Source organism: Ceratotherium simum, chromosome 6, assembly GCF_057802395.1.
Source record: "Ceratotherium simum simum isolate JZ-2026a chromosome 6, ASM5780239v1, whole genome shotgun sequence".
In the NCBI taxonomy this organism is placed as follows: Eukaryota; Metazoa; Chordata; class Mammalia; order Perissodactyla; family Rhinocerotidae; genus Ceratotherium; species Ceratotherium simum.
The window spans coordinates 3388785-3532963 of NC_141905.1; positions in this window are offsets into that span (position 1 = coordinate 3388785).

Consider the following 144179-nt stretch of genomic DNA (forward strand, 5'->3'; position numbering starts at 1 on the left):
TGCTGGAGAACGGCAATTTCAATGCCTGTGGATGATGTGTTAGTTAATCTGCCAAATGGTAAACATCTTAATACCTCTCATTTTCACGCTACCCCAACACACACACACACGCACGCACGCATTACTTCCTACAAGGGAAGGCTGAGAGTAAAAGCATCAAAACACACATAGGAATTGGACTGGAGAGAAATGTTGGGGAAGGGGAAGGCAGCAAGACAGGATGTATCACACACCAGTCCTTCAAAATGCCAAGTCTTCTCCCCACTGGTATCCAAATGGATCCCAGTCTAACCATGCACCTTGCCCCGAATGACCAGGAGACCTCTAGTTAAACCTTGCTTCAACATCCATTTTTCACTGTGGAAGTAGATCTTTACATCTCCACATATCATAATCCAAAATATAATGCAAGGGAATTGGAAAAAGCACATCCTTTATTTCTAGGCATGCTTGTCTCTGTCCATGACTTCTAACACAGGACCAACACCCTTAATCTCTTTGCGTCTCAGTTTCTTTATATGAGATATGGGAAATAAACCACATGGGGTTGTTATGTTATCTCTGAGATGACAAATAAAAGTAGGGAGCTATCAACTAACACACAATAGGTGTGTAATAACTTCTAATGACCCCCACTCCCTTCCAATGGTAGGCTCCTTTGGTTAGTATCTTGTTAGCATCTTCACTAGGCATCTATACTCTCTGCTGAAATGAAGAGAAAGCTCTGCTATTTGGCTGAGCCGATGACATTCAAAAGCCCCACACATTCTCCTCCTCACATACATAACTGTCACGGGCTGTGCAGGCCACACTGCATGTCCGAAGGCAAAAAGAATTTGATTTTCATCCTCCTTAAGTGAGATAAAATATGAAGAATGAGCAAGATAAATAAGGTCATTTCCCTTGTAGGTCTTGTTTATTTAGATCTCATTTTGAATGCACAGAAACTAATCTCTGCTATGTTGAGATTTTCTTTTTTTCTCATACATTTAATATGAAATACAGAAGAAACTGATGATGTTGGTGTTTGGAAGTATGTGTTGGTCAATAGAAGCAACAAGTTATACAGAAAAAAAAAGAAAGAAAAAGTAATTTCTTTTCAAAAGGAAGTAATCCATTGATACTACATCAGTTGCTGCTAGCTCAACCCTGAATTGACTTTCATGTAGTCAATAGTTCTCTTTTCTTGCATTAATAGTTGAGTAACAATAAGTACTGGCAACTTACCAAAATTAAATTATATAGCCGTTAACTATGTCTAATGATACAAGTGCTTCTCAGAGCAAAGAGAATTTGGAAGACAAGAATACATGCCCTGATCCTTTAAAAAGAGTTAGGGGAGAACATATTAAGAAAGAGAAAGTAAAGTCTTCTCTTATAATGGCAATTTGAACACATGTAACTATATTTCTTCTTTCTTGTTTCTCCCTAGTTCTCATTAAATGACCAAAGTCCATAAAATTAGAAGAAAATTTGTTATCAGTGGTGGAAACAGAGAAATAGGAACATTCTCATGTTAGAAACTCCTAGGAACTTCTATAAGACATGCTATAGAATGGTCTCGTTTGAAGAATGGTTGATGTGGCCTATTCCTTCCCACAAACTACCCACAGTTAGAATAAGAGACCCAAGCAGAACTCCTCAAATATGCCAACTGGGAGATCTGTGGGAAGGAATTGAGGCTGGGCTTTGGGACAGTAGATTGACACAAATACCAGCACCACTGGGAGGGAAGAAAGATCTGGTAAAGCCTAGGCAGTCAGCCCAGCACTCCCACAACACCAAATGCAGTATGGGGACTACACTGCCCTCCAAGAGACGGTCACACATTAACCCTGTCTCAGGAAAAACTACGTAATTTGTGAGACCCAGATTGAAATGAAAATGCACGGCTCCTTGTTCAAAAATTATTAAAAAGTTTAACATAGCAACAGCAGAGCATTAAACCAAGCAAGGAGCCCTTCTAAGCATGGGCTCCTGTGTGACTTGCCCATGAACCCAGCCCTGCCTCCTCTTTTCACCTGCTTACCTGAGTGACTATACAAAATCTCACCTTCTTGGTTATCCAGCACCAACCAGTTCATCACCCTCATATTCATTTGGGCATTCTCCACCCTGACCCACCCTATCTTTGAACTATACTATCTGGAATATATGGCCTGTGGCCAGAAAACTCCTCCATTCCTCCCCAGACTCCTTCTTCTTCTTTAACCTGGCTATCCACTGAGGCCACTGCCTCCCCTGAAGCCTTACCACACTGCTGCTGTTGCGTTTTCAATTCACCTCTCCCCGTGAGGTGGGAGGAGTCCTTCTTGCGCCACCTCCCCACAGTGCTTCCAAATAGTTCCTCCTCCACCCTGCTTAGAGGATGTGCCCCACAGCCCTCTACCCCCCACAGGCTTATAATCTACTGGCCTCCAAGTCATACTCTGCACTCACTCTAGACTTCTAGAATCACAGTCTATCTCTCCACCTCTGGCATCCTCTTGGCAAATCCAACATCTATTTGGGTAACCCCCAAACCGGCCTAGCTGATCAGCTACTTGACCTCCAGACCATGCCCCCCTCCATCCCAGCCCCCTCACCAATCCCAAAAGCATTACCTAAATGAAACAGAACCACCACAGAATCTCAGTTTTGGGTATTCCACTCTCATAAGTCCTTCGTCTCTTCCAGTTGGTTTACTTCAGCACCCCCACTGAAACAATTATTTATCCTCATCAAGATCTCTGCTGCATTGACTCCCCATTCCTGCATTATCCATTACTCCCCCACTGTCTTTACTTTCTGCTCAGTCCAATTTGGATTCCACAGTTCATCATTGTAACTGCTCCCTTGCAGAGTCCTCACCTCCTTTACTTCTCTCCCATCTTTATGTCCTTGTGGAAAAACCCCAACTATCTGCCTGCTCAGTGCCAACTTGAGTCAGAAAATCAAAAAGGTCCTCGAGTGAAAGGCCAAAATAATAAAGTGATGGCCACACCTTGACTATCCTGGTGCCTCTTTTCTTTTTTAATGTCAAAGCAAAAAGAAAAAAAATTGTAAGTGCTCTACAAAATGAAGCAAAAATCAGATTGGATGATGGTGTTTTCCCTAAAATCCTAAGACAATGAATTAATTCTACATGATGTTTGAAAGTAAAGACAGTGGCCTCAGAGTTCAGATCCTGACAGGCTCTCACTCATGTAGCAGGATGACAGAAACTCACCATGCGTGTCATACTTCCTGAAAACGGACATGCTCCACACCACCAAAAGGTGAATCAAAACCAGAAGATCAGAACTCAGGAAGTCATGGCACAAAAGGACAATAAAATTAGCAAAACATGTTGTCCAAATAATTATTGTTAATGTGGTTATAAAACTTGCTATAAATGTCAAAAATAAGTCTTGTTGTGAGGATTAAATGTAAAATGCTTAGACCAGTGTCTGTCATATAGGTAGCTATTATCATTACAAAGAAATAAATCTGTTAATAATCTCAATCTAAAGTCCCAAACTCTATGAACAAATTCAAGGAACTGTGACGGGGAAGAGAGGAATGGAGGAGAAAATGTAGAGAGAAAGGAAACAAGATCATGTAAAATTTTACACTGTATGCCAGATCAAATGAGAAAATACCATTTCATTCTTGAAGCAAATTAGAAGCAAGATGTGTGTGTGCATGCATGCATGTGTGTTTCATTTCTTGTTTCATTTAAGGCTGCTGTCCTCATTCTAGAAGTGTACATCTATTTACCAGCAAAGTGTTGTTTTGTTTTGTTTTCTAAATACTCAGGGCCACCATGGAGTGATGCAGTGCAGTGGCCCTATACACACCCATGTCCAGGTTGAAGCCCAACTGTTAACTGACTATTAGTCTGCCTTTGCAGTCCTAGAGGAGAAATGGCAAAAAGAGAGCAGACCCCCATAAAAATGGGAGCTGGCCACCCAGGCTCTAGGCCCTAAAGGCCATCTTGTCTCTTTCACAGAAGCTGGTCAGCCTCAACCCACATGGCCTGAGAACCAGCACTTCTAGGGGACAGCATGGAGCCACAGCCTCAGCACCAACCCTAAGGGTGTCTCCAAGATTCCCACTTTCTGAGCCCAAGACTTCACATGGCAGCGTAGCAGGGTCTTTGCCCTCTGTGATCCTGCCTACCCCTGCCCCTATTGAATAGGTCTTTCAGCAAAAAAACATGAAAATAATGCTACACACAAAGCAACTTTAGCAGCAACGGCAGTTGTTTGAATTGAAATTGGAAATTACCAGAGCCAAATGGGAGATGGGAGACACTGAGAATCATGAGGTCCTGATCGGAGGACAAAAGATGTCAAAAGAACCAAAAGGAATTGGAACCAAGAGAATACCAATTATCTTAGGGCCGATTTTTAAAATTCCCATCATTTCACACTCACTTCATATATATTATAATACTCAGTTCAAGGCCATATTTATCAATCCTCGTGTCAGTTGGGGAGACCCTCACCAAGACCCATTTGCTATAATTTCCACAGGTGAAGTTTGGCCTCATTTTCTAAGTGTTTGCTTTTGAAGCATCTAGAATGATTATTCTAACAAAAGCTGCCTTGAGGGAAGGGATATGGCTCTCTAGACGCTATCCCCCTCACATAACATTACCAATTGAGATTCGTTTTTTCCTGAATTCACAGTAATATTGCTGGGGCTAGAAAGCTGCTTGGCAGGGAACAGGAAGATGTGCCCCCGTGGACATGAATCTCCCAGATTACAGCCAACACAGCCATGGCAGCCGGCCGGATGGGACCCTTAAACACCTGCCCAAGCTCCGTCTGCAGCACAGGATAACTAATACCCTGCTCACAGTCTCCCACTTTCCATTCACTTTGCCAATGCTGAAGTTACATATGACTGACTTTCCCAAATTGGATATTAATGATTTACTCTCTGAAATCTAAGGGTGCTTACAAAGCATGACAGTGTGAGTGGCTAAAAAAATAATGAAAATAGAAAACACCCCCCTCTCCCCATCGGGGTGTGGCCAGGCTGATAATTTATGGGAGGACGTCTCTGTTGGCTCCTGACTATGAAGGCGGAGGTGGATAGAGGAAGAGGGGCTGGCTGCCTATCTGCTTGAAACATCTCAGTTGCCTGCTGAGAGCATGGGGGTCGATCGCAGGGTGAGAGCTCTTTCCGCGTAACTGAACTAATAGAACTCATTCATATTCTCTCACAAAAAGCAAGAGGCGCTCCTGTCAGCAGCAGAAGAGTGCAAGGATGCAGGGCCCTGCCCCCAGCTTGCCAGGTCTCACCTGCGGCCCCGAGAGCCCTTCCCACCCTTGTCTCTGCAAGTCTGCATGGAGACCTGGCCAAGGGATCGCGTCACAGGAGCTGTCCTTGACTTACCCCACATTCCACTGGTTATTAATTTTCTCCATATCCTGCCACCCTTCTGTACGAAATCCATTTACTGGCCAACTTAGACAGGTTAAGATATTGCACAGTAGTGGATCTCAAACGAAATATTGCTCAAGCAAAGGCACACCAGTTTACAGCAATAATACTTAACACTCAAGCAGGAACTTAGTTTACAAAGCTTTGTCCCATAGATTGTCTACGTTTTATCCTCAAACCCTCAAACAACCCTATGAGGTGGATGAGTGGAAATAAAACATTTTATTATGCTGACTTTATTGCAACGTCTCTGATGCTACTATTTTGATGAAAAACATTTTGACATACTTTAAACATGTCAGTAATATTTCAGTTTTGTTTTAATTACCAAATTATGTGAAAAACAGAGATCTTTCCAATATTCCTGAGCCTTACCACATAGGCAATAACCAACACCCCCTCCCCGCGGAGCTCCCCCTCCCACACACACAGTGGGAATCTGAGATAGGGTGAGGGATGGAAGAAGGAGGGTCAGGAAAATATTTTGTGTACGTTTTTCTGTAAAACCAAAGAGAAATATTACATTTTGAGCATGTCAATAGGGCTTTCTCAGAATGTCTCATCCCAGGAAGGTGTGCAATATTTTATTCCAGACAAGGAATAGGTGAGGAAACAACAGGCCGAGTTCATACAGTCGGCAGTCACAGTGCCGTGCTTGAACTCAGCACCTTTGAATTAATCCCCAAAGTACTTAACACAAAGAGAAGTCGGGTTTGCTGCCTGGAGAAAGTGCTCCTCAAGCACTTAAGGGGTGTGGAGGGAGGAGCACGTGTGGAGTTACCAGGCACTGCTCTAAGCTCTTCAGATAATTATCTCATTGACACTTCCCGACACTTCCATGCAGGCATCATCGCTGTGCCCACATTCAGATGAAGAAACTTGCCTGAGGCCAGACAACTAGAAAATAGTTGGGTCAAACTTAAGCCTTTGTGACAGTCTCATCCCCAAACAACTTGGAAAACCATAATTCCAGCTTCAAGTGTGCAATGACGCTCTTTTCACTCTTTCACTAACAACCTTCCCTTGATGCCATTGCTTCCGCTTCTTTGGGCAACAGAAGCATTTCTGGGCATGCTGGCTGAACATCTCCATGGTGAAGCTGGAGGCTGGAGGCTGGAGGCCATGACAACTGGTCTCAGGATGGCAGATGACGATTGCGAAGGGAGGAGTGGGGAGAATTGGTGCACGCTCTTCAGTGTGAGCTCTGCCTCCTTCGGCTGTGTGTCATCGCAGACTTCCCACCAAGAAACAGAGAGCAGGAGAAGAGGGGAATAAAGAGGAAGAGAAGGAAGATAAAGAGGAAGCGGAAAGACAGGGACTAGAAGGGGCAGCAAATTCAAACAATGGTACTTAGTTATTTTGGTGAAAAGTAGGTAAAACCAACTTTTTCCCAAAAAGTTTGGGAAGGCTTACAGAAGGGACATGCATACTATTAAGAGGCAGTTTGGAAAGGAGCTAAAAGCATGAGTTTTCAAGTGTGACCAAGTTCCAGAACAGCCTTATACTTCAACTCTGAGCTCTAGTTTCTGCTCTTGCAAAACAGCAATGATCATAACACTGGCCTCACAGTGCTATGGCGATAATTAAATGAGATAAAACCTGAAATGTACTTAACCCGGCAGCTGATTCACAGCAAACATTCAGTAAATGTTAGCTATTCTTATGTTATATTCCCTTTCTAAATAAAGGTTAGTGAAAAATAAACAGAGAACACCAAGATGAACGAAAAAGGACCAAGCAAATATATTGACCATATGTACTAATAGAGTTTCTGTGACTGAGCTTAAAATTGGCAGTCAAAGCCACATGGAGGAAAAAAGCTGCTTACTTCTTATTTTCAGACAGGAGCAAACATACTAGGAAGGGAAGATGGGAGGCTGTTTCCCTTAAGTCTGAATGAAGTGTCTCAGAGACCACAGCACTCAATGATGTCAGTGGCTGGGAAAAGGATTGTGCCTTTTATGGTGGCAGGGAGATGGGGGGGCATCCTCTTTTATTCGAAACCACAGATGTGAAACTGACTAATATAATAAACAATTTTTCAACAAACATACCAACTCCCCAGAGCTGAACTGAATAATGCTCATAACAGTCTCAATAGTAGCCAATGGTTGCTGAGACCTCACTCCATGCCAGGCAAGTGTCTGCACACTAATACACATCATCACTAAGCTAAGCAGGCACTATTGCTTACCACAGGCCTATTATCTCAGGGGAAAATGAGAACTTACTCAAAGTCCCAGAGCTGGTGGATTTTAAAAATACAATCCCAAAGAGTCCAACTCAAAATTAATTAATTTGAGTTAATTATGATGCTGACTCTAACCATAACTAAACATAATCTCTGAGACTTGAGACAATTTAATGTCCTATAGTAGCAGAATTCTAAAGATCTGAATTGCTGCAGCCATTTTAATATATCCTAGGGGATATGGAAGGAGATAGGAAATCCTGGTTTAAGATTCAGGACTAGCTACATAGTCGGCTATTCTCCTTGAAGAAGAAAAACTGGAGTTCCTTAACAAGGAATGAACCCCTGAATTTTGGAAATATCAGCTGACCTCCCCTAGTTTGTTCTCTGATGCTCTACCCAACCTCAATCTTCTTGCATAACTCTCAGTAAATGACAACTCCATCATTTGAATTTGGTCCAACCAAAACCTTGGACCCATCTTTGACTCCCTCTCTCCCACACATCACATCTAATCCACCATTAAATCCTATCAGCTCTACCTTCAAAATACATTCACTACTCAGCCACTTCTCACCACCACTGTTGTTACCACCTTGGTCCAAGCCAACATCAGTTCACACTGAGTTACTGCATTAGCCTCCTAAAGAGAATTCCACTTCTGCCTCTGCCCCACGTATTCTATTCTCCCCACATCAGCCAAAATGAGCCTTTAAAACATGCCTCTGCTTAAAGTCCCCAAATGCCTTCCCATCTCCATCAGAAGAAAGGGCAAAATTCTTACCATGGCCTATAAGACTCTACATGACATAACCCTTAATCTCTCTGACCTCCTCTCATGCTAGGTTCACTCCACTTTCACCACACCAGCCTTCCTTCTCTTATTGGAATAGGCCAAGCAGAGTCCTAGCAAGGATCCTTGCATTTCTCCTACAGCACTACCCTCACTTCTCCCAGACAGGCCATGGTCCACTTCTATGTATCCTTTGGGTCTCTGCTGAAATATCATCTCATCAGAAAGGCTTTCCAAGATGACCGTGTTTAAATTAGCACCCTGCCAACATCAGATATACCCTTATTACCTATTACCATCTAATATACCATATATATTTTACTTCTTTATATTACTTGTATACTTTGTCTATTTCCTGCCTGTATCCCTCCACTAGACTATCAGCTCAAATGAGGGCAAGAATTTAGGGCTGTTTTGTTACTGCTATATCTCAAGGGCCTAGAACAGTGCCTGCAACATAGGAGATAGTCAATAAATATTTTCAAAATAAATGATGAATGAATAAAGAAGTTGAAGGCAGATAATACGGATTATTCTTCCTTGTTTCCCCAATGATAACTGGCACATAGTAGGTATTAAATAAATATGGGGATTTTGGAGGTTAAATGAGTATCTGTATTAGGCAAGATTCTCCAGAGAAACAGAATCAATGGATGTGTACATATATAAAATGAGATTTATTTTAAGGAATTGGCTCACACAATTATGGAGGCTGGCAAGTTCAAAATCTGCGGGGTAGGCCATCAGGCTGGAGACCCAGGGAAGAGTCGATGTTGCCATTAAAGTATGAAGGCCATCTGCTGCAGAATTCCGTTTTACTCAGAGGAGGTCAGTCTTTTGTTCTATTCAGGCCTTAAACTGACTGGATGAGACCCACCCACATTATGGAAAGCAATCTACTTTATTCAAAATTCACCAACTTAAATATTAGTCTCATCAAAAGACACCCTCAAAGAAACACTCAAAGTAATGTTTGACCACATATCTGGGCACTGTGGCCCAGCCAAGTTGACACATGAAATTAACCATCATAGTATCTATTAAGGGGAATCAATAGGATGCATCAGATTAATGAAAGAAGCATATTGTAACAAGAATCCAATACCTGACTTTTTCCTAAAATGCTTTATAAGCAAATCATCCTGTATAGTATCATTAAGCATTTACTGGACAGTGCTAGGCACTGTGCTAAGCATTGCAGAGGATGAGTGGGAGTTACCCTCTTCAAGGAGTTCATAGGAGCTGCCTACATGTCTACCATCCTGCGTGTGTGGTCACTGCTAGTCTCAAGGGAGATTGTACACCTTGTCAGCCAGGACCTTTCTCCATAAACTAAGTAAGTATGTACAGATCAGTAACGGGTTTGGCAGCTATACAGAATAATTGAGCAAATGCGAACAGCCATACTCTACAAAGGAGTGAAAAACAGTCAGACCAACAACCTCCCCTTCCCTGGAGATTGTCCCTGGGTACAGGGGCAGGCCCCCAGCAGCCATGACTGTACTTCAGGCACTTGGCCTCCCTCATCCCCCTCCTGATTGCAATTCCTTGAATTCTCCAAGCCACAGTTTCTTCAGGAGTAAAACCTCCCTACTAGTTGGTGAGTTCAGTGAGAACAGAGATTTGTCTGGATTGTTCACCTGGGCTGAAATATTAGTTAGTACTGATTATCATGCTCATTACAACAATTATTAATTCAGAAAAGAGAAGCCCTTTCATGAGTCTGCCCTCTCTGAGCACCAGCATTGAGCTCACTTTATGCAGGTATCTCCTTATAGCAATGCAAAGAGGACTTCTTCACTCCAGATTCTATGATGATGACACAAGGTCATGCCAAGGTTGACTGAGCTCACGCTCAGTAAAAAGAGCTATGAACATTTCACTATATACACCAGACACTCTCTGTAGCAATTTCAAAGTTTTAATTATTTGTTTACTTGCATGATTTGAATAATTATCTCCTTGACTAGACTACAACTCCACAACAACTGTGAATAGTTTTATTCATAGTTGAACCCCATCAACTAACACAGTGCCTAGCTGAATTAAGCAGGATAGACCAGGTGAGGCCACAGAACCAAATCCCCAAACTTCAAATCTCAGTGGTGTAACTCAGTAAAGGTCTATTTCTTTATTACTTATGCTACATGCTCATCATGGGTTGATAGGGGGCTCTGCTCCACACAGTCACTCAGGGACCCAGGGAGACAGAGGCTTCATCATTCTGTTACATGATCTGGAACATGTAGCTGTCTCAATCACTGGGGCTGCTCATGTGCAGAAGGGTCTTGTGCCAGCAATTGAATATTTTGGCTCCAGAGTGACATGTCCACTCATAGATCCTTGGCCAAGAAGAGTTTCCAGCCCCAACTAACGACAAAGAGTCTGGGAAACATAGGATACTGTAGATAATATTTCATGAGCATTACTTTCTCTGGTATACTAGCACATCACAGGTGTTCAGTAAATATTTTTGATTGAATTTATGAATGAATAAATGATTGATTACAACAAACTCTAAAAGCTCTACAATGAGTCCTCATCTGTTTCTAGTCCACTTCGCTCTAGGTGGAAGTAGAGATTCTGGGTTCATCTGGATTCTTCCTCTAAGCCCCAAGCCATTTGCTTAAGCTTCCATCCAATGCTCATAATACCCAGGTCACAGACAAAGAACTGACCCTACCAGAGGTTTTGTTATTTATTTGGGAGGTTCTTCAATGGGCTGGGTTGGTTTGCTCATAATTCCAGTGAGCTAGGTCCTGAAACAAAAAGACAAAATCCTGACTCCAGAACTTGCCAATGACTTTCAGGTCATGAAAAAGGCAAAGAATTGAGGAAGTAATTTTCTCTAAGAAAATTCTTCTTTAATGAAAAATAGCAGCAATTATGTCTAAAGGCATAAGAGACAGACAGAAACAGAGAAACACCTACCAAGGTCTGCCCACACAATGCACAGAGTGTAAAGTCCCAAAGAGGTTACTTCAGGCTTGAAGCACAGGACAGTCATTCTAGTAACAGGCCCAAACATGTGATACCACCTTTCTCTGCCTGTTTTTACTAATTTGCCATTTCTGGGAAAATGGTTTTCATCACCTCAGATTCTTAATTTTCAAATTCTGAGCCCTTAATAAGCCAATTAATTACCTGTACCCAATTGAAGAATGGATTAAAGAACAGAGAGAGAGAAAATAGGAAATTCCAAAACATTGCAAGAATCCAAATCCTTGTTCTAGACATGGCAGGCTGCTTGCCTCACCCATAGTGCCTCATAGAGAGCTGGCCCCTAGAGAGTAAACCCCATCCAACAAAGCAAACAGACCCCAGACTAAAGAGGTCCACCCATTTGCTGGCCTCAAACTAACAAGATACTCGCTCATGAATTTTAAATTAAGTCCTGGGAATCTATAAATAATCCATGGCAGGTGCTTAGGATCAAATGGTACGCAGACTCAGGGCTTCAGCAGCCTTATTGAGAATTGAGCAAAAGAAGTAAAGAGAGGACTCCAGTCAAGAGAAAGATGGCCCAGATCCAACAAGAGAAGCAATGTGAGGATGACATATGGCCCCTGGAGAGATGGAGAAAGAGGCCTAGATGTCTAACCTTCCAGTCAGGATGCTCTCACAGCTTTGCAACAATCCCGCCCTATTCACGGGATCTGAGTTCTGATGTCTGAATGCAAAGTGATGTCCATTTCAGCCAAAAAGGGCCTTGATTCTATACATGTTAATATTATTAATGATAATTAGCATTTACTAAACACTTATTTTGTATCTGGCATCCCACTAAAACTTTTGTGTTACTACCTCGTTATTCCTCACATTATTCCTATGAGGGCAGTACCATTTTTATCCCCATTTTACAGTTGAGAAAACTGAAGCTTTGAGAGGTTAAGTAATTTGACTGTAAATCGCAGTTGAGGCAGGAATTAAACACAGGTGGAGGGCCGGCCCCGTGACTTAGCGGTTAAGTGCGCGCGCTCCGCTACTGGCGGCCCAGGTTTGTTCCCGGGCGCGCACTGACGCACCGCTTCTCCGGCCATGCTGAGGCCGCGTCCCACACACAGCAACTAGAAGGACGTGCAACTATGACGTACAACTATCTACTGGGGCTTTGGGTGGGGGAGAAAAAGGAGGAGGATTGGCAATAGATGTTAGCTCAGAGCCGGTCTTCCTCAGCAAAAAGAGGAGAATTAGCATGGATGTTAGCTCAGGGCTGATCTTCCTCACACAAAAAAATAATAAACACAGGTGGATCCAACTCAAAGTTCACAAACTTAGCTGCTTAGTCGACTGTTCCTTGACACCCAAGCTGTGCAATCTCATGGATCTGGGAACTACTAAAGAGCAATCCACCCCTCTAAAAGTCTACCGCTTGGCTCTCATTGACGGTGACCTTGTAATGAAGTTGGAGGAGTGTGAGCTTCGGCGTGGGAGGAGTTGGGTTTAAATCCTGGCTCTGCAGTTTACTGAATCTCCCCCAACCCTCACCTTCTTCATCTATACAATGATAACAATAATATCCAATCTTCAGGGTTGCAAACAGATTAAATTAGATGGCAAATGTGACAGACTGTGCCTAGCACAAAGCAGAGCACTTCGCAGGTTTTAATAAATATCAGTTCAGTTCCCTTCCCCTATTTGTGGATGGTTTATAAGATCAAGGAGCTACATTTGCAATGGCACATAGTAGGTGATAAATGTACATTAGGTCCCTTCCCACCCTCCACTGGACAATCTCTGAGATGTTTTGGCCATCAGTTTATAATACAGGCCAGAATCATTTCGAGGCATCCACGGAGAGCTCAGTGCTTTACATGAGGAGCGCTGGTCCCCAGTCAAGGCTATTTTTTGTTCTTCTAAAATGTGTGTGATTCTCAGGAAGCTGAGAATAGTCTGTGAAAAGAAACGCCAGTCTGCTTTTACTTAGAGTTGTCACGGGTGAAAAGTGTTACTGTAGGTTAATGAATTTTTCCAAAGGAATGAACTGTCATGGGGGAAAGGAGGGCGAGAGCAGGGAAGAGGGTGATTACCTGTGTGACTCAAGCAGAGGCTTCGTTAACTAATGCTGCTCGCTGCAGACAATTGAGAGTAAATCCCAGCTGGTCAGAGATTCATGTCCACCAGAGATGGATTCTAACTACACATCCGAAAGGAGCGTCTTTCTGCTCAGCCAGCAGGTACCAGTAAACACACAGCTGCAAGGCTTCTGTGGGTGGTCTCTGGATTTCTTCCTTTCTCAGACAAAACAAGCGCTTGGGATCCTACTTAACCCTCTTGCAGAAACGCTACGCATGCAGAGTAGATGACCACTAGCACAAGGAAGGGAAAGTGGAGGCCCCCCATTTCCACACAGCCACTGAAAATTCTCATTTCATTCAAGGAGAAGTTGAGCTTCTGAAGCTGGTGTCCTCTGCATGCTTGCTACTCAAAGTGTAGTCCATGGACCAGCAATATCTGCATCACCTAAGAGGTTGTTAGAAATAACGCAGAATCCCAGGTCCAATCATTGTAAATGCAGATTCTGACTCCGGAAGTCTGGGGTGGGGCCTAAGATTTTGCATGTCAAGCATGTTCCTGAGTGATGCCAATGCTGTTGGGCCCCAGAGCACTCTTGGAGCAGTGAGGACCTACACAACTGATTAGCAAGCCCCCACCCATTCTGAGTAACCGACCTGGCTAGGATTAGCTCTGTCCTAAGGCATCTGTCTTGTCATAAACTGTCACTCATCTGATACCACTGCAGCAGTGAAAGCTAACTGCCCACCACAAATGGGTGTGCCTCCTTCAACAGTGTGCAGTTATCCCTGCTTTCACCACTCTGCATGTATGTGCAGTGCAAAGAGGAGGAGAGGGGGAGAACCCCCACAAAAACAGGGAAGGGAGCTCCCAGTCTATCATTGTTGAAGCTCCCTCCTTGTCACCAGGGGTGGCCACATGACCGGTTCTCATCAATGTGATGTGAGCAGGAATGTCATGGATTACATCCAAGTCAGGGCTTTCTGAAAGGGAAGGCACTTTCTCCACTCTCTTTTCCTCTACTGGCTGTGGACTCTGAAGTCTTGGTGGATGGCAGAGCAACAAGATGGAAAGAACCTGGGTCCCTGACTCAACATAAGGAAGAAAACCACCCTCTGGCCTCCAACCCTGCATTTGACTGTTACATGTGCAAAAAATGGATTTCTATCGTTTTATGCAACTGAAACTATGGTATTTCTTTTTTCCAGCAGCTAGTGTTACATTAACTAATACCACATCCATTAGAGTCTCCCCCAAATTATAATAGCTACATTTTCCTTAGTCATGGCTATTCCCTGCCAGGCATCATGCAAGACATTTTACACATTGTCTCCAAACCCCCACGGCTAAAATGACCCCCATTTTGCAGATATAGAAACTGCAGCTCCAGAGATATTAAATAACTTGCTCAGGATCCCACCTCTAGTAACTGCAGAGCTGGAATTCAAACCAGGTGTGTTCTACTGTGAACAAGAGCAAAGCTGGGACTACAAGGGGCTCTGTTCCATCGAGATTTGTCTGCATAATGAAAGGAGATTGCATCCTGGGCTAGTTATTGCCACATCATACTGCTGCTTTCATGGACCTTCCCAAATGGCCTTTCTCCTTCTGCCTCTGTCCTTGGTACTTTCCCTCACAAGGTAATTCCTAATAAAAATCCCAATGGTATGCAGGAATTCTCCACCCATCTAGCCCTAGACCTCTCCTGGAGCTGCCTTCTCTCCACTGTCTCTCTGTAGTTTGCAGCACAAAATGGTTTCTGTCAAAATGGTTTAACATTCCTTGAAGGTCAAGGCTACTGGTTGCTTCAGTGATGCCTTTATTGCTGAGCTGGCCTCCTTCACCAGCTGCTTCTGTTTTTGTGGGGGTTCTCCCCCTCTCCTCCTCTTTGCACTGCACATACATGCAGAGTGGTGAAAGCAGCTGCACTAAAACCTCCCCAGCCAGGGGAAGCAGTACCATATGGGGAGGGGGTGGCAAAAGCAGCCCTGAAAGCCGCTGCACTCCCCACTCACCCCACCAGTCCAGGGAACCTCAGGTCTGAGTCCCTGCCATTGCCTAGCTGGCTCATGTGCCCACCTTCCCTCTTTCTTCACCTCATGGCCTCTGCTGCCACTTCCACACGTGAACTTGGCCAGTAAGGTGGTCACTCTCGTTGCACAGCTGTTCTGATCATCCTCAGTCACGTGTAGAAGTTACTCCAGGAGTGAGGGGAGGAGTCCAGGGTAGTGGTGAGGCTGAGCCAGTGTTTGAATTAGGTGCAGAAAAAGAATGAGGTGTTCTGCCCAAGATAGCCAGGAACCAAAAATGACAAGGAAGAAGAGAATCCAAAGTCCTCACTTATAAACAGCCCCCACACCTGGTACCATACCTTGTACAAAGTAGGTGCTCATGTACTACTTGCATGAACAATTGAATGCATTCATTAGTAAATGAATAAGTTGGTATTAGACGCATGTGAAAAACGCCTTAAAATGGAAATATTACCTCAGGTGGATTCTTTTGCCCAGAGCCACTAGCGCCAATATAATGAGACCGAGTTCAGCAGAGCAGAGCAGAAAGCTCATTGATCAATGAATGGAGGAGGCAGAGCTCATGCTCTAAAACACCTTCGCCCCCAAGGGGAGGTGAGCAGGGTTCTTATGGGATGTGAAGGGGGAGGGGTCTCTGCGTCATCGGTCTGGGTGGGGGCATTTGGGACATGTGCAGGTCTTCCCTTCTTGCACACGGCACCTTTTGCACACATTTCATTTTGTGCATGGCACCTTTTTGCACACAGCACCCCATCGCCATCTTGGACCTTTTCTGGTTTGGACCAGTTCTCCTGTTTGGCCATCTAGCAATGTTCTGCCTTGGTTCCTATAAGCAAACACAACTTAAAAACAAAGCATTAGACATGGAAATTGTTTTCAGAGACTTCTCTGGGTGACAAAAGCAGGGATTTAAAATATCTAAGGGACCAGGGAAGGCTCCATAGAGCAAAGTTCTAAGCTGGAGTTTGGAAGGATGAATAGGAGCTTTCTGTGGGGAAGGGGCAAAAGAACTCTCATATCTGGGATACTTCTACTTGTCCTTTGTACCTACAGAGGGGAACTGAGGCTCTGGATAACCTTACCTCACGTGTGCTGGGCAATAATGAGTGTCTTGTTCTTTTCCTGATGTGTTTATCTGTCTCTAATTGAATCCTTGTGAGCCTCTGAGTACTGAGCACCATGCCAAAGCAGCTGAAGAGAAGAGCAGCTGGGAGGCAGGCTCATTGACAAAGCATCACTGACTGACTTGAGAGAAGCCTCCAGGCAACTCTGCCAGTAGTCCCAGCAAACACTGAGAGCTGGTAAGGCCTGCACTGACATGCACATTACAAGCGACAACTTATTTAATCCTTACAGCAACCCTTGGAGGGAAACTGAGGCATGGAGGGTTGTGTGGCTTATTCCTGGTTGAGGGCTTGGAAGGAGCAGAGGTAGAATTCAAACCCAGGCCATCTTATGCAGAGCACGTGCTTGTCACTACAGTACCTGGACACCTGTGTGTGAAGACAAGCACCCTTTCCTCTCTGGCCACCACAGGCTGAAGCTCCAGAAGGAACCGTTTTCTCCAATTTACAAGTTGTGCAGGGCACGAATGCACCTGCCAGGGTGGCCAGTGGGGCTGAAATCTAGCCCGCCCCTCAGGGTAGCTTGTGCCCTGGGGCTGAGGAAGGATGCCTTGCCTTGCCACCAGGCTTGGCTCTCTGAACAACATGTCCCACGGCTGTACCTGGAACTGGTTCCTTTTTTTAATTTTGTGTGCCCAGTGGAGGCATTTTTACCTAATTTGCTCAAAGGTGCTACGTAGTGGAGCCATAATCTGCCTTCAGGCCTTTCAGCTCCTCCATGGTATGCTAAAGTAGATAATTTGGGGGCCTTTGGGGTCAACTAGGCTGAGATTCAAATCCCTTCTACACAACTTACAGACTTAACATACTGTGTGACCTGAAGCAAATCATTTCACTTCAATGCATCTCGAAAGTCCTCATTTATAAGTTTAGGATAATATTACATATCTCAGCAGGAAATTCTGAAACTTGAGTTAAAAATGAAGTTGCAATTGGCTTAGATGCTTAACAAATTGTTAATTCCCAGGAAACACATCTGGGAACCAGAAAAAGTCTAGGGGAAAACTAAAGTATTTCCCAGAGCAAAATGATGTGCTCACTGGGGACATTACATGCTACGTGGGGGAGTTCTGTCCAGGTTTGACGTCTTTCTTGCGCGGGAGTGAACACTGAGCCTTCCTGCCTCAGGCACCACCCACCCGCCTCCCCAGCCAGCCGGAAGTGGGGGGAGGGGTCCTCCTTCTGAAATAACTGAAGGCCCTGCTCATGTTCAAAGACTAAGGAAGCACCAGAGGGGATTCTAGAAGGAGGCTCAGCACATGGCCTTGGATGTGTAGTAGAGTTTTACACTGAAGACCCGGCAGCCTGAGTTCTGTCCTGGTCTGCCATTGACTCCGTGTGTCACACAGTGTATTTCATTTATCTGAGACTCAGTTAAGTCCTGGAGAAGTGGGGGACAATACCACCCACAATAAGGTTATTGTCTAATGGGACAATATCTGATTATCACATAGAGAAGTGCCCAGCATACACAAGCAGGTAACAGGAGGTGCTGTTGATGTCATTATTTACGCTTCCCTTATTTACCTAGCACTCTTAAGATAAGACTAGCACTCTTACGATAAGAGTCAAATGCAATGATTTACATACAAATGCTCTGCAAGCTGCAGAGCACTTGGTCAATATAAAAGATGATGACCTCGTTAGTGACACTTGACCCCTCTGTGCCTCACTTTCCTAATCTGTAAAGGACAGAGTGTATTGCCTGTCCTCCACACACCCCCACCCCAATCTCACAGGTTGATAAAGAATCCGATTAAGAGAGGGATGGTAACCTGTGTTTGTAAGCTGATTCACTCTATAATAGGTGTCATCTTTGGTCCTGTTAACAGGATACAAACCAGCAGGGAGCTGCTTTCAGGGAAAAAGAAATTACCATTTCAAGAAATAGAGAACTCATTTCCATGACCCTCCCTGGCTCCCTACAAGGAGTCCTGGGGCCATTTTTACCTTGTCCTGGAGACTGAAACCCGTCAGACAACTACACCAACATTGCCCAGGTCTCTGAAAATGAGGCTGTTCCTCAGAGCCTCTGGAGCCCACGACAGAGATGAGGAATGAGGACCCCCTGCCGGGGACTGCATCATACCCCGTCCCAGCCTGCCTCTGACCCTGACCCTTCATGGTGCTGTCACAAGTGTCCTGACTGAGCCACAAAGGGAGTTCAGACACCTGGTGGGGAGGAGCCGGGGGCAGGAGCTTAGGAAACAAAGCTCCTGGCTTAATTAACGGCTTGTCTCTGTGCAGAGAGAGCAGGGAGAAGGGAAACTCCAGCAAGCAGGCAGGGCAACGCAGGGATGTTTATTGCTGTCCAAAGGCCCCTACCTGGGAATCAGGATCAACTTAGCCTCCCTGTGATTGATAACCAGGCCTCTGAATAGGTCAAGCCCTCCTGGACATGTGTCTCCACGTGGCTCAGTAGAAGTGGAATTCGAGGGGAGAAGTGTCAGAGAGAAAGGTCTTGAAATCAAGATTCTGACTTCCTCTGTAGCTATTTAAGCCTCCAAGCCCTGCGGCCCCAACCACCAGCCTAGGGGCCCTTCATGAGGAGCCACCGTGTTCACAGGTGCTTGATGCTGCCAACGTGAACGCTCTGGATGTTGTCTTCCCCACACTCCAGGAGGACTCCACCCAGCCCCACCGGTCCCTGGCCCACTTCCACGCTTCTAGCTCTTAGGGACCCAGGCCATGGCTGGTTGCTCTCAACTTGATGCAGAAATAAAGACACGTCTGGAGCTTCCAATCCAGTGGAAGAGACAGCTGCAGATAAGTGCCTTGTGGTATGCAAATGATGCTGAGCAAGGACTATGCGAGCACAGAAGAGAAACTTGCCCCAAACTGGGCAGCAGGAAAGGCCTTCTGAGAAAGCAGTTCCTGAGCTCTGTTAGAAAGGATAAGTAAGAATGAGCCAAGTGAAGCGGTGGGTGGGGTATTCTCAGCAAAGAAAGCATCCTGAGCAAATCCATGGAGGCAGAAGCCAGTAGAGTGAGAAGACAGCTTCCAAGGCGTTGAGGTTGCTGAAGAATGAGGAGAAGATGACGCTAAAAGATCAGAGCAGGTGGCAGGCTGGGCCTCCCAAAGGCTGCGCATGGGCCTGAGGGCAGGGAGGAGATGCTGCAGAACCTGGAGCAGGCAGCAATGGGCTCAGAGGTGCATTTAGAACACTCATGCCGGCAGCCACGTGGAAACTATCGGAAGGATCAAGATAGGCAGAGAAGGTCGAGGTGGGAAGTGAAGGGATTAGACAAGAGTCATGAGGATTCAAGCGACTCCCCAGGTCCCCTAGGACCCGGAGCCTGCTGAAATAAGGAGTTTGAGTTCTGAAAGAGATGGATGTAGGGGGACAGGCAGGCTACTGGCTCAAAAGAACATAACGATGGTGGATGGCTTTGTCGACCAAAACAAGGCTCTTCTCTCTGAGGAGAGCCATGGTTGGGGGACATGTTGAATTTGAGGGGCCTGGGAGACTTGCATTTGGAGATGTAGAGCTGGCAACTAGATTATCAACCTGCAGCTCCACACTGCGGGGACTACATCTGATTGTTTACATTGTATACAATAGGTGTACAATAAACGCTGAATGAATGAATGCTTTGAGGGATAGGGCAAATTGCTGGGGAATCCACGAGACACAGGGATGGAAGGGGGAGCCTATTAACACTTATGGAGAAAAGGATGTAGCAAATGATCTACAGACTTTACCTAATTTGATTCTTACAACAGTCTGGGAAGTGGTATTATGATTTCCATTTTGCAGCAGGAAGAGCTAAAGACACAAAGGAACAAAATGTGTTATCCTTTCCCGTAGCTTCTAAGTGGTGTTCCTACACTTCAAACCCCATTCTGGTTTACCTCACAGTGGTTCGGAGCTCCAGCTGTGGAGTTGGATGAGCCTGGCTCAAATCTTGGCCGTCGCTCACTAGCTGTGTGGCTTTAGGGAAGTTACTTAATAATTCTGAGGCAGTTCCCTCAACTATAAAATGCAAATATACATAATACATACCTCCTGGAAGGGTCTGAGAATTAAATGATACATTACAGGTAAGCCTTTTACATGGCACCTAGCACACAGTGAGCACTCAGTCCGTGTCCACTCACGTTGCTCCGAAGCCCCCTCCTGCCTCTGCACAGTGCTGTCAGAGCCAGCAGAGGGCGGGCCTGCAGTTGCTGTCTTGTTTTTCTCTTAAGAAAAAGGTCATTTCATCCTCTGTCAGGTAATCAGCCACAGAGTTAGAGGCCACCCATGGTATTCTGTCTTTATTCTTGAGAAGTGTATCTAACACACTGATAAGGAAAAAGCCAGAACCTTCTCTGCAGTGTTGCTTGGGCATGAGTTCATTCTCCTCTGCCTTTGGTAATGTACTGGCTCTTGGATCATCACATATTCTGGAAAGGAAATCAAGAGCCTGTTTCCAATACATCATTTCACACATACACATATCTCTTTTGCCTTCGAAACACTCTCACTTGGCCTTGAAAATTTACACCAGTGTTCTCGAAGTGCGGTCACAGGTTCAGCGGCGTCAGCATCATCTGTGAGTTCGTTAGGAATGTGAATTCTCAGCCTTTCCCTAGACCTATCAAGTCAGAAGTTCTGGGAGTTGGGCCCAGCTTGCGATTAACAAGCCCTCCAGGTGATTCTGATGCTCACTCAAGTTGAGACCCGTTGCCTTAGATCAAGGTGAAAGAGGGGCCACTCACTGGAGAGAAGGCCAGGAGAGGCCCGTGGGGTCAATCTCCATCTCCTCCACCAGCAGCATCAAAGGTCCTACCTTCCTAATCCTTCCACTCCCATGCCCTGGGCTATGGTGCACAGCTCTTGAGCACCTGGGACATCTGTAATCTTGAAGAGGCAGGTCCAAGCCACAGGCCACCTAGTTCCACCCTGACCCAAGAATTCTCCAGCCTTAAATCTAAAGCTGGAAAAAGATCTTACAAAACAAATGTCATATCACCTTTGTTTCCAAACCATTCCATCCTTCAGATGCCTGCAAAAGTGGTTAATACTTATGTAGGTGTTTTTACTCCAAGAAATACAAATGCCAACAGGGGTTAGGCTGCTGACTTGAATTAGTGAAGTGACGTGGGTTGGGGAGTAGTCAGAAATGGTGAGGCCTGTGGAAAAAGAAGAGGATGTGACAATTTAAAAAAGCAACTGATTGTCATCCCAGCTGTGGCCTTGCAGGGTGTGAACCTAACGTGGCTAGATCTTCTAATATTTCAGGCAGAGCCAGAAATCCAAATATCTGTGTGAAATGCCCTCCAATGTAAATGTTAGCCCAATTGTTTTCCCTACACTGTGTGGGTCACACAGCTTTGGGCTAGACATGGCTACAGGCTGTTTGTGACCTCTACTTTACAGAAATACAGATCTCCTCTTTTTTAAAGGGAGATTCAGAGACTGCAATTAACTTGGTTGCTGATTGCCTTGTCATTTTGGACAATGCCTTTTATGAAACGGGCCTTCGAATCTCCGAGCCCGGTGAACACCTCTGGACGACACTGGTAAACCAGCACTAACCACCTGCAGTTCCCGTCCCACCAATCTGTCACTCCTCCAAATGAGAAGGGAAGAGGGGACGCTGACTGCAGTTTTTGCATTTGTCCCTGGATTCGATTGTCTCCTCCAAGGACCCTGCTTGAGTAAACAGTGACATCCACTGGCTAAAAATTAGATCCTGTGTTATACCCACTGAACAAAAGAAACCTCCCCACAGGTTAGCAAGATAGCTTTGATCCAGGCTGGGGCTCCTCAGGCACCAACAGAGAGCTAATAGGATGAATCCAGAGCCAAGAGAAAGCAGATCTTGGGAGAAAGTGTATGGTAATAAGAACAAGAAAGAAACGCGATTCCCAGTACCTGCCGGGCTGCTTTGTGTTTTAGAATTACAGAAGCTTCCTGGCTGTGCTCACAATCAGCTGTCAGATGCCAGAACCAGAAGGGACCTGTGGTTCTGTCTGTCTAGGACAGGATCCCCAGCCCTCTGTGGCTACTGAGCTCTGAAAATGTGGCTAGCCTGAATTGCAATGCGCTGTAAGTGTAAGCTACTCACAGATTTTGCAGACTTATTGATGAAGAGTGTAAAATACCTCACTGATAATTTTTAGATTTATGACAATGGAAATAATCATATTTTTGGTATATCGGGTTCAATAAAATAGAAAAATTAATTTCATGTGTTTCTTTTTACTTTTTTATTATAACTACCACAAAATTTAAAATTACACATGTGGCTGGCATTCTATTTCAGTGGGCAGCACAGTTAAATGTCACCTACGCAGTCATTCTGAGCCCTGCTGAGTATCAGAAGTCCCGGGGAGCTTACAAAACACAGATGCGGGTGCCCCACCCCCACCGATTCTGATTCAACTGGCAGAGGGGATGTAACGGGCAGAAACAGCATGAGTGTGCTCTCCTTCAGTTTCCTCTCTCTGTCATGTCCACATCTAAGCTGTCCTTGATTCCCCGGATTTTATTGATCTGCAGTCCTCCTAAGCACCACTTTCATCCTGCACCTCCTTGCTCACCAATATAGAACGCCTTGTTTCACTTAACAGACATTAGGCACCTACCTTGTGCTCCAGGCACTATGAATACTGGATGAAGGAGACAGATCATTTTCTTCTCTCTTGAAGCTTATATTTGGGGTGGAGTGGGAGAGATCAATCAAATCGGTCAGAGAGATACCAGCAGAGAACTAAAATAGAGTGATATGAGAAAGACAGATGGGTGGCCATGGAAGGCTGTCTATGACAATTCAGCTGAGGTCTAAGTGATCACAGCAATGAGAGGATCAGAAGGAAGAGCATCCCAGGCAGAGGAGACAGCCAACACAAGGTGGTTGGTGCATTTGAAGAACCAAAAGAAGGCCGTAGTGACTGAAGCAGGGCAAATTTAACAAGGATGGGGCTGGATGGGAGAGGAGAGGGAGGCTGAGGCTTTAGTAAGAAAGCACATATTAAGGACACATCAAGGACTTCACATCTGAACTAGGTTAAGGTGAAGCGGGGGCAAGAGAAGGAACATGCCAAACAGAGCGAAGAGTGCGTGCAAAGTCTCCGTGGCAGCAGGGAGAATGTCCAAAGAACTGAAAGAAGGCCGGTGTGCCCAACACACAGCGAGCAAGGGGGACTGTGGAATGAGCCAAAGACACGAGTTGAATCCAGAGGATGAAGGACCTCATACCCCTGTCAGGAATGCAGGCATGATCCGACAGGAAGTGAATTTGGAAGGGGTGTTTTAGAAGAAGTGCTTGTAGAAGGGGGTGCATTCATACTTCTAAAAAATAGAGAGTCATATATATATATATGTGCTTGATGATGCTGGAGCATCTTTGGAAGGACATACAAGAAACTGGTGATCGAGAGGAAGATATCATACTGTCATTGTATACTTTATGCATGCATTGGTTTTCAAAAGATAAAAATACTTTAAAATGTAAAAACTAAGTTGATACATGAGATTTCTCAAGGCCTTTACACTTACTGTTTGCTCTGGCTGGAATGTTCTATCCCCAGACTTGTGTATGATTCATGCCTTCATATTATTCAGTTTTTGCTCAAATATTAGTCCATGAAAGAGACTTTTCTTGACCACTCTATATAATAGAGCACCTCTGTCATTGTCTAGCCTTACCTTTATTTTCTTATACCATTTCAAATTATATTATTGTCTCCACTAATACATAATTCTTCACAGCATTTATATTCTTATCTCCAATGTATGTTTCATGATCAGGAAAATTTACCTGTCCCATTCACCAATATGTGTCCAGTATCTAGTTTATAATACCTAGGACATAGTAAATACTCAGTAAATATTTGTTGAATGAACAAAGAAAACATTGTTTGGCTGTAATACGGAGGAAAAAAATGGAGTAGGACCCGAAAAGAGGAAGGGAGATGTAGTTAGAAGACTATTATAAACAGTCCAGGTGAGAAACAATGGCTTAGAATAGGGTGATGATAGAGAAGGAGAATTTAAGATATAAATGAGATAAGGGAACATGATGATATACAGGGAGAGAAGGAAAGAGTTTTATCAAGGATAACTCTTAGGATGGATTGAAGTGGAGATTATTGGAAGGGCACCAATTCTAAGGAAGAAGATCTTGCATTTGATTTTGAAAGAACTGAGCTTGAGATACTTTTGAGAAAGCCAAATGAGACTATTTAGAAGACTGTAGGATTCTGACATATTTACGGATAAAATGATATGATGTCTTGGATTTGCTTTAAAATGCACCAGCTAGAAGGAGGGGGAGGAGAAAGCAGGGGAACAGATGAAACAAAATGGCAGAAAGTTGGTTGTTGAAACTGGATAGTAAGTATTGGTGGTTCATTAAATTATTCTCTTTAGTTTGATGCATGTCTAAAATTTTCCAGAAAGAAAAAGTTATTTAAAAAGTAAAGTTGGATATACAAGCCTGGAGCTAAGAAGAAAGGCTCAGACTGAACATATAAGTTTGGATGACACATATTTAAAGATGGTAACTGAAGCCATGGACAAAGATAAAATTTCCTAGGAAGAAAGGATAGAAGGACAGAGTAGGATTGAAGGAAGCATCCGATCTTGTGACTTGTAGAAATTTATCATTTAGTGGCAGGACAGAGGCAGATGAGCTTGCAGAAGAAACTAGGTGGAGTGGCCAAAGAAGAGAAAGAAAACCAGTCAAGTGGGCATGACTTCACAGACGTTCATTTCAAATCAATGCCGTTTGAGGAGGAAGCTCTTTCTATCAGCCTAGAGAAGAGCCAGAGAGATAGGGTCACTTTCTTTGAGTAGCTGAAAGAGTGACAGATGGAGGGGGGCCTGGCTGATTTGTGTGGTCCCGAAGTAGGACAACATGGGTCCGGCCAACAGTCTTGGGTAGAAAGATTGCCCTTCAATGTGAAAAGAACTCTTCAGCAGTAAGAGGTGCCCAGAGAGTCTTTCACCTGTTAATAAATGTTCCTAGTATCGGACACCACAGAGATATAGCAGAATTCCTCTGGAAGGGAAGACAGTTTGCAGACAGAGCATGGGAATGCACTGGGATAAATAAAATGATGGGAGTGAACAAGAGGCTGAGGGAATGGGCACCTCTTCCACCTCCCACAAGCTGCTAATCAGATTCTTTCTCGTGTTATTATTGTTCTTGAAAGTCTTTTCTTCTCTACTAGATTTTAATTTGTTTCCGTTTGTTTTTCCTTTTCAAAACCCCTGGCACGTGAGACTGGAAAATGTTCAGTGAGTGAAGAATGAGTAACTGATGATGGGAGCACAGGCCCAATGTCACAGCTTTGCCGGCCTCCTTGGCTCCATTTACGCTGCCGCTCTGCAGACGTGCTCTCCCCGCTCTGCAGACATGCTCTCCTCACTCTGCAGGGAGGGGAGGAGACTTAGAAGCTAGACTGCCAGGGTGTGAATCTTGGCTCTCCTCCTTACTAGCAGAGAGACTTAATCTAGCAAGTCACCTCATCTCACTGCGCCTCTAGCTCCACATCAGTAAGATGTCCTCATCTGAAAGGCTTCTCGTGTGGCTTTAAGGAGTTACCATGAGAAAAACAGCTGGAGCAGTGGCTGGGAAGTAATAAGCACTAAGTAAATGTTAGCCCTTATGACGCTCTACCTATCCCAAATGCCTCCCCAACTTCAAGTCCAGTCTCATGCCTCTGTGACCTTGCTTAGGGATTTTGTCTAAAAACCTAAAGTGCCCTTCCCACAGCTGCCTTCGGCCACCTGGCAGACATCCAAGAATCTTTCAAGACCCAGCTCCCTCTCGCCCCAAACCCAAGGCCCTGCAGTCAGGTGCACCTTCCTTGCTGGGCCTTGCAGACCCATGTGGGTTCACCATCCTGCTGGGTGACCATGCAGGGTGACTTTATAGGCTGTTCTTCTCTAGACCAAAAACCCCTTGAGGCCAGGGATGGGGTCTCACCCTCTCCATACAACCTGTACCTAAGGCACAGTCTGGCACACAGGAGACGCCTGGTGAAGTTTCATGAGGACGTGAACAGTGGACTTGGAATCACACAGACCGGGGTTCATGTCCAGGCTCTGCTATGAAGTTTCCAAAGGCAAGTCACTCTATGTTTTGGGCCTCAGTTTGTGATCTGGAAAATGGTGCTTGTAATGCCTGCCTTATAATAGAGCTACCGTGATTAAAACAGCCAAAGGAGTGAAAGGTAGAATCCCTATTGCTCCAGCATCCCTTTGAGGATTCAGGCGCTCAGTAAAATCCTTCAACATTCACTTAGTCCTCTGCTCACTCGCCACTGCACCCTGCTCTCCTTATTAGCCTGTCTTCAGCTTCTTCTGCTAAGAGTCCAGCCCCTCCACCTGGCTGTTAAGGCACTGAGACCTGGAATTTTCCTTCTGTCTCTTTCAATAAATGCAGGTGTAGCTTTCTTTAATGGGCTGTCAGTGGGCAGTAAGAAGCTGGACCGCACAATTAGATGAAACAAATGCTTGGCCATCTTTGCTAACAGCTGTAAAGCTCAGGAAACCCTTATGTCCTGGGAAACCGAGAAGCCAGAGTCTGTATGTGAAGAGCACAGCCCACCGCTCTTCTATGGCTTCATTCCTATTATTACTTTTCTCTTAAACTGGGGAGTTCACATAGTGGGGTAGAATGGCAGAGGGTGGGAGATGCTATCTGCTCTTTAGGGAAGTGACTAACCTGCAGATGATTGCTGCCGTAGGCGGAGAATCTCTCCTGCTCAACCTGAGCTTCCAGGCCCCTGCAACACCAGGGTCCTTTTCCTCTCTGCTTTCAACAGCCACAGCTCAGCCCCGCGGCCCCTGACGGAGCCCCCGTGCAGGCGGGGTCCTATGGAACCCAGGCTTGGTTTGAGTGAAGTCCTAGATGCTGCCCCAGCCATCTGATTGCCCACAGGGCCAGTGCGAGGTTGGGGGAAGCCCAAAAAAATACCAAGCCAGGGTCCCAGAAGGTCTCCCAGGCCCACTATGTTGCATGTCAATACAAATCCGCTCTTGCTAGGGGACCTGATGTTTGTCTTCATCCAGACCACAGCCCACTGTTGGTGGCCCTGCTTATCCCACAAAAAAAGCCTCACATCTGAATGCAGGTCCTGGAAGCCCTTGACTGGGGCATCTTCCAAACGTCCTATAAGAAGCTGGTTCCTTTTTACTTGTCATGCCAGCTCTAGAGGGACTGGCATTAGCTGAGGTCGTTTATGCTTTTACTTTCCAGGATAAAAAACAGAACATTTGACACAGGAGTGGGCCCTGCTTTCAGGAGGATGATCATTAGTATTAATTAATTAATTTTTTTTTTTTTTTGGTGAGGAGGCTTGGCCCTGAGCTAACGTCCACTGCCAATCTTCCTCTTTTTTTTTCTCTTTTTGCTGAGGGAGATTGGCCCTAAGCTAACATCTGTGCCCATCTTCCTCTATTTTGTACATGGGACACTGCCACAGCATGGCTTGATGAGAGGTACATAGGTCCGTGCCCAGGATCCAAACCTGCAAACTCCAGGCCGCCAAAGCCAAGCGCACAAACTTAACCACTACACCACCAGGCCGGCCCCAAATTTATTTATTTAACCAGTGTTGACTGAGCACCTGCTATGTGCTGGTTGGGAGGAGAGGCAGTTAACCAAATCAGAATAGACGAGGTTTCTGGGATGGATGACTGAGACACAGGAAGATTAGTAAATGGAAGTGGGCAGCTCAAAGCTGTGTGTGGTGAGCTCTTTTACAGATGCAGGGAGCCAGAGCTAACGGAGCTGACGGCCCAGGGGCGAGCTCTGGAGACTCTGAGAGTGGGACTCACCTCCACCATCTGTGAGACTGAGTGAGCCCCTGAGAACTTCTGCATCTGAGGCCCTTCATCCACACAGTGGATGTGATAATCCCTCTTTCAGAGGTTGAGGTGAGAATGAATTAGGTGACACACTTAAGAGTACCGTAACTTAAGAGGCATTCAGTAACCGTTAGCTTCCTTCTCCTTAAGCTGGCAGATCAGAGGCTGGAGAACCAGTGGGCTTTGGAAGCAAACAGACCAGATCTGAGTTCCAATGCTATAGCTTGCTTGCTGTGTGAGGCTGGGAAAGTCACCACCTCAGAGCCTCATCCCCACATCAGTCACGTGGAGACGATAATACCTGCCTTGCGGGTGATGAGGCACAAATGAACTGATGCAGTGAAGCCCTGGCAAGCACTGGCAGTCACCCAGTCCAGACCCACTGGTCCATGAGGTTTCCGCCCAGAAAGGGCAGGGATCACGTCTGAATCTGCTCAGCAGCCTATCTCTGTTGCTTGGCCCTAAGCACCCAATGCATAGGAAGTAATGAATAATTTTAGTTGAAGGAATGAATTTCCTAACAGCAAAACTAAGACCTAGGAATGTTAAGTAATTTACACTTCCAGGGGTAGTTTTGCCCAAAGTCAAAAAGTAAGTTGGTGAACAAACTTGGGGATCTTTCCAGTGCACCATATGAAGGGGAGACAGGAAGCGGCATGGTGCACCCCAGAGACCCCAGAACAGAGGGGACTTGACAGTCAAATGTGAATGCTCCTTCTGCCTGAGGGCCTGAGCTGAAAAAAATTACACAAACCCCTCAGGGCAGAGAACAAAGAGCAGGCTATTTTTGCAGTTTGATCAGAAAAACGTAGCTCAGGGTTTGTGACTGAACAGGGGGAGGACTCAGAACGCTGTGATTCTTGGGGTCTCTTGAGTTCTATTGGTAAGATCCAGGGTAACCTGCTAAACCATAGCAGCTGAATTTTCCTCCACATTATGTTCTGATAAATGCAAAACGGGAGCAGATCTGGACTTGTTGAGATGAACTGAAAGAACGATGAGGCAGAACCTTGGGTTATTATGGCCTTTCTGAGCTTTATTACATGTGACACTCTCTCATCTTCTACATGCTGGGAAAACTATGGAAATCACCCTTTTTATCACTGAGCCGGTGACAGTAACACTTAGGAGATGCTGTCACACTTCAGGATAGAAACTCTATCTCAGGCAGCAATGGGATCTGCCCAGATGCACGGAGACCTGTTCAGAAACACTTTGTCAAGCAGCCTCCAGGGCCTTGGCCATGCCGGGTACTCTGCTCCCAGCAGAGCCAGCGTTCCACTCTCCGGGGAACCATTAAGCAATCTGTGGATCATTCAAGGCTCTCAGTCAGCCAGTTCTTCCTGCAACACTCCTTCTTGATGTGACTCCTTTTAGATTCCAATTCCTTTTACTCAGCACACGACCTTGGGTAAATGATATAATCCCTCTGAGCCTGTTTGCTCATCTATAAAAGAGAAGCATACAAGGACCCACCCCACCAGGTTGCTGTGAGCACCAAACTAAATGAGGCGTGTAAAACATTCAGTGAATGCTCAGTACATAGCGGGTTCTCGCGCAGAGTTTTTTGGTGCTGCTGCGGTTGCCATTTTAGTGTGCGTTATCTCATCTGCCGGTGGGTCAGCCAAAAGAATTTAACTTCAAAACCCAAATCAGATGATGTCTTTGAGTTTATTACTTAGAATTTTAAAGAAATGTATTGATAAATGTGCAGGCACTTGGCTGAGGAACTGGGCTATGAACTGCCTGCCAATTTGGATGGGGCTCTCACAGCCTTGCAGAACAGAGGGCAGTAGACAGACAGCCAAGTCACAGCCAGCTCACGTATTGTTGGGTCCTTCTGTAATCCGATTACCATAAGGTAGGCACACGGTGAATTTCTATGTAGCTCTCAACCTAAATGCCTTTTTTGTAAGTGTTTGATGCCCCTCCCTGCGTCTCTGCAGTGGTTTTCAGCATCTCGGAGCAGGACGTATATCCCTGGTCTATCCTATTAGAGTCAGCCCCTCACTTCAGCATGCCCTGTTTCTCTAGGTGTTTGATTCTAACACCCAAAAGATACACTAATTCTCCTTCTACTAAACCTGCCTCCTTTATCTTTATCCAACCCACTGATAAAGTTGGTAATCAGGAAAATAAATGCATTGCATAGATAGGAAAGGGAACAGTAGCATTTGTGGAGCACCGACAATGCCCAGCACTGCGGTAGTAAGCAGTGGAGTACAAGTTCTTACAATCACGTGCTCTAGGGTCAGACTGCCTGGCATCGCTACTCCCTGTGTGAGCTCAGGGGAATTACTCAGCCTCTCTTGAGCCTTAATTTCTCCAGCTGTAAAATGGGAGTGACGATGATAAGAGCAACCTCATGGGATTTCTTGGGGCAATTAATCAAGCTAATACGTGTTTCTGATACATACTAGTGCTTGGTAAACACTAGATTTTATTCTATTCCCATGTAATCTTCATAACAAGCCTGAAGGTATTATTAATCTTCCCATTTACAAATAAGGAAATGGAGGCTCAGGGCATTTAGATAACTTGATAGCAAAGTGGACCCGGGAACTTGGCCCAGGCTGCCTGTCCTCCAAGTCCCGTCAGCCCCAGGCTGCCCCCCGGAGAGTGCTCCCTGCACAGTGTGCATTCTCTCAGCTGTGGCTCCAGCCATTGCCAGGCATTCTCTCCTCTCCTGTACGACTGGGGAAAGGAAAGCAAAAGTAGGCGACAGGCAATAGAGGGCAGGAATAACAGCCCTAAGGTTTATCTTCCTTCTGGTAATTTCCTGAGAAGCAGCTCATCTGACAAGGGTGAGTCCTTTATGAGCAATTCCTATCCAAGACCCCCAGTATGGGTTTGTTTCGTCCGCATTTACAGCATGTCACAGCAGACAGCAAAATGTTCTTGGCTTGAGACAGGAATAACCTTAGCTCGATGAGTCCCACAACACACACGTACACACCTTTATATGAACACACACACATACATGCACACATATACACATACACACACACATACACAAACACACATACACACAGTTATATACACATACACATACATATGCATGCATATACTCAAATATATACATTCACATATACACATACACACATGAACATACACACACACATACACACACATACACACACACGATCACCTGAGACAAAAACTAAAAATAGATGTTCCCTCCAGGGTCCCCTGGGTAAGATCTTACCAAGCAAAGATGCTCTACCTCCGAGCACCTGCTCAGCCCAAACTTCAATCATTAAACTAGTATCCTAGCCTCTGGGTGCAAGGGGCATGAAGGATGGTTCTATCAAAGATGTGAGGGAGGTAAGTAAGGGAGCCAAAACATGGCAGAGGCCTTTACAGCACCTGTGGGAGATCACCAGCTCAAAATGGGATTCTTGGAGATTAAAACAGGTAGTGCTTCTATATGCAAAGCAGCCCGGACAGTGTGATGAATGGGGCTAAATATATTCCAGCCCTGCTTCATTTCTTTCTGCTCTTCCTTACTGGAGGATTCGAGCCAGCTCAGAGCTGGCCTCTCTGTGCGATGAGTGAAGGCTGGAAACTTCCCTTCCTTTCCCAGGACCAGGTGTCTGGCCAGCTCTGGGCAGCTGGGAGTATTGGGCCTGGCAGCTTCTTGAAAGCTGAAGGAGAGGGAGAAGCTGATTGGAACAGAGTCTGAGCTTAGACTGGAGGTTGCCAAACTTGTCTGCACATGAGAATCACCTGGGGGAACTTTCAAACATTTGGAAGCCAGGGCCACAGTCCAGGTCAAGTAAAGCACAATCTGCCTGTGGGACACAGGCGCCAGGAGTTTTGAAGCTCCCCAGGGGATTCCAATGTGCAGACAAGTTTGGGAATCACTGGTTTATACCCATGGTCCTTGCCTGGGGGTGATTTTGCCCCCCAGGTGCATTTGACAATGTCAGGAGACATATTTGGTTGTCACTGGGGGATGGTGCTGCTGACATCTAGCAGGAGAGGCCAGGGAGGCTGCTAAACATCCTGCAATGCATAGACAGTCCCCACGACAAAGAATTATCTGGCCAAAATGCCAATAGGGCCCGGATGGAGAAGCTTGGTTTAGACTCTTGCTACTCAGAGCGTGGTTCCTGGACCAGTAGCATAGCATCCCCTGGAGCTTGCTAGAAATGCAGAATCTCAGGGACCACCCCAGACTTACTGGCTCAACATCTGCATTTTGGTGACCAGTATGCACATTACATTTACAAGCACCAGTTTAGATTATTTTAGGGCTCTTTGTGTAATGGGAGGTCACCTCAGTTTAAACTGCTATGCTGTTTTCTTTAATCCACAGCAACCATTTCTTTCACATCCAAAATTCTCCCCACTACCCCTCAAGCTTGTGTACAGGAACAGCCCTAGGCTTTAGAATGCAACAGCTGCAGGTCTGGGTTTCAGCTCTGGGTAGGATCATCTTAAACTACTCCACCTCGCTGGGTCTCAGTTGCCTAATCTGCAAACGGGGAAATGATGTAAAGATTGAGATAAACCCTGCAAAATTAGAGATGAGGTCTGAACGGTGGGAGTTGGAATCTGAGCTTCACCAACTCTGTCACTTTTCACCTTGAGCAATTTACTTTCCTTCTTTCAACTTCAACTGTCTCCTCTACATAAAGAAAAAGGCGTAATCACACCTGATCAGACAGAAGATTATCCAGATGATGGATTTTAAGAAGCTACCCTGGAGTAGACGGCCACAAGCAGTCATTTGCTTGCTTCCTGAAATACCTTAGGAGCTCCATAAATAGGGTAGCCTTTAATTCAGATGGCACACGAAAGAATCATAAATCCCTCTCCTGTATCAATCTGGCGGGGCAGATGTTCACAGTCACAGACTCCACTTCATCCATTCTGGGGCCAGCACACAGGAGGATGCTGTCACCTGCTGTTCTGCCCCGTGGCCTCTGTTGAGACCGCAGCTCAAGGCTGGGCGTGCCGGCTCCCCTCTCTCCCGCACTCCCACTGCAGTGCGCAGTTAGGCCCTGTGCACAAAAGTCCTCGACAAACGTACTCCACTAGCGATTCGGAATGCAAAGCCCCACAACCGGGAAGAAGGGGAGCTGGGACTCAGAGCTCATGCCTCCAATCCCCAAACCCAAGCCAGCTTTACGTCACCACACGACCTCTCCAGGGCAGGTGTTCCTGCCCCCACCCCTCCACACACACACACACACACACACACGCGCACACACACACACACAATGCAGCAAGCAAGTACTACCGCCTGGCGGGGTTTTCTGTACTGACATGAGTGTTCATCTTTTCTCCTCAACTGGGTTGTCAGTGCCTCAAAGCAGGATCCAAGCCTTTTCCTCATGCTGTGTTCCTCGGGCCCCTAACACATGGCTGAGCTCACATCGGAAGCTCAATAAATCTCTGTTATGCAACTGATTGATTGGTGAGTTGATTGATTGATTAGGTCACAATTGACTGGAATTAATACAACATAAGTGTAAGAGACACACATTGCAATTATATAACCTCAGACTCTGTCTTTAGAAAACTTCTGTAACTTTCTAAAGATTTAAGTACATTCAGATAGACATACATACTTAGCCCTCACCATGAACTCCCAGAAAACAAATTAAACACTCTGTAAAGTGAGGATAATGAGGAGGGAAGGGGAGGTATCAAAGACCTGTCCCCACGAGCCTTTTTAGGTTCTATTGCGGTGCGGAGGAAGCCGGGCCAGGCACCGCGGAACAACCACCACACTGAGCCTGAGGCAGAGAGAGGAGACAAGGAGCAGCTGGGAGGAAGGGGAGGCCAAAGGCGTGACCTCTGGAGAAAAGACAGCCACCACAAGGTGGAGCAGCCAAGCGCTTCTTTGATGGGTTTGCAGCAGGAGGTCCGGCGCCTTCAGCGGGGTGGGACAGGCAAGCACGTGGCTTCAGCGGCTGTAGAGAACACAACCGACACCGACAGCAGTGTAAGGCCACACCAGGTGAGCCAGAATCAGTTTCAGTGATTGTGGGCAGCCAGTAATGCCACTGGATCCAACGGCCTTGGTTTTTACCCAAGAGCCCTGGAACAGGAGCTTGGGGAAGCTCCAGGTCCAATGACAAAGCAGACATCAGAGCCACCGGACTTGAGCACAGAGATATTCAATTCCACTTGTGGCCGCAGAGACTAAGCACCTGCCAAGCGCTAACTGTGGCAAATCAGTCATGAAAAGAAACATAAATGACCACTGACTTTCCCAGGGTAAAGGAAGACATGCTAAGTGGCCCATTTCTCACCAGAGAAAGTCAGCCCAACAATTACTGCTGCTTCTCAGCCTCTGCCTCCTCGTGGCTGGTCCCAGGGCCAGGGGTTTAGAGGAGAGATCTTCAATCTCTCAGTGGAATAAGGGTCTTCTGGGTCTTCAGTGAGACTGGATCTACCCAAATTCCTTACCTCTCTTGGAGGTTGGAGGACAGGTCTGGGTTCACCAGGGCAGAGTTGAAAACGCCTAGACCTCAGGCTGCGGGGAGAGATCAGGCAGAGATGCAAGTGAGGAGCCAATGGAGAACAAGAGAAAGGAGAACAAAGTGGAAACCTCCACCCCAGAGCACGAAGCAGTGAAGGCTCTGGGAAGCCAATGAAGAAAAGAATTGAGAGCAAGAGGAGGGGTTATTTTGGGGACTTTCTTTAAAGAGAGGAATTCTTTTCCAGGCTGATGTGTATGGGCCACCCATGGAAAAAGGCCCTTCCCGGGACCCGATGGGAACAACAGCCCAGATATGCCTGAGGCCTCATGATATCGTTTCTTTCTTCTGAAAAAAAAAAAATCTGAGGCCCCTATTTCTCACCCTTCTAAGAGAAGAGCGGAGACTTGGATCAATCTGGAGTATTTCGGATATCACTCTCAGAAAGGAAAAGAGGAGGCTGTAGTTAAAGGGATCATAGTATGGAAATGGTTTTTTTAATTACCGATGAAACACAGAAACTGTAAGATGTTTTTGAATTTATACAAACACACTCACACCTGTTCCTCAAAAAGAAGTTTGCTCACGGTGAAACTAAACAACGCAGTACCCCTTCTTTGCCATAATGGAAAGATGCCTCTTTGTCACTGTTAAAACTTTGCAAAGAGAAACTTTCACAAAGGCTGATAGGAATGAAATGTGGTCCTTTGATTGTAAGCGAGGAAGGGAACAAATGTTTGACCACCTTTGTTCCAGGCCAGCAACTGTCCCAGATGCTGTATATAATTTCCTTATTTAACCCTCAGAACAACACAATGAGACAGTGTTCTTATCCTTCTACAGATGACAAAACCGAGATCCAGAAAGGTGTATTAATGTTCTTGAGATCTCACAGATAATGGGTCCGTGATTCCATCAAACATTTCAAGCTGACAATCTGATACTGACTTCTGCCCCCACCCCACCCCCAAATATACCATCACCCAACACCAAACCATCCTGAGGGGGATAAGCGTCTCCCCTTCACATCATTCTAAGAGCAGATGAGTTTTAAATCAATCCACCAAGTGACCCATCAACATCCTCCCTTGCATCACCAGCCCCTGAGTCCTGAAAGGGATGGGAAAATGTGGTATCTTCTCAGAACACATTGATATTCATCTCGCTGACCCTCCTCCTTCTCCATTCCAGCAGCACATAAATTACCAGCTCTGTTGTCAAATGCTGCATGTAATTGTGTTTAGCGTGATGTCCCAGGGGAAAAGAAAAGCCATCCACTCTGCTATGGGCCGAGACATGCCAGGACGTGCCAGAATGAAGGTTGAAGTGTAGTGTCCGCCCTCTCTCTTCCCACCTCCCCCAGAGCCTGGCGAGCTCAGGCATGGCCCAGGCCTGTCAGCAACACAAACAGAAATAGAGGAGACCCGAGTGCGAATTGGGTAAGCAATTCTAGTAAAGAAACGGTGAGCCATTTACATGGCAAGCCATGCAAACCTAGGCAAGAAAAAATATTTCCACTACTTTTTGATGACCAAGAGACAGGTCCCCTCCATGCCTATTTCAGTAAATCAGTAGAAACACTACTTGGGTAATTACTATGAGCCATATCATATAATAATATTCTCACTTAATTCCTGCTGTAGCCCTTAGGTAAAAGGCTGAAGTCAGAGCTGTATTTGACTTGTCCAAGGTGACACAGCTGGTAAGTACAGAGCTGGTGATATTTTCCCTGGACTCCCCTTTTGGATCCATATTCTTTCTTTATCTCAGCATTCACCCATCCCCTCAGGACCTTCTCCAGCTGACTGGCCCAGGTGGAAATCAACTGACCAAGAGGCAATCCTTGGAAAATCCCCAATTTAATACAGGTCTCTTGAAAACCAAAAAGAAATGATCTTCACTATTACTGTCAATTAGAATTAAATTTGCAGAAAAAACTCAAAAATGAAAAAACTATGACTTAAGTAGATAATTCTCTCACTTAAAAGTAAAAGCTCTGATAAAGAGCTCCAATATGAATCAAGAACCCAGGCTTTCTCTATCTTTCTACCACAGTCAGCCTCAGATCATCTTCCATTCTCAGTCATGTTAGGGTCTAAATGGCTGCTGGGGCACTTGCCATAACCTCTGAATTCTCGGCACCAGGAAGGAGGAAGCAGGGAAAGACAAACTGGCTGTCCCTCCTTTAACAAGACTTTCTAAATTTTCTACCCACAAACTTTAGCTCACATTGTAGCCAGAAAAACTCACATGTGTACACCTAGCAGCAAGGGAGCCTGGCAAATATAGTCTACCCTGGGCACATTGTCACCCTGACATACACAGGACTCTGTTCCTAAGGAAAGAAGACAAAATAAAGATAATGAGCAGCAAAGAGCTGTCTCTGAGACAGTCACCACCACCCACCTCACCACACCATCTTCAACGCTCTCTACTGACGACTTTCTATGCCACATCCCTTAGCTCAGTTCATCCCCCAACACCCTATGAAGGGCAGCATTTTCCCCATTTTATACGTGGGGAAGCAGGGACTCACAGAGGCTAAGTAACCTACACAAGGTCACAGAATTGAGATGTGAACCTGGAAGATAGATTTATTATTAATGTTTGTCCTGATGTCAAACTCCATAAAGTACCCACTTGACATAAATATCTAATGTGATAAAATTGAGAAGAACTTCACTTTTTAACTTGAAGGCAATTCTTTATCCAGATGTCATATGACTAATCTCTTGGCTCCAAAGCCCAGGATCTTAAGTCCTTCATTACACTTTCACCCTCCCATGGTGATTTCATGCACTGAACAGTGGTAGAGAAATTACGGAATCAGGGAACCCTCAAATCAGCCATGGAGGAAGCTACCTGAAATACCTGAGCATGAACCAACTGTGGTAGCACCCTCAGAAATCTTACCCTAGAAGAAGCATTATACGCATCTTATGAGGAGGATACCAGAAAGGCTAGGTCAGTGATTACACACACACATACGCGCATGCGTGCGCACACACACACCCACACACAAAATTTCCTCCCTTTGATCCAGTGGAAAGTACCATTCTGCTGAACACTCAATTTTTCCCTTCTTCTTTGTCTTCTCCTTACAGGTAAAGATGCATTTGTCTCCTTAGTTTATTCTACTGTGTCCTGAAACCTCCTTCATAGTTATTTCACTTAGGAGCTCTTTATCATGACTATTTCAAGAGAGAAGATGACCTGGTGGAAACTCCACTCCTTGGTCTGCATATCCTCAGGCCTAACTGAATCCCAAGTTCCCAAATGGGGTAAGAAAGTCAGCAGCCAAAAAAATACAGCATCCCAGCTGCTACAGAGAGAGGTGAACATTGTTATTAGACCCACAAGCAAAATGTCCAACTATGGAAAGCCTTAGCCGATAGCATTCTCGCCTCAGATGGCTCAGCCGGGAAGACCTGAAAGCCACCTTGAACTGTCCCTTTAATGCTCTACCTTAGGATGATGTTAATACCAGCAGCAAGCATCCCCCAAGATGCTGTGTGTAGAATTGGGCCCGACAGCTCATTTCTGCCATTACTGGCCACCTATTCTAGGCCCAGGTCTAGTCAATACAAGGGATCCAGGAGCCAGAACGCCCAGCACCCTGCCTTCAGGTAAGTCGTAGTCTAGTGCGTAAGCCAGACACATGAGTTAATGAGTTAACAATCCCACACCATGGACTTAGAGCTCTGTCTGCTGGTGAAGAAAGTGCTCTCAACACTCAGAAGAGGATCATCAGCTCTATCTAGGGCTATCATGGAGACTGCCTGGAGGAGACGTCATGGGAAGATGGGCCTTGACTACTGATGTCTTCCAGTGGTAGTGAGCCCCCCACAGGAAACCTCAGCTTTCAGTCTTGAGCCTATAATAAGGGCTTTGTCCCAGACCCAGAAGCAGATCCACCTGCACATGTATTAGCAGTTAGTATTGACTTTTACTAAAGATTTCTTGGAGAGATTGAGAAAATGTTAAATCATGGACTAAAAAGCAAATACAATTTTTAAAATCCCTATGAGATATTTCTTTTCTTTGCTCAAGTTTCTCTCCAGTTCCCAGCTGCCTCACTTCTCCTCTCTTGCCCCACGCACCAATCCAGCCTCATCCACATGCCGAGTCATCAGTTCCCAACCTCAACCTGTACGTCCATCTCAGCAAAAAGGAGGGAGTCCTACTGCTGGCAAAGAGTCTCCTGAGAAAGCACATCAGGGGGTCATACCTTGTTATGCAGGTAGGCCCTTGGAGGATCTCTCCCCTACCCAGGCTGCTAATCAAAATGTTTACCCAACAAAAACCAAGGGCTGAGAAGGAGAGGTACCCTTCTGCTTCCAAGAAAATAAAATGTTCTCCACATCATTGCTTTGAGAAGGATTTTTCGCAGATGCAGAAGGTAGAAAAGAGATTTCAGGAAAGAAAATAGCAAAAGCGAAGACAAGAAGCTGTGAAAGTGGGCGCCCCAGCAAGTGTCTGGGAAACAGCAAAGGGTCTGGTGCAGCTGGAACAAAGGGAGCAAAGAGATGAGTCTGGAAGGAGTGAGCAAGATAGATGAGAAAGATCACCTCCTGGTTCCAGGTGTGTTGGTTTTATTCTGGAACTTCGTGCCACATTACCACACTGTGTTCCCAGCCTCCCTTTTAGCTTCTCAAGGTGTCACTGATGTTCGTAAAGGGTAATTAATTAGCCTGTCTCTTCACTGTGTTTCCTTGCAAAGTGAAGAATAGAGATGGCAAAGTTTGGTACAGCTTTAAATTCAACGTTATAGTTAGTAATTTGGGGGTTATATATAATAATACATGTATATATGCATACATACACAGAGAGAGAAAGAGAGCGAGCTGATTCTTCTGGTACACTTGCTTTATTGAGCTTTTAACTTTTGATTCCACCATCATGTTTATTCACTCATGTTTCTGCCTATTTCCAAAAAAAAAAAAAAAAGGAGAGAATTTGAAACAGCTTACCTTAAAATAAATATAATAAAAACTTTACTCAAGATAGAAGACAATAGCCAAGCACTTTAGAAAGAAATTAGGAAAACTATGATACTCAAAAATTCTGGGGGCTGGCCCAGTGGTGCAAGCGGTTAAGTGCGTGCGCTCCTCTGCGGTGGTCCAGGGTTCACCGGTTTGGATCCCGGGCGCGCACTGACGCACCGCTTGGCAAGCCATGCTGTGGCGGCGTCCCATATAAAGTGGAGGAAGATGGGCACGGATGTTAGCCCAGGGCCAGTCTTCCTCACCAAAAAATGAGGAGGATTGGCAGATGTTAGCACAGGGCTGATCTTCCTTGCCAAAAAAAAAAATTCTGGTTAGGGAAAGCTACCACTAAGAAAAAAGGGACAGCTTCCAGCAGGCAGATTAAGGACATGTATGTGATGGGTTTAGGAAAAGCAAACTTTCTGTAAGCTCTGAAATAAGGAAAAATATGGAGTCCATGGGGATTCTTCTTAAAGGAAAACTGTTTTTAATAGTTAAAGAATTATTGGGTGCTGAGACCCATATCTTAGTAAATTATAAAATAATCCCCTTTTCTCCTCTTGGTCTCTTTCAATACTGTGTTGAATCTCAAATTTCAACCTAATTGTTTTTCTTTGTTCTTGCTGTATACCCTCCTTAAATTGTATTTGGAAACCAGAAACACACCAACTCAAATTGGTCCTTCCCTGTCAGTCATATTTATCTGACAGAGGCTCCGTTTGCCCACAGCTACACGTCTAACTCACAGACTGAAGCGTCACTGTGTGATCTTCCCAGCAGAGAACACTAGGCGGGAGGCAGTGGATGCCACCACAAGAAATGGAAAAATTAAAGATCACTACTTCGTAATCCTTGCTGGCATGAAAACATAATTACACATTTTATGTTTTTCAGAGGCAAGGGTCATGCCTGTCAGAATACCCATTGGCTCGCAATCTTGTCACCATCAGTGAAAAGGAAAGCATCAATTTATTTGAACAGCCTTTGTCAATGTTGGTCTGAGAGCATGCTGCATGAGATAATACTGATTAGTATTAAATTAATAATGATAATAATAGTTACTGTTGATTGAGTGCCTCCTATGCTAAGTGCAAGCACTTTGCAAACACTATGTTATTTAATTCTTACAACAATCCTATGTATTATCTCTGTTATATTAATGAGAAGCCGATGTTGATAGAGGTTAAGTAACTTGCCTAATTCAAGCTAGTTGCAAGACAAAACTCAAACCACGCATATCTGACTCTGTGTGGATTGTGGAACAACATAATGAATGATATCCTCAACAGAAATTTTACCACCATACAGAAGAGTCATGCAATATATGGCATTGGAGACCACTGATGTCATGACAATAAATCTCTCTTCTGTAAAAGTGATTCTACAGGAAGCAAGAGAAGTATAGTGGGGTTGTCAACCAGCCCTTCCTATAAGAACTGCTGCTCTACCATCACCCAATTCACATGGACATAGCTGAGGATCATGGCTTCATTTTGTCTAAGGTGATCTAAAACTCCCTGGTTCCAGAGTGTTGTTGGTCCATGGGTGACACAAGACAAACAAATCAGACTTCCTCCTCCATGAAATTTCCATGTGAGATCAAGAGATTTCAGTCTGGCTCATCTGTTGAAAACAGGAGATGAAAATTCAGGTGCTATTTCTGGAGCTAACCACGGTTTCTATTATGTGGCCTGGAGGCACATAACACTCCTGCAAAGAGAGAGAATTGAGGTGGCCGTGAGGAGAGAGGAAGGTGGGTAAGGTCCGGAGAGACCGCAGGCGTCCAGCGTCTGGTTCCCATTCACTCCTGTGGGCCATCTGCCTCCCTGCCCCGTGCTCTCCGAGACCAATCTGTATGCTTTTAACAAATCTCCCCTTCTTTGCTTAAAGCGGATTTTGTAGATTCCTTCTCCGTGGAACTGAAAGAGCCAAACTGCTCTGAATAATCTGATCAGAGAAGGTCTGGAGTGTCCCAACAGTCTAGTTTCAGCAATACAATATGAATCCTGGGGACGTCTGAGTGTTGAATAATGAACACGTCCCTCAGATTTCCCCCTCCCAAGTGTTAGTAACCTCTGCTTTCAATCCGAAAGAAACTGGAAAACTATTCTACAGTAAGGCTCAGGCAAAAATCTGAAGAGCCACTTATGTTCAGAATATCCTTATCCTGGAGCTGCCAGCCATGAGGAGGTCAGAGATCCTGTTTTTGATATGATAAATAAAGATAGGCTGATCAGGTGAGAGTCTTCACATGAGGCCATCCCATAGCATGTGGTTTATGGCCTATCAGTAAGGTCCAATAGTAAGTGCTGCCTTGACATATAGTAAAGCTGGGAGGGCCTCAAATGGCTTAACCACAGTTCCCCTTCCCCTCTGCTCCCATGGATAAGGTCCCCTAGCCAAAGCACTCTCCTTATCAAATGGGCCAGGTGAGGTTCCTGTTTATCCCTGAGTAGGGGATTTTTGTTCCTTGCCAGCCCACAGAATTATTCAAACCAACCAACTACATCCCACCACTATGACCACTGCCCCTCCCACCATGAACCTGAGGCCACCTCACCCTTTTGATACTACAAAGCTTGCCTTCCACAGCCCATGGTTGTTCATTCTATCCTGAGTTCAACCTCCCTGTGGCTTTGTGCAGTGCAGTGTCTTCCTACCCTGGGCTGTGAGTTTGTGTGATGGATACGCTGCTCTCAATCTCATCCATCTGGTGTCAGGTCTCGTGTGTTTGGCCATCCCCATAACCCCAGGGTGGTTTGCCATGGGGTGAATAGGAGGTGCTTAAACACAGCAGCTCAGAGATTAGTCAGAGGAGGGCCTGTGTGGGTAACACATGCCTATGTATACAGGAATACAGACTGCTTAGAACCTTCTCGGTGAGGGAATGCTTCTCCAGGCTCCCACAGCAACACAGGAAAATTCCCTGCAGGAGCAATGGGGCATACATGAACCTGCTCACCAATTATAGCACTATCTGCTGAGGTCTTGTACAAAACGCTGCGTCAAGAATGACAGGGTCCAACCACCAAATGTTACTAGACCATTAACTTCAGAATAACCCATAGAAAAGAAAAGATAACCAATCTACATTGAGGTTCTGATGCTAACATCCAAGCCTTATTTATTTAAAATTGAAAAAAAAAGAAAAAAAGATACTCAAAGTGAGACTAGGCAAATTGCTTCTATTCTGATTAGAACCACACGTCTTTTCTTTTTTTCACTGTCCCAGCTCTGACGACCTTCAGTAAGTTCTTGACTCACCCTAGCTGTATTCATCTGTTAAATGGGGTTAACAGTGGCACCCACTGCACTGCACAGGGTTACAATAGTGTCTGCATAACACTTAGAGCATCTTAAACACACCCAAGTTCTTAGTCAGCATTAGGGAAACAAAAAAAAAAATGAGAACCTTGACTGATCCCAACCTTTGTGAACATCTACTCAATGAAACCTCCACAAAGTTACAACCAATCCAGGAAGACGTGAATAACAAACAAATCAATCATAGAACAAGGCTGCATAATGCAGGATCTAAAGCATTAAAAGGTACAGAACTGATGATCTTTCCAAACAGCCATGGGTAAGGGAAAGATTAACATGGGCTGGGCCTGCCAACTAAGTTTTAGAGAAGAAAGACTTGATGTTGGCCTTAAAGAGGCATAGAATTGTTAGAAAGAGGGGAATGATATTACATATGAAATGAATCACTAGTAATTTCTCACTAAGCACAGACTATGGTCTTGGAAAATGTTGTAATTGGCAAAACTATATTTGGCAAGACCTTGTCAAAAAAAAAAGAAAATATCATTAAATCTGCATTTATCTATCAACCTCTAGCTCAAGCATAATACCTTCCAGAAAGGTGACCTCATCTGAGGATCTGTCACTGCCTCCTCTGGGATACCACAGTACCAGAGCACACTTCTGCATGGCCCTCATGCTGCATAGTATAACTTACTGTGTACTAGGCGTGAATCTCAATCCTCAAACTCAAATGTCAAGTGAATGTAATTTTCTCTATTTTTTGTACAACTCAATTTCATCTCAAGAGGGTATAATTTCCAGGGGGCTTATATAGTGCCAATGCAGCAACAGGGCTGGAATGTCAGGTCTTCAAAGTCACCTAACCATGTGAGCTCAGAAGTCCATCATCCTGCCTGGCCCTAGATTTTTGGTCCATGTGAGTTGACCTTCAGGCTCAGGGCCTCTCCCCAGTGCTTCCCTGCTATTTTAGGCACAAGGAAATCATCCTGCTGCTAAAGCCCTGATGTATGGACATTTCTTCTCTAGGGTCCCACCATTTCCCCAGGACTGTACCCACTAGAAAGGCCCTCTCTAGGATCTACCAACCTCAGTGTTATCACTTCTCAAGCTCACTCTCTCTCCTCCAAGCCAAAGCACTCCTTTTCTAGTCTAAAGGATGGGGGAGGCTGGAGGGACGATAGTCGCTGTTTCCCCAATACTTCTCCTAGACCATGAGTCCTTTCTTTCCCCATAAACAATGAAACTTTTTAAAACCAAAAGCCAAAAACTGACTCCTTTTTCTCTTTTTTCTATTTTCACATCCCTTCCCTAAGTGAGTGAGCACAGACCATCCTACCTGCCTAAATGGGAGAAAAGTCCAAACAAGAAAAGGAATGACCAGGGAGAGAAATTGTTAGTTTAAAATTATCATCTCACCACATCTGTCTGTGAATCTTCCTCCCCTACTAGTCTGTGAGCTCCTTTGCTGTATGGAGAGACTGTGGTGTTCTTCTTTGTCTCCCCAGTGCATATCACGGGCCCAGGAACTCAAACTGAATGACTGAGTCAGGACTTGGTCTTGGTCTTCCACTCCACATGTCCTGATGTTTCACCATCTCGAGCTGGAATCCTTCGGCTCTCCACACCCTCACACCCAAAAAAATATGCTACATTTTCTTTTCACAGAGTTTGGAACGTGTTCCTTTCCCTTCCTAAGCTGCAAAATAAATAACACATTGGTTTTCTAACTATTTTTGGAGACTAGAAGAATAGGATAAAATCTATGTGCATGCACGTATGCCCTTATAGGTTTATTCACAAACAACCCCACAAATTAATTTACGCACACATGCTAGCATATGATGAAACGGGCTTTGCTGCAGGGGTGAAAATACTTTGCCTTCTATCAGTAACTTCAGAACTTCCCAAATATACTATTGTACTCGAATCCTCGTCTTAGAGTCTGCCTCTGGGGGAACGCAAACTATGACAGTTGGAATGGCTTCCTGGAGAAAATGATGCCTCTGGAAGTTATTAGGCATGAGAGGAATGACCAGGTGAAGAGTCAAGAGAGGAGGCACCTGCGAGCAGTGGAAGCTCCTCGGGTACTTCCTGACTCCTACACCCTCCACGCCTTTGCCCAACGTCCACTGACACTACACTGCTTTACATACACGGAAATAAGTCTTCCAAAATGAGCTAACGATGGTTTTACACTATGGAAAGGAGAGTTCCCAGGTACTACTGGTTCTCTAAGCGTGGTTGCTGGACCAGCATCAGCACTACCTGGGAACTCATTAGACAGGCAAATCCTCAGGTCCACCCCAGACCTCAGACAGTCTGGAGGTGTTACCAACAATCTGTGCTTGAACAAGCCTTCCAGGCGATTCTGACGCACATCCAAGGTTGAGAGCCACTGCTTTGTGCTATAGAAAGGTGACAGAGGAGAGTGAGCTGTGAGCATGACAAGAAGATGGGGCCAGATCATGGGCAGTGGGGCTTTCTGCCACTTACTGACTTTGCTTTTGGGTATGGCATTTATCCTTTCTGAGATTTTCCTTTTTTTGGACTATAAAACAGTGGTTAACAACAATGCCCACCTCTTATGGGTTACCATAAGAATGAAATACAGTAATTTATGTGGAAGGGCTTCATAACTGTTCAAACGCCGTAGAAATGTAAGGCAGGCAGCTTTTAAAAAGCCAGCAGCAGTAGCAGGAGAACAGCTTGATTGGAGGTTCCGGAACATTCTGAACAGCCCTCTGAGGGCCCAAACAACTGCTGGGATCAGCCCTACACCTCAACAAATTCAACAGCCAGTTGTCTGCCCTTGCCAACATGCACGAGTGCCTCTTTTCTCCTTTGCCTGCAGCCTCCTGGGACCAGGCTCTGAGAGCAGGCGGCCACTTCCGTCTGATGCCCTCCCTGCATTGTGACTACAGATGGTGATGATTTACAAAGGGCATGTTTTCAAGATGTCTGGTTCGGTGTTTTCTTAGTGCACTGCCTTTTCGAATGCACAGGTGAGAGAGAAAAGAGCGAGGAGGGGGAGAGGAATGAGAAGAGGGCTGGATCAACTCTCCAAGACCCGCAGGCTCCCTCTGCACGTCTCCGCTTGGCTTCCTCGGAGGCTGGCCGCTGCTGTCAGGAATGAAGGGGTAATTAGGCCACAGGCAGAGCAGGGACTGGGATCTGAGGAGGAGGCTCATCCAGTTTGCTCCTGCCTCTTCCCTGTTTACAGAACAAAAGCGTGCAGCACAACAGCCGGAGCCCTGCCGGGAATGGCCACCGGTGGGCTCCCTCAGGAGGAAGGGCCACAGCACATGCCTATCAGAGTTCTCTCTCATCTGCAGGTGAGCTGTCATGGTTCAGCTTCATCTCCTGCAATCCCTATTGGCCTTTCAGGCTGTGTGCAGCAGAAAAACTGAGGAGCATAAAAAATATAATACAGTGCGGTTGTAATGGATCCAGCAGGTTTCCCGGGCATTGTATGCATCCTGGAGAGAAGGCAGCTTTACTCACTACCTGTGTCTATCAAGGCACTGAGATTTTCTGGTAAAGAAAGAGAGCAGACCAGGAAGACTAGACTTATTGTGCATTTTGTTTTTTCAAGTATAAAAGCTGAGAAGTGATACCAGTTTGCAAAAGGGGGAAAAATTTCTACAACTGATGTATTTTCTTCCCCAAAGTCAGATGAGATGACCTTCAAATCACTACCAATTCTGAGATTCAAGCATCCCAGAAATTCTATTTGCTAGAAAATCTGGAAAACTATAGTCCTTGGACACACAGAGTTACAAGCTTAAGCACAAAATTCTGGGAACTATTTTTATTTAATGCCTAAGATTATTCTCAGGTGTGTAAGCCCTTTACCTAGACAGCATGGCCTGGTCCAAGCTCCAGAAGCACAAATGGAAATGGTATTACACTTTTAGTTCCCAGGTTCTGACAAGAGGCTAAGGGGAAGAGAGAGCAGACACGACTGTCACCCAGAGGAGAAGAGATGAATGATTTCCTTTCTTATGGCTCTAGACAAATTTCATAGATTTAGAGCTCAGAACAACACCAAGAAAGGACAGGAGATGGTGTGCTCCTGTCTCCATACCTATGGCTCGTGAAAATCACTGGCCCTGGCACTCCAGCCAAGAAAGACCAAAAATGGAAGAATAATCATTAAAAAAAAGAATAGCTTAGCCCTGTGGTTTTATAAACACAGTTTTTCTCTTTCTTTCTTATTGGCATTCTCCTAAGCCTGCAGCTATGGTGTTTCACAATTTTTATCTGTACAGATGCCAGTTTAGCTCAGGGATCAAAATAAACCACAGCTCTCAATTAAATATGCTCTAAAAACTGGAAGTCCATGTTTGGCCAGAGTCTTACCCACATGAAGCCAATGCCTGCAGCCGGGGAATCCCATTTAGCTTTTCTTTGTATTTTACTTCCAGTGTAAGAGGATCAGGGCTGACATTATCTCCAACTGGAAGGGTTTTTGGAACCCATGTGTACAATAGCAGAATGTGAAGCTGCATAAATTCAGTACTGACCATCTCGCAGCAATAGGATTGCAAATAAAGAGATTACATTATGCTTCCCTAAGATCTCAGAGTGGATCACTGATGAAAATTAAAATATCCAGGAATCTATGATGCTATTTTAGCCTTTATAAATATTCACCAGAGTCCTCTCTTTGGGCAGCCCTGTGTTAGAGCCTCAGAAGATAGAGGCAGGAATTGCCCATAAAGTGCAAGGTTTGGGTTCAACAAGGCCACCCCACCTCACATCCAGAATTCAGGGTTTGCTGGGACGAGAGAAGATAAATATTTCCAGGAGGCACAGAGCATCCTGAAAGAGAAAAGGTCAAGGCATAGACTCCACCCCCTTTTGAGAGTCAACGTTTTTATTACAAACCTATGATCATGCCCTTAACATCCATCAAAAGGGTGGGATAGTAGAGCCTATATCCAGAAAATGTTTAGTGTTAGTTGCTCACTTAAACGTCAAGAGCCTGGTGAATTGACAGGGCAGTTCCAGCAGAGCAGCCTTTCCAGCCCATTCAGAGCACATCATAATGGACACCTCCCAGGCTGAGCTCAAGAGCTGCTTTCTCCTACCCATGTGGGTGCCCCTTTCCCAAGGGATGCCAGCTCCCATTTGTGGATTCCCTCTCTTGCCCCCATTAGAGGATATTTATTCTCTTAAACTTCCTTGCCTCCCAGCACCCTGAGCTCCCCAAATTCACACGCATACACACACACACACAACACAATACACACATACACACCACATCCTGCCTTTTCTTTCCTCCAGTCTTTCAGCTGAATAGGTCATCACTCCATCCCACCCATCATTTTCCTAGAAGGAGCTGGGGGTGGTTGGGATTCACAAGACCAAAAACGGAATGGATGTACAAGAGGGAAAGCACAGGGACTATTTAAGAGACAACTGCAATAGTCCACACATGAAATGGGAGTAGCTTGGACAAGGTTGAGAGTAGCTTGGACAAAAAGATCTTAGATGGTTTGGATGGATTGGATGTCAAGTGAGAGGGAAACAGAAGAGTCCAAGATGACTCCTACATTCTTGTTTTGAGCAAGTAGGTGCATGCATGGTGGTGCCGTTCTCTGAGATGGAGAAGACTAGGAGAAGGTTTGGCAAGAGGCAGCATCAGGAGGTCATGTTTGAACACAAGTCTTGAGGTGCCTACTGCACATCTAACAAGAAACACTGAAGAGACAGCTCAAGATATAATCTGGAGCCAGAGACATAGATCTGGGATAATCATACATCATAACTCATTTGTACCCTTAAGCTGGTGAAGTGGAATATTTCAGCTAAATGAAATCTACTGAGGGCCGAGTTTGTGCCAAGTGTTATGGGTAAGTTAAGACTCAAAAAGACCAAGAAATTTTCTCAAAGTCCCTAAGCTAAGTAAGTGTCTGATTCACACAAAGTCCATCTATTCTGTATCTAGTCATCTATTGAATATTCATTAGATGTCTACCATGTGCCAGATACTGTGGGATCTAAAAGATACTAGAATCAAAGATATAAGTGGGAGAGAATAAATGCTGAATAAATGTTAGTTAATATTATTCCTATTTGAGGAGCTAACAGTCTAGTGGAGAAGACAAAGGCATAAACATAATTATGGAAATCTTTGGAAGGGTAACATTAGAAACCACAGAAGACATTGTGGCAGTACCAAAGAAAGGTACCTAACCCCAACCAGGGGCTCTGTGTGCCTTCCACTCCAGTCTGTGCTCTTTCTGTACACCAAGCCCGCAATTAGGCCAATGGCATCCAGCTCGGCTATGGCAGAGCCGAAGCTGTAACTCAGTTATATGTCTCCCAATCGAGACTTTACCCATGGTGACATTGCTGTACTAGAACCAAGCCTTCACCTCTCCATGAAAAGTGAAGACCCAGGCAGCCACAGAGCTACGTCAATGACCCAGGCTCTCCATTTAGGAATTCAGTACTTCTTCTGCACTGGCATGCTGGTCCCTGCATGATTGTGACTTGGTGATGGAGAAATTCATGTCTAATTCTGTCTCGTTAGAGGAAGCAGAGTGGGACCTGACTATAAAGACACTTGTACATCTGTGTCTATACAGAATAGAAAACACATAAAACATAGATAACCATACTTGCAACATTACATGCATGCTGTGTATCAGAAACTGTTCTAAGTGCTTCTCATACACTATCTTATTTTATCCTCACAACAATCATGTGAGGTAAGTATATTATTAGCCCCATTTTACACATGAGGGAGCCAAGATCACCTGGGGCCGTAAGTGGTAGATCCAGGATGGGAACCAGGCAGTGTAGCCGCTGAGCCAGCACTCTCGGTCACTAGGTTGACCACTATGTTACACCTAGTGGACAGTTCAAGAAGAGGCACCATGTAGACCTTCATGGCTTTGTGTCCCTCCACACACCAGCACTTATATCCAGGACAGTGTCTCCCTGAGGAGGAAAGTCCCCCACGTGCCACCTTCCCCCTACTCCCCTCCCTCTCACCCTCTGGAAACACTCTCCATCAAGCTGTGCCAATTTACATAACTACTTTGTGTTTCTCTGCACAGGTTTGATGTACACCACCCAGAATCCTGCATAAAATAATGGATTCCTTATAGAAACTAGGAACGCTTTCCATTTTGCTGCCAGTTTTACACTGCTAAACTGCCCCCCCATCTCCTGATAAAACACAATAATGTGATTTATCCCCAAGCACGCAGGAACATCTCAACAAACTGGATTTACTTTATCTTCTAAAAAATGTTGTTTTCGGTTTTCCAGGATGTCCTTTTCACAGCATTGTCCTCATGATAAGTCGAGATGACTTTGAGAAAAAGGAGAGAACTTCATTTATACTCACTCTTGCATCTGATTCTGAGAAATGTTTGTCTGCCCCAAACTCTCTCTGGAGCCTTCGCTGAACTCCTGGAGAGCAACTCTCTGTCATTCTCCCCTTCCACTTCTATCCTAACCAGGAGCTCTACTTCCTGGGAGAGGGACTCAGGGGCCAAGTGAGAAAGTAGCCCTTTCCTCCCTCTTGTCCTGGGTCCATCATCCTTAGGACTATAAAGACAACAATGACCTAGGGTCTTCTGACATTTACTCCCAGTATCTCTCACTCCACCCTTATCCGCCTGCAACTCAGCACCTCACCCGCCTGCCCAGATCCTAATCTTTCTCGAGAGCCCATTGGAGTCTATGTCATTTTAGCCAACTGCCCCTTCACTTTCGTTCTTTTTTCCTAAGTTCTTCCCAAACTGCCTTCACTTGACTATTCCTGACCAGTACAACTTTCCCCACAGTCCTGTCCCCAGGGAAGGATGCTCTTCTGTTAGCTCTGCTTCTTATTTCAGGGCATATTTTGCAGTTTGTTTGCAGGGCTGTAGAAGGATTGTAGTAGATGTTGGTAGAGAGAATTATTGCTCTCTTTATGCTGCTTTTCCTATTACTCAGACCACTACTCTTCCATTTCAATCAAAATCCCCTCCTCCTGGGCCCCCAGCTCCAATCATTCCTGCCCTTTATTCATCCCATTGATCTTGTAGCCTGATTATTCTGTTGCATTTAAGGAGACCTTTGGAGCCTGGCTCCCTGTATCCTCTCCACCTCAAATCTGCTATCATCCTGAACAACTTCATCATCCACATGCATGGCTCCATCTCCTCAACCTACACCATGCACATGGAGAACTCAACCCAAATCGAGATTCCTTGACCTCCTCTAAGAAAAGATTATACTTTCTTCTCACATTGGAGATCCCCTCCCATGGCCACATCTTGGATTTTCTTCATCTAGAACTGTGCCAGTTCTGATTTCTAAATTGAGAGATCATATCCTTCTTGCTAGACTAGTCCGTCTTTCCCAATAAACAAAACCTCTTCCAGGTCTTCCCTCCACAGTCACTTCTTTGTTTCTCTGTTGACCATGATCTTTCCTCCCTTTATTTCCCATGTCCATGGCTCTCAACCATGGAGTCAATAATTTCAGTGGAATTCTCCCCCATATCCTTATCTTTACTCTTTCGTGTCCTTCCACTGTACACTCCAGCCCAACATGCACGGTCCCAGGATATTGGGGAGACGGGTGGATAAGCTGAGTTCTACTCAACTTTACTGTGTAATCATAAGGGCTATTAAATTCTTGGCCCCTTCTAAAGGAAACTGTCCCACTCACAGCTTCTGCAAATGAAGCCACTGGCCCACTCCCACAACCCCTAGTCACGGTCTAATGTACTAAGTTGGGCTCCTGATCCAATGTCAACAAATTCATAGTCAACAAATTCTGAATCCAGTACCCAGTAGATAACCTATGAGGTGACCTAGTACAAACCACACTGCCAAAACCAGGACAAGCTAAGCTAATCAGATTTGTATTCTCAGGAATTTGAGTTTTGAAAAACAGAGAAATCAAGCAGCTCATCATGGGAAATAAAAATAGATATAATAAAGAGAATAAAACAGATTCTGAGAAGACCCAAGATAGATCAAGGGCCACGAGGAGCCACAAGGGGCCAATAGCAAGCCAACTGCAGGAAAGAGAAATGATGACAAAAGAAACTCTGTGCTTTGAATTCTTTACACTAGAAAATTCCAATTCATTTTCAACTTTTCTTTCTTCTGTATGCCTCATATCCAATTGGTCACCAAATCCAATCAATTGTGCCTGTGACTCAATCTCTTCTCTCTCCTCTGCTGTTGCTCTACTAAAGCTGCTTTTCTTTCAGATGAGCTTCATTTAAAAGTCTTCCACTTGGTCTCTCAGCCATTAATTTCTCTTTCATAACCTCCACAAAGAGTCTGACTTTTTCCTCCCATCCTTAAACACCTCAGTTGGTCTTCCATTGCCTTCCTAATAGTGTCCAGCCTTCTTAATATAGAATTCATGTTGAAAGACTGAGACATAGCAAATGCACAATGTATAGGCAATTCTATTTATATTATCATCACCTTTACCATACCACCATTATATCAACACCATAGTCATCATCACCTCCCTCCCCTTCATCCATGTTCCCTCAACTCTAACACCTAATTTCTTCTTTGCCAAACATGGCAGACTCTTTTGCAGCACTATGACTTAATGCTTTGCCCTCTTAAATGTCTGACAAAATCTTACCTCCTTCTTGAATTGACTATTACTCTAAGTAGAGTTGTTCCCTACCTTTTCTGGGCTTCCACAGCACACTGTCCATATTTGTATCTGTGTACATTTTACACTTTTTCAAATCAATTTCTGTGGCAGATTAAAGATGACCACAAATTCCTTGACATTCCTCCCATTGAGAGGTAGAGTCTATGTTCCCTCTCCTTGAATCCAGATGGGCTTGTGACTGTTCTGATAGATAGAATATGGCAGAAGTAATTCAAGGCCTTAACAAACTGGTAGTTTCTACTCTCTGCTCTCTCAGAACACTCTCTGAGAGTCCTGAGAAGCCATATAAGAAGTCTTGACTACTTTGAGGCTGCCATACTGGAGAAACCATGTGTAGGTGCTCTAGCTGACAGCTCTGGCTAAACCCAGCCTTCCAGTCATCCCCAGCAAGGTGCTAGCTATGTGTATCCAGGCAGGCCAGTCCATCCATCAACCAATGACCACTGAGTGACCTCTGTGGACACCACCTAAAACAGAACAATTGTCCTGAAAGCCCTGTCCAAATTCCTCACACACAAAATCAGGTCATATAATAAAATGACTATTGTTTCAAGCTGCTAAGTTTGGAGTAACTGTTAAATAGCAATAGGTGTCTGGAAAAATCTCTTACACTAGGGTGGAAGCTTCTAAGTGGAAGCATCAAGACTAATTACCTATATCTACATAATTGTGTAAACTGCCTGTGAACAATGCATGTATACTGAATGCACAAATTACAAAAAACTATTCTGTTTAATACTCTGTGATCTGCCTTTTGCAGGCAAGAAGGCTTTAAGACACATGCACATATACTACAAAATCCACTTCTGATTCACTTGGTCAACAGTACGAATCAACTGAATCAAAAAGAACACTACAGTTATAGAAATCTACTTTCAAACAGCTCCGCACGTTTTTAGGTGGCTCCTAATAAGGATATTGAAGGAATGGAACCTACAGTCAGAAGACTTGGTTTCAAGTCCTAACTTGCCTGGATAATTTCACCAAATCCCTGTGTTCCAGAGGCTCAGACCTCAACAAACTTTTCCATAAAGGGCCAGATAATAAATATTTTAGGCTTTGCAGGTCATAGCTAATACTCAACTCTGCAGTTATAGCCCAAAAGAAGCTATGTGCAATACATAAATGATGGGTGTGTGCTATGGACTGAATGTTTGTATCCTCCTGAAATTCATAACTTGAAGCTCGAATCCCAAATGTGATGGCATTTAGAGGTGGGGGCTGTGGAAGATTCATAAGGTTTAGATGATGTCATGATGTTGGAGCCCTCATAATGGGATTAGTGTCCTTATAAGAAGAAGAAACTAAAGCACTCTCTCTCTCTCTGCCATGTGAGGATAAAGCAAGAAAGTGACCATCTACAAACCAGGAAGAGAGCTCTCACCAGACACTGAATCTGCTGGTAACTTGATCTTGGAATTCTCAGCTCCAGAACTGTGAGAAATAAATATTTGTCATTTAAGCCATCTAGTCTATGGTATTCTGTTATCGCAGCCCGAACTCACTAAGATAGTGTGGCTGCACCCCAAATAAAACTTTATTTACAAACACAGGCTGAAGCTGGTTTTGGGCCTGAAGCTGTAGTTTACCAACCTCTGGCCTAGACTGTTACACGGAGATAGTAAAACCACACAGGATGGCTGTGAGCATTAAATAGATAAAGGTATGCGAGTCCTTTGCAGACAATAAAGCATGATACAGATGAGCAACAGAGAGGAGGGCTGAGAAGGGAGGCAAAGAGCACTCAAGATAACCTCTCCTTCCTCTATCATTTCCTGAAGGCTCCACTTAGATTATTATGGCACTTGATGTCTGAGGTGGTGCTGAATATGAGCACCCTGGAAGAATCTACAGGCTTGCTTCTATAGATCAAACTTAAAATAGTATTTAAAGTCCTGTTTCCTGTAGCTTGAGTTATTTAAGATTTGGTTTACTGCTCTTCAGAGCATAAAGACCAGGATGCAGCTTTCGAGACTAGATTAACACATCTTATACAATTAACTGTGCAAAAGGTTTGAGGCAGGGAATTCTCATAGCTCTATACTTTTAGTAGTCAACAAAGAATTACTGACATGCCAGGCACTGTGCCAGAGGGTTCTGGATGCAGACTTGAGTACGATATCACCTTAACTCATCCATGGTCTAGCAGGGGAAACATCCACGTATAAAGATAATGAGAGTGAAATGAGAGGATTGTTTTTTAAAGAGAGAGAGAGAGGCTCAGTGAAACGCTGTCATTTATATTGCCCATATCTTTTAAATGTTTTTACAACATTTTTTTAGTTCTCCATATTTTGAATTCTGCCTTCTCAAGGTAGAATCAGAATTGAAAATGTTCCAAGCCTCCTTTGCTGGTAGAACGTAAGCAGGTGGCTGTGTTTCTGTGTCAATCAGACACATCTACACGAGACCTGGATTTGTAGGTGAGTTCCACAAGGACACAGGGAAGAACACTGGACACCCGCTCAGTGGGGATGAGTGGCAGCAGAGGTAGCGTGGTCTGGGCCCAGAGGCAGAAGCAGCTTCTTTACCAGGACCAGACCATAGTGTGGTTCTGGGAGTTGCTGTTGGAAAGTGAGTCTGGAGCCTATTTTCCCAGACCTTCCAACAACTCAGAACATTTTCTAATTTCCTCAATTAATCCATTCCTGCTTAAGCCAGCTAGAGTGTTGTCTGCCACTAAGAACCTGACTAACATATGAGAATGTTCAGGTTTATCTAGGATTAAATGGTGCAAGAAGGCTTCTCAGAGGCAGTGATGTTAAAGATGAATCATTCTAGAAGGACATTCTAGACTGAATGAACTCCACCTGCAAAGGCCCTGAAACATAGGAGAGCATGCATATTCAGGAATGATGGCAAATGTAGCTAAAATATTCGGAGCATGAGAAAAAGTGTCTAGTATCGGTGCTGAAAATGTCGGCAGGGATCATGAAGGTTTCTCTATGCCTTGATAGGGCATTTGCATATGAATAAATGGAGCATCATTAAATGAATTGAAGCAAGGGATGGTCAACATCATATTTGCATTTTAGCAAGATCCCTTGGCAGCAGTGTGGAGAAGTGAATGCAGGGAGGGGAAGAGACCAGGGCAGGGAGAACTGTGTATTACGAGGTTGTTGCAGTCATCCAGGTGAGAGGTGAGATTGAAGTTGAAGCAGTGGTGGTTTAAGTGGGGGAAAAAGCAGATTGATTTGTTCTGCTGAGATTTTGATTTAATCAGGAAAGAAGAAACACAGCAGATTCACCATGTTGCCTCTCTACTAGAAAAGATAATATTCCTTTAAAAACAACTAAATTTCAATCTTGGATCTCTATTTCCCCAGGGCAACACCTCACAGAGCCAGGTGTGCAAATCTCTGTGGATGCTGTCGTGAATGCTCGTGTGTCTCTAGAAGCAGACTGGAAGCAGTGAGACAACAAGCTTTATTTTATGACTGTTGCCCAGAGCATTTCTTTCAGGAGGAAAGGTACCTCTGGGACAAGCTGTGAGATAAATCTTAGACAGGTGACATGGTTATTCCTTTCCACAGAGTCCCATTTTTCGTTGGGTTTCTCCATCCAATGCCCATCTCCTTGTCTAGGGCAATTCATCAAGAAACTTCCCTACCTAAGGAAGCTGGAGTTACTAACCATAGTACTAACCATACTAACCTTCTAGCACAAGGGCTTCAGATTTCTGAACAATTTTCTTACTCAAAGTAGTCACGTGTGGCTTAATGACAGGGATACTTTCTGAGAAATGCATCGCTAAGCAATTTCATAGCTGTGCACACATCATAGAGTGTACTTACACAAACCTAGATGGTATAGCCTACTACACACCCAGGCCGTATGGTACTAATCTTACGGGACCACCATCGTACATGCAGTCCATCATTGACAGAAACGTCCTCATGCTGTGCATGACTGCAGAGGAGGAAGGAACAGGAGCACGGGAGTCCAGGACCAGGAGGGTGAGAGGGAAAGTAAGCGAGAGAGAGAGAGACGACAAAGACGTTTGCAGATGGCCCTTCATGCTGCACATCCATGTGAGACTGTTTTCCCTCTTTCTCCTTGCATTTCTTCCTTTAAGTTATAAAAATAACAGAACATTCCTCCACTTACCAGGTTTTTAACCTCGGGCAAGGAATATCTCTTAGCCTGAGTTGCTTTAACTTTAAGATAAGAAAAAAACTAATGTCTGACACCGCAGTTTGGGGAGGATTAAATAAAACAACATGTAGAGGGTGTGTAGCACATAGTAAGCCCTAAGTAAATCAAAGTTATTATGGTTATTAGCATCCAGTTAATCTTTAGTCTGTTGACACATTATCTTCAGCTATCACATTTAACGGCTGCATAATATTCCATCAAGGGGATAGTTGCATTATTTTACTTAACCATCTTCTATTATTGGACAGAAAGATTGCTGCCAGTTAATCATTATTAAAGATAATGTAAAATGAATATCTTTGCCCATATGACTTTTTTTTTGTATGGAGTTTTTCCCTTAATCTCCTTAGGTAAAAAATCCAAGAAATTGTATTATGTTAAGTTATTTGGACATCTTCATGGCTCTTGTACAATCCTAATTTCCCAACTCATTCTCCACAGGACTATTATGAGCTGCTTCTCTCAATGAGAAGTGCTATCAACCAAAACTTCTGACAGAATTTCAGTTGCTTCTTACATCTCAGGCAATATGATTGCAGAATCTTTTACTCAGAATATAAATTTATGAAACAGCAAACAAGTTGAAGTTGTGTTTTGTTTTGGGTGATTTCTGTTATATACATACACACACACACACACAAACACAGGTTCAGAAGTTGAATTCAGTCAATTCAGAATTTTGATTTCGGGCCGGCTCCGTGGCTTAGCGGTTGGGTGCGCGCGCTCAGATGCTGGCGGCCCGGGTTCGGATCCCGGGAGCGCCCGGAGGCACCACTTCTCCGTCCAACGTGAGGCCGAGTCCCACGTACAGCAACTAGAAGGATGTGAACCTATGACATACAGCTATCTACTGGGGCTTTGGGGGGAAAAAAACTGAATAAATAAAAAAAAAAAAAAAAAAAATCTTTAAAAAAAAAAAGAATTTTGATTTCATAGTTAGGTTTGTTTCATAGTTCTCCCCATTGTACTAAAAATAATTTATGATTCTAGCTGCCATGTCTTAAAATATACACAAATTTAAATAATAAAAAAAAAAAGGACTGGCCCCATGGCTTAGTGGTTAAGTGCGTGCGCTCCACTACTGGCGGCCCAGGTTCGGATCCCGGGCGCACACCAATGCACCGCTTCTCCGGCCATGCTGAGGCCGCATCCCACATACAGCAACTAGAAGGATGTGCAACTATGACATACAACTATCTACTGGGGCTTTGGGGAAAAAAAATAAACAAATAAATAATATTAAACAGAGAAGGAAACTGTTTTAAACACATTAACACCAAGGAAAACCTAAAACATAACTAAAAATAATTGTATTAATGGTGATTAACTCTGGATGGTAGGATAACAGGGGACTTCATCTTCTTCATATTTTTCAGTATTTTACAGGTTTTCCACAATAAGCATTCTTTAAAGTTCCTGTTCACATCCATCTTGAAGAGAGCATAGGAGAGTGAAAAAAGTTTTGGCCTTTGTCAGACTGACATGAATACAAGACCTGCTCAGCCACTTACTGGCTAGACGACCCCTCTGAACCTTACTTGCAAGCTCACAGGGCTTCTGTAAAGACTAAGAGATAGAGCGAATATAACAGTCCCTGGAGAGCAGTAGGCACTCAATGAATAGCACCCTCCTCCTCTAAAATGGAAGAGAGGAAGGTGCCACCCCAGTGGCCTCTCCAGCTGTCAGCTCCCTTCCCCCAGGGGAACATTCTCCCACTCACACTCCATGGCGGCCACTTCCTTAAAGGCTGTGCCTCAGGAGGATTATGAATAAAGGGCAATTATAGAACAGATACTGGGTGATCAGTTAATTGGCATTTCAGAGATAAGGAAACAGGAAACTCAACTCCCACAGTGAAATGAACAGCAGGCTATGTCAAAGGACGCAGCTCATAAACAGGCTCCTCCCAGAGCCTGAGGAAGCTCCCTCGCCACGCCCCCCCACACTTGTCTGCTCTTTTGCTTTGTCCTCTCGTCTTGCTAAGGCCTTATCATCCTCTCCCTCCCCTGCCCTCTCCCTAGGACCGTACTCTTTCTTTTCTCTCCTTCTCATATTCCTATGTTTTTCCTATTTCCCCATTTTTTTCTCCCCTTGATTACCTGAGAAGTTTGGGGTTTGTATTCCTTATTTTAATATCAAGGGAATAGAGCCTTTGATTTTTATACCCAAAAATATTTCATTGAGGCTTTTATTTTAAAAGATGCATATAAGGGGCCAGCCCGGTGGTGCAAGCGGTTAAGTGCGCGCGCTCCACTGCGGTGGCCCGGGGTTCGGATCCCAGGCACACACCGACGCACCGCTTGGCAAGCCATGCTGTGGCGGCGTCCCATATAAAGTGGAAGAAGATGGGCACGGATGTCAGCCCAGGGCCAGTCTTCCTCAGCAAAAAAAGAGGAGGATTGGCAGATGTTACCACAGGCTGATCTTCCTCACAAAAATAAAAAAAAAAAAAAGATGCATATAACATGAAAGAAGTATTTCATTTGAGTCAGTGGAAAGTTACAGAAGGAAAGTCTCCCCAGGTCGTTAGCACTGATCCTGGATATTTTGAGCCTGCCATTTTGCTCTGTGAGCCTGATTTCCAGAAATGTGAGCAAGAAAGCCAGGCTCTAAGCGTATTCTTGGGATTCCCCCAAAGGACTAAGCCAGAGGACACACAAAAGATTAGCAGACCCCTACTTCTGGAAGATTCAGTTACAACTGTTGTCACAGTTTAAGAGGCTTTAGTCACAATAATAGATGTCTCCTCAGACCCAACCAGCTCAATGGGGCAAGTGGCAGTGACAGCAATCAAGGACAGTGGGTCACCACAGCCCTAGCCACCACACGCACCGACCTCTGTGGCTCAAGCCCCCAAGAGGCAGTGAAGGGAGGGGCACAGCTAAGAGTCACTTCTGTTCTCCAGTGGGCTGTGGTCTTCTAATCAGGACTACGTCAAAAACATGTAATGAGTGGCGGAGTCCACGTGTGCCTGGACTGCAGAAAGCAGGGAAAGTGTGGGTTGTAGCCGCCATTTGCAGTAGAAGAGACCGCAATGGGCAGAGAGTTAAGATTGCCACATAAAACTAAATTTTTAGGAGCAAAATAACTCTCTGACCTTTATCTTTTCCTGAGACATCTGTCCAAAATCTCTTGGACTGAGTTTTACTTCTTGGATACAAAGGTACTAGATATACCATCCTAGATATTTCAAATAGGAAATATGAATTTTTGTATGTGTGCATGAATAGTATTTGGATGCCAAGAATTCAGAACAGGCTATTAGAACCTCTGGTCTTTCAAAAGAAGCCAGCTGCAAAGAGCTGCAGTCCACGAGAACAGCTCTGCCTCGCTGAGACTCATACCCTGGTTCCTGCTGTCTGGTCTTGACCTTGCTCCCCCCAGCTTTGACCACAGGGCATCCCACACTTGATCCAGCACCACTTATAAGAAGCCCCCAGAATCTGAACTGGCCAACCCCTGACCCTACTGAAGACACACAACCAGCCTTTGGTATACAGCTCCCACTGGCTCCCTTCCAACAACCAGGAAGCCCTGGTCTGGCTTGATCCTCCTACATCAGTACTGACTATTAGCACTGGCCATGTCTGAACATAAGACTAAGAAAGGACAACGTAGGAAGCACTGTCTCATTGCACTTCTCCAGAAGAAAGAGGTCATTGATGGTCAGCCCACAGCCCAGTCAACTGACCATAGACGCCGAAGTTCCCCCAGCCTGAAAACTAGAAAAAAAGGAAAGGGGAAGATGCTGGAGGGCAGCAGATTAGAGCCATGGAGTATCACACTAGCCAGAAAAATAGATAGGAGAGAGCACTAACATGGCAGACATGCCATGGAGATGGACATGGAGCAGAGGAGATAGAGACAGGGGAGGTGTCTGTGAAACTCTGCCTTCCTTTGAGACTAGGGTAAAATCCTAAAAGGCAGGAGTTTAGTGTGGGGCAGAGCCTGGAGCCCTTGTAAGTTAGCTAAATCTGAGGGGATCAAAAACACATCATTTCAATTATCTGCATAAAAAACTACGCCAAAACTTAGTGAATTAAAACAAAAGCCCCCTTTTTTTTTCATTTCATATAATCTGTGGGTTGACGGGGTCTCAGCTGGATGGTTCTCTTGCTCTCCTCACCTGGGGTCTCTCATGAGGCTGCAGTCACAAAGTGACTGGGGCTGGGCCTTCCAAGGTGGCTTCTCCCACTCATCTGGCTGGAAGGCTGGGATGTCTCTCTCTCCATGTGGTCTTTCCACATGGGCTTATTTACATGGCTCCTGGATCCTAGGAATGACTGTTACACGAGAACAAGTCCCGGTGTCTGATTGCACCACACTTGTTAATGCCCCACTGGCCAAAGCAAGTGAAACGACCAAGCCCAGAAACAAGAGAGCATGAAGACTGGGAGGCGGGGCTCACTGGGAGCCCTGAAATAAACAGTCTACAAGATCGGCGCTCAGGAAGCAGTTTTTGTGCTCCCAATATTTTATCTATTTGGTTGTATTCTCTATTAGTATTTACTATAGTTTTTGTGAACTTGCCTGCTTCTCTCTGCTGAGCCAAATGAAACATAGGGTTTTATTCCCACTTCTGTTGAAGATTTTAAAATGAAAGCAGTGCCCACTGCCCTGCTCTCCTACCCTAAACACACACACCCTCACAAACACACACTCACACGCATGCACAAACACACACTCACATACATGTCGTGATGGTGGCAGTGGGAATCAGCTGGACAAACACCCAGGGAAAGCTGAGCCCCTGGGGAGCAGTCAAGACCACGTGTTCAACTATCCCCATCTAACTCCTCCCCCAAAACAATCTCGGCAAAAATGTTTCAGTGCTTTGATTTTTTTCCTCCATTCAAGGGAAGCTGTTCCCTCTCATGATGGGCATCAGAATGACACCAGTTACAACAAAACTATCATGGCTCAAAAACTTTCAAGCCCGTAGCTGGAGCCCAATTACTGTTTGGTGCTGTTTTCACCTTAACGTTGTCAGGTCACCAACAAGATATTCACGTGAAAATTGAGTGAATCCTCTCGATTGGCATGGGACCAGCTGCTTACTGGTACCCAGAGCACAGTGACCTGCTGCAGTGTCTGAGAACTTAAACTGGGAACTACGTCAATCTCCTCGTTAATGGAAAACTCAATGGAAATGGAAATTTCATGGACTTCTCCCCTTGTCTAATCTCTGAACAACGCGGGGAGAGTTCTGCAGGCAGTTCTGCTGCATTTTCCACCTGCTATTTCCTTTGCGTGCAGGGAAAATTCACACACACATGCAAAATACATTTCAACTAAACTAAGTATTGGGATAGCCTCCGCCAGACACAAGCAGGAAACTTGCAATCGAAATAACCAAGGATTGCAGGGCTTTAATCTGGCAGCAACCTCATCAGCTCCGTTTTCAAACATACAGGAAATTGAGAACACATTGGAGCATACCGCACGCTCTTAATTTTGAGTTTGATAACTGACTAAGACTCTCAGCACAACTCACTCTTGCTCCTCACTGGGGTAAGGAAAACGGGAGCGACACTAACTAAGGAGCTGGTCAGCACGAAGGAAAGATTATTTATAACCAAGACCTACAGACTGTCTGTCTCTCAGTAACTGCAGCCCAGTCGGTTTTTCCTGCAGCTTTGCAAGAGATGGCTGTTTCTTCCATTGCACTTAAAGGTGAAGCACTCGGCTAGCATATAAGGGCCATGTTGTGCAAAGACCGTGCGTATTTAAATGCTAGAATCACACTCAATGCAGTGAGAGTCTTCCCCTACTAGAAGAAATCCGAAACTGAGCCCTACTGAGGGAACAGCCGATTCTCCTTCTCCCTCTGATTCCTCTCCGGGTCTGGATCACACATTCATTGAATGGAGTGGTGGGCTGAACTGCCTGCCCCATTCACGTGATTCTTTCTCTCCTTCTCTGCCTCCCCACCTCTCTCTGCCAAGCACAAGTTGTTGCATTTCTACAATGTAAGCACGCAGATGGTGCAACTCCCCATCTTTGGCCTCTTTCTCTCTGGATGTCCGACAGCTTTGTTCCAAGTTGTAGGAGGCAGTATGTTAAGTGGTTAAGAGCAGGGATCTGACAGTCTAGGTTTAAACCTGGCCCCCCACTTGTTAATCTGCGATCTTCACAAGACACTCGATTCTCTGCGCTTAGTGTTCTCACTTGAAAAATGGGGATAATAAGGTTCCCTCATAAGGTTGTTGTGAATGAAGCACTTAATACAGTTCCTGTACATAGTACCCAATCAGTAAATGCAATCATGAGTAATAGTAGCAGCATTGTTGCTGTTGTTATTGTTATTACCAAAAATCAGATTTACAGCCCAATCTTACGTAGGCAGGAGGAATGTAAGGTGTCCCCTTCATTGACTCAACACTAAGTCCACATTGCTGCCTATCCCCCCAACCTTAGAACCTCAGATGCCTATTTTCAGATGCTGAATCCCACAGGGCAGACACTGTCTTGCTACCCACACAGAACCCATGGTTGGTTCCGCGATGCGAGGTTTTCTGCCCAGGACCCCTGCTGTCCTTCCCCACTGGATTGTGACCTCTGACTCCCTCTCATGAGGCTCTCAGAGCCTCCTTCCAATGTCGGTAGCCAGCAGTCCTGTTCACTCCCTCTACTCGGCTTCTCACACCACCAGCTGAACACATCGCTGCTCAGGATCACCCATGACCACCCATATTGGCCCTGCATGGACCAAGCTTCCAAATTCCCCAGCCCCACAAAGTGATAATAAATAAATGGATAGCAGTTACTGAGTACATACCAGGCATTGATCTCAGAACTCTACATGACATAACTCATTTCATCCTCCCACCAACCCTATGAAGTAGGTACTATTATTATTTAATTTTTACTGATAAAGTGACTGAAGCACAGAGAGGTTAAGTAATTTTCCTAAGAAAACACAACTACTGAATGGTGGTGCCAGGATCAACCCTATAGAACTCACTCTGGCTCCAGAATCTACACAATAATATATAGGACAGCCCTCCTCAAAAAAGAGTGTGTGTGTGTATTTATGTATCATATATGCATCATATATATGATGTATGATGTATTATATATGCTGTATCATATATATGAATGTAAATGATATATATGCTGTGTCATGTATATTATATATGATACAGCATAAGAAAAAATACCTTGGAAGGTGCTAGTGAAATATAAACTTTCCCTTTTATCTGAGCATTTAACACAGGGCCTTGCATTCAGAAGGTAAACAAAAAATATTTACCAACTGAACAACCCTAATAATTGGAAAACCTGCCCAAAGGCAAGGTCCCTGCCTTGGCCTTTCGATTCCTTCAGGGACTAGATTTTCTGGTCCTAAACATCCTCGTCCTCTGGATCCAGAACCACTGGGCCTGGCATTCCCACCAATCTTTTGCCCCACCTCCACATAGAGAGACATGTGGGACCTGGGGCTGCTTTTCTTCCCCAGCTTTATTATTATATCGACATATAACACATGTAAGTTTAAGGTGCACAGTGTGATGATTTGATAAACGCATATATTGCAAAATGATTACCACAATAAGGTTAATTAACATTCCATCCCCTCACAGAATTACCATTTAAGATCTACTCTCTTAACAACTTTAAATATGTAATACAGTGTTGCTAATTGTAGTTACCATAAAGCTTGACTAACAGCTCGTACTGTGTCTCTCTTTCTGCAGACCTTACATAGAATTCATGTGCACATCAGTCCATCTCTTAAATCCTGACTTTAGCCTGCCTCCCATGGTTGAACCCCAAGATTTATCCAGGGTGGAGGTGTCTGCCATGTTGCTGGCCAGCTGTCCCTAGGACTTGAAAAACAGGCGTGTGCAATCTGCCATGTCTTCTGGGCTCCTTGGGAGACACCAGGTCATTGAGCACAAGCCAGCCTTTCCTGTTGCCGGGTTTCTACAGAAATGGGTGATGTCCTTTACACACTGGTACACGGACAACATCAAAAATTATAAATTCTTATTAAACACTGGGCCCATTTACAGAGGTTTCAACAAGAGATGTATCTTATTCAATCTTTACTTCCTCAGGCAGTCTGGAAAGCATTTTCTATGACTACTTAAACGGCTTGTTTAATGTGCACCTTAACATGTCATGTGATTAGAACTCAGTTTAAACTCCAACTAAAATATACAAATAGCTAAAGCATACCTTCAAGATGAGATACAATATTATCATCATTTTCTCGGTACTGTACCAGCGACGCCATGCTGGGTAAATCTAATCCAAAATCGATGCTCATCATCTAGGAATCATCAAGCCAAGTGACATAAAAACTGTCATCAGAAGAATAAATAACTTGGAGTGCAAAAAAAACACATTGAAATTGTGCAGCTTCTTGGGAGAAAGATAAAAGCATGTTTCCAATTGACTAGGTCTGCCTGGAATCACCCAGAGTTTGGGCAAAGATGCCAAGCACTATCTTAGTTCAATGAACATTTAGAATAACAGTAATAAAACACTACAATTTAGGAAAGTCTTCACAAAGAGTGCATAATCTCATTTAATCCTACAATGATGCTGTGACATCAGTATCATTATCCCCATTTTATAGTTCAGAGAACAGAGGTTAGAAGTCAGAGACTTGCCCAATATTACACAGAAATTAGCTCATTGATTTAATAACCATGTATTGAGAAATCACCACGTGCCAGGCATTGAGACACAGGTTGGGGAATCAGAGATGAATAAGACATTTTACCTGTCTTCTTCTTGGAGTATCAAGCTATGGGATATTTTCCTCCTATATTTTCTCCGTCCCTGGCCTCCCCACCGCACTTCATGCAACCCCACGGCCAGCTCTAAGCTCATAGCCTCAGGGGAAACATGTGGCAGGTAGAACAAAAGTAGTCATGCATCTTTCTGGCTCTGATGTGCCAAAAGCCTAAATTCTTAGAAAAATCTCAGACATTGCAGAAAAAATAGTGTGTCTTGCAGAAACTTAAAGGAAGAACTTGTCCTAGACTAGACCAAGATTTCCCTTGTGCTCAGAGGGAAGGAGAAGAGAACAAGAGGAAGAGAGAGATCTGGGGGTCCTGGGAGAAAAGGGGGCCCATGTCTCCTTTCCCACAGTGCCACCAGGGAACTGGATGACCCTAGAGGGCCACTAGAGGAACAGGCAGCCTTCCAGAGGCAAAGGAATTTGCCAGCATATGTGAGACAGAGCTGGTCTTCGGAACAGCCTGTTGGATGGCCCAGAAACTCACGAAAGGGCACAAGCAGGCTGGAGTTGGTCTACAGGACGTGGCCTGCCGCAGTGCTGGTGGGCCTGAGCTAGTCAGCAGGAAGAGGCCTTCTGAGTGGCAGAAACGCTCTGGAGAATGAGCACCCCTGGACCTTCCATGCGCTGATATGCCGGCAGCTTTGCCCTAGGAGGAAAAAGAATCCAAGAACCAGAGAAAGCAGCCCTCTCCTGGGCCATAGACTTGCGGCCCTCCAGTGCCCTCTTTTGGCAAAGCCTAATATTGCACCAGCCAGCAAAGGAGAAATTTGTATAGATTTCGGCTCCAGTACCATAAAGAAGGGCAAAATATAAAGGCGGGGGGGTGGGGACTGAGAGGCAATAAATTGATAACTAGCTCAGTTGCACAGTCTAATCCCTAGAGGTGCCACTAAAAAATAATGTAAAGAGATAGAACTTAAAAGCCAGTAGATAAATTCAAATAGAATTCTAAAAAACATATTTAAATAATCCAAAGACAGGATGAAAAGAAGAACAAGGAACAAGAAATAGAAGCGATAATCCCAAAAAAAAAGAAACCAGTGAAGTTGCAGGCTTAAATAATCTCAGAATCATTATGCTGAATGAAAGAAGTCAGACACAAAAGAGTGTCTGCTGGAGGATTCCTAGAAGATGCCCCTAATACATAAGGACAGAAAACAGATCAGGGGTTGTCCTGGACTAGAGGTAAAGGGGGTGATGGACTACACAGTGGCATGGGCAAACTTTTGTGGGCGATGAAATGTTCTGTATGTTGATTCTAGTAGTGGTTTCACGGGTACATATGTTTTTCAAAAATCACTGAATTGTATGCTCTAAATGGATGCAGCATACTGTACACGAATTTTACCCCTATAAAGTTGAGTTTTTAAAAGGCAATGGATAAAACATTGCAATAGGGATAAAGAGGCTGGGGAGCTAGTTGGGGGAGAAAGTTGGGGAAAGAGCTGAATGGCCATCCAGTCGACCCAGTGCCTGTGCTGTGCTGTGTGGCCTCCTGCATCACCAATGGTGCCTGACGGCTCATGAAGCCCGTCCTCAAAGATTCAGCTTCCCAGACCCAAGCAGCAGTGTCCAAGGTACCTGCTGCATTGGCACAGCTGCCTGTGGTAGAATGAGAGAACCGCCGTCAGCGGGGCCTAGATAGAGACATCTCCTGGACACGCCTGGCTCGGCCTCTCGGAGCCGGCTTCCCCTGTGATGGACAGACAACTCCAGGAGCCCAACAGCTCCCTTGGAGGAGCACTGAAACGTGAAGGTACAGTCAGCAAAGACAGGACGCTGAGGTCAGAAACCACATTTACAGTCAGGACTGTAATAAATAGCCAAGCATTCACTTCCCTTTTCCCCCTTGGATGTCTTTAAAAATCAAAGCAAATAAATTTGTCCTTATGTATTCACCAGTGTGGCAAGACTTCTTCCATGCCTGCCAGCTTCTGAGAGCTTAAAATTACATGATTTGGGGAGAGAATGAGAAGGGTTTTCTGAGTCTAATAAAATGGACTATGAGAATTTCTTTGGAAGAAACAAAAAGGAAAACACTTGATAACAAAAATACTCATTTTAAAATAACATACATTTTATTTTGCACTTATAAAGCACTGAACTAATTGCTCAGTGGTAAGGGGAATCTTAAGGACTGACCTCTCAAAACACAGTGATCTGCTTACAGTAATATAAATAGACCTATGTTAAGTGGAGCCACAAAAATGTTTTTCTTTTGATGGATAAAATGCTAAAAGATCCGAATAAGTGCACTTTCCTTCAAAATCCCCATGCTGGGAAGCTGTGCATTTATTCCCAAGTCTGTTCAGAAATTCTATTTTGGAATTGAATTATCTTAAAATCATCGTCTTGAATATTCTTGATATTCACAGGGCCTCCGTATGCCCCCTGCAATCGGCACACAGCTCTTCTGGAGCAATCAGAATATATCCTGGAAACCAAGCAGGTTGTAAACCATAAGCCCTGCCTCTTATCAGCTCTGTGCCATTCGGCAGGTGCTCAACTTCTCTCAACCTCAATATCCTCTTCTGTAAAAAGAGGAATAAAAATACTCATAAGGATATTCAGAGAGGTTTTTAAAAAAACATAGAAGTATTGATAATCAATAAATGTTGGAGTCCTATATCTTTCCTCAGTAGTAATAAACTTTCTTTGCTTTTTTCATGAGATTTCTTCTTTGGCAATAGATTGAAATGATTTGGAATCAAACCATTCACTTCTGAACGCTGTATTAACTCCACTGTGTTCCAGGAACTGGTTGGGTCTGACCAGGACAGAATGGCTTGATGCTTTAGAGTGAGTTCCAGAATGTGCCCTGACAGTGTGCCCTTGAGCAAACTACTGAACCTTTCTGAGTCTCGGTTTCTTCATCTGCAATGCAGGAGTAATAACATTAATGACCTCAAAATAGTCCCCTTAGAATGCTGTGTATATATTCTGGAATGATGCTTCTACAAGCCAAGGAAGGTCAAAGGTTGTCAGCAAACCACCAAAAGCCAGGTGAGAGGCAAGGAAAAGACTCTTCTTCACAGCCTTAGAAGGAACCAACCTTGCTGATATCTTGATCCCTGCCTTCTAGCCTCCAGAACTACGAGACAATACATTTCTGTTGTTTAAGTCACCAAGTTTGTCATACTTTATTACGGCAGCCCTGGCAAACTAATACAATGGCTATCTCTGATTTTCCTCCTCCTATCTCTTCTCAACCCACTCCAATTATGTTTTGTCTCTACTGTTAAACCAAAACAACTCGTGTTGAAGACTCCAGTGGCACCTACACTGTTGAATTCAGTCTCTGTGTTAATTGACTTATCAACAGCATATGACACAATTGTTCCTTCATCTTTCTTGACTTATTTTCTGCACTTGCCTTCCAAGACACTATTTCTTTAGGATTTCCTCCTACCACACCAGTCATACCTTCTCAATTCTTATGTGGGTTGCTCATCCTTCTGTTTTTTTCATTTATCTACTATTTAATATTTTTATAGTGACATGGAATATACATGCAGAAAAGTAAGTAAAACCTATATGCTCAGTTCAATAAATAATTGTAAAGGCTATGTCTGTGTGATCACCACTTAGACCAAGACATAGAACATTATGGAACTCCAGAAGCCCTTCACATACTACTTCCCAATGAAAGCCTCCCTCTCTCCCCCAGAGGTACCAACTCAAATTCATGATAACAATCTTCTTCCCTAAGACAGACGCATTCAAATCTCCCACTATGATTGTGTATTTTTCTATTCTGCTTGAAGGTTTATCAACTTTTGCTTCTATATGTTGAAACTATATTATTAGAACCATAACAAATTTAAATTTTCACGTCATCTTGGTGAACTAAACCTTATATCATTTTGAAGTGATTCTCATTACCTCTAGTGATACTTTTAGCATTGAAGTCCATTTTTTCTAATAATTTAGTTATACCAAATATTTGGTTAGTATTTCTATTTTTTTACTTTCAAACTTTCCGACTCCTTATATTTTAGATATATCTCTTGTAAATATCATACGTTCTTAGATGGAATTTTAAAACCCAGTCTTATAGTCTTTGTATTTTGACTTGAACGTTCAGTTCATTTACATTTAATGTAATTACTACTACTGTGGAGTTTAAATCTACCACCATATTTTGCAGATTGTATTTGCTTCATCTATTACCTACATCCTTTTCTCTCCTTTCTGGCATCCATTTAGATTGATAACATTTTTATTTTATTCCTTTATACTTTCTATGAGTTTAGAGATTATACTTTCTCTGTTTCTTTAGTGATTGTCTTAGTCTGCTCAGGTTGCCATAATAAAATACCATACATGGGGTAGCTTAAACAACAGAAGTGTATTTCTCACAGTTCTGGAAGCTGGGAAGTTAAAGATCAAGACACTAGTAGAGTTGGTGTCTGCTGAGAGTGTTCTCCTTGGGTTGCGGATGGCTACCTTCTCACTGTGTCCTCACATGCCTTTCATGTGTACATGGAGAGAGAGAGGAGATCTCTTCTCTTCTTAATGGCCACTGATCCCTTCATGAGGGCCCCACCCTTTTTTTCCCCTCTTTCTATGTTACATTCTGGATAATTTGTTTTGATATATATGGTAGTTCATTAATTGTATGATGAGTCTATCTGGCCAAACATTTCTGCTGAATTTTTAATGTTAATTATTGGACTTCTCATTTTTTGAAGTTCTATGTAGTTCTTTTGCAAATCATCTGTCGCTTTAATAGATTCCTGCTCTCCATTAATATTTTTGTCAATTATTTCTTTAAACTAGGAAGCATAATTGCTTTAGAATCTGTGCCTGATAATTCCATAATCTGAAGTGTTTGTGGTCTACGTCTACCCATTTCTGGCTGGTTCTCACGGTGATGCCGTATTTCTCTGTGAGATTATGTGCTGGACATGGCCTTTGAGAAATTTTTTCTGAATAGTGTCTGAGGACTGGGATGAATGTGCCTTCCTCCAGAGATGCTTTTAGTTTGCTTCTGCCAGGTGTCTTGGCGAGAGGACCACTTCCAGCCAACTTCACTGCTTGAGGTGGCCCAGCCCACTTGGTATACATGTATACACAGGATGCATGTCTATACAAAGGCCAATCTGTTGTCACAACCTCTCAGAAATGATGGGTTTTCTTTTTCTTTACTTTTTTGATTAATTTCCTGGTCTCTTCAGTAGAAAGACAGTCTCCTCCAGAGTCCCCTGTCATTGAGTGATAGGGAGGCAGTTGGGTTTAGTTATCCTTTATCCTTACCTTAGATTTAACCCTTGGGAGTCTCAGCTTAATGTGGGGAAGACTCCTTTAAGACATCCCACCTGAGGCAGGCCCCAGACAGCTGTCTCCTTGGCTCTTTAGGCCACACAACTGAAGCCCAAGTGTGCAGCAGCAGCAAATGCCCTCCAGATTTTGGCCTTCCAATAATCTGCTTCTCTTTCTAACTTCAGGCTTTCTGCCAGAATTTAGACTATTTTTTGAGGTCTTCAATGTTCTTTAATTGGTGAGAGGTTGTTTGTTTTTTTTTTCATATTTTATCCAGAATTTTGTATTGTTTTCAGTAGAAGGATTAGTCAGAATCACCAAGCTTACTTACTGGAAACAAGAAACTCTCTCTTCTTTTCCTCTTAATCTTGAAGTGCTGGGGTCCCCATCTGTGGATCTCTCCTTTTCTTTATCTATGCTCAATCCCTGGTCATCTTATCTAGATTCATGGTTTTAAATATTCATGTGATGATTGTATGAATATCTCCTGAACTCTCCCTAAACTCCAGACATATATATATTAAACATCCAAATGAAGATGTAAACTTACAAATACATATATGTGTATGTGTGTATACATAAGTTGAGCCTACATCTTCATTTAGATGTTTAATAGATCCCTCAAAGCTCACATAGCCGCTTCTCCCACACCCCATCGTGAATGCTCACTCCACCCATGCAAATGACTTGCTGGTCCCCAAATCCGCCAAGTTACTGCTTACCTCCAGACTTCTGTACACCTCCTTCCTCCTCTTGTTCATATAACTCCTATTTGCTTTCTTCAAAGTTCACTTGAGGAACCACTTGCTCCAGGAATCTTTCCTTGACCATGTATCAGTCTGGGTTGGGTGTCCCTCCTATTTTTTCCCCATAGCATGCTGTGCGTAGGTCTACCACTGCATTTATCAAACCCATAGTGAAAGCATCTGGTTTAGTCTATGGCCCCCCAATAGCTAGTACAAATCTTGGAAGAGCTAGGACCAACTTATTCATCGTTATTTCCCAAGTTCTAGCACTGCACTTGACACACACTTGACACGGTACTTGACACACATTTTTTTTTTCCCCCAAAGCCCCAGTAGATAGTTGTACGTCATAGGTGCACATCCTTCTAGTTGCTGTATGTGGGACACGGCCTCAGCGTGGCCGGAGAAGCGGTGACATTAGTGCACGCCTGGGATCGAACCCGGGCCACCAGCAGTGAAGCGCGAGCACTCAACCGCTAAGCCACGGGGCCGGCCCATGACACACATTTTTTAAATGAATGAATGAATTAATGAATTGTATGTAAAGAATATTTGAAAAACAATTAAAAAATAGCTCTAAAAGTCTGGAACACTACGATTCCATTTGAGTAAGTGTACAGTCTGTCCAGGAGATTCCTTCAAAGGGGAAGTATAATATGGTTGCTTGCAGATGTCTGCAAGTGTTGTTTTTTATAGCTTCCCCCTCTTCCCTACAAACTTCCACTAAGATCTAATCTTTAGTGCAGAGAAAAAAATAAAAGCCAACCTAAAAGACAGCAAGGATCATAAATAGCTCGTTTATACCTGGGCAGTGGGAAAGGTATTATTTGTGACTTCCACCCTTCATCCTATCATTTTCCAAAGACAGACAATTGGATTGCTAAATAGAATAATTGCTGCCCTTCCTTTGGCACTTTGGATACTGTAAGGGGTGATACATAAGCCTCAGGAGCCCATCTCCCCATCGTCCCTTCTGTCAACTTTGGCATCACCTCTGCTCCCCTTCAAACGGAAGTCTCACTGGACACCATGGATCATAAGACTTCACCAAGTGCTCAAACACAAACAAGTATAAAACACTGATAAATGGCTTTCTTTGTGGGAAGAAATACATCACTTAACACATGATGTTTATCCTAGTTAAATGAAGTCCCTCCAAAAACAACTTTTGTGACTCACAGAGAAGGTGAGTCAAGACTGTGCCCTTGAAGGGACATCGAATATAGACAGAAAGTGAGCAAACCATTTCAGTGTTAAGGAGCAGCTCTTCAGCACTCTCCTCTGCTCTGCTTCCAAATCTCTTTTTATATCCAGGAACTATGTCCTACACCCTAGAAAGAGATCACCCAAAAAAGAGACAGTAGGAGAGCCAAAAGCAAATTGATTTCCTGTCGATGGAGGTTCTCAGGTCAGGCAAAGTACCCCAGCCTACATCTTCTGTATATACCTCAGAAGACTTGAAAATGTGATTCTATCAAATTACTTTGAGGATGAGTTGAAGTGTATTCACCATGGCTAACCTGATTTTCAGTGACTGGATCAGACAGTGTAACGCCCAAACTCAGGAGTGAACGCAAAAACTATTTATTTCTCACTCACACTACATGTCTAATGCAGGGCGGGCACAGGGGGAGCTTGGATCATTTTAGGACCCCGGCTGGTAGAGGATTTCTCGCCACATGTGCTTCATAACCACCAACCCCCACAGCAGGAGAAAGGAGTGTGGGGCCATGCGTTGGCTGCTCAAGCTTCTGCAGGAAGTGACGCACACCACACTTATCCACATGTCTCATTGGTCAAAGCAAGTCACATGGCCACACCTAACTTCAAAGTAGGTAGAGAAGCACCATCCTACCATGTGCCCAGAGGGAGAGGAGAGCTGGGATATTTGTGAACAACATTGTATTCAACCACAGTGACCCTCCCCATACTTTTACATGCTCTGCCCTGAGCCCTTTTAGTGAATACTCTCTTCAGCACCTCCCCCACAAAGCTGAAAACGACTGGTAAGCCCACCTTGGGAGGGAAGTGACTAACTTGTCTACAGCAGAAGACTACCAAATAAGGATGTGGCAGAGGAGGTTGAAGCACCAGAGGGAAAACTGATCAAAATCACCCTGCAAGTCCCTCCCAAGCCACACTCTATGGTTCCAAAATATACAGGGATACCAACTGAGGCAATTTGTCAATTCAGGCTAAAGATAACCAAGTAAAACTAAAGTGGAGGTTTTCTGGTACTTTTGCTTGTCCAGGTAAATTATCTTGATGCTTATTAATTCACTCAACAATGAATGAATTACTTACTATATGCCAGTAAGGAAGGTAGACGTGATGGGTGTGATTATGATAGGGAAAAAAAATATTAGGTAGTTACTTATAATCCTTGATTTCTGACAACAGTGGATGGTGAGAAGGATCTTTGATTTTGTTGAACTAGGGTTAAAAACAGAGATACAAGGGGCCGGCCCAGCAGTGTAGTAGTTAAGTTCCCTCACTCTGCTTCCGTGGCCCAGGGTTCACAGGTTCAGATCCCAGGCGCAGACCTACTCACCACTCATGAAGCCATGCTGTGGTGGCAACCCACATACAAAATAGAGATGGGCACAGATGTTAGCTCAGGGCCAATCTTCCTCACAAAAAAAAAAAATAGGATGCAAACTGTAAAAGAGGAGAAGGCTAAATTGAAACATAAGAAAAGTGATAAAGAGATCTAGAAGGAAGGATCCAGATATAGGGAAGAGACTGGAACACGTATGACCAAGAAAGGGATGGAGATAAAGGGAAGAAGAGAGGAATTGACGATGGGGAAGGCAGGAGGAGGAAGAACAGCAAGCAAGGCAGTTTCCTGGGGTTAAGACACTTGGAAAGGAGCCAGGACATTAAAGGGGGATGGGGGGTAAACCTCTGCTGTGCAGGGTGCAGTATAAGCCTCTCCTCCCAGAGTCCTCCTCTGTGAACCATCAGGGTATACTTCAATATACGATTGTATTTAGAGAGGAATTGATGATACACCTAAGTGGGCCCCATGGGTCACTCAAGGAGGCCTAGGCCTTTGCAGGTCCCCCTGTAACAGGAGCGTGGATAAAACAAGGCAGAAACACAGGTGGAGAGAAATCCAACTCTGTTGAAGAAGAGAAGTAGGAACAATTTAGAGAGATGTGATGGGATGAGCCTTTCAGAGTCCTTGGGGTGGGATGAATGTATTTGCATGTGGGAGGATGTGAATCACTGGAGGCTAGAGGGTGGACTGCGGCAGACACACTCTAAGGTAACTACCAACAAGTCACACCCAAGTGTGCATGTGGAATCTGTGATGTGCTCCCACCCAATAGAATATGGTGAAGGTGATAGGATAGTCACTCCCTTGATTGTGTTGTGTTATAGAAGACTCCATCTTAGCAGACTAGAGTAGGAGAGCCCCCTGCTGGCCTTGAAGATGTAAACTACCATGTTGTGAGGGGACCACATGGCAGGGAACTACAGGGGCCTCAAGGATCTCAGAGTGGCCTCCCGGCTGACAACTAGCAAGAAAGAAGGTACCTCAGTACAATCACAAAGAACTGAATTCTATTAATAACCTCATGAGCTTGGAAGGGGAGCCTGAGTTCCAGAAAGAAATGTACCTTGACTGAAGCCTTTGAGACTCTGATCTGAGGACTCAGCTAAGCCACGCCCAGACTCCTCACTGATGGAAGCTGCAAAATAACAAATGTGTATTGTTTTAAGCTACTAAGTTTGTGGTAACTTGTTCTGCAGCAATGGTAAACCAATACAAGACGTGAGTGTCCAAGACTAAGTATGAGCTCACCAAGTAGGAAGAGAAAAAGTGCTCCAGGCAGAGGAAATAGCACAGGGGCATAGAAAACACTGGCTTGTTTGGGGGACTGTGAGTAGTTAGGTGTGGCTAGTCTAGAGGAAGGTCTACAGAAAGAGTGACAACAGTGTGCTACAGAGAGTGGCATGGACAAGGTCATGGAGATCCTGTTCTTTTTCCAGAGGGGGAGTCTAGGCTTCATTATTAGATTATAGGAGGCTCTTAATAGACATTTTTTGCTCTCTTTTCCGATTTCTAGGACTTATCTGAAATGGAAGACAAGCTATGGATCACAGCTACCCTGATTCCATCATATCTGACTCTCAGCCTGCTGCCACATTCCATGAGTCCCTACTCAATGGAGCATCAACACAGGACGAAAATTGGTCAATCTCCTCAGGAGTACATAACATTTTCTTATTTGTGAACCCAACACCTGAACCGATTTACTACCTAAATTTATCCATTTATTTAATATGTGTTTACTGAATAAGTATTATATGGATCCAACACTTTTACAAATGCTAGGGACACAACTATGAACAGACTTGACCTCAAGCCATAAATTCTATGAAGCGATGTTAGTAACCAAGGCTTCAACTTTCAAGTAGCAACTCTTCACTCTGATATAGGACCTGGCATTTTTTTTTTTTGGCAGTTATTTTTAAGTGCTTTTACATAGGAATTCAAAATTATCGTCATACCCCTATCAACTTTTAAGGAAAACTGCTGCTCTCTCCGTGGACAGACATGTTTTCTATCGCATGGCACCCCCACCCTACATGATCCCACCACAGCTCACTGGACCGAGCGTGAGCACTTGGTTGAAGAGCAGCAAATTCATTGGCTAACCAATGACAAATGACCTGGCATTGCCACAAGTTGGACCAATCAGATTGTCTGAGAAATCTTAGCCAAAAGAAAAAGAAAAAAAGCAAACAGAGAATGAGCCAGTTTACAGAGAGAACTGTAACTGAGAGACTGATGTAAAAAGGACTCGCAGTAAGGGGGATCACATAATTTATCATCCAAACTGAGACGCTTCTGAGATTGAAAGAGGACACTAAAAGTTATTAAAAATGATGCAATGATAATTACTGCAAATTATAAAAGTGGTATCAAAAATAAGATAAAGAGTTATAAATTTACACCACACAATAAATTACAAAAGCATAATAGTCAGAACATTCACAATGACCTTGACAGGCTCTATGCCAGGGCTGCTCAGCCTTTATTTTCTGCACTTAGTTCACATACATCACCTACAATTTCCTAACTTTCTTCATGACCTTGTGACAACTTTGTGCATCTCACAGGCTCAGGCTGCAGCACAAGCAGCTATGGATCAGCGGCCGGCAGAGGCAGCGCTGGAATACCCCTCCTGTACCAGCCAGCCCAGAGGGTTAGCCCCAGCTGCACACTTTATGTTATCATGGGTGCCCCACAGGCTGTGCTTGAGAGGGGCATGTTAGTTATATCACTTCTAGAAGGGGTCCAGAAAAAAGACACCATCGTGGCTTTTTTCAGATTTAACTGTGGGCTAAAATAATACTCAGTCCAATGCACTGGCACCTCATACTTTACTAGACAAAATCATGGTAAAAGCTGAAAAGTACAAAGTAAAGGTCTACCAAACCTGTTCTGGCTTATTTTAATGCTGCTATTAATAACAACATTTCATTAAAAAGGAAAAATCCAGGATAAATGCTAAACCAGAAGTGATGTTAGGACAAGAGATACGAAATAGACCTGTCCATGGACAGTGGATATACAATGACCCAATCTGATGGCTGAGTGCAGTTCAAAGTTATGAATCCCATAGCAGATGCCCGCAGTGAGGCAGAGATACAAGAATGTGTGAGACCGTGGGAACATGGAGAGGGTAGAGACAGCAGCTGGTAACTAGAGCTGTTCCTTTCTTTTTTTTTTTTATTTTTTTTATTTTTTTTTTTATTTTTTGTTTATTGCAGTAACATTGGTTTATAACATTGTAAAAATTTCAGGTGTACATCATTGTACTTCTATTTCTGCATAGATTACATCATGTTCACCACCAAAATACTAATTACAACCCATCACCACACACATGTACCAAATTATCCCTTTCACCCTCCTCCCTCCCCCCTTCCCCTCTGGTAAGCACCAATCCAACCTCTGTCCCTATGTGTTTGTTTATTGTTGTTATTATCTACTACTTAATGAAGGAAATCATACGGTATTTGACCTTCTCCCTCTGACTTATTTCACTTTGCATTATACCCTCAATGTCCATCCATGTTGTCACAAATGGCTGGATTTCATCGTTTCTTATGGCTGAGTAGTATTCCATTGTGTATATATACCACAGCTTCTTTATCCATTCGTCCCTTGATGGGCACTTAGGTTGCTTCCAAGTCTTGGCTATTGTGAATAATGCCGCAATGAGCTGTTCCTTTCTGGATTCTACTTCCACTCCAGGCATAGCTTTATAATTCACCTCTATTGTCCTGAGATAGCTTGAGTAGGCCTTGATTTAAAAACAAAAGAATCCCTGGGGCTGGCCCCGTGGTGTAGTGATTAAGTACACGCACTCCACTTTGGCACCCGGGGTTCGCAGGCCCAGCTCCCAGGTATACACACTGCTCATCCAGCCATGCTGTGGCAGCGTCCCACATATAAAATAGAGGAAGATTGACACAGATGTTAGCTCAGTGACAATCTTCTTCTCCAAAAATAAATAAATAAATAAAATAAAAAATAGAAACAAAAGAATCCCATCACAGTAGTACACCGCAGTAGTACACAGTAGTAATGGAGTAGTTAGAATTCTTTTGGTTACAAGCAACAGAAAACTCAACCTAAACTGGCTGTGGTTAAAAAGACCTGTATTGGGTCACATAAGTGTACCACCTAGCTTCAAACAGGTCTGGATCTAGACCTCAAATGACAGCGCCAGGACTGATCTCCTGGCTCTGCTTCCTCTGAAGGCTCCATGCTCAAGCTCCTGACCCAACGTCCCAACAGTCCAGGCCCTCTCCCCATGGGGACAGCCACTCTAAACCTCACATCATACCCCAGTGGTCTGATGTCCCAGCATTCTCTGTACGAGTCCCAAGATTCGCTGTGATCGGATCAGCTGGGATCACTTACTCAACTCTGAGCAAACCACGGTGTCCAGAGAGATGAGATGAGCTGATTGACCTAAACCACACAGGGCCTTCTTCTGCACCTTGGGTGGCTTCAATCCTACCCAGACCTCATGAGACAGACCCTGGCTAGTTGTCCACCAAAGCGTTTCCCTTTTCCTCAGGGGCACATTTTCCCTTGTGACCAGGTGACTGAGTTCTGGCCAATGGACTAGAGGAAGTGAACTGCACCCCTACAAGCCTGGCCCATAAAACCTCACACACAGTCCTCCCAGTTGTTCCAAACACACTTAAAAGCTTTTCAATAACTGCATTGAATATCATTCTTAAAATTTAAATTTAAATAAACTAACATTAAATCAGGAATTTAGTTCCTTTATTGCACTCGCCATGTATCATGTGCTCAAAAATCACACGTGGCTGGTGTTACTCTATTACACAGCAGAGGCATCTGCTTTACAAATTCACTAGATTTTCTCCCCTCAAATCCTTCACATTTCTTTGACTGTGATGTTGAAATTTTTTTTGGCTGAATTTCCTGTTTAATTGTATCAATTCTGCTGCTATTTCTTTGGCAGTTCAGAATTGGCCCCACATGTATTGTGCTAGATTTTGATCATTGCCCTAAGTATTCAGATCAGGGAATATCCTAATACCTACAATATGTTCTAGATCCCACAGTTCACTTTTTGTTCATCAATATCTACCAAACCTCTACCATGATTGTTGTCTCTTGGTGTGCAATTAAATAAATGAAAAAAAACAATGATCATTAAGGGCATGCCATAGAATGTAGTAAAAGGTTAGTGCTCTAGAAGATAAAAGAACTAAACCCCAATGTCGCCTGTGCTGCCTATCATTTACCACATCTCAGCTCCAAATCCACCCTTCGTTGTCCTGCCTAGGATGCTGCAATATTTCTCCCTAGCCTACCAGAACGACCTTAACCTTTGTCAGTAGAGGGCGCTGGAGGGACACTGGCATAAGGACAGCCTTTCTTCCCGAATCCTGTGTGTTTTGTTTCCTTCCCGCTCTTGCAGAGCTGGTTTGGTGTAAGGACACTAAATGAAGCTCTCCCCTGACAAATTTCAGTGACATTGTGCAGATGGAATCCCAGTGAGATCCACGGGTGCTCCAGCTAGCTTCCTTGCAACAAGATCAGCAACGACATCCTCCACGGGCAGCTTCCCAGCAAGTTCTGAAGAGGATTTCAGGCATTCCTGCCCAACAGACAGATTCGCAGTGAGTTCCACGGATGTCCCAGCTGGTGTCCTAGTGGTGAGTTCAGCAACATCCTCCACAGATAGCCGCCCAAGAAATTGCACCCGCACTCCAGCAGGCGGTTTCCTGACAGTCGAGGACTGCTGGCTCCCCAGTAGGGCATCTCCAGCTTACCAGCCCCAGCCCACAGCTCCAGAGCCAATTACAGCCCAGCTCTGGCCTGAGCAGCCCAGTGAACCTCTCTCCCATTCAGTGGGCTGTAACCACACCCTCTCATGACCATGAGATCTGAATCCCAGGCATGTGGAAGGTCCCCCTTCCAAGTTAGTCCTTCCTTGGGTGCTCTCTCAGAGCCCTAGAGGATATTTTAGAGTTTTTTCCTATCTCCCCCTTAGTAAAGTTCCTGTAAATAGTTAGAATTCTTTATCTGAAACTTTCCTGCTCAGTTACTGTTTGCTTCTATCTCCTGACTGGACCCCAACTGATATTCCTCCTCTGCAACAAATTGCCAGGTGATACTGAGTGAGACCTGTCACTACTCCAGACTTTGTGAGGCTTTTCTGGAAACTGGGAATATCTGATTAGCTCAAAGCTAGGGAGGTAGAGCTACAGTCCTTGGAGATCCCTGAAGTGCCAGTTGATACCTATTAAAAAGCAACTTCACCGTTTTTCATTCAATTATTAAAACCACTGACTTCTCAGTTTGAGAGAGAAAATACAAAATGTGTCATGATTCGGGTTTTGCTGTAACGTGTGGGAGCTGAGACATGTCTTGCTGAAGGAAACAGTGAATGAAACTCTGATGTCATCCACTCGCTGTCCCATTGGCAGCTTTCCTTCATATTTAACATGTAGAATGGAATGTTCCTCCAGCGTGCGTCTCGGAGACCAGGAGCAGAGCGTGTACGAGGAGCTCCTTAAGAGTAAAGCTGATCTGAGTCTTCTTGAGCTCCTGGGCGCTCGGCAAGGCAGGCATCTTCAGTGACTCACACTGGCTTCCCTGCAAGACGAATCTTATGTAGGCTGTTAACCTGTCCACTACGAAGCCCCGGGCTACAGAAACCCTTTGTGAAGGCAATGTGGTATTCTTGGGCTGCCCTGGCCTGCCTGGCGCCTGGACCTCAGGCTTGGGGGACTCTGCTCTACGAGAATTTCACACAGAAATTTTACTGGAGTAAGAGCTCCACAAAGCTTTTAGCAAGAGTAGTTAGATGCAGAAGTCACACCGCTATTAAGCAGAAATCAGCAGTCCTGACCCCTAGTGTAGAGACCGGGCAAAAGAAGAACAGGCAGAAGAAGATGGGGCGGGAGGAGGTATGCACCAGCTCCATCAGATCTGGCTGGTTTGGACACAAAGGAAAACAGTAAATAAGGTAACAGAGAAAGAGAGAGATTCAAATTAGAAAACAGGAGACCAATAGGACATCAGGCCAAATCCAAATTGATTTTAAATAGTATAAATTAAAATGAGAAGACTATAAAAATGAAGTATGTTACATCAAAGATGTTTTTATATGTGGTCTATATTTTCTGATTTTAACTCATTGGATTTTAGAAACCTGATTATCGTAGTGACGGCGAGGAAAAAACTTTTCCTCTACCCTCTTACATTCAGTGAATGGGACCCTGCAAACTGAACTGACAAGAGACAGATTAAACCAAGAGAAAATGGTTTGTTTCATATGCATATGCGGAGCCTCACAGAAATGAAATGAAAACCTCAAAGACATGGTCAGACGTAAAGGTTTTTGTACGATTTTAACAAGGGCAATAAACGTGTGGAGAAATGACAAGACAAAGGAAAAGGGTTTAGACTTCTAGGGGTGGTCAGTTGTCAGAAGGGAAATAGAGGGGAAACTAATGGAAAATAAGGGTCATTTAGCAAAGTTTGTTGTGCAGGCCCATCTTGGTGCTGACTTTCCATCACCTTCAAAGCCATAAAACCGCCCCCAGGAGAGGGGATTTATGGTGGTCCTCATTTCTCAGCAATTTCTGTTCTTAGTCAGATCAGGGAAGCTCTGAGAAGGCTTCTTTCCATATCTGCTAATTCTCAATGTCCTCAGCTCAAAATAATCCATACGCCAAAGTGGTGTATTTTGGGCTGGCGTACTCTGATCCCCCTCAATAGCATAATGATCATAACAACACCTCGAATTTAACTGGAGGTATGCAGACTTTTTAACAAGCACTATTATCATAAATATAATTGCTCTCTTGTTCTGAAATCAATTTTACCTGAATATTAAAAGTTTTATAAATACTGATTCCCACTCAGGGGGAAAAAAATCAATCCAGGAATTAGCCACACAGGAAAGTAACATGAAAAATGAAAAGTTATTCCCAGATTACATGAAACCATGCTCCAAAGATGCAGAGGCTGTTATGCTTCACAAAGCATTTTCATATTAATTCAACAAACATGTATTTAGCATTACTAAGCATCAAATACTATTTCAGGCACAGTGAATAAAACAGCCAAAATGCTGCCTATCACAGGCTTACATTCACCATTGCATTGGGCTCTTAGCTCTGACGTGTTGGGACAAGTAGTCCAGTATCACAGGTGGCACTATGTGGCTAGAAAACTGAAACAAGAAAAGAAAGACATCTTGTTAGTGCAGTATGTTGAAGAAGGAGTCGAGGATGACTACGAGCCTTGAAATCACACATATCCTGAGTCAAATGCCTCCTCCATCTCTTACTAACGGTCTGGTCTTTGGCAAATAACTAAATTTTTCTTAGTCTCAGTTTCCTGTTCTGTAAAATGCAGATGATAGCAGCCTACCACCCCATGTGGTAGTGAGAACTGAATCAAATTATGGACACTTTATGAAGCACTCTACAATAAAAACGGAGGGTTTTATTGTTTTGTTTTGTTTTTTTACCTTTCTGATCCTTTCCATGCTATAAAAAATGTTTTTATAATGAATTGAATTTACTTGAATTGAATTAACAAGGAGTACTATAAGACCAACTGGGATGGAGCATTCTTGATTATCTCATTTATTGCCTAAGAACCGTTTAAAGAGTAGATTCAAGAGATTGGTAGTTTGTAAACTACTTGGACAAAATCAAATTCTTGTTGATACTAACCATAATAATAAAAAGTTTCCATTTATTGAGCATTTATTATATGTCTGGTACTTTATGAGTTAGGTTCTTTATGTACACAATTTCATTTAATCATTCAAAACTCAGAGAAGTAGATAGTATTATTGAAGGAACTAAAGGACAGGTAGAAACAGTTGTTAAAATTCAAAGTTAAAGCTCTGCTCTGTGACAGCATTGCATGGTGTCTAAAAGCTTGCATTGGTGGTGAATAGCCCCCTCCTGCCCAGACCATTGCAGTAGTCTCCTATGCAGCACCATTGCAGTGGCCTCTTCAGTAGTTTTCCCGACAGCATTACTGCTCCCTCCAATCTATCCCCCATATTGTGCCTGGAGTGCTATTCCTAAACATATTTACTCAGGCTTTTAATCTGTTCAAAACCATGTAATACCATGCTGCTCAAACTATAAAGTGCACACAGATCCCCCAATGGTACTATTAAAGTGCAGATTCCCACACAGTGTGTCTGAGGTGGAGCCTGACATTCTGCTTTCCTAGCAAGCCCACAGGAGATGTCAATGCTTCTAGTCCAGGGACCACACTCTGTGTAGCAAGACTATAATAGATTATCATGACATACAGGGCAGAATCCAAATGCCCTAGTTCAACAAACGTACAATTACACTTTCCTGTCATACTCCTAGCTCGCTCCAGGGGCTCCACAGAATTACTCCATGCCCCTAGGAAGTCTTCCTTTTGCCTTGTTGAATATTATTTCTTAGGAAACACTGCCCTTCCAGGCTGTGCTTCTCCACTCACTCCCAATTCCTCACCTCACCCCTAGCCTCCTAGAGCTCCTCCCCACCCTCAAAGACTCAGCTGAGAGCCATTTTGATGAAGACCTCTCCCAAGCAGAATTAATTACTCCCTTCTCTGCACCCCTCAGCACTTTGTACTATTTCAGAACTAGCCACCTTTCGAAGAGCATATTTCCGTCTCCAGACATTCATGTTTATATTTGGGGTTGGCTTCATGCCAAATATCAACAAATGCTTGTCAAGTTGACTTGCATTGGGGACATTTAAATCACTTTTAGAATGCTATTATGGTCACTGCAAGGATGTGTATGGGGCACTGCCTCCAAGTAAGCTCATTGATTATCTAAGATCTAGAGGTGGGAGCCTCCAGCACCAAAATGCCAGAAGATGAATAGTCTCCTGACTCTAACACTTCGTTAATAGCTATATGAGATGAGACAGAGAAAAGAGAGAAGAGAGAGCGTGGCAGGGAGGGAGAGGGAGAGGAAGAGAGAGAAGAAAGGAAAGAAACCACGCTTGTGGCATCTCAAAGAAATCTTGACTTATATTTTGTTTGGGAGTTATTTGTTCCACTCAGCTTGAGCAAGGAAATGCCAGCGATTCAGAGAGTTTTCAAGCCATGTGTCACTTAGTTTTCCATTTCAGGGGTGACCTTGCCCTCTCCTCCATTTCTATGTTTTTTAAGCACAATTTATTATTCTAGTCAGAAAGCTTTCTCAGAAATGTGGTGCTAAAAGGCAATGAGAAGCACTTTCCATGACTCAATGTCTGGGATTTTTTTCCTTCTATTACCTTTTACTTTCTTAGATCTTAAATTACAAAAGTTATATGTAACAAGCTGTACAATGTACATAGGGGTTCTCTAAGTTAATGATCTCCCCACCAGTCCCCTCAGCTCCAGGAGAGATGGATTTAAGATACATTTTAGAGGTAGAAAAGGCAGGATTTGCTAACAGATGACATTAAAAGGCGAGGGACCCAGGATGGCTCTAGTACTTAGTCTGAGCAACTGAGTCGAAGCGGAGCCATTTAGTGAAATGAGAAAACAGCAGGGAAGGACCAGCTCAGAGGAGGAGGGGAATCAGGAGCTCCTGGGTGGCCGTAGACAGTTATTAAGGCATCCAAGAGAAGATTCGGAGTAGGCAGTCAGATATCAGTCTGTTCTAAAGAGAGAAGCCCGATCTGGAGGTTGCATCTGAGAGGCACGGGCACATAAAGGGCATCCCAGCAATGAGACGGACAGATGAGGACAGCAGGCCTGCCTGTCCTGGGAGTGATTTTAAGGACAATGGCTTTAGTATTTCACCATGTGTAGTGCTTATCCTTGGTTTCTAGCAAATAGACTTCATCCTGTACTAGGTTTTTTAGTTTATTTGATTTTGGTTTTGTATTTTTTAGGATTGGCTGTTCAAAATCTTATTAAATGGCTTTCTAGAAACCAGGAACATAATCACACTTGGTTGATATAGTGAATTATGTTAATAGATTTCCTAATGTTGAACTATCTTTGCATTGATAGAAATCTTATTTGGTTTTGATGTATTATTCCTTTAACGTGTTGCTAGAACTTATTTATAATTCAGTACTCCATTTGAAATTTTTACACCTATATTCATGAATGAAATTGGCTTATAGTTTTCCTCTTTATGTTATCTTTTTAAGCTTTTGGCATTAAGCTTGTAGCTTTATATAATAAAGAGAAAGCTTTCTTATTCTGTTAGCTAGAAGTGTTGCATTAACAAAGAAATTATTTATTTAAAACAGGGATTTCAGGGGTAAAACGATCTGAGCCTTGTGCCTTTTTAAATGGTGGCCTTTAATAAAGTTCCCAATTTATTCTGTTATTAATCTCTTCAAATTTTCTGTCTCTTCTTGAATCAAATTTAGTAATGCATATTGATAGAAAATTATCCATCTTCTATACATTTCAAAATGCATTTCTACAAAGCTGCATATAACATTCTCTTGTACTTTTTAAAATATTTTTCTATACTTTGGTTATAGCCACTTCCTAATATCTCTCTTTTTCTCTCTCTCTCTCTCACACACACACACACACACACACACCAGGAGCTTTTTACTTTTATTTTCTTTTGGAAGAACTAGCTTTAGTTTTATTGATCTCTTCTATGATTTTTCTTTTCTATATCATAAATTTTAAGCTCCTATTTTCTTTTAGCTTATTTTGCTATCCTTTTCTAGTTTCCTGTGTTGAAAGTTTAGTTCATTTAATTTCAACCTTCTTTTTAAGTTATGAAAGCATCTAAGAGCAATGTATTTTCCTCTCAGTATATCTTTAGTTGTATCCCATATGTTTTGTTCTCCTTTCTGTCCATTTGTAAATACTCTGTCATATTAATTTTATTTTTTCTTTGAATCAAGAGTTATTTAGAAGTCTGTTTCTTAATTTCCACAGGTTAGTTTTTTCTACCTTACAGATAACATGTTTTGTCACAAAACTAAGTGTCAAAGCTATGGACACCCAGAGCAACAAGTGTGAATGGGAGCTTCAGGGGATTAATAAGGAAGCGCCATGTTTGGTCGTTTGGGATCCGATATAGTCTGTTCCATCTAACTCCACTCTATGGTTTTCCAGACAAATAACCTCACTGAGACTCAGTTTCCCCATTTATAAAATATGGGGAAGATAATAATAATACCTGTGCCACCACCCAACAGAGTGATCATGGGGCTCAAATGAGGACTTGATGAGGCCATGCTTTGGCAGTAGTAGTTTTTCCTCACCATGCCATGTGAACATTTACACTTAAAACTAGGCCATTAGGATATGCAATGGGAAGTGAGTGATTTTAATTTCCACTGTCACAGCACAGAACCACAATGAGAGCTGATTTGTGGGTGCAAGAAAGCACCCTGGGGGTTCCCAGAAATAATCCAAGAAGTTGATGCTGAAGAAGACAGGACTTGAGGCGGCCAAGAGGCAGGGGCCAGAGCTGAGGAAAGTGAACACTGATGTTGATGCCGGTGTATACGTCCTGGCCCGTGACACCTGAGATATCCGGACCACACTCTTAACCGATGAAGCAGAGCCTTCTGACCAGCTCAGGTGCTCAGGGGACAGAAAGCCTGAGTTTGAACCTTGACCCACTAGTTACTACCGGTGTGACTGTGAAAAGTTGCCTGACCATCTCTGGGCCACGTTTTCCTCATCTGTGAGAAGAATGTGCCCATAGCATTTAGATTAGCGCTGGCACACAGGACATACTCAAATCAGTGTTAACAATAATTGTTAACTAACAAATCACTCATAAAATTCCCTCTTCTCTTAAATATCCCTACTACAGTAAGAAATGTATTTGAAAGTGCTCCATGAGGGGTTTTTTTGTTATTATTTCCTTCACTGAAAACCTATCACTCATCCCAAACTTAGAACAAACCACATACAAATACACAGAATTTAAAAGTGGAAACAAGATGAGGGAAAAGCATTTTCCCAGGCTAAAGAGACAAAATGTCATCCCGGTGTTGAAATACTGGTTGAGAGAAAACTGGTATGTAAAGGTGCTCGTCCCTTTACTCCTTCCAGGTCCTAGCTCCGTGGGGGTTCAGGGGTCTAGAAACCGGGAGGATGTGTGGGTACATCTGAGCCTTGGATGAACACCACAGGGGTCTGCCGGGGCTGGGGACCACCCTGAAAAGCACCAAAAGGAAAACGCCAGTTCACAGTGCTCTGCGTTCCCTTCTGCAAGGACACCCGTGGCCAGGATGAAGCGGATAAAGGGGCAACAGGCTGGGCTCCGGAAGCCAGTGCCTGGCTTGCTGCACAGAGCCCTCCAGCTCAGCCCCTGGGCATCCCGGTCCCTGCACCTTCAGTGTCTTCCCTCCCGCTCACTCTGGCCCCAGACCCTGCAGACGCAGTCCATCCTGGACTGGCAGGGATCAGATCATTTATTTCAATCGCTTAAGAAGACTCTGATGTGTCGCCATCAGCCAGGGGCAGAAGGAGCTGCAGGCTCTGGAGGCAGGCAACTCTCCAAGCGGCTGGCAGAGCCCAATCACATTGCTTCCAGGAGGAGTCCACGTGCTCTCTGCCCTTTGCTCCACTCCCGTGCTGTTTCCACACTCAGACACACACACTTGCGTTCACACACTCTTACGCCCACATGCACATCCACACAGTCGCAGACTCAAATGCTCATTTTTGCATACTTGCGTGCACACTAACATACACACTCATGTAAGCATGACCACACATTCACTCACACACACACACACACGACCTCACAGCAGCAGCATCTGGAGGCAGCTGCTTCCAGGACGCTCTGGCCCCGTGAGAGGCACAGTGAGTTCTAACACCAAGCAAGTCTGTGTGTCTGTCTGGGGACTGGGAGTGGGGACAGAGGTCTACACTGCTGTTTGTAAGGGAGGAAAGTCCATAAAAGGTGTACGTTTGGAGCTCATTATCCATATGCCTCATGGTGCTGCTTTTAAACGGTTCCTCTGACTTCATTTCATGACAACCTTGACAACCATTCTGTTAACATATTACATTAAAATTTTTTGTAAAGGTTCCACTTTTGGAAAAGAGCTCAGGGGGCCAGCCCAGTGGCGTAGCAGTTAAGTTCACACGCTCCGCTTCGCCAGCCGGGGGTTCACGGGTTCAGGTCCTGGGCGCGCACCGACACACCGCTCATCAAGCCATGCTGAGGCGGCGTCCTACATAGAGCAACTAGAAGGATGTGCAACTATGACATACAACTGTCTACTGGGGCTTTGGGGAGAAAAAAGGAAAAAAAGGAGGAAGATTGGCAACAGATGTTAGCTCAGGGACAACATTCCTCAAAAAAAAAAAAAAGAGCTCAGGAGAGACAGTTTGCTCCACTGCCTCACACCCAGACCCCCATACTTCTGGACCTGTTAATAGCACCTGTTTCTGTTCTGGCAGGTGGCAGCAATTATATCTTCCTAATATAGGATTTGCCAACATTCACGGCTGGTGGTCAAGATAGAGCTGGGAAAAGTAATTACTTTTATATCATTGTCATGGATAAATGATGACCACAAATTCCTGTTTATCCTCCCATCAAGACATGGAGTCTGTGTCCCTTTCCCTTGAATCTGGGCTAGACGGAGACTCTCTGACCCAGCAGAATGCAGCAAGAGTGCCATCGTGCCAGCTCCAGGCCTAGGCCCTAAGGGGCCTGGCAGCTTCTTCTTTTGCTCCCTGGAGCTCTCAGCCACCATGTAAGGTGGGCTACTCTGCTGGAGAGACCACGTGGAAAAAGGCAGGCACCCGGCCAGCCCCCCAGTGTCCCAGTCATCACAGCGAAGGTGCCAGATATGTGAGTAAAGCCATTGTTTCTGCCCCAGCCCAGCTCCTGGTGCCTGCAGCCACAGGAGTGACCCCATCCCCACCACCTGGAGAGCGACAAGCTGTCCCTACATTCTACAACCTGCCCACCCAGGTTGTAGGATCCTGTGTTTTGAGGCACTAAGTTTTGGGGCAGTTTGTTACATGGCATGAGAGAGCTGATATAAAGCGCCTACTGGACCTAATGAGAGCCTCCAACAGAAGGGTCGACGTGCACATTGACCTCTGCTCTACACAACCCACTATTGTGACACCCTGTATCTTAAGCCACTTGTAAATGAGTATATTTAGGATATATATATATATATATATATATATAATCTCCTCTACAAATCAGGTGTAAATATCCCTATTTTATAGCTGAAGAAACTGATACTTAAAGAGCCACCTGAGGCCACATGTCTAGAAAATAGCACCACTGGACCTCCGGATCTCTCTGATACCCAAGCCTGGGCCCCCTCTGAGAGAGTGCCCCACCCCTTAATTGTCCCATGGTTCTTCTGGTGCCCTCAACCCGACATTTCTCACATATGGATAGGTGGGGAGTGCTGGACAAAGGAAACGTGAGCCAACGCCTCCCTGCGTCCCCAGGGACGCGCTCCCCAGCGTCTCCTCCTCCTCTGCTGCAGGGACACTACGCTGCCCCACCTGCTGCCTCCATCCAGAACCTCCCACCGGCGTTTCCTTGTCTGTAAGCCTGATCTGTTGCCCGCTGTTCCAACGTGAGCATGTTGTGGACTTTCTGGTTTCTTTGTCTCATTTGAATGAAGCACACCCCTGGTTTAAGCAGTATGAACTTCACCAGAATTAAGACCTTTCTCCATCATCTCACAGTGACAATAAAAGAACGGATAGCAGTCTTGCCACAAATCTGGGAAAAAATAAAAAGCTGGGGGGGTGGAGAGAAAAGACAGAGGGAGGGATAGAGGGAGAGAAAGAGATAGCAAGCGAGAGAGCGAACATAAGAATTAGATTCTGCGAGTCGACCGCTGTACCTCTTTCTAGATGGGAGCCAAGATGCTCCTTTACAAACACTTGGAAAAGCCCTCCTTGTCTGACCTGCAGCGAGAGTCCCAGGAGAGGCTCCTAGGGGCACAGCCCCCGCCCCTGAGTCTGGCACCTTTGACCACCATGTGCCCAGCCTGCAACTAGACTAGCAGAGGATATGCAGGCCAACGAGCCGTCATTCTTGATTTCCACGGCAACTTGCCTGGTGCACCCTGTGGACGCCTGGACGGCCTCGCAGCCACGTGACCAGTGAACCTCCCGTCTGCTCCTAGCAGCAGCTTGCTGGTGGAGACGGAAGGAGGAGAACGGGGCTTCACTGTCAGTCAGACTGACCTGGGCTCAAATCCTGTCTCCACCACTTACTGTGTAATCTTGGAGAAAGAATTGAACTTTCCTAAATTTTAAGTTTCTAATCTATAAAATAAAAACAATAATGCCCTCTAAGTGTTGTTGTAAAAGAGGGGAGCCCTGTCCTTTGTCATTGTCTCCCTATCAAAGAAGGGCAGAAACACGCCTCAGATATAGCAGTCCAACGTGGCTAATGGATCTGCTTCAGAACAAAGGGAAGGGTCATGTGACAGAGACTATTCATTGTCCCCCAGTATTCATTCCCTCTTCTTCCTAGGAAAGAATCCCCTATATTTAGCTGAGCACATGGCCACCTGAAATAGAGACTAAATGTTCCAGCTGCCATTGCTGCTAGGTGTGACCACATGACCAAGTTCTGGACAATGCAGTCTAAGTGAAAATATCATGTGTGATCCCTGGGAAGACTCCTTAAAGGGAGGAGGCTTCCCTTGTTACTCCTTTCCTCATTTCTGCTGGCTGGAATGTAGATGCAAAGGCTGGAGCCTAAGCAGCCAACTTGAACCAAGGGGCAGCATCCTAAGGGTGACAGAGCACCAAGAAAGTAAACTGAGTTGCTGATGATCACAGAGGTGCCAAACCTACTAGATTCCTTTAGTTAGGAACAAACAAACTTTTTCTACCACTATTATTTTAAGTTTTTCTGTTATCCACAGCTGAACTTAATCTTTACTAGTATTGGAAGATAATATACTTTGTGGTGAATTTGCTCTCAAGATATGCTCAAGAATGTTTTCCAAGAATGTTTATTCCTGATTCCTTAAAAATTGAGTCCATTTGACATGTTGCCCAAGACTTCCATCTTCTTCAAGCAAGGACACGGTTGGACCCCAATCCACTGTGCTTGCTAGCAGAGTCAATGCTCTTAAAATAGTCTAGGAACCTCAGTGGCTTCTGAACTAAAAAGTTAAATTTAAAAGGAAAGACACAGCCTTGGAGAACCTGCCACATCAAACCACATTATGTTCCTTAATGATGAAAATCATAATCATATCTTACATGTTTTAATGTTTACTATGTGCTAAGTGCCATATACTCACAACATGCAGTATCTCGTGTAATCTTTCCAACAAACTTGCAATTTGGTACTGTTATCATTCCTTCCTGTTCAGTAAACGAGAAAACCAAGGCTCCCAGCCACCTCACCAGCTGCCTTCCCAAAACACGGCATGAACAGAGTCGGCTCGTCAGCCAGGCCCCGAGAGCACCAGGTCCCTATCTTCCCGCGTGCTCTCCTATCTAAATCGGAAGAAGGTGAAGGGAAAAACCCCTTTGTGCTGTGGTGTGGACACAGATGCACTTCTGCAGACGAGATTCCCGAGGGCAGGCTCTCGCTGAAGGGTCTGTTCTTCCATGGCCTCTTCCACTATCTCCCACCTCACACCCCGCGTCCAAGCTGGGGGCAGGATCTGGGTCAACATCTGCTCACTCTTGGTTTATGATATTTCGTTTCCAACCCCACTGATCTATCTGGCATTGAGAAAGCTTCTGAACTCCCTGTTGGTTCCTGAGATGAGTTGTGAATCATGTGTTCATACCCCCAATCATTTCAAAAGCCCGACCGCGGGCTCAGGGATAAATTCTATGCTGTTCTCTAAATTTATCACCAACTGAATTTGGAATTTGTACTTGTCTCCACTTGAGTTGCCGGGACCTCTAGTTAGATGCCAAAGTCAAGATCCTGACTCACGATCTGCTCCCTAAATCCCATAAAGAAAATTCTGGATGCATAAAAATATCAGGTAAAGCATATATGTGGCCCTTTACATTACAATCTAAGATGATTTCATGTTAGGCACAATTGATAAATATACAGACTTTCATCCTAAAGTAAAATAAATTATCCTGAAATGCAGAACCTCTCTCAAAGCAGTACTGGTAAATAAGACGCCTGGAGCAAGCACGTCCCTCCTACGTGAAACCAGAGTGTAGACTGACTATGCTGATGCGGCCTTAAGTAGTTAACGGGCAGAGTCCTGAACATCCATAGAAGAGGAGTCAAGAACGTTCTGATGAGAGAAGATGAGTTGAATTCCCCTGAGGAAGGCTGCCCGTCTGGGTCTGCTCCCCGTGTCAGCAGCAGTCACAGGCATCTTCCATTTGTGGTGAAATATGCCCGTGCTCTCGGGCCAGTGCAGCTGCTGTGGCCTGCAATTATCCCTGAAAAACGAGCACTCTCAGCCCTGTGCTGGTCGTCCAGGAGCATTACGAACTGTGTTCTGTCTTACCCTCTTAGAGCTGGCCTGCACGGGGTCATGTCGAAAGGGAATGTGTGGGCTGCTCTGTAGGTCTCTATAGGTACAGGCTCAAGATTAGGGAGAGCCCTCTGGAGCCCAGGAACTAATACTCCGTGCGCACCAAGGCTGTTGACATTCACATCCTGTCCTTGAGACACCCGGGAAATCCATTCATTAATTCACCAAAAACGGGTCGAGCCTATAACATGTGGCCCGCATGGTTCTGGCTGCAGTCTACAAACCAGACAAAACTCCTGCCCTCGTAAAGCCTACATTCTAGTGCGGGGACACAGACAACATAGAAAATAGGCAAGTGAGTATATTCCCTATGTGATAGGCTCCTACTGCAGATGCTCTGAGGGCTGCACCCTGCACCCAGGGCACCCACCACTCAGTACAAACTGAGGGCTTCTGATTACAGGCCAGTGAAGTCAGGGCTTTCTCTGGCCACAACAGTATGATGGGCCTTTAGGAGACACGGCCAGAAATGCTGGTGAACTAATGCCCCAAACTGACCCTCAACCAAAAAGGAACAGGAGTTGGTGTATCTGCTTCTCTGTTCCACATCCACCCTCATTGGCCTCCCGGGATGCTGGAACATTCTCCCCTTTCCAATTGGCAAATGTTAAACTCCATTGGTAGAAGGCGCTGGGGGACCCTGGAGGAGGAAGGGGCTTCTCCTCCTGGTTCTGGTGCACTCTTCTCCGCCTGCTCCTCCGGGCAGCAGCCAGCACTGCAGGGACACCAGGGACACTCGACTGCCCTCCGTCCCACCCCTGGGGCTTCAGCAGCACCAGTCTCACTAGTAGCCCCCCAAGAGTTCTGCAGCAAGGTCCATCCCTGGGGACAACTTCCCCCAGCACCCCAGAGGGTAGATTCCCAGGGAGCCCCACAGGCGCTTAGCCACGCTGTGGGCCTCAGCCACGCCCTCTCCAACTAGATCTAGATTTCTGCCCTAGTGGGGGGACCTCTTCAAGGTTCCTTCCTTCCTCAGTGTTCTGCCACAGGGACTGCTCCTTTTATCTGCTGTTCCTGTGTTCTTCATGGTTCTCTCTTACACCTTAGCAGGTAATACCCTGACATAGGTAATTCTTTGTTAAATTTTCCCTGTTCAAATTACCGTATGGTTTCTGTCTCCTGATTGGACCCTATCTGATATACGTTATTTGAAAAAAAATGACTATTTCCTTCTTCAGTTCCTAGCTCAAAATATTAGGGACATCTCCCCCTACCAAGCATCCTACACTTCTCTGAATTATTGTCTCCACCTAAAAACCCTGAAAAGTATGTGTCCAGCAGCTGGGAAATGATCACCTTTTTCCTGACAATTCCACTTTTAAGACTCTAATAATCTGAACAGTGAGCGAAACTTTGAGCGAGTGACGTTCATTGTGGCATTGTTTATAATATTTCAACCTCTTTCCCATCTTTCATAAAAACTTACTATAATTTATATTATTTTATGTTACTTGTCTATTCCCCTGCCTTTTGAATTTCCAACCCCAGCTGGGATGTAAGCTCAATGAGGCAGGTACCACTTCTGTCCTGTCCATCACAGACCCCATGAGACAGGACGAGGTCACCTAGGGAGCCAGGGTAGAAGAAAGGAGAGATCTAAAGCACGTTGGAAATGGGTGGGGAGAAAAAGGTGTGGAGAGTGTGAAATGGAGCCTGTGTGCACCCCACCACCCATTAGGGGAGGCTGGTGTCCTGTGACTAGAGGGAGTTTTGCTGAGCGGCAACCCCTACAGGTGCAGCTGGTACCAACGAGGCATGAGAAGAGAAGAAGAGAGATCGCAGAAAGGGGCAGCTGGGCAGGAGGGGCAAAGACAGCCCCAGACCCACCCAGGGCCCAGCAGAGGGAATTGACTTGGAAAAGATCCATAAGGCTCTAAGGATCCTTTCAGGAATGCAAAGAAGCTCTATCAGAGGTCTGTGGGTGAAGACTTACCGGTGGTGAGGGGGTGTGTGTGTGTGTGTGTGTGTGTACACTCAGGGAGGTGGGAGGTTGCAGCGGGGCAGCACAGATCACCTGCAGCTCAGGCCAGACGGAGCGATGCCTCCTGCAGCAGACAGGCTGAATAAGCAGTGTAGACACAGCCCGAGCAGAGAGACACAGGAGGCCGAGGGGAAGCCCGCTCTCCTCTCCTCCAGGCTGCAGTCAGTCACCTAAGGGGACTCCCCAGGGGGAACTGCTGGGTACACACAGGGACCAAGGAAAGAATCTTGAATCCACCCAGGAAAACCACTAGCTCATGCTTACTATTTGTGAAAGGGCCAAGATCAAGTTCCCTCATTCACAGGAAGGAGGGTGGGGATGAAAACCTCATTCACAGTCATAAACTCACTGTGGGCTCCGCGTGCTCCCTCAAGGTTTGTGGACTGCTACAGCTGCCCAACTTATACATGTTACGTGTACAGCGCTCCATGAGCGTTTCCCAAGCTACACTTATGTGTGTGTGATGTTGGCTATCACTGTTCCTATTTTTGCCAAATTTGGGTACCAGTTATACTATTATTTACCATTCCTCTTTAAATCAACTGGTTTTTTTACCTAGCTCCATTTCAAGCAATAAAATTTTATAGGTTTGTTGTACTCATTATATTTTTATTATATATTTTCTTACCTACATTAAAACACCTACTTATACCTCCTATTAAAATAAAAGGTCTGATCTTTATCCTACTTAAAATCATCTCACATACCACTGCCAAGTGTCACGCATTTGGGGAAACAGGGAACCACACAATGTGTAAGCACTGTCACTGTTTCCAGTCACTGTGAGCAACTTGTAGGGTCTCTGGGAAACGTTAGAGAGGCTAAGAAAGATGCTGTGAGCTGTTGGCATCTTCCTGATGGAGGGGAAGATACTCTGCCCTATTTTAAGCTTTTCTCCTCAAACAAATGCTCAACAGTGGGGACGTTTGGAAAAACCCAAGAACTTAAAATGGAGCTGCTGGATGCTTCCATTTCCCTTCTAGGATATCAGCAATCCAAGTGATGTCTGCTTGTACAGAACGAGACCTGTAATCTTCAGTGCTATCTAACAGATAAATGGAAGAGAATATTAAGGCAATTACAATACGTCAAAACGTAGAGCATCAGGGCACACTGCTGTGTTTAGTGCAGTAGAAATGATACTAACACAGAAAACCAGGAGGACCTGGGTCCCTGTCTCACCTCTCTACTTACAGGCCGAGCTGGGGACCTGCGGGTCAACCGCTCCCTGTCTCTGGAATTCAGTGTTTTTCTTCCACAATGAGAGGGCTAGATTAGACGAAAGCTTCTTAGGCTAACATCATTGGACAGACATCATGACCTAGTAACACCTTAATAAGAATGCAAAATATGCAGTAGTACTCATCAATTTTTCTAAATTTTGTTACTCTCCTGGAAAAAAAAAAAAAAACAGCAACCACTGGTCAAGGTGGTCTCTAAGGCATATTCAAAAGCCAAAAAAGTTCCATCCATGGTCTTAAGTCAACTCTCCGTAAAGAACACTTCAGAGGGGGCATCTCTTCAGTGACGACTTTCTGGGCAAGAGACGGGGGCCAGGAGCAGTTGGACAAAGCCTTGTCCTCCCCCAGCACAGAACTGAGGGACTTTCTCCCGCCCTGTTACACGGAGGGAAGGGTGATCTGCCCTTGAATACATGAGCGCCAAAGCTCACCTCAATGCTCCCCCACGCCGTCGTTTCCTTCCTCGTCCTGCTGCTGGACCTGGGCTGGCTTCCTCTGGGGACACCCAGACTAGGCCCAGAGGCACGGCCGAGGCTAATCCGTCCTGGGCTGATTCTCCCTGGGCATGCATGCTCCAGCCCGGTGGGTGGCAGTGTGACTCATAGCCCTTCGAGTTCCAGGGCACTGATTTCCTCCAAGGTAATTTCACTGGCACATTCTCTGCTCTGTAAAACATGTTCAAAACTGACAGCAATGCAAGGCTTTGTATTGATAAGCCAGTGCCTTCAAGTCGCACAAAATGTCTCAAAGATTTACAGTCGCCTGAATTTTCACTTCTTACTCCTTTAACCATGGTCCCCGTCTTTTAAGCTTGACAAGCATATCTCCCTGTATACACGTTTGTATGCTGTAATCCCTCGTTGCTCTTGTGTGAGCTGCCAGAGAACGGAACCTTCCCAGCATGGGGATGAGGACCTAGGAGTCACCTTTACATGCCCCCACCTGCCATCAGCAGGGCACAGGGCCCACACACTCCGCTGATTCAATCACATATCATTTCGTTGTGTGACAGTCTTGTGCAGGCACAGGGGCATTGGATCCACACAGTAACCATGGAGAAGGGACCTAGTTCTCTCAAAGCACCTAGAGAGGAGCCAACTTCCCTCCTAAGCCCTCGAGCTCAGAAATGCAGACCCTGACCAGCCAAGCCCAGGTGCTCCAGCCCACAGGGCTCCTGCCTCCGACTCCCAGCCTCGCACTCAAGCCTCTCCAGGGATCAGCCCCGGCATCCCCTCCCCACCCCTGGCTCCCTCCCCAGACCCTGCTGCACCAGGAAGAGCGAAAACTCAGTAGACACCATTCTAAGCAATTTATACCTGTTAACACGCATAATAACCCGGTGAGAAAGTAGTATGGGTGCCACCATTTCACACATGAGGAGACAGAGAGAAAATAAGCAACCTGCCTGAAATCACACAGATTCCAAGCGCTGGAGCCGATATACAAACCCAAGCAGACCGCCAGCTCCCTCACGTGGTGTGGAAAGGTGTTCACACGCTGAGCTCTGGACCCTGCTTCAGCTGATTTGAGCTCAAAACCACAAGCAAGATCCACCTGCAGAGTGCTCCAACTCAGTTCTGGTTTAATGCCATCCTCATCCTCTACTGGTGAAAGGCAGGCCAGGAAGTCACAACCAGGAGGTGGTACGTGAGACCACAAGAAATGAGAAACGTGGGTGAGGCCTGCTGAGGCAGCCTGGGAGCACTGGTCCTCGGGGGCACCTCCCCACAAGGGCTGTGGCCCACTGTGGCCGCCTGCCCCGCGGAGCTGGGGCAAGCAGAGCTGCGCACATCCACCAGGGCACTGCCTACTGGGAAGACTTTATCTGACAATGACTATTCCTCTGTATCGTTTTTATCACTAATTCTGAATCATTTTTCTCTGATAGCCTTTGCTAATAAACTCTAAAATGCCATGTTTTCCATCAGAATCTAACTAGAGGACATTATTCTCTCTCTCTGCACACTCATACACACACACATCAGTTAAGCTGGGTGATTCCTAGTGCCTGCCTGTACTTTCCTGAATGTGCTTCCTCCATGTAAGATGCTCTTAAACTATGGGCCAGCCCGGTGGCATAGTGGTTAAGTTCACATCTTCAGCTTCAGCGGGCGGTCCAGGATTCACAGGTTCGGATCCCACACCACTCATCAAGCCATGCTGTGACAGCATCCCATATACAAAACAGAGGAAGATGAGCACAGATGGTAGCTCAGGGCCAGTCTTCCTCAGCAAAAAGAGGAAGATTGGCAACAGATGTTAGCTCATGGCCAATCTCCCTCACCAAAAAAAAAAAAAAAAAAAATGCCCTTAAACTAATGTTATAAGTCTAGCTCAAATTTGCCACCTACTCCAGAAAGCCTTCCTTGATTTCTCCAGGCAAAAGTAATTATATCCTTTCCCCTTTCTAAACTCTAAGAGATTTTTACTTTAGCTCTTTTCTCATAACTTCATCTTATATGTTCACGTCTCATCTCTCCTGATCACCTTGAGGATGGGGAACCTTGCCGTGCCTTCCATCTCCATAATGGATATATCAATACCAATCAACAGATATTTGTTGTTTTTTGTTTTGTTTTTTTGTTTTTGGTGAGGAAGATTGTCCCTGAGCCAACGTCCCTGCCCATCTTCCTCTCTTGTGTATGTGGGATGCCGCCACAGCATGGATTGATGAATGGTGTGTAGGTCTGTGCCTGGGATCCGACCCCACGAACCCCGGGTCACCGAAGCAGAGCACGCGAACTTAACCACTACACCACCGGGCCGGCCCCAAGAATTTTTTTTTTTTTTTGGTGAGGAAGATCTGCTCTGAGCTAACATCTGCCAATCCTCCTCTTTTTTGGCTGAGGAAGACTGGCCCTGGGCTAACATCCATGCCCATCTTCCTCCACTTTATATGGGACGCCGCCACAGCATGGCTTGACAAGTTGTGCATCAGTGCGCGCTGGGATCCGAACCTGCGACCTCTAGGCTGCCGCAGCGGAGCGCGCGCACTTAACCGCTTGCGCCACCAGGCCAACCCCGCAGAATTTATTTATTTTGATAATTTTGGTCCCCAGTGATGGCTGATGTTAGAAATTAGATTATCACTCATGATCTCTAGTGATGATCATGAAGATTAAAAACAAGGAAAGACATTAGGAAGGGCAAAGGAAGGTGAATATGTGATTCAAAACAAGAAAATAAAGAAAAATTATGATCCCACTTCTCATACAAGGAAATGTTATAAATGTGCATGAAGCAAGGATCCTACCAGATAGGGCTGAGAGCCTACAGTTATCTCTATCTTACTGCTGGAAACTCTACAGTCCACAACCTTAATTCTTCCGGTGTAATATAAACACATTCATGGATCAAATTTTTAACATATTGCAACAGGGAAAATTACTATTTTAACATTCTTTCCTCAATCCTGCACCCTCAAGTGATATTGGTGGACACCTTAAAATATGTAAAAATATTCAGTGCTTCGATTATCCTCTGGGAATTTTAACTGTTGTTTTCATGTACATTAGTAATTTCTTGGTGTAATTTTTCCCAAGAGAATGTATCAAAAGAAAATGTACATAGATTTACATATGTAATTGCTAATAAACCTCCCAAGAAGAAAATAGCCTTCCATCCAGGTGGAAACCATATCACTTGAAATCAAAGCTTAATGACTATCAAAGTATTTTTACAAAGTCATAGAAGAACGCTAGGCTATAAGTCAAAGGCAATTAGGGACTATAAATGGCAATTTTGACAAGTGGCTACTCATCTGATGGTTGTGTGAGCATGTTCCAATCTCTATGATGCCTTCTCTACCATTTGTCTGCCCAGGATGTGTACACTCTTCTTGTTAGGAAGCAAGTCCAAGGTAGTTGAAAGGGACAGCCGCACCTCCCATCACGGATGCCAAAGGGACACACATTCCCTCCCCCAGCTCCCTGGTACAGGGGTGTAGGCACGTGATGATGAATTTGAGGAAGTAATAAAAACGACTAACTAATGTCTAGAGTCCTACAAAAAGTTAGCTTATAGGAAAGATGGCATCTCAGATTAGGGTAATAGTGTTGCGGGTAAGTCTTTTTTTAAAAAGTCATCTGATAGTGAAAAATATGAAATATTTACAAGTGATTTACGATGATGTCCAAGATTGCTTCAAAATACTCCAGCATTAATTTTTTTTTTTAATTTTAAATTGGGGCTAAATTAAATAAGATGGGCAGAATTGTAATAATAAGGGAATGTGGGAATGAATGCATGGAGTTCATTATACTCTGCTGTTGTTGTGTAAGCTTGAAATTTTTCATAAAAAGTTAAAAACTTTTTTTTAAAAGTCCAAGAGTGTTGCAGGGCAGGGCCCAGGGCAGCGGTGGTGGTGGAGGCGGTGGGGACACCCAGTGCTCCAGGGCTGCCTGCTTACAGCCGTGCCCAGCTTATCTTAACTGCTGCCCACTGTCTGAGCGAGGTTCTCCAGTCTTCCTGGAGACTCGGTGAAGGATCCAATAACCTACAATACATTTTTGTTTTCTGCTTAAGCTCCTGTAGCAACCAAGAATCTGAATGGTAAAAACTAGTGAGTTAAAAGCCCCAGGAGACTTTCAGGTCGCCTCATGTTCTGAGTGCAACTAGTTAACAGGAAGGGGGCCCAAGGATGGCAAATATGTTTTAGAAGTGCGGCTGTTCTCCCCTCCTAAACCCATGACTGGCTTTGATAGCTAATCTCACACTAATTAATTACCTTCCTGTTATACCTGCTTATGGCCTCAGCATCCTTCTCAACACAGCTCTCCAGGCAGCCGCCGCCTGACATAGCTGACCGGGGAATTAAAAGATATTTGCATTCCCAACCTAAGCAAAGTAGAATAAACAGGAAAATCGGCCACTCCCCCCTAAGAAGATCATGTATTTTTCAGCTGATTATAAATGAGTTGAAGATTATTGTGTCTGCCTTCTCTCTTCTCCATCTTCCCTTTCCCAGTGACACGGCTATCAATGACATATACATTATATTTGGTATGAATTAATATCAGAAACTCCTCAAAAGAAAACTTCACTGTAAGGGATCATCCCTAGACCTGAAGGCTTTAGATCCTTTTAGTTCTATTTATTCTTAACTCTGCACCTGTTGGTTCGTAACCCTGGGAGATCCTCGGGTAAAATTTGAAACTGGTCCCCGTACAGGGAGGGCAAGGAGAGACAGAAGAGGCCTTGTCATAAGCTCCCAGACTCTCATCCTCACAGCTTGCACCCTCCTAGCTTCGCAAAATGCACGGTACGGTCTACAAGTCTTACCCTCTTCTCCAATCTTGTCTGCCCGCCCCCAAACTAGCAGAGTAGTGGACATTCGCACTCCTTTTTTAACCTCAGCTCTTCTTGCAATTTCCTAACTTGAGTGTCAGCATCTCGTTGGGCATCAGTGGCCAGCCGAAGCCCCACAGTAGAGGCCAGCCCACCTCGGCAGCCATTCATTTCCCTTCTCTGCTGCAGTGCGCTACGCTCTGTTCCTCAAACAAGAGCATCAGACCAGCCGCCGTTTTCGGGGCTGCCCCCGTGTCTGTCCCCAGGCTCACGTGGCAGTCCACAAACACCGGACACATGGTCCACCCCACCCCACACAGAGGTGGATGGCCAACTCAGGATTTCCCCTGAGATGCCTCTTTCCCAAGACCCACTTCTCCCATCTCCTGGCTGATGGGTGAAATCTGAAACTGGTTCCTGTACAGGGAGGGCAAGGCAAGACTGAGGAAAAGGGCAGGCCACTCCAGACTGGTAGGTGGCAGCTTTAATAAGCAGGGGTACTTACATACAAGGCTTGTCATGGGCTGCCACAAGATGAGTAGATCTCTGCACGGGCCCACCAGAATCTTAAAAGTTCATCCAGAGGCCTTAACTGGATTCAGTCACTTATTCAGTTCAGATGGTCGCAGCAACACTTTACTCTCTCAAGGCGGTGTCCTCGGGGCAGCGTCTAGCTCAGGGAAGGCAAGCCTCACGCGTTCCAAGGGCGGGGTCCGAGGTGAGGAGCCTCCAGTTGCCCGGGTCTAGCTGGAGGTCAACCAGCAGTCACGTCCTCTCGATGACCTCCTCCAACAGTATCATCTAAGTTGTTTGCGGCAACCACAAACCACTCCCACACACACACCTCACATGCTTCATAGTGGGTTTTTTTAAGCCCTCCCAAGAACAGAAGGGCCTGTGAATTGGCATTTCCCAGCACTGGGGGAGGTGCTAAATTGCATACTACAAATTCTGGCTGCTAGAACTTTCTTACCGTAGTGGCAGAAACAAGTAAACAGGATCAAGGCCTACCCACACAGTGAAATCCAAAGAAGCCACCACAAGCAGAAAATTTCTCATGATTCTTTTTCAAATTCATTTATATTTCACATCCTATTTCATAAAAGTCATATTGTTTAAATATAAAAACAATCATTTTTCCTCAAAAGTTGATATTTCGAGAAGGAACACCAGCTTCCACTCCTACTCACTTACCCCTGGGACCTCCACACCCATGTGAGGGGTGCAGGGAAGAGAAGCTGGGCTCAGGCTTCAGCTCTTCCACTGAGAGCATGACCTTGACAGTAGCCTCAGCCTAGACCTGTCCATTCTGTTCTCTGTGCCTCACTTGGAAATAACAGGATGGAATGAGGGGCTTTGTGAGAGAGCCTTGTTTTCCTGGAATTGGCAACCAAAACCCATGGCTGGGATCAAAAGGGACCAAGTACCCTGTGTAGCAGGTTCAAAACTGGCCAGCAGTAACCATTTCAGGGTTTGTTAAGAGGCCATTTCAGCTACCACTGCCTTTACACAATCACCAACACCGGCTCTCCCACCCCCAGGAGCAAAAGAATGCTTGTGGGGAGACATGTCTTTCCTCACCCAACCTGTAGGGGAGGGAGGGAATACTGGCTCCATTCTCTGAAGCTAAGGGAGGGAGGCCCCAAGAGAATCCCCCGTCAGGTTTGCAGGTGAGCGGGGGTGCAGGAGAGATTCATGTCACGTGTCTGGGTGTCTGAGTAACCACTGGGACTGCTGGTAAGATAGCCAGGGGGCGGGAACAGCCCCTGCAGTGTCTGAGTCCGAAGATGCAGAGAATAGACTTGACCACGCCCACAGACCAAAGTAGGTTAGAGACCTCAAGCTTGTTGGAAAAACTGGAGGCCACAGGCCAGAGGTCAGCCAAAGGTCCTGCAAAGTCTCAGAAGAGCCCTCCCTGGGGAAACTGCTAGACATCCATGGGGCCTGTTGGATGCTACCTGTCCTTGCTGAGCCTGTGGACAACAAGCAAGATCAATGGTGGTGACCAGTAGAAACAGGCTCAGCACCAGATGAGCAAGTAGAGGAAAGGGGAGAGTGGAGGACTAGAGAGAACCAGGCTGTGGCCCACTCTCTGCCTCTCTGGCCTGGCTGCACATTAGAATCACCTGGAGGCTCTTCAACCCGGGTCTTGCCCCAGCCCAACTGCACCCGGTCTCTGGCACAAGGGCCCAAGTGTCAGGGTCTGGAAAGCTCTGTAGGTGTTGCCAATGTGCAGCCAAGGGGAGAAGAAGAAACTTCAGAACTGGTGACACGGTTGAAACTTGAAAATGCATAGGAGCGAGTCATAAAACTGGAATGAGATTGTTTAATTATAAGAAGTGGCTGAAAATTCATAAAATTGGGAAGAAATCTGGGGATGCCCCTATCCATAGAGAAAAGTTAGCAGTGTTTAGAAAGATAAAACAATTTTGTTTATATTCTCCAAAGAGCTGTAAATCCTCCATCACATTAGTTATACATGAAATGGTGGTAAGAATATCATCTAACTCACGTGGTTGTTGTGAGGTTTAAAAGAGATACATGGAAGGTTCTTGAGGGCAGATATTCTGTTTTGTTCAATAGCTAAAATCCTTGCCTAACACACAATAGACTCAAAGGTATTCATTAGTCATGGACAAGTGCTAATCAAATGGAAGCTTATGTTAAATATCAGCCTACGTATCCCTCCAGATTAATCAGTTCTTCTTAGTTTGAGTTTCCCAAAAGGAGGGCCTGAGACAAGGATGTGGGATCTGGTAGTTAATTTGGAAGGCAATCCCAGGAAGCCAGAGAGAGAAAGAGAGAGGGGGAAGGAAGGAAACCCAATAAAGAGTGCTCGATTGAACTGCTTACCGCTGTGAGTGACGAAGCTGAATGCTGTTAGGGTAGCCATGCAGAAATGAAACTTAGCGTCGTCGGTCCAAGGCCAGAGGCTGGGGCATTTGTTCACCAACTCCTGCCCTCGGTGGTTGAGTTGCTGCAGGGACACTAACTCCCTCCTTCCAGGCCTGGGCATAAAAGCTAAACAAGCTCCCTGCACCTTGGAGAAATACCTAAGGCAGTGAGCCCCTGGGAGCTCGAGGTGGGAGGTGGTCTGCATGTGGCTACCACCAAGAGCACATGAAAGCAGGGGGGCTGAGGACGTGTAGCGGGGGCACCAACAGCGTCTGCCCCATGCCTCCTAAATAATCAAGCGTGAACAGCTGTTAACTATCTACGACGTTCCATGAGCGCCTCAGGAGACAGCCATGGTATCTAATCACAGAACAATTTTATCATTTAAAAGGGATTTGATTCTCTTCTCTGTCTAGACAGACAATAGGCTGGGAAGATGACTCAGACCCTGTATATTTAAACAGAACACTCAGTGTCACCTTAAGTTAAGATGTCTTAGTCTCTAGTGTGGAAAGTCAGATTAATACACATTACTTTGCAGGGAAACTAATTAAATTTTTCTGTCTTCCTCCTTGGCCTCTGTCAATTAACTGTAATTTAAACTTTGCCTGGGTCTTTCCATAGAGGAAATGCAGCACACAACCGAAGTCCTGAAAAGCAAATACAGTATTCTTAGGGGGAAATTCATAAAATATGAGATAAAAGCTGAGAACCTGGGTAGTTTCGAGTTCAACTAATTTCAAACTCTATTATCCAAGGAGGATAAAGCCTAGATGGTACAAAGAACTTAACAAATACTCTGGCCCACATTAGCCATTTCAAGGAGATATTAATGAAATGCATATTTCCCACAATAAAGAAAATCAAGCAGAGAAACAGTCAAATCATAGGACAGAGAAAACTGTCCTACATGATATCGCTCCCTAGGCTTTTCCCTATGTGAGTTCTGGATGTTTCTGCAGGCTAACCAGAGAGCTAGTTAAAGGAATGACCCAAAGGAGAGAAGACACAACACTGTCCTTGAAAGGTAATGGGACTTGGCGCAGCCCTTCATGGCCTGAGGGAGCTAATTGGGTGACAGTAGCAGAAACAACTCATGTTTCACTGGGTCATGCCCCCACAGGGCACTCATGCGTTTCCTGGAATGCCTAAGTATAGCTCAGGTGTTTATGGATATGTCCACTCCATCTGAGTGCTGCTGTTGTCCCTCTGCCTCCTGCTGGACGTCCCCTCTCCCACTGCAGATAAACTCCTAGAACCCCCAAGATATCAACAATGCACAGTGGTCCCTCTCCCTCTGTCTTATACTCTGTTGCAGGAATGTCAGAGCTGTGTGGGCTCATATCCTAGTGTCTTAAGGAAACAGCCTTGTCAAATTTTATGTACAGCACCCCTGTTCTCCAAGGAACTGACATATTGTGTGAAATCTAAGGAGTAAGGACTTGGACACGAACTGAAGTGACAAACTCACCTAAGTCCTCCCAACCGCATCCCCTTGGCTCTGGCTGGTTCAAGACTTCTCTATGGTTCCTCCTTCCTTTAGGTGGCTTTCTTTCCTCGGAGGCATCATATTGCCTCCAGATATGACCAGGTGCTCCTCAATCCCAGTCTAGGATCCCCTTGATAAAAAACAGGAATGGTTGTTTTTATTTTATTTACTCAATTTTCAATGCCTGTTCTCCTTAATGAGCATTTTCTCTACCCAATTGTTCAATTGGTTTCAGTAAACATACTTAGAGGATCGCGTTGAAATGCAGATTCTGATTCAGTAGATCTGGAGTGGGGCTCGAAATGCTGCATTCTTAACAAGCCCCCAGGTGATGCCGATGCTTCTGGTCTTGGACCAGCCCTTGAGAAGTGAGGCTTAAGAGATTTACAGATGAATGTGATGCACCCTGACCCACCAGGAGGTGACAGTTGGCTAGAAAAATAAATTTATCCCTAGCCAGTCAGCAGTACAAGGGGGCGTATGTCTGAGAATGAGTGCATATTCCTGAAAATGCCCAGAATGTGGTCCATGACCAAACCTCTGCAGCAGAGGTTCTCAAACTAACCTGGAAGGCTAGTTAAACCCCGATTGTGGGGCCCCACCCCCAGAGCTTCTGTTTTAATAGGTCTGGGTTGGAGCCCAAGAATCTGCATCTCTAACAAGTTCCCAGGTGATGCTAATGCTGCTGGCTCAGGGCCCACACCTTGAGAGCCTCTGCTCTTGATACCAAACCAAGTGGGCTCACCTCCTGGTGAGTTAAATAAGACTGCACCAGTGGAAGTTGTCTCACAAAGTAAAGTGTATTTGTAGCAAATAGGAGGCCATGAGGAATCATTTCCAAAGTCACGGCGTCCCTGAACAAAGGGAAGGAGGAACTCTTATTTGGTTGGGGAATGAATATTCAAAAGGGAGAGGCGGGTATACTGCAGATTACGGTAATGAGGCTTAATCTCCTCTTGAAGAGACCTTCGCATTAAAAATAAGACAAGGATATGGGCGCAGCTCTTGTAGGGAGGCTTGGTTAGCTTCAGGGTGGTTGCTGGTTGTGTCTCCTTACCATAAAAAAAACAACTTGGGGGGCCAGCCTGGTGGCACAGCGGTTAAGTGCGCTCACTCCACTGCGGTGGCCCGGGGTTCGCAGGTTCGGATCCCAGGCGTGCACCAACGCATTATTTGTCAAGCCATGCTGTGGCAGCGTCCCATATAAAGTAGAGGAAGATGGGCACGGATGTTAGCCCAGGGCCAATCTTCCTCAGCAAAAAAGAGGATTGGCAACAGATGTTAGCTCAGGGCTGATCTTCCTCACAAAAATAAAAAAAAAAAAACTTGGAAAAACAGTTAAATGCTTCCAAACCCACCATTAAGTTCCTCAGGGCACTAGTCGGTGACACTCTAGCAACACCAGGGCCAGTAAGCCTCCTGCTGAAAGGAAAGAGCCGGTCATCTGTGTGAGGATAAATTACCCTCTGGACCCCTGCCCACCCTTACCCCCAGCAAAACTTTTAGAGTCCAGACCTCCTAACATATGCGCCCCTGGCAAACACGTTAACAAGAGCCTTTCAATACTAATCTCCACCCTTTTATCTTTAAGCTGAGTCTTTGTATATATAATGTAGATTACCTGTAGACAACATATTCTTTTAATTATTTTAATTAAACATTCTTTTAATACGCTCTCCACTCTGACAGTGTCTGACTTTTGGTTGGTATATTGAGACCATCTAAATTTAAAGTGATTATTTGTATATTGGATTACTATCACCATGTTTGTAACTGTTATCTATTGGTTGTGTTTGTTCTTTGTTTCTTTTTTGCCCCTCTTTTCCTTCCTTCTCTGGTTTTAACTGGATTTCATATGATTCAATTTTATCTTAGTGTGTCAAACATACTTCTTTTTAAAAAAATTTTAGTGGTTGCCCTAGAGTATACAATATACATATTTAACTAACCAAAATCTACCCCCAAATAACACCGTCGTGTGTAGTACAGGCACCTAATAACAGAGTATTCCCAATTTCTCTGTCCTGTCCCTTGTGACATTGCTGTCACTCATTTCTATTATCCATATGCTAATAATCACCCAATACATTACTATTATTGCCTCAAACAGTTATCTTTTAGATCAATGAAGAATAAAATAAATTATTTTATCTTCATTTATTCCTTTGCCAGTGGGCCACCTTTCTTTATGTGGATCCAAGTTTCTGACCTGTATCTCTTTCCCCTGTCAATCTCTTCTGCCTGAAGAACTTCTCTAACATTTCTTGTTGGGCAGGTCTGGTGGTGATGAATTTCCTCAATTTTTATTGTTCTGAGGAAGTCTTTATTTCTTCTTCACTTTTGAAGGAACATTTTACTGGATAGAGAACTCTAGGTTGGAGGATTTTTTGATCAACACTTTAAATACTTTGTTCCACTCTCTTCTTGCTTGTGTGGTTTCTGATTAGAAATCCAATATAATTCTCATCGTGGTCTCTCTGTAGGTATGTGATTTCCCACCACCGCCGCCCACCCACCAGCTCTTTTCAGGATTTCCTCTTTGTCTTTCATTATCTACAGTTTGAATATGATATGCCTGAGTGAAGGTTGTTTTTCTTTTTTTGGTTTTTTCAACTGTTTTGGTCATTTAACCTCTTTGGTGTTCTCTGAGCTTCCTGGATCTGCGGAGTGGAGTCTGGCATTTATTTCGGAACATTAAACGGAACGTTGTCAGCCATTATTACTTCAAATATTTCTTCTGTCCCATTCTCTCTTCTCCTTCAGATATTCCACTTATGCATATGTTATACCTTTTGAAATTGTCCGTCATTTCTTGGGTGTTCCGTTCTGTTTTGTTTTTTTGTTTTCATACTTTTTTCTCTTTGCATTTCAGTTTGGGAAGTTTCTATTGACCTGTGTTTAAGCTCAATGACTCTTTGGTTGTTTCCAGTCTGCTGAAGAGCCCATCACAGGCGTTCTTCCTCTGGTACAGTGTTTATTTTCTAGCACTATCACTTTTTGATTCTTTCTTAGAGTTTCCCTCTCTGCTTACATTACTCATCTGTTCTTGCCTGTTGTCCACTTTTTATATTATAGCCCTCAGCACATTAAACATAGTTATTTTAAATTCCGTCTGATATTTCCAAAATCGGTGTCACCTTTGAGTTCTGAGGATGGTGTTTTCTCTTCAAATTGTGGTTTGTTTTGTTTTGCTTTTTTAGGATGCCTTGTAATTTTTTTTTTTTTTTTGGTGAGGAAAATCAGCCCTGAGCTAACATCCATGCTAATCCTCCTCTTTTTGCTGAGGAAGACCGGCTCTGAGCTAACATCTATTGCCAATCCTCCTCCTTTTTTTCCCCAAAGCCCCAGTGGATAGTTATATGTCATAGTTGCACATCCTTCTAGTTGCTGTATGTGGGACGTGGCCTCAGCGTAGCCAGAGAAGTGGTGTGTCGGTGCACGCCTGGGATCCGAACCCGGGCCGCCAGTAGCGGAGCGCACGCACTTAACCGCCAAGCCACAGGGCTGGCCCATGCCTTGTAATTTTGTGTTGAAAGATAGAGATGCTGTATCAGGTAATAAGAACTAAGGTAAATAGGCCTTTCATGTGAAGATTTGTGGTCGCTGGGTAGGAGTCAGGTTATGTTTAATGTTTGCTCTAGCTGTAGGTGCCAGAGGCTTCAGATTCCTCTAGTGTCCTTGTTGTTGTCTCCCTCTTGACTTTAGGCTTCCCTAAGTACTCCTCCTCAGAGAAAGTCTGTATCCTGTGGCTCCCAGCTGTAATCTGCTGTTATTCTACTGAAGCCCTGCTGGTGTGGTGGTAAGCCGTGGGGGAGGGGTGCTCTAGAATCTTCTGATTCAATCTCAGTGTTTCATTGGGCCTATGACTCGTGCTGCGACCTTCACAAGTGTTTCTCCGGCAGCATAGCTTTCTTCCCCCTGCCTTCCTTAGCTATAGCATTTCTAGTCTCTTTCTTTGAAGCTCTGACCTCTGTTGACTATGTTTTACACTCTTAGGTGAGATAGGAAGGCTAGAGAAGGTTGGAGTGGGAAGAATGTTTCTCCCAGGTTCATTAAGGCCCTGGAAAAATCTTTACCTCTGGAGAGTACGTATTTGTCATGAAGAAGACTGTGGGTATATTCTGCAATGGTTACTCTTCCCCTGCCAGAGCTACAAGGGGATCTTTCTCAGATATTCACCATGAGAACCTGGTAAGGTTCTGGGAGATAAAACCTGTGAAATTGTGGGCTCCCCCTAAGACTGCAGTCCCCAAGAGCTTCTCACTCTCATGCTAGTCCACACTTAACCTCTAGCAATTTGCCAAAATTACCGCCAAAGTGTCCTCGCCAATTTACGGCTCCAGCAAGTCCCCCTCCAGGTAGACAGCTCTCAGCTGTGTCTCTCTGGACAAGCCTGTCTCTCCAGATTTCAGGGTGGTGTTTTCCCTGCATCCTCATTCCATAATAAGTCCAAGAAAAGTCGTTGGTTTTCAGTTTGTACAGCCTTTTCTTTTTGTAAGGAAAGGAATGACAGCTTCCAAGCTCTTCACATGTAGAAGCTGAACTGGAAGTCCTTTCAATGTTAATCTAAACACAATAGTCTCTTAAGGGAAAGTTCTTGATAGAAAGAAAAATAAATTCTTATGGCATTTCAAAACCAAAGACTATCCATGCCACTGAAGCATCTTCCTCAGAACTTTTGTTGGGAACAGGACGAAGAACGTGGAGACTCAGCTGCTTGCATGTGGTGTCTCTGCCCAAGACATTCACAGCCTTCTCACAGAGTGGCCTGCTCGTTCATCCCCAGCTCACTCTACCACAAAGGCAATTTTTTCTTATCTATAATGGTTATGTTTGAAGAGATCTGGTTCCATGCACAATGTGGCCAGGACACTGGAATAATAAGCCATAACTGTGTTCCCTGTTATTTCTAAAGATGGAATATTGACAATAAATAACAGCCATAATCTAGGAATCTTCAGTGTTAGGCAAACATTCATGAATGTAAAAATTGAATGCCTTCACTGAGTTTTGTGCTGACTTAATACTAATTTAGAATATGCTCACCTCCTTATCTTTGGGTTCATTTTTCAAATGTGTAGATGACCCCGCTGTCTGCTTCCTAGTTCTTATATTAAAAGCGTATTATTCTGGGGCCAGCCCCATGGCATTGCAGTTAAGTGTGTATGCTCCGCTGCTGGCGGCCCGGGTTCAGATCCCGGGCGTGCACCGATGCACCCCTTGTCAGGCCATGCTGTGGCGGCATCCCATATAAAGTAGAGGAAGACGGGCTCGAATGTTAGCCCCAGGCCAGTCTTCCTCAGCAAAAAGGAGGACTGGCATGGATGTTAGCTCAGAGCTGATCTTCCTCACCAAAAAATAAACAAATAAAAGTTTCTTATTCAAATATTAAACATGACTGGAAACCAGAGAAATATAAATCAAATGAAGAATGAGGTCTATGTGTACCCACTCTACATTCACAAAATAAGAATGTCCAGCGGAGCAGAGAGCATGGTGGGGCAGAGTGAAAAGCATCAGATCACTGACACAGCTGACCACTGTGTCATCTTAGGAAAGTCACCTGTCTCCCATCTCTAAGCCTTGGCATTTTCACCTGAAAAATGGGAGCCATAATAGTACCTGTTAATGTTGTAATGAGAATTAAATGAGGGAGTCCATGGAAAACTTAAAACAGTATCCACCAGACAGTGAAAGCTACATTTTAATTCTTGCCAAGTCAGTGTCATTCTGCATGTCTGAAACACTCCAAATGTGTCAGTTCCGCACGGGCACACCCATAACCAACAAAGGCTTCAAACATGCGATCTCAAATTGCCTTGTACTCTCCGTCCCTTTTGGCTTCTCCCGCCTCACTGCTTCTTCAATCCTTTAAGTGTCTATCAGGGTTTCGACCTTTTTTTGACTTCTATTTCCTTTTGTTCCTCTTGCTTAGAATTCCACCTCCGGCTTGAAGTTCACAGCAGAATTTCAGCTTCACTAAGTTTTATCGTCAGCAAATCCCTGGACAGAACTTGCACTGCCGCTCCACCTCTCTCCGCATGAGGAGACCCAGGCCACCTGACCCTGCTCTGGCCTCTTGGATCCCCCACCCACTTGGCAAAACTTAGTTGGTGACATCATAATCAGTAAACTCTTTTAAAAGGCAATATGAAAATATACATGAAGAGCTTAAATGTTCATCCCCTACGACTCAGTAATCTCACTTCTGAAGATATAACCTGAGAAAATAATACAAAATATAGGCAGAAAACCATGGCATACAACACTTTTCAATATAGCCTTATTTATGATAGTCATAAATTCAAAACAAATTAAGTGTCTTACAGAAGAAGAATGCTAATTAACTTATGGCAAATCCACTCCATGGAATATTATGCAGTCATTAGAAAGGATAATTATAAAGACTACATAGCAACTCAGAATAATGCTTAAGAGTCAAGTAAAAAAGCCAGGGATAAAACAATGTATTCCATATGATTACAATTATGTAAAGGTATGGTTGACTATAGGAAGAAATAAGGGAACACTCAAAAAGGAAAGCAACTATGTTCACGGGATTGGGGGGGTTCTTTTCTGTTTTTTAACTCTCTGTAGTAGTATTATATCACTTTTACAATAAAAAGAAGTCCCTTATGAATGTAAATAGTTACAAGGGCAAACTCAGCTTCTGGAATATCTTATACTTTTAGCTCAAATGATTCATATTCCAGGCTCAATTTCTCATGCTCAAACGATGTTCTAGAGGCAAATATTTTTCTTTCCAGATAGAATAAAGGAAGTAATTTAGTTTACCGAGTAAAATTTGACCTCTATATTGAAGTAATGTTATACAAAGATAATGCTCTTGCTCCTTTGTGAGGGGGGCATGTGTTTTGAGTTATTTTTCTCCTCGTGGGGATAGATTTGAGCTGAACTATCCTCTCTCCTGTCACCTTGCTCTCCATTCAGCTGATGATGAAGCATTTATAAGGCTGGGGACTTAAGGCTGAGGCACTTAAGAGCCTGGCCAAGCAAAGCGAATTGACCTGTCCACTGAGCACACCGAGACCTTGGCCAAATACACAATCCCACAGGACTGAATTGAGATGTAATAGTGAAATGCTTGTAGGTGACTCTGCCAGCCAGGTGAAGCACATTCATTGACAGAGAAATGATGAATTATCTTGAACACCACTAGATAACATTGTGTGTGTGTATTTTAATATAGAGCACCTAGAGAAATAAGGAGAATACCCATGCTAATATATAAAGAATAAATATTTTTGTGTGTGTGTGTGAGGAAGATCAGCCCTGAGCTAACATCCATGCCAATCCTCCTCTTTTTGCTGAGGAAGACCAGCCCTGAGCTAACATCTATTGACAATCCTCCTCCTTTTTTTTTTTTTTTTCCCTTTTTCTCCCCAAAACCCCAGTAGATAGTTATATGTCATAGTTGCACATCCTGCTAGTTGCTGTATGTGGGATGCGGCCTCAGCATGGCCAGACAAGTGGTGCGGGATCAGAACCCGGGTCGCCAGTAGCAGAGCACGTACACTTAACCGCTAAGCCACGGGGCCGGCCCCAATATTATTCTTACAACCGTAGTCTATGGAAAGGGCAGATTATGTAATAATAATCTCTTAAATTGGTTCCCCCTTCCCTCCTACCATCCTCTCTCTTTCCTGGCTCCTTCAACCCCCCTGACAGTGTTGTCTAGACACGAAGTCTCTCCTTCTTCACTTCCCATAGGAATCTATAGGGATTGCTCTGATTAGTTGCTCTGATTATCACAAATGAACTCATCCTTACTATAATACTGTTTCAGGCTTTTTCTCACTTGCCTTTTCTGTAACTTGGATGCTGGTGAGCAGTCCCTCCTCCTTCAGACTTTTCCTCACTTGGCTTGCATTTTCCCACTGTGGTAGTTTTCCTCCTCCCGTTCTAGGTGCATATTTTCATTTTCTCTGTATGAGTTCCTCTTTCTCTTTCTGCCATTGTGTTGGTGTTCCTTAGCTTGCTATGACTTCTCTGTCTCCACATGCTTTTCCTGGACAACTTTATGCATTTCCATGATTCCAACTCCCACCTCCCTAGTGATGATTTACAGATCTATATTTCTATGCCAGACCTCTCTTCTAAGCTCCAGCCTTTCGTATGACCAATTTATTACATAATCTTCTGTGGATGTTCCACGGGGGTACCTCCCTCCACTCTGCGTGCCCACAGCTGAATTCATCTTAGCTCTCCTCTTCCAAAACCATTTATTCCTCCAATATTCCTTATCTCCAAGACAGAAACCTGGTGCCATACGTGATGCTTTCCTTCCTTGCTCACGTCTAATAAGTCACCATGTTCTCATGATTCTACCTCTTAAATATTTCTCATCTTAATTACCTGCCTGCATTGCCCTTGTCTAAGTTCAGGCCCTTGTCATCTCTCCTAAATTATTTCAACAGTCCTGACTTGTAGTCTCTCTGTCTCCAGTCTTGCTTCCTTCCAATCTATCCTCCATATGTTAGCATCATAGTAATCCTGTTATTCCTCAAAATAATACAGTGACTCTTCCTAGCGAAGAACTCTGATTAATAAATGTAGAAGGAATGATGAGAATAGAAAATCACCGCTTGAACACTACAGTAATAATGGCTCCAGGTAAGATCCATGGGTAAATCCCTGTGGATATACCTGGCATACACCACCTTAGCCAAGTGAGTGAGGTTAACATCACCTACAGTAAGCATATCGATGTCAAGTAACACCTTACATGTTGTACCGAGAAAGGCAAATCTCTTCTGTGGTTTCCTTGCCAAAAAATTATAACCTCAATCTAATTGTGAAGAAACTTCAGGCAAACCCAAATTGAGGGACATTCTACAAAATACCTGACCAGTACTTTTCAAACATGTGAAGGTCAGGAAAGACAAAGAAAGTCTGAAAAACTGTTACAGATTAGAGAATACTAAGAGACATGACAACTAAATGCAATGTGGTATCCTGGATTGGATCTTGGAACACAAAAAAAATAGTGGGAAAACTGGAAAAATCTGGATAAAGTCTATAATTTAGTTATTAGTATTGTACCAAAGCAAATTTCTTAGTTTTGATAAGTATATGTTGTTGACATTAGAGGAAGATGGGTAAATAGTACAAATATAGGAATTTGTACTATTTTTGCAACTCCTATGTAAGTCTAAAATTATTTCTAATTAAAAGGTTAAAAAAATGAGTATTTCCTTAGTACCTATAAAATAAAATCCACTGAGGTCAGCCCGGTGGCATAGTGGTTAAGTTCACGCACTCTGCTTCAGCAGCCCATGGTCTGCAGGTTTGGATCCCTGGCACAGACCTACACACCACTCATCAAGCCATGCTGTGGCAGCTTCCCACATACAAAATAGAGGAAGGTTAGCACAGATGTTAGCTCAGCGACAATCTTCCTCAAGCAAAAATGAGGAAGACTGGCAACAGATGTTAGTTCAGGGCCAATCTTCTCACCAAAAAAAAAAAATGAATAAATAAAATAAAATAAAATCCAATTTCTTTAGCATAACATATAGTGTCCCTCATGATCTGACATACTTGTCCACCTCTATGTCCCACCACTGCTCATAACACACCCAATGTTTCAGCTATGCTGACCTTCTTACCTTGTACCATTTTTTATAAACACGTACACAAATACACACACACATATACTCATATACACTCAAACACCCAAAACACATGAGGCCCACAGACAACTGGCCAATTTTGTTATTAATGGATATAGGACTAAAATCTGGTTCCCTGATTCCTAAATTTCTACTCTTTATTGAATCAATATAATTCCAATCCACTCACTGGGACACCCAAGTTATGACATATGACATGTCATAGCTAAATCAAGGTAGTGAACTTAATTTTACCATCAGCTTAATTGAACCTTTTGATGGGGAATAATACCCTATAATGGTGTATGTCACACATGGAATTGAGGACTCTGAACACATTCATCTCAAATGCAAACACTGCAATCAATTCTCATGAAGCCCCAAATGGGTGCACTTACGCACATTTACAAAGTGCACAGTTATGCTTTTATCAGTCCCATTACAATCCTGTCTAAATTCTAAAGTAAAAATGAATGTCACAGTGAAAAAAATTACTGGTGCATATGAAACAGCCTGGTCTAACTTTATAATATATTCACAAACAGGGATTTGATTCTTTTATTTGTAGTTAGGAAAGGTTGCATTGATATTCTGTAGTTAAAACATGCCATCCTAGGGGCCAGCCAGGTGGCGCAAGCGGTTAAGTGCGTGCGCTCCGCTGCGGCGGCCCGGGGTTCGCTGGTTCGGATCCCGGGCACACACCAACGCACTGCTTGGCAAGCCATGCTGTGGCGGCGTCCCATATAAAGTGGAGGAAGATGGGCACAGATGTTAGCCCAGGGCTGTCTTCCTCAGCAAAAGAAGAGGAGGATTGGCGGATGTTAGCACAGGGCTGATCTCCTCACAAAAAAAAAAAAAAGCCAAAAACAAAAAACGTGCCATCCTAAATTTTTCATAATTTCCCATGTGGGAACACATTTTTTTGAAAATATTCCCAGTAGGCAAATGACTTTAATAACACGGTGTCTGTAAAGATGGCAAATAAAATGGCTCATAGATCTACGCTTTGACAAACAGTTGAAATAGCTTTCCTTTATAGACCAATGTTAGCCCTGTTCATTTGAGGTGATTGGGATTGGTTAGCTTCTGTATGTAAGTATATTGACAATTCTTTGAGTCCTATTGACTTTTTGGGTCCCAAATCCTTTCCTGAAAACCTTAGAAGCTAATGCCTTAGTGGAGAGAGCAGAGAGCTCAGATGGCTTGAGGGAGTTGAAGGGTTCTGAAATAAAAGAAATAAAGACACTAAATGAAATTCTCTATTTCTCGATCTCTCTCTCTTTCCTTTCTCTCTTGGTTATGGAGGTAAAGAGTGACCAACTTCTATTTATTTATTTATTTAAAAAAAGAATAGCAACTTGAAATAGCAGAAGGGGAAACTTCTTACTGGAGTGAGGAAAAGAGCTACTAGAAGCCACAGGAGCAGATAAGCAATCATAGCAGGCCAGAAAGGACTGCAATCTCGTCAAAAGCTTTCTTCCTGGGATGCTGGAGAGCACCATGGAGCACTCTGCAATTCATGGGCAGGACCAGAGGCAAAATTGCCTGGAGAGAAAGAATCACGGCAACCACACACAAAGCTAGTGATGGACTCTCCTCTAGAAATTGTTCACAATCAGGTAAACAACCCTTTTCCTTGAGAGTGCCATGTCTGAAGTTCCAACCTTTTGAAGTTAGAGCTACTTTTCTGTCTTCCAAAGTCCTGAGGTAGATCTGAAGATGTGGATGAGAGGGGCTGACACCTCCCAGGTAGGCTCGTATTCATGGGCAAAAACCCTAGAGACGGGGGAAAGGACAAAGGGAAGATTTGGTAACCATCCCAAATCCCTTCTCTGAGGGAGAGGACAGCACAGCACATGAAAACAGCAACTGTCCTAAAAGCAGTAAAATGACTTTATGGATATAGATATATTGGGGGAACGTGAAGATAGATCAATGAAAGAGATAGATGGCTGGACCAACAGTGATTAATCTACATGCATAGAAAAGGTTCTAAAAGTCATAACCATGTATTAACAGTGCTTATCTCTGACCACTGGGATTGTGAGTTGCTTTGTTTTTCTTATTTTTGACTCTGTAGAGCATTTACTTTTTGTAAGTTTCTGGGATAACCTTGGTCACTCATTGGAAGCCCCAGCTCTAGGCAACATCCTTCCTAGGAAAAAGATTAAACCAAATGACAAAATGCTCCTCCTGGACCTGGGATTTTGTCACAGAAAACTAAAGAGGGGAAAAAGAAAGTCAAACCAGGATCTGCACACTTTGCTAAGTGCTTTTATTGAAAAGAAGGATAAACTTTTAGCGTATATTTCTATATCTGCCAAATATTTCCATATTACCTTCTTTAATCACTTTTTAAAATGAGACTGTAAACATTACGAATGAATTGCTTTGCTGTAAGAGCAGCCCTACACCTTGCATCAATGGAAGTCTAAATCAGGAGGAAAATATTAACCCTAGTCTTTGTTTTAAAGATGTTTGTTAACGTACATCTGAAATTAACTGAAATCGACAGCTGTTCCAAGTTACCTTTACTAACCTCAAATGGTAAAACATGTATAATTAAATACCATACTCTCTTGCAGAAATGGTAAGAGAAAAAATTGCTTTGTGGGCCAGCCCCGTGGCTTAGTGGTTAAGTGCGTGCACTCCGCTACTGGCGGCCCGGGTTCAGATCCCGGGCGCACACCGACACACCGCTTCTCCGGCCATGCTGAGGCTGGTCCCACACACAGCAACTAGAAGGATGTGCAACTATGACATACAACTATCCACTGGGGCTTTGGGGAAAAAAAGGAGGAGGATTGGCAATAGATGTTAGTTCAGGGCCAGTCTTCCTCAGCAAAAAGAGGAGGATTAGCATGCATGTTAGCTCAGGGCTGATCTTCCTCACAAAAAAAAAAAATTGCTTTGTGGTAAAAGTATTCAGAGGGCCAGCCCCGTGGCTTAATGGTTAAGTGAGCTCGCTCTGCTGCTGGCAGCCCGGGGTTCGGATCCTGGGCGTGCACCGACGCACCACTTCTCCAGTCATGCTGAGGCCGTGTCCCACATACAGCAACTAGAAGGATGCACAGCTATCACATACAACTACCTACTGGGGCTTTGGGGGAAAAAAATTAATAAATAAAATTATTAAAAGTATTCAGAGATCTGGTTCCTCGCAGGGTGTGTCATTAGGACTTCTGAACAAAAAACTCAACTCTACCACTCAGAGGTGCTGGCTTGCGAGGATTCAGTCTGGCAACAGGGAGCAGATGCTATATCCCCTCTCTCTTAATAATTCAAATTTTGTGGCCAACGTGTGAACTGTTTGTCTCCCATTTGCTATATACTTCTGAAATATATGATGACTTCCTTCCTTGAAATTAGCTTCAAAAAAGGTTGCATATTTCAAGTGGATACTAATAAACCTACAGCTTTGAACAAATTCCTTCCTTTCTCTGGAAGAGTCATACTAGAGAATGTAAAGAACTCTTTAGTTACAACTGTCCATGGCCTCAACGTTAGAGTCTTTGCCCAGTGTAAACCTTCAAGCTTCAAATTTATATTCATTTCTAAAGCAAGAACCAAGAATAGATAGTAAATGGAGAATGAATGAATGATGAACATAAATGCTTCTACGTAAAAAGGATTTGGATCTAAATCTTATTCTGGTTTGTTTTGAGGGCAAGACTCAGGAACTCCAACATGCTAAATATTCAAGAGTGTTCTCAGAAACTCTGCTCCCAAGTCTATGTGGATATGGGTGCTGTCTCCATATGTTCCTGTTAAAATATTTATTATAAAGGGTGGAACAGAGTAGGCTCTCTTTTTAAACAGATACGATAATATAAATATAAACAGCTGCAATAGATAGTGTGCAACGTACCAGGAGAGGCATCTAGAATGCAGAGCAAGAGGCAAAGCCATGGCATGCTCAGGTTTTTTCCCCAGATCTAATTTTAAAATCTTCAGTGCAAACCCACTCCAAGGAGAAATTCTATTAAGCACAGACTCATTTATTTTCTGCTGATGAACACAGCCATGTGAACAGCTGATAGTCATCTCTCCCTGCAAAAGGGTGCCAGCAATGAAGCTGTGAGTTCAGCTCCAAATTTCAAAACCACCCTATTTGCTAATGCAATTATAGGTTTGTTGCCATTGCACTAGGCTAAATATATAGCTGACTTCGTTTTTTTTATTGTTGTACTTAGCAGAAAGGGCAAGGAAACGTGATCCACCTACCAGAAAAAAATGTTTCATACATCCATTCAGGAAATGAATGCAATGGGAGGTGATGTGAGTATTTCTGGGAAAGTGCCAAAAATCCTTCACAAAAGAAGTTCTCAGCATAAGTATGCTGAGTGCCTGTTTTTAAATCTGGGTGAGTAAAGGCTGGCAGCAAAGTTTTCAGCTGCCATCTCCTGAGGCTCTACAGAGAAGGCTCCTCCACGGCGCATTGACAATGACCCTGTTCTAGGGCCATTTGCAGGGAATTCCTTACAGAGTCTCCATTTCATTCAATCTCAGAAAAGCCTTGAAGATAGTGACATCAGATACGGCATCTCTTTCAAATTTCTCCACTCTAGCCTTGCAACTGTTTTTAAAGCTATTAAGCCTGTACACAGGACCACATACATGATTTGCAGGGTCCAATGCAAATGAAATTCTTAATAACTTTTGAACATTTTCTAGATAGCAAAAGCAAAGCATTAAGCCAAGAACTGGACTCTTCTAAGCAGAGGGCCTTATGTGACTGCGTAGGTCACATGTCCATGAAGATATCCTCACCTGTAGAAACGTTATTTGCCTTCTCCTGTAATCAGTGCCATAAATACTAGCTACACTTCTCTCCATGAATCCATTATGATTTCTTTTATCTTGCTTCCCTCTCATTAAGCTAACATAATTAACTTCTTACATGTAGACAGTGTGTGTTCATGGGGGTGTGTGTGTGTGTTATGTGTGTGTCTTAAGAACACTAGGGAAAGCATTTTGAGAAAAGAAACAGAGAATACTGACTCTCATTTACTCAGTCTCATTTGGCTCACTGCTAGCCTTCTTTAGGCCTTAGACTCTTGGGCCAAAGCATGAGATGCTCACCTTTAAATCCTTGCTGTAAATTATTTTTCAAACATAAAATATTGCCTTAAGCATAATAATATCAAATGCTCACATTCAATATTCTTTTTGCATTATGAAAGGAGAAATGTCAGCAGTTTACCTTAGAATTATGATAAAAATGCTGCTGGAGGTTAGGCATGAAATATTATAAAATATGAAATGCTAAGAGTACTTCTATTAATATTAATAATTAGCATTCTGCATTTAATCAGGTATGATTAGTACATGATTTGTTTAAATTGATACTACAGCATAATAGATTCAGAATCACTATAAACAATGTAAGGTTTTTTATTATTAATATTTTCTTTAAGACCTGAATTATCCAAAGATGTTGAAGATGATCCCGTGTTAATGGACCTGGCTTTACTGACCTATCATAAAGCAGCATCTCCAGAATACTGCTTAGGGAAATTCTCTAAGAGTAAATAAATATAAAGAAGCAAAAAGCTTGAAAGTAGGAAAAGCAAATGGACATTCAATTACATCTAAGCAAGGTTAATTTTCAGCCCAGTCTGTGGCTTTAACACGCACAACTAGCACCACCTATGGAAACAAAGGTGAAAAAATTGTGCTGACAGCACATAGGCTGTTTCTGCCACAACTGAACTGAGTCAAATGTCACAAAGGAATGAGTCAGCACTTTAATGGAAAACTGTGGTTTTTGTTCAGTAAACAAGGGGAACATACTCTGATGAGCCTCAGCATTAATTAAGCTACTAAAGATTTATTGGCAGTGGAAGACATGGTTTATTATCAAGGCTGCTCGTAAATCTTATCACAGCCTATTAAAAAGAAAAACAAAAATGAAACAAGTATAACAATTCTACCAGAGAGGGTGAGTCTTGAGTCTTTTAACTAAGATGCCACATTGCTTGTCCTTTTCTTCTCAAACTAGTTAATGTACATCAAAAAATATTTTGGGGACATCTACTTTCTGCCAGGTTCTTGAAAATAAAATACTCACTCTGCCCTCCAGGAGCATCCAACCTAATTGGAAAAGTATATACGTATGTACATAAACAATAGAATACAGCATGGGAATTATTAAATGCCATGAGACCCTCAGGACACAGACCAAAAGCTGTAGTGTATAGAGGAGGGAAAACGTACTTCTAGCTGGGAAGTCAGAGAAAGCCATGTGGAGAAGCGGTACATGAGCTGGACCTTGAAGGAAGAGTTTGATTTGGAAATGAAGAACCGGGACAGAAGGAAAGTGGGGAAATACAATTTGTGAATGAAGAATGGCAAACAGCTCAGAAAGAAAACAGAGAGACACATTTGGAAGGACTTCCTGGAGCCAGATAAAGAATCTTGAACAGCAAAGTAATAAAATAGTACACACTTGCGTAGTGTCTGCAGTGTGCCAAGTACCAGTCCACAGCTTTCTATAGATTAGCCCATGTCACCCTCAGAACAGTCAGGAATAGGTAGGCACTATATTTAACATCTCAGTTTTACAGATAGGAGACTGAAGTAGGGCGAGCTTACCTAATTGGGCTGAGATCACAAAGCCAGTGAGATACGAACCATGCTCATAACCACCACCCGCTACTGCCTCTTGATAATAAAGAGTTTGGACTTAATTCTCTCCAAGATGAAGAAAAGTGGAACAGTTGCTTTTGTTTTCGGAAGTAAACAATTGCCTCCACGAAAAAGTGAATAAATGCTCATTATAGATAACTCAAAAGGTAAAGCAAAGCAAAAAGAAGGGGGAAAATACAGTTTTACTTCCAAATGACAAACACTGTTACCATTTTATTCTTTTTATTCCAATATGTTTTAAAACCTTGTGGAAACAAATTAAAGAATAAAAGAGAGTTTAGGCTGGAAAGAAATGTAGCTTACACCCCACCATCCCTGCTCCCCAGCCCCCACCCCAAAGGTAGCTTCTTCCTTGATTTGACAGTTGGAGGCAGTATGTATTGAATTCAGTATGCTATTCCTCCTTCTCCTAATGTCTGACAATTACAATATTGCCTTTAATCTACTATTGGTTATCTTAAGCATTTTAAATAACATAGTAGACCTCTACTTGTTCTATCAACTTCAGTTGGTTCATTATTCCCTTTGCAAAATGAGAATATTAATGCCTCATACTTGCCTTCGATTGCCTCCCTTGACCTTCTGCACCTGCACTATTACTTTGACGGTATCAGGCTGTTAACAGTTATATTCTCTGTTGCAACCACAATCAAGGCTTCTGTTCTTTGCGTTTAGGTTGACTTTAAGAGCTAAAAAAAACAATAAACAGCATTTACATTAATATGACTCTATGGGCCTGCCCCGTGGCTTAGCGGTGTTGGGGGAAGAGGGAGAATCTCCCTCTGCCCTTTTCCTTAAGGTTCTTATGGCTGGCCAAATAATTAACAAGACAGGTTAGCAGGAGAAAATAATACCAAGTTTAATAACATGTATACGTGGGAGAAACTCAGAAATGAGCAACTCGTCCCTCTGTCTAAGCTGCTTGCTTAAGTATTGCAGCTAAAGGCGAGGAGGGTGTTGGGGGTGGGTAGTGGCCTGGGACTTCAGAGGGCAGGAGGACAATTCTTTTCAGGGTCATCTATAGATAATGTGGTCAGGGAGAGACAGAGTTTTTGATAAAAGGGGCTTGGTGGCTTTCTTATTGTAACCTCTATCCTACATTATCTTTACAGCCATCATGATAGAAGATCTGTTCCAGGAAGGAGCCACCATGTCAAATTCTTTAGGCAGTTAGTGGGGGAGGTCAAATGTCCTTTAGAGAAAACAATCAAGGTAAAGAGATATATTTCAGGGTGGCCAAATCTTGATCTCCCACAGCGGTTAAGTGCGCACGTTCCGCTGCTGGTGGCCCGAGTTCGGATCCTAGCGCGCACAGATGCACCGCTCCTCTGGCCATGCTGAGGCCCTGTCCCACATACAGCAACTAGGAGGATGTGCAGTGTGGGAGATCAAGATTTGGTCACCCTGAAATCTATCTCTTTACCTTGATTGTTTTCTCTGAGGACATTTGACCTCCCGCACTAACTGCCTAAAGAATTTGACATAGTAACTCCTTCCGGGAACAGATCGTCCACCTGATGGCTGTAATATAATGTAAAATAGATGTTACAATAGAAAAGGCACCAACAAGCCCATCTTATCAGAAGTTCTGTCTCTGGCCACATTCTCTGGATGGCCCTGCAAGGAGTTGTCAGACAGACATTTACATTTATAAGGGAAATCTCCATTTGTAAAGGTATCTCCCTCTCTGTATTGGGAAAAGGGGGGATGACCTCATTCCTAGAAACTTATCAATGTGGAAGGTGAGGCCTTAAATCTGCATAATAACCTTACTCTTGTTTACTGTGCTTTAGTGGTAATCTCCTGTAACTGACTCCCCCCACCCCCAAAATCCTCCTTTGTCATTGGATGAAAACATATTTAAGACAAGAATTTCTGCTATTGTGTTGAGAAACGCGGTGTCCCTGCTTTCTCCCATGTATACATGTTATTAAACTTGGTATTATTTTCTCCTGCTAACCTGTCTTGTTTATTATTTGACCAGCCATAAGAACCTTAAGGAAAAGGGCAGAGGGAGATTCTTCCTCTTCCCCCACCAGCAGCTATGACATACAACTATCTACTGGGGCTTTGGGGGAAAAATAAATAAATAAATAAAATTACGTTAATATGACTCTAAATGTTTTTTACTACAAGGCCAAGTGTAATGCTATGATTATATTTCCTTTTTCACAAGTCCAATGTCACAACCCCCGGGCCATGGAGAGAACAATGATCCTCCTCCCATCAAGGTGAAATGGGTTCTCTTACATTCTATCAATTGTGTTTACAATCATTACATGTTTTATTGTCTTTAAATTTGGATCACAACAGCTTGTGATCTTATATTGGTTTTATTTGGGAGTGTAGGGGCACTAGCCAGGGTGCCCCTTTAAAACCATGTGTCCTTGAGGCTCCCTGCCTGGGCTATGCCCCAACACTCAGGAGGATAATAGTCCTGGGTTTGGCCAACCCAGCTGTTTTCTAGTGGGATAATTAGCACAAAGACCCTCAGGACCTAAGGGAACAAAGGGGGGGGCGGGGCTCTGGTCCTTGGAATGCAGGTCATACAAGGATGAGCCCCCTTGGCAAGCATGCAGCCTTTGTTCCTCTGCCTACTTAAGCAAGCTTCTCTCAGGGGACGGTTACAGGTGTACATCTCCTGTCCAGCCGGCCACCCCTGGACCTTCCCTGTAAGTAACTCCCTAATAAACCCATATGTCTTGCTCACTGTCTCTGGGTCATTTCTTTGGTTTCTCCACAAGATACCCCACTGCCTTAGCCCAGCTGGGCATGCGGCCCTCAGGGGGGAAGGTTTTAAATTGCCTCTTTTGGAGCCTTCTGTACTCCTGCTTCAAGGCGAAATGTTTGAGCTCCAGGCCTGTGGCACAGCTCCTATCCTGGATTTTCCTTCACTGCCCTCTAGGATTGAATCCATCCACTGTTCCCTCTTGTGCTCTTGGAGTGGATCCCGCCTCTTTCTTGAATTCCTCTCTTGCTTTTCTAGAGTATATCATCATGAAACTTCCTAAGAAGGATTATGCCAGAGATAAGCTTTCTGATCCCATGAATTTCCAAAAACGTCTTTGTCTTGCTCTATCACTCAGACTCCCAAAAGGAAGAGTGAAACCACTATAAGCACTTAAACAGAGGAAATTTAATAGAGAAAATTGGTTACATAAATAATGGAAGTACTGAGAAACCAAACAAAGGAAAGGCAACCCAGATATTACAGACGGTGGACATCCACAACCATCCTGAGGCTGGAGGGACAAAGCAGGAGGTGGAGTTAGCAGATCCCAGCCCTGGGCCAAGTCACCCAGGAGAAACTGGAGCCAGAGAAAACACCCAGCAAAGGTCAGATTCCACTAAAGGGGTAGGGCGCGAGGAATCAGGAGGAATTATACCATGGTGTCTTCATTCCTCCTGCACTCTCAGGGCTTGAACCCAACCAGAAGCCAGTAAAACAGGAGCCTGGGAACTGCAGCCTCCAGATCCAGTCCCTTGCAATACAGAGCAGAGCAGAGGAAAGGAATCCACCCTAGAGCAAACAACTGCCTGATACCGAGCAATGGGCTCACTCTGCTCACCGCCATCTGAGCCAATTAATCACAACGAGTTAGAGATCGAGAAACGAAGTTCAATTAGATTAGCCAGCAAATCAGAAGACAAGTGACTAATGCCTTAAAGACCCATCTTCAAAGATTACAGAATCTTGTGGCAGTTATATAGGGAAAAAGGGCAGTAAGGAGGGGGTCCAAGGATGTTGGTCTCCAGGTGTGACGTGCTCCAGGCGTCACATTGTTCCATTCTTCTGTCAGCTGTGATGGATACCTTGTAGGTGTGTTTCCCACCTGTGGTCAGCCTGTTCCTGGAGAGAAACTCATAGAACAAAGTTTTAATTTATCAAACTATTGGGGAGTACATACGTAAGTGGAGGCCGTAAATCAGGAGAGCATGTGAATGTTTTAGAGTACATGCAGAGCATCGAGTAGTCACACACAGTTACATTTAGTAACAAGATGGCCTCACTTAAGCTCACTTACATGCCCTCACTCACACTTGGTTTGTATTCTTGCTTGGTATAAAATTCCAGGTCCTCAGTTCTACTTCTCCAGAGCTTTAAAGGCATTGCTCCACTTACATCCAGTATCTAATGCTGTGAATAAGAAATCTGATGCCAGTCTGATTCTTCTTTCATTTTAGGTAGCTTCTCTTTTCTCCAGCCCATCAAGCCTCCAGAGAAAGCAGAAGTCCCAAGCTTCTTATTCCAAGTAAAACATTATTCTCATCAACATCCTTTCCTTCTCATCCTCCCTCAACCCATCTAGCCTGTCATTCCACTTTGCCCCCAGAACAGAGAGAGGAAGCTTTTGGAGAAACTCAAATTCCTGGCATTGAAGAGAACAGTCCCCAGGGGTCCCCAGGAGGATGCACAAACTTGACCTTGGGCCACCAAACTGTTCATGCCCATAACAGACCCTCCTCATAGTAGGTGCTCACCACAAACCCAAACTCCCCAGGTTCTCCATCAACATATCTCTATAATGATCTGGACCCACTCTAATCTGATCCTATTTCCCATCCTTCCCAAACTTTCCATCATGACTCCTGGAACACATGATGTATCACCTGTAAAATTTCTTCTTCTAAAACCCCAGCAACACCAAAATGTATGCATCAGGCGTTACCTTCTTAGTTCTATCATTTACTACTCCACCTCCTACCCACTACTGTCACTCTCCCTAGTTCATTAGTGACTCTAGTATCTGCTGTGTTAGTTTCTTACAGCTGCTGTAACAAATTGCCACAAATTCATTGGCTTAAAACAACACGAATTTATTGTCTTACAGTTCTAGAGTCTAGAATGGTTTCAGCAGGGCTGCATTCCTTCCGGGGGCACCTTCTAGAGGGGGAGAATCTGTTTTTGTGCCTTTTCTAGTTGCTAGAGGCTGCCCACATTCCTTGGTCCATGACCCCACATCACTCCAACCTCTGTCTCCATCATCACATCTCCTTCTCTGTCTCTGATCCTATTGCTTCACTCTTATAAGGACCCTTGTGACTAACTTACCCCTCGTCCCCATAATCCAGGATAAACTCCTCATCTGAAGATCCTTAACTTAATCATATATGCAAAGTCCTTTTTTCCATGTAAGGTAACATTCACAGGTTTGGGGGATTAGATCACGGGCATTTTCAGGGGGCCATTATTCTGATAACCACACCTACCTTCCCTTCCACCCCTAGTCCTGTCACCATTCTCAGTGCATCAGCATCCATTGGAAGATCTGCCCAACACCTCAACCTCTCAGCTCTTTGTTGCTTATAATCACCTTTTCGTCTACCATACCTCAGTCACCTTTCCCATGGTCATACTCATGACCTTGCCATTACCAATAACCACACTTCCTCCAAAATCTGAATTTCAAATATCCAATTTTTTTTTACTATAACTTCATTTCACTGAAATCATCAACTCTAGCAATTATACAAGTTCAAAAACTTCCAACCCATTAACTATACCAGTTTTTTAGTTTCTCTCATCCTTCTCACATCCATCCTGACCCAGCCTAAATCCAATGGTCCATCCTAATAATCTCTCCCTTGAAAACTCTTAATTTCTTTGCCCTTTTCACCCACCTACACACTCACCTAGAAATCTCCATCCCTGTTTAAATCCAATCAAGTGATTTAAATTCTTCTAGATGCGGGCATGGGGGGCTGTGACAGGGAAAGAGCAGAGTGGAACCTCTGAGACCATCTTGCAAGAGTACACAATATATTAAGTATAAAATGACCACAGCCAGTGATGCCTGCTCATAGTAGAATTCAATAAGCTGTAGCTATTACTAAACTATTATTTTGGCCTACTTTATGTATTATTGCTGAAACAGTACAACCTTAATGGCCAACAAACGATTTCACCATTGTTATCCTTTTTTAAAAGATCCGTGTGGGCCCCACAATTTTGGGTTTCTGTGTCCCAGTACTGAAGTATCTGGATGACAGTGCTCTATTACAAGCACACCCGCCATTCCAGTAAATCTAAATAAATCAAGGCCTAAAGTATGAGGTTTTTTTACCTGAAAGTATTTTAATTATTTTTTTCAAAACTATTAATGTGTTGGATTCTTGAAACTGACATGTAAAATGATATAAAATGAGTGCTTTCTGCCCATAAGCATTTATGTACTAAAAAGACAAGCAAACACAGAAGATAAAAATGATAATAGTGTTGTGTGTGCTATTTGACAAGAACATTTGGAAACGTGGCAGGTGAGCTTCATCAGGGACTGATGAAGTAAGTCACTCAGAAAAAAATAATAGAATCTATATATATAGAGTAATGAGCTTAGAACCATCTGTTCTAAACCAGTAAAGAAGAGTCATAAACTGCTAAAATGAGACACTAATCCAACGCGCTGCAGAGGTGGGGGAGGGAGAGAGGTATTAACAAAAGCAGATTACAAATAGAACGTAAAAAGGTGTCCTAAACCACACAGTGTGTGTAATATTTGAAGACCTATTTGGTTCACCTCAAGAAAGATCATTGAAGCTCAAAAAAAACAGAGCATGGTATCTAAAAATCATAAAATGAGACTCTCAGTGTTTAATTTAATACCCATAATAAAAATAATAAAGTTATTAACTATTGTGCATCTACTTGGCTCAGAAACTTCATGCGTGTTACATCATGTAATCCTCATAGAAAGCCCATGAGACACACAGTACAATCTTCATCTTACAGATGATGTGTTAGTCTGCTGGGGCTGCTGTAACCAAGTACCACAGACTGGGTGGCTTAAACAACAAACATTTATTTTCCCACAGTTCTGAGAGCTAGAAGCCCAAGATCAAGGTGCTGTCAGAGTTAGTGGCTGGTGAGGCCTCTCTTCCTGGCTTGTAAACGACTGCCTTTTCACTGTCCTCAGATGAGACAGTGAATGAGAGAGAGATCTGGTGTCCATTCCTCTTCTTACAAAGACATTAGTCCTTTCAGATTAAGGCCCCACTCTTATGACCTCATTTAACTTGACCTCTTTAAAGGCCCCATCTCTAAATACAGTTACACTGGGGGTTAGGGCTTCAACATATGATTTATGGGGGAAACAATTAAGTCTATAACAAATGAGAGACTCCAGATCCACTCTCTACACTTCCCCCACCCTGCCATGGGCTCTGGAAGGCTGATCTCTGGGGACTGCATTGTCCCAGCTCCCTCTGGCTTAGAGTTGAGTTCAGCTGTTGGGAGGCACCAGCAGGTAATCAGAAGATGGGAGGTTGGAGTATTCATCCTCTTGGCTTCCATCCTGCTGTGCCATAGGTTTAATGGTGGTCACAGCTTCTGTTTGGTGAGCCCTCTCCTATAGCTGCATCTCTTGCCAGTATCCACAAACCATTCCCTCCCATTGCCCCTCCAGGCCCAGAGTGGCAACAGCTTCCCACTGCTGCTAATCCCAGGGTACTTTCCTATCCCCATGTGTGTGTTATCCCAGCACACACATTTGAGAACAGTGACTTCATTAGACTCTCTTAACTTGTCTCTTTTTAATATACCATCTGTTTCCTACCAGATGCTAATACAATAAGTGGTACCCAGGAGACAGATTGTCAAAATGGGATTCTGAAATGGCTCACATATTTGATGAGAACACAGATAATGTTTTTTTCTAGACATGTGGTTGCATCACAAGTACTCAAATTATTACTGGTGGTGGTAAGGGATGGAGCATGGGTCCAAAGAAGGGACTTGGGAGATAGCTGTGCCACTTAAATGCTAAGACAAAACTGTAGCACTTATCTGTTAAGGCAACAGAGGACATTACAAATATTGTGGGGCCAGCTGGCTATTTCCAGCTGCCCTACACAGAGAAGAGGCTACTGAAATGTTGAATCCAAACTCAAGTAATGGGTGTAAAATCAAAATAACATTGTGACAGGAGTTGCTTATCTCCTGTGACCACAGAACAGACTAGATCTTGCTTATCTCCACAGACCACAGATCAAGCTCAGGCCTGATTGGATGGGTTATGATGTTGCAGCATAAATTAACTGGGAAAACCTACCAAGTCTCTTAGGCTAAGGTAAGGGCATTGGTGCAGAGAGAGTGGTGTGGCAACATTGGGGCAGATACTAATGAGGCTGAGAATTTTGAATCCCAGGTGCCCTTTAATCTTCTTTGCTGGCAGCAGTAGCCACACACACACACACACACACACACACACACACCCCTGGCCCCCATCTAAGGAAACTAGCCTTTACTCCACTTAAAAAAAAAAATTCAACAACTATACCTACAGCGCTTGACTCACAAGAGATGCAGAATCTCATTCCTCACGCCATCCGTCATTGGCTCCAGGCCTAAAACGAGAGTAGAACTCAGCATAGTCCAGACAGAAAAGCCTGCTCCTAGGGAGACATATTACATACCAAGGGAGTCATAGGATCTCACCAATTGGTATCATCAGGAGTCTGGTTAGCATGTATGGGAGTGGACTCTAAGGATGTTAGATTAAAGAAAATAGAATGTATGGCTTGATTATCAATGTGGCTGGACTTGCCTCGAATGCAGGATGTAAATGTGTTAATGTAAGCTTGTGGAAGCCCCTTTAACAGTGTTCTAGTTGGGTAATTAAAGCGTAGACTCAATGATGGGCGATGGGCTATGAGTCTGAGATGCCAAAATTTCTCTAGCATACTGTAGAACAGTGATTTTTAAATTTTAACATGCATAAAAATCACCAGGAGATCTGATTAAACAGTTTCTTGGGCCCCATACCCAGAAATTTTGATCCAGTAGGTTGAGGGGACCCTTGAATTTGCATTTCTAACAAGCTCACGGGTGATGCCAATGCTGCTGGCACTGGGACCTAGGACCACACTTTGAGAACCACCATAAAGGAATCTGAAGGCTCAGAAAGACAGGAACATTGGAGTACATCTATTATGTGCAATCTGCAAGTCCACCCCTTAACCATACTCACTGAGAGTGCATGCATTGGTAAGAGGACCATCAGAATCCTTGAAAATTTCCATGGTGGCTCTACAGGTTGGAGAGGACCATTTGGAGATGCCAACACGGAATTGGGCTTCCTGGTCTCAATGGGGATAATGAGATCTCACTGCAGTAGAGGCCAGGTTTTAATCCCTAACAATTAGATAAAGATGAAAATAATTACCATAATAAACCCCAAAGACAGAGTAGTAATCAGAGTATTTTGCCTGATGGGCAAATTGACTGACTAAATGGACCACTCAGTCCCTGGGAATGAAATAGATGAGTTAAGCAGCCTAATGAAGTGCTGTTTGGTAATATATAAGCAGAAGATGTCTTGGTCTGATAGACACCACACTTAAGATTCATGGCTTCTTACCCAGTTCCCAGATTAAAACCAGTAAACAGACTCAGAAATCTTTGAGGGGGTGGCTGGGTCCCTCTGAAGAAGCATCTTGAAATACGGCCACAAGCATGGACTATGACTCTCCTTCCAAGTCTTCTTTGGAAAGATCTATGGCCATTTACTAGAGAAACAAAAATACTCAGGCCTCTGGGGTTAGATTCTGCCTGTGAAGTGTCACTACTCCCTGGAGAATCACAACATCACTATGATCCATTCTTAAGAGTGAGGACTGACTTACCTAACTTACAGAGGTCAGGTGATATGTGCAATCTTAGCCTGAGTCTGTCTCACCATGGGTCCAATGGGTCTACAGACGCTTCCTGAGGTTATTTCCCGAGAATCAGAACGTATAGCAGGAAGATTACTTTGTAACTGGAAGAATCTTCACATTGCTTTCCTGACTATAAAAATTACAAAAGGAAGAGTCAAGGGGAAATCCCTGGAATACTCCCTGCCAATATAGTAAACATAAAGCAATATGCATTCCTGAATAAATGCAAAGACTAATGTCACCACCAAAGACTTTAAAATGCAAGAGTGGTCGTTTCTATCGTATCTCCATTTAACCAGCCAAGATGGCTGTTGCAAAAGCCTTCTAGATCTTGGAGAATGACTTAATTATCATAAATTTAATCAGGTGGTGATGTCAATTGCAGCTGAAGTTCCAGATACAGTATCTTTACTGGAGCAATGACCAAAGTCCCTGGTATTCCCATCAATAAAGATCATCAGACAAAGTTTGCATTTACATAGCGGGGTGGTAAGTCTACCTCTGCCTTAACTCAGGATCATGTCAACTTGACTGCTCAGTCCTAATATACTCTGGAGCTGAACTGTCCAGTGTGGTAACCAGTAGCCACATGTGGCTATTGAGCATTTGAAATGTGGCTATTTTGAATTGAGATAAGCTGTATGTGTAAAATACACACCAGGGCCGGCACCGTGGCTTAGCGGTTGGGTGCGTGCGCTCAGCTGCTGGCGGCCCAGGTTCGGATCCCGGCGCGCAATGACGCACTGCTTCTCCAGCCATGCTGAGGCTGCGTCCCCCATACAGCAACTAGAAGGAAGTGCAGCTATGACATACAACTATCTACTGGGGCTTTGGGGGAAAAATAAATAAAATTCTAAAAATAAATAATAAAATAAAATAAAATACATTCCAGATTTCAAAGACTTGGTCCAAAAAATGTAAAATATCTCATTAATAATTTTGTACGTTGTATGTTGAAATGATAATGTTTTGGATATATTTGCTAAATAAAATAGATTATTGAAATTAATTTCACCTCTTCCTTTTTACTTTTTTGGCTACTAGAAAATTGAAAATGATATACTTGGTTTGTTATTTTATTTCTGTTGGGTAGTTCATTGAACTACCAGAACAGAGAGGAGCAATTATTCAAGACGCCTTAGTAAGATATATGCATGCCAGAAAATAAGAAATACAACCTGCAAAAATACAGAGGTTGACACATTGGTAGTTTCTAAAAGTCCTAGGGGTCTACTAGGACATGTCAGGGTTAACCCCCTAAAACGAGAGACAAGTTACTGCACCTCCCACTATCTACAACAAAGAAACACAACATTTACAGGGCCTCTGAAATTTGGAGGCAACAAATATCACATTTGGGTTTGCTGCTCATTCAGATTTTTAGGTGTTGTAGTATTCCCTTATTATTCTTTTAACATCTTCATCATCTTGTTTTTTATTCCTGATATTCATAATTTGTGTCTACTCTTTTCTTGGACAGTCTGGATAACGGTTTATTAATTTTATCGATCTTTTTAAAAAATCATCTTTTAATTTCATTGATTTTCTCCATTGTTTTCTGATTTCAATTTCATTGATTTCTACTCTTTCTAGTTTCCTTCTTTCAGCTTTTTATTAGGTTTAATTGCTCTTTTACTTATTTCTTAATGTGGAAGCTTTGAATATAGATTTGAGAGCTTTATTCTTTTCTAATATAAGTACTCAGTGCTATAAATCTTTCTGTAAACATTGCTTTAGCTGCATCACAAAAATTTTATATGTTGTATTTTTATTTTCATTCAGTTATAAAGGTTTTCTATATTCCTTTGAGAATTTGTCTTTGACCTATTCTTCTTTGATCAATTTGAGAATTCTTTTTAGAGGTGTGTTGTTTAATTTTCAAATATTTGGATATTTTCCAGATAACGTTTTGTTATTGGTTCCACATTTAATTCTGTTATGGTCACAGCATATACCTTATACAATTTCAACTCATTTAATTTTGTTAAGGTTTGTTTTATGGCCCAAAATATGATTTATCTTGGTGAATCTTCCATGTGCACTTGAGAAGAATGTGTATTCTGCTCTTCTTGGGTGGAGTGTTCTATAAGGATCAATTAGATCAAATTGTTTTTAGTGTTGTTTAGGTTTCCTGTATCTTATCTGCTTTTCTGTCTATTTGTTCTGTCATTTACCAAAAGAGAAGAGTTGATGTCTCCAAGTATAATTGAGGATTTGTCTATTTCACCTTTCAGTTGTATCTGTTTTTGCATCACGTATTTTGAACCTCTGTGTTGTAATAGGGTCATACACATTTAAGACTGTTATGCCTTTTTGATGATTTTAACCTTTTATCATTATGCCTTTTTATCCCTGATAATTTTCCTTATTTTGAACTCTACTTTATCTAAAATTAGTATAGTTACTTTGGCTTCCTTTTGCTTAGTGTTTGCATGGTATTTCTTTTCCATCTTTCCTGTTTTATTGAGCTATAATTGACATACCGCACTGTATAAGTTCAAGGTGTACAGCATGACTTGCTTTTCATATATTGTGAAATGATTACCACAATAAGGTTAGTTAACATCCATCATCTCATATAGATACAAATGAAAAAAAGAAAAAATGTGTTTTTTCCTTGTAATGAGACCTTTTAGGATTTACTCTCTTATCAACTTTCAAATGTACCATACAGCAGTGTTAACTATATTTATCATGTTGTACATACATCCTCAGGACTTATTTATCTTGTAACTGGAAGTTTGTACCTTTTGACCACCTTCATCTATCTTTTATGTTTAATCTATCTACATTATTAGATTTAAAGTGGATTTCTTTTAGATGGCATATAGCTGGGACTTTTTTTCTTTTTTTTTTTTTTTTTTTTGCTGTGGAAGATTTGCCCTGAGCTAACATCTGTGCTAATCTTCCTCTATTTTATATGTGGGTTGCTGCCACAGCATGGCCACCAATGAGTGGTGTATGTCTGCGCCTGGGAACCAAAGCCGGGCTGCTGAAACAAAGGATGCCAAACTTAACCACATGGGGCCAGCCCCTGGGACTTCTTTTTTTAAAATCCAATCTGAAAAATCTCTATCTTTAATTAGTATTTAGACCATTTACATCCAGAGTAATTATTGATATGGTTGGATTTAGGTCTACCATTATATTATCTGTTCTGTTTGTCCCCTCTGTTTTTTGTTCCTCTGATCCCTGCCTCCTTTTGGAATATTTGAGTATATTTTAGCATTCCATTTTAAGTTATTTATTGACTTTTTTGGCTATACCTCCTTGTATGATTTTTGTTGTTGTTTTGGGGCTTTTTTTGGTGTGGTTGCTCCACGGATTACAATACATACCTACCTAACTTTCACAATCTACTTGAATTTAATATTTTACCACTTCAAGCAACATTAAGAAGACTTGCTACCATATAGGTCTCTTGATATCCCTCCTTTATGTTAGGATTGTTGTGATATTGTGATTTATAATAAGAAATATGTATTTTGGTGGCCGTGGCTCCTGGCACACAGCTCCTAACATCCTTGGAATTTCCTGATAAGAGAAATAAGCTAAACGGGGTGGCTTTTGTTATTCATAATAAACCCCTTTCAACCACCTGAGTTTAAGTTAATGAGGTGATTTTTGGAAAGCCTCTAGCCCCAAAGGATAGGGGCTGGTTCCCAAGGGAACAAACCATGTGATTAGAGGGTTGAAATTTTCAGCCCAATCCTCCCACTCCTGACCTCAGAGGAGAAGAGAGGGTCTGGAAGTTGAAACAATCATCAATGGCCAATGATTAAATCAAGGCTGCCTAAGTAATGAAGCCTTCATAAAAACCCAAAAGGACAGGGTTCAGAGAGCTTCCAGGTTGGTGAACACGTGGAGGTGCTGGGAGAGTGGTGCACCCAGAGACAGTGTGTAAGCTGCCTGCCTCTTCTCACATGCTGTGCCCTATGCAACTCTTCCATCTGGGTGTTCCTGAGTTGTATCCTTTTACAACAAATGGATAATATAGTGAGTAAACTGTTTTCCTGAGTTCTGTAAGCCACTCTAGCAAATTAATCAAAACTGAGGAGGGGTGGTGGGAACCTCCAATTTATAGCCAGTTGGTCAGAAGCACAGGCAACACCTAGACTTGTGATTAGCATCTGAAGTGGGGTGGGGAGGCAGTCTTGTGGGACTGAGCCCTTAATCTGTGGGATCTTTCTCGAACTTCAGGTAAATAATGTCAGAATTGAATTAAATTGTAGGACACCCAGCTAGTGTTTGAGAATTGCTTCACGTAGGGGGTGATGGTGCTCAGGGCAGGCCACCCCAAGATGCACCACTCTGGTATGCAGATTATTTCGTGCTGAAGACAATAAAGACTCAGAAAACTCAGGAAGAACATTTGAGTTTCCCCTCCCAAACTGCCTAAAGAATTTAACATAAAAGATCTGTTTCAGGAAGGAGTTACTATCATGATGGCTGTAATATAATGTAAAATAGATGTTACAATAGGAAAAGCACCAAGCCCCTCTTATCAAAATTCCTTCTCTTCCCGGCCACATTCTCTGGGTGGCCCTGTTGGGACTTGCCAGACAAACATTTACATTTATAAGGGAAATCTCCATTTGTAAAGATATCTCCCTCTCTGTGCTGGGAGGAGCAGGGGATGACCTCATCTCAAAAAACTTATCAGTGTGAAAGGTGAGGTCTTAATCTGCATAATAACCTTACTCTTGTTTACTGTGCTTTTCTGGTAATCTCCTGTAACTGATTCCCCCGACCCCCAACATCCTCCTTTGTCTTTGGCTGAAGGTGGTATTTAAGATGAGAATCTCTGCTATTGTGTTGAGAAACTCAGTTTCCCTGGTTTCTCCCATGTATACATGTTATTAAACTTGGTATTATTTTCTCCTGCTAACCTGTCTTGTTGATTATTTGGCCAGCCATAAGAACCTTAAGGAAAAGGGCAGAGGAGGATTCTCCCTCTTCCCCTACAGGGGAAACCCACCCATTTGGTGTCAGAAGTGAGGTGTTCTGTGAGTAGAACTGAGAGTAGAGAAGAAACTCGTGAGGAGTTTTTCTTATTCAGTTCTCATGTTTATTACATCTACATATCTTGAATACCCCATCATACTATGTTAAGTTTTGCTTTTAACCCTCATGTGTATTTTAAAGAACTTAAGAGGAGAAAAACAGTCTGTTATATTTACCCAGTTATTTACCATTTCTGTTGTTCTTTCATTCCTAAAATTCTAAATTTCTCTCTAGTATCATTTTCCCTCACCCTAAAGAAATATCTTCAGTATTTTTTTTAGAGTAGATCTGTGGCAATGAATTCTCTTAGTTTTCCTTTGTTGGGGAAGAGGGAGAATCCCCCTCTGCCCTTTTCCTTAAGGTTCTTATGGCTGGCCAAATAATTAAAAAGACAGGTTAGCAGGAGAAAATAATACCAAGTTTAATAACATGTATACATGGGAGAAAGCAGGGACACTGCGTTTCTCAACAAAATGGCAGAGATTTTCATCTTAAATACTATCTTCAGCTAAAGATAAAGGAGGATGTTGGGGGTGGAGGGTTTGGGATTTCAGAGGGGAGGAAGACAATTCACGTGGAGAGGGAAATGTAAATGTTTGTCAGACAATTCTTTGCAGGGCCGCCTATAGACAATGTGGCTGGGGAGACAGAAATTATAGTAATCAAGGGTATGTAGATTTAAGTCCTCTTCTTCTGTCCTGATAAGAGTTTCCAGAGATAAGGTCATCACCCCCTCTTCCCAGCTCACACCTTTACAAATGTAAATGTTGGTAAACAGAACTTTGAAAAGAATGGGCTTAGCAAGGACCCTGCCAGTTTGTCTATACCCAGAGTTAAATTCTTTAGGCAGTTAGTGGGGGAGGTCAAATGTCCCTCAGAGAAAATAATCAAGGTAACAAGATATATTTCAGGGTGGCCAATTTTGATCTCCCACACCTTTATCTGAGGATGTTTTTATTTAGCCTTAATTCCTGATTTAGCCTTAATCCCTATTTTCACTGGAAAGTTTTCTGTCCTTAAGGCAGGACTTGGGGGAAAAAAGAGGAAAAAAGGAAAAATATGGGGATCCCACCTATTCTTTCCAGTTCACTGGGGCCCCCTTTTTCAGGCCTCTAGCTAGCAAGAGGGGGGTTTCTTTTTGAATGTTTGCTGTGAACTCCTGCTACGCATTTCCAGGACTCAGCCAGAAGAATAAAGAAGAAAAAAACCCATGAAACTCATCCCCGTTTCTGTCATTGTTCAAGTGGTGACTTTTTTCCCCAATCTGCCTGCTATTGTTTACAGATTCCTCAGGTAGTTGCTTTTTATACTCTGTGCAGGATTTTTAGCTGTAATCAGTAAGAGAGATTGAAATAAGCTTGCTCCATCTGGGTCAGCTCAGGAAGTGTGGCCATCCCTTTTTGATTCCCCTAACACATCCCACAACTTAGCAACAAAGTAACTTCATTATACTCTTCCATTATCCCTTTTGAGTGTGCCATATGTATCCTGTCAGAACACTGACAGATAAACCTGTAGGTGCCAGAGTCGGGATCTGAACTGAGGTCAGCCTGACTCTATGGTCTTGATCTCGTTACGACTTCTCAAAATTGCAACTGATCTTTTTTTTTATTTTAATTTTTTAAACTTTTTATTTATTTATTTATTTCCCCCCCCAAAGCCCCAGTAGATAGTTGTATGTCATAGCTGCACATCCTTCTAGTTGCTGTATGTGGGACGCGGCCTCAGCATGGCCAGAGAAGCTGCGCATTGGTGCACGCCCGGGATCCAAACCCGGGCTGCCAGTAGTGGAGCGCACACACTCAACCGCTAAGCCACGGGGCCGGCCCGCAATTGATCTTATATGTCATTTAGTCTAATCCCTCAGTCTTTGCTTTAATACTTGCTACAAAATCTTAAGAAAGTGGTTGTAGAGTCTATACCTAAATACATCAAGTGTAAACCATTCTGTCTTTGGAGCATTCTGACTATTAAAATTTCTCCCATATCAGCCAATGTTTATCTCCCTCTGTTTTCTGGCCATTGAGTCTATTAATTGCAGCCATATATGTTAGTTTCTATATTCCTTTAAACACTGAAGACAGCTATTTTTCCTAAGCCACCTCTTTTTTCAGGTTCAACAGTTCTAGTTCCTTTACCGTATTTAAATAGGAGATAGCTTCACGTCTTTTAGTATGGAAAACACATTTTAGTATACCTGCCCATGCCTTCTTTTTTGAGAAATGATGAAGAGGAGGGCCTTTTTTTCTGCATGACTCTCACTCCCGCTATAGCTGTCTGGATAAGAAGTGGATCCTTGATCCAGTCTGCCCCAGTAGAATTCTTTCTCCCTGGAATTTGGAAATGGTACTTAACGGTTCTAGTTTTAGACAGTATTGGCTATTGGAGCCTAGACATCCATTAGGTAGTTTAGAGTTTCAGCTATGTACATCTTCAAGCAAAGAGAGCACATCTACAAAAAGAGAAACAAACAAAGCAGACACGCTGAAAAGCCAACCTAAGAGACCATTTTGCACCAGAGACTAAAGAAGTGTGATGGTTTTGTACTGTGTCAACTTGGCTAAACTGGAAAGGTATTTCACATAATTCTCTCTGTGCATGGTCCTGAGTTAGAGCTGGCCACAAGAGAAATTTTATAAGATTTGGGAGGTGAAGTGAGGTAGAGTAGATGACACTCTGAAGGACATCACTGATCAAGGACCGTAAAGGAGAGACTCAGAAGTGCTAGTGGTTTCCAAGTCACCTGCACTTGTTCCTGCTGCACATCCAGGTCACTTTCCTAACTGCCAACCTTGATGGCCAACACGGATTCCAGGCCCATCACCAACTGCTTCACTGCAAATTCACAGAGGCAGGAACAGAGCCACATGGAGCCACAGCTTGTCATGGACTTCTACATCCACCCCTTTGCGATAGTCCTCCACCAGCTGATGGAGCCCCAACACATGTGATCACATCTAAACTAGTTAGTGACTTAAAGAAGTTTCACAGTCCAGAAGCTGAGTTGGTAGATTGTTTCATTTCACTGAACACATTTCCTAGTCCTGATAATAGATCAGTTCAATTAAGTTCCTTTTAGCAGGTGGTGATGCAGGTGGGCTCTCAAGGTTACACCTATATTGTGGAAGCAAGCAATCAAGTATTTAATAGAAGCATTTCTATGTAAACAAAAGAAAAACAAGGTTAATGGTTGGAGCAAGTTGTAAAGCAGTTTCTGAGTTTAGAGGACAGCCAGTTAAGAAGATTTTTAGATGTCAGCGTCAAAGCATCTTTTGCAGTTTAAAATGTCTCTGATCGGGCCGGCCCCGTGGCTTAGCGGTTAAGTGCACGCACTCCGCTCTGGCAGCCCAGGTTCGGAACCCAGGTGCGCACCGATGCACAGCTTCTCTGGCCATGCTGAGGCCCCGTCCCACATAAAGCAACTAGAAGGATGTGCAGCTATGACATACAACTATCTACTGGGGGTTTGGGGGAAAAAATAAATAAAACAAATAAAATTAAAAATTAAAATGTCTCTGATGATGTCGTCAAGCCATCTCTCAAGTTTATATCAAGTTTATTGGCTTCAGTTTGTAAGGCTTCAAGATAAAGGGCACGTTCAGTTTTCAGTGATTCCAAATGAAAATGATGGGAAAAAAAATCAAAAACTTTAGTTTGGATATCTGTAGCCAGATATTTCAGGAGACTAGAAGAAATCAGGATCCAGTCCAGTCAACAGATATAAAACAAAAACCTCAAAAGACAATTAACAAAACTAGGATCTAATATCCGCAAATGTATATTATAGTTTTTGCTGAAATGTAATTTGTCTTTCTAAAATTACCCTCATTTTTATCAAAGATAGCCAAATTAAAACTAACTAGTTTGCAAAATAAGTCTAGTTCCAATAGAGTTGGCCCAATTATTTACATAAGTACAGCAAGAAGTAGCAATTGATCATGTAAGCTCTTTTAAATCTGCTTTGCTGGAACTTTTTATAAGGAATCTCAGATTGAACTTTAAAGGCCTCTCGAGGCCAGGAAAGCCAAGCCAAGGATTTTTGTCATCAGACTTCGCCTGTAATACCTACAGATTTGGGTGAAGTCCTCTCTTCCGAGGTTCCCCCAAAATATTTCAAGGTTCCTTGTACCTGCCAGATAAGTGACATTCTTTACTTATCCTGGTAAGTGCTGCTTGGAACATAAGGTACCAGGCCAATATTTCCACGTGGCTTTATTCCATAAAGTTCAATCTTCATACCTCAAAAGCTGAATGGCTATATCGCAAATATGATGTTCCAGTCACAGCCTTGGTAATATAACCAGTGTTTCCAATTGTGTCCTGTTATAAGGAGAACAGATTCTTATTGAACTTATGCAAATAACTATATTGCAACAATACTCACTTACCAAGAGTTTTTAAATTCTGGAGGGATCAGGTAGAGAGAAAAAGAGAAATATTTCAATTTTGCTTGCAAAAGTATCATTTACCAAATTGCTATAAATCATAGCTAGCTCAGGAGAAAAGAGAAAAAGTTTTCCTTAAATCTGAAAAAACAAAACATTAAAATTCAGCAATACTTCAAGTGAAAAATCATAAAAATTATAATCATCCTTATCAGTTCATTCAGTCCTGTGTAATCCATTCTTGATCCCAATCTTTTTGTTAGCAGCTTCATGAAGTCATCAGTTTCTCCATCAGATTTCTGTAATTTCTTACCAAGTTCAGTTTTATGATCAGAAAGTTTGTCAGAAACCTGTACTCCAGTGTAAATGTCAGAGTCCTTTCCATGAATTTTTCTGAAGTTGAAACATATTTTGCAAAAGCATTAGAGCAAAGAAATAAGTCTGTAAACAACAAGACCTCAAAATGGCAATTGACAGAGGAATTTGGTTAATTTTGTGACATACAACACTTTAAAATAATAATAACCAGAATTATGACTGATAACCAGGACAGATCAGAATTTCAGTAATGTTATACAATTTTAAAACACCTATATCAATAACATTTACCCACATAATACTACCTAAGCAGGCTTATCATCCCTTCTCTAACAATGCTTTCCATGTAATTTAACATACTGAATAAGCCTGATAAGTTTAGTATCTTTCTCCTTATAGGAAGAGAGCAAATTTCTTTGAGAAGTTCCAGGGCCCTTTGAAAATTCTCAAAGAAAGAAAGCAAAAAAAAAGACTTTATTTAAGATATGAATTTTGGGGAGCTTGTCAAAAATATAAAAAGTCAAAGCAAACAGAACATTAACAGTCCAAAAAGCCTTAATAGAGAGACCTCAGTCTTTTGAACGTAGGAAATTATTTTAACAAAACATAGATTTTCTGTCTTTTAGATAGACTTACTTAAAGGTAAAGAAAAATATTTTATAACCTCTTTACCAAGTTCAAGAAAATTATCCTTTTAAGAGAAATAAGACCAAATTATATTTTGTGCCAGCTTACTTCTGATATTAAAACTCATTTACTTAATTAAATTCATTTTAATCTTAGCCAACTTGACCATGCAAAAACTCCTTTTCCAGAATTCCTCTTCCACAAACCTTCTATAACTTTCTTTTAACATTCAGAATTTGTCTCATGTCTTTCTTTTCCCTCCTAGTACTTGAGGACAAATTTATCTTTCTTAATCAACCAAACAAAATATTTCCATTCTTTATACATCTTACTCTCCCTGTACACAGACATATTTTTCTTAATTTTTAGTAGCTTCAATCACATATACTAATTTGAAATTTTAACCCCTAGAAACCTTAGTTTGCAAGTAAAAACTAAGTAAACAATTATAAACTTTTTTTACAGTAGCATCTTGTGGCTTGGAAAATTTATAAACACTTCATAATTTCTGGAAACGTTACTTTACAGTACAATCTTTTAATAAAACACATGTTTACCAATAGACCCAAAATACCTTTTAGTTTTCCTGTAATGAAAAGCCAAAAGTAGACAAATGTACGTTTAGCAATCAATGTCTGATAGCTTATCTTATTTGGAAATGATCTAGATACTCAATTGAATTTTTATCATAAAATTTAGCAAAACTCTAAAGTTTTAAGTCACCAAAAAGAGTTTGGAAGCTGTAACCACCATAACACATAATTATTGTTTAAACTTCACCCAACATTCATCTTTTTCACAACTATTTAGTTACTTATTCCCAATAATTATTTAGATTGCCTACAAGACTTCATAGGACTTCAGATAAAATTAGCCCTCATTTAAATTACTATTTTTGTTAACCAGTTCTGTAATAGAAATAACGTCAGTTTCTATCTACAAAATTTCATGTAAATTTCATCACCTCTTATACCTCTAAACATAGCTATCGTTAAGATTTTTATCAATAGGTCGTGGTCTTCTAATTTTGGACAAGGGAAGCATTCCCAGTCAGACATTTTAAAACATACTCAGGCAAAGTTGATGTAACCTCTTTATATAAAATTAGCTCAAACATTTTAACCTTTATAATCTTATCAACACTTATACTTTTATATGTTCTCAATTCAATTGTAACCTGAGTCAAGGTCTTAAGGCTATTCAAATTTTTCCCTTCCTTTTTCTGGCCTTTTTTTAGGTACCAATTAAACAATTGTGTGAGAGCTCTCAAAACATTTTTTTCCCCCAATTTAGAAGTTTTTCCAATTCAAAGGATCCATCGTCTGATCCGTCGTCTGACCATTGACGAGTAGGATCTTCATTTGTATATTTATTCCAATAGTGACTCAATCCAATAAGCCTTTTTAAGGACAGACCCGGAGGTAACTTTCCACGCTTAGAATAAATCTTTACCATGGACGCAAGAGGCATCCCCGGTGAAGGCGCAGATGATGTAGCCCCCATGATCCACAGAATTCACTCCCAAAGATATTCTGAAAGTAAAGACCTTCGTTGCACAGGTGGTAAGGATGGTGTAGTGAAAACGGTGTCTCCGGTCTCCCACAATAGTGTGGGACGCCTCCAGTCACAGACCCGCTAATCTGTGACACCGGGCAGGCGATACTGGAATGGGATTTTTCCAGCACTAACAAGCAACGAAGGTTAAGATGACAAAAGCCCTGATGGACTGGGCCCTTTATGCCACACTCCCCTGAGAGCTTGGTACAGTCGGACAAAGACAGTTCGGAACCCTAGTCTACTCGACTGGCCACCAAGGTGCACCCCGGTAAATGCACCTTCCGTATGGTGGAGACCAAGGAGAATATTCTCACTGGTCACAAAGCCAAGTTCTCAGGACACAGAACAAGACAGAGACTACTCTGGGAGGAAAAGGGATCAAGATCATAACCAAGAGTACTCTACCAAATTTACCAGAGTCACTAAAAGCACAAGAAACTAGTTTCCCAAATATTTTCTCCTGCCAATCTAAATTTAGAAAGAGAAAAAAATTCTCACCATTTCCTTCCGCCGGACTCCGCAGATAGAGATTCCGGGAGGCTGACGTGGTAAGAAGTCTTACCTTTTGCCGGTTTTTGTCAGGCATTCCCGTATCTCATCATCTGCAGTAGTCCAGGGAGAAGGCAGGTCTTCCAGCCAGAGAAGGCAACTTGCCAGCCAGTGTGGATCCTGCCGACTACGCCAAAACTGTGGGGAGAGAGGGAGAATCCCCCTCTGCCCCTTCCCTTAAGGTTCTTATGGTTGGCCAAATAATCAACAAGACAGGTTAGCAGGAGAAAATATTACCAAGTTTAATAACATGTATACATGGGAGAAACTCAGAAATGAGCAACTAGTCCCTCTGTCTAAG